Here is a 144,179-nt window from a genome sequence, read left to right as displayed (position 1 = left end):
GCAACTCTTCCAGTTTTTGCAGAGCTTCATGAATATTCTAATGGGAATTTAACTGGTGGGTATCAGAGGTTGCTAGCTTGCTGCCCTGTTAACCCCAAGTGCCCCAGATATAATCAATCTTCTTCCTGAAGACTTCAGTTAGAAGGCACAAAAGTCCTTTGCTTTTTCTTTTAAAAAACGATTTATTTATTGGTTTATTTGAGAGAGGGAGAGAGAGAGAGAGAGCATGCGCCAGTGGGAGGGGGGTAGCAGAGGGAGAGTGAGGAGGAAGCAGGCTCCCTGCTGAGCTAGGAGCCCAAGTGGGGTCTAGATCTCATGGCCCTGAGATCATGACCTGAGCCAAAATCACGAGTCAGACACTTAACCGACTAAGCCACCCAGGCACCCCAAGTCCTTTGCCTTTTCCGGGTCCTTTATGAACTAGCTTTCCACCCCTTCAGCTTGGGGAGCCTGTTTTTAGCATCTCGTTTTACCCAATCCAGGACTCCTCTGCTTTTTGTAAGGAAAAGCTGTGTTATACTTTCCTAAAGCTTTCAATCTCCTCTGGCAAGAGGGAGGTTTAAGGATAGAGGGAAGATGAATGAACCTGGGGGATGCCTGTCAGGGTGTGGGGGTGAGGAGGGCTGGAGGGGCGGGAGGCTGCTGTCTTCCTCTCTGAGCTGAGAAGCCAGGTACATTGCAGAGAGCAGGGCACGAGGAGGGTAACTACCTTGCGGAGATAACTTGTAAGGCTTTGACGTCGTTTGTAGATCCCAAGCTACTGATTAGAGGCCCCTGACCTAATATAGTAGAAAAATGGTTTGTGGTGTTGGTGCTGGTTTTTAATATCCTTCCCGACATGTATCTCCCTTCCTGTATTAGCTTTCTGAATCCTGATACTGTGCACTCAGATTGATCTCTTGGCCCCACTTTCCACTCCTTGGCATTCTCCTTTACCTTCCAGTCACCTCTGGAATTCCGGACCTGCTTTATCCAGTCCTTTATCCCCACTCCATATGTTGACCTAAGGTAGCCTCTAACTTGTACAGAGACTGAGATCTCAAAGTTCATTCTGAAGTCAATTGTTTGCAAGGTGACAGGAATTCTCCCATAGAAGAAAATACCGTCAGGGCACTTGGGTGGCTCAGACAGTTGGGCTGCTGCCTTCAGCTCAGGTCCTGATCTCAGGGTCCTGGGATGCAGGCCCATGTAGGGCTCTCTGCCCGGTGGGGAGTCTCCTTCTCCCTCTCTCTCTGTGCTCCCCACCTCCCCACACAAATAGATACAATTTATTAAAAGAAAGAGAAGAAAATATTGTTATAAATGGTAGTTATATTTCCAGGCCAGCTCACCACTCTAAACACACACACACTTTAATGTACTAGAAGTGTGGGCCATTTGCAAGGAAAAGGTTGAAAATTTGGTCATTTAGCCAAAATAGGAAGACAGTCCAAGGGAGTAAGTCATGCTTTAGCCTGGGCCACTGGCTGGAACAGGAGACAAGGAAGTCGAGTTGGGTGAGGTAGAATGAGGCTTTCATGGAGGCTCCTCGGACATCCTCTGATGACTTTGCGAGGCTGCAGGCGGTCACAGCACTAGTTCTTTTTTTCTTTCTAATTTTCCTTCAAAACTGACAGCTTTCAGTAATTATGACTACCATATCCTGGGCTGTTCCTCTACATCGATTCACCTACCTGCTCCTCATTTCGGCCTCACAAAATCACTCGCAAGTAAACGCTGTAATGACCTTTATTCTATAGACCGGGAGACAGAGTTTCAGGAAAGTCAGTGAGCTTGACAAAGGTTCCTGGGTACGGTTAGAGAGCAGGTCAGGAGTTTCCCACTCCCCGGACCCAGGCTTTTACAGTCTGTACTCAGCCAGCCTTTTCTTTCCCTTATCGGGAGGTACATCACCAACAAGGAGGGCTATCAGCCAGGATTAGAGTTATCAGTGAGCTCACAAAGAATGGAGCAATCTAGAGAGATGAAGGGGAAGAGTTTTGCTAGGCACAAGAACCTAGTACAGAGTTTTGCTAGGCACAAGAACCTGGTACAGACAAATGCTTCTCAAACTGTTAACTATGCATACAAAATCATCCGAAGCCCCCCGAAGCTGATGTCTCTTCAGCAGGCCTGGGGAGGAAGCCCTGAGCCTCCTGCTTTCTTAACGGGCTCTCAGGTGATGCTGCTCCTGTGGGCCCCGGGCAGCACTGAGGAGCAGGGCCACAGGGTGCAATCGATAAACGAAACAATCAAGTGTCAATTAACACCCCATTCTTAATTTTATCAGGGTCAGCTTCAACACTGAACTTCGATTTATGATTCCCTTTTCTCCTATAGGCGGCCCCAGGCCATTGTCTCTGCTTTCGATCTGCCTGTTTCAGCATATGCTCAACTGTTTGTTTGTTTATATTTATATTTTTAAAAGATTGATATATTTTATTTGAGAGAGAGAGAGAGAGAGAACAGAAGGGAGGGGCAGAGAGAGAGGGAGAGAGAAACTTAGACTCTGTGCTGAGCTCAGAACCCAATGCAGGGCTCAATATCTCCACCCTTAGATCAGGACCTGAGCCAAACCAAGAATTGGTTGCTAAACTGACCACACCACGCAGGGGCCTCTCAACTGCTCTTTGAGAAACAGGTGTTAAAGACATATGAGCATTTTCTGCCACTCTGAGTTCTAAGCAGCCTTAATCAGGCTCCTGACACAAGTGTCTCCTGGCACAAGCTAGATCACAGGCCATGGGGGTTCCAGGCTTTAGCAACTGCTCCCAGCTCTCTAACACCAGGAACAGTTGTATAAAGGTAAAGCATGTAACACTGACGTCCCAGCTCTTTCGAATTTCCTTTCTCAGAGCTGCTGTCTTCATCTGCAGCAGGAAACAGCCTGGCTTATTTCTTTGGCATAGTTGAAATGATACCAAGCATTGGTTTAAGGCAGCTATTGGAAAGGCTGTTCACGGGGTCCTCCTGCCAATTCCAGAAGGCCAGTAAAATTTGTTTCCTGGAAGGTTGTTTGCTTTACCTTGCCGCCTCCTCTCCTCTCTCCTCTCCCCAACCCTACTCCTCCGAGGATTTTGATCGTGATCATTTTGAGCCATTCTTCAAGTTTTTCTTCTATTTTTAGAATCTCTGACTCATTCTTCCCCAATAGCAAAAGTCAGGGAGGGCCTTCTATTCTAGCCAAGCTCTACTTTCTAAAGTAGGAAATAGTCTCTCACAGTGTCTACAAATCAACTTGATGGTCTGTGGCGCACAATGACTGGATTGCTTTTCCATCTTCTCTTTCTCTCTAACTGTGGCCTTTCTAACTCCTGTTGCAAGTAGGTGTTCGTCCAGCCTCCCCTCAAATACACTGGATAAGTTCACATCTCTTGATTGGATAAATGAAAAACTGTACTGAAAAGGACTTGCCATCTTCCCTTGTGACTCCTTGTCCATTAATCTTACTTTTACTACATGGAGCAGAAAGAATCCCTTGAATTTTTCGTGAGGGCTCTTGTATCTTCTTTAACCGTCTCTTTGTGAGACTAAACGCGCCCAGTTCTCAATCAGTCTGCAGTATTTTGTTTTGTTTTCTTTCTTTCTTAAGATTTTATTTATTTATTTAAGTGAGAGAGAGTGAGAGTGGGAGAGCACAAGCAGGGGGAGCAACAGAGGGGGAGGGAGAACCAGGTTCCTTGCTGAGCAGGGAGCCTGATGCAGGGCTCGATCTCAGGACCCTAGGATCATGACCTGAGCTGCAGGCAGACACTTAACCAACTGAGCCACCCAGGTCCCTCAGTATTTTTTAAGGATTTATTTATTTATTTTTGAGAGAGAGTACGGCATGAGGGTGGGGGTTGAGGGGGAGGGGAGAGGGAGAGAGAATCTCAAGCAGACCCCTTGCTGAGCATGGAGCCTGACATGGGCCTTGACCTCCTGACTGTGAGATTATGACCTGAGATGAAACCAAGAGTCACTTAACCAACTGAGTCACCCAGGTGCCCTCAATCTACAGTGGTTTCTTTCTTTTTCTTTTTTTTTTTAAGATTTTTATTTATTTATTTGAGAGAGAGCATGAGAGGCGAGAAGGTCATAGGGAGAAGCAGACTCCCCATGGAGCTGGGACTCCGGGACCATGACCTGAGCCAAAGGCAGTTGCTTAACCAACTGAGCCACCCAGGCGCCCCTACAGTGGTTTCTTGACCCTCATCTTAAAATCAGGCACCTGGAAATGGACATACCGTTTCCTGTGTGGTTTGACCCGTGCTGAGCGCATTAGGACCCTTCCTTCCTATGATCTTCTAATATGATTTTATGATTCTGTTGACTTAAAAAAAAAGGAAGTCCTCTCTTCAGGTGTATTGAGCACCTACTTTGGGTCAGATACAGTACCTAAGATCTACTAAGCAACCTCTCCAAAGGTTTGGTGGTTGAGGGTCTCTGTTCTCTCTGACCCCATGGGGCCAGGAGATGCTATAGCTACCCTCTTCCCATACTTCCTGTTATCTACTGCCCTCCAGGTCTTTCACTTAGTGAGGACCTCAGCACCTCAGTTATGGTCTCCCCAACTCTGGCTACCATCCTGAGTGATTTTGATGACCCATCCACAAGCTTAATCCTTTCAGTCCTCTTCATGTCCAGCCCACATTACCAACCTATTCCCATCATCTACTTTGTTTTCAACAGATAACCTGATCGCGTATTTTGTTATGCAAATCAAGGCCATCAGATGCTCACTTTCATTTTCCTGCCCTTACCCCACCCTGCCACAGAGCTGCGGCCCTACAGGTCCTAATCTCCATTTTCTTTTCTTTCTTTCTTTCTTTTTTTTTTTTTTTAAAGATTTTACTTATTTATTTGACAGAGAGAGATCACAAGGAGGCAGAGAGGCAGACAGAGAGAGAGAGAGGAGGAAGCAGGCTCCCCGCTGAGCAGAGAGCCGGATGTGGGGCTCGATCCCAGGACCCTGCGATCATGACCTGAGCTGAAGGCAGAGGCTTTAACCCCCTGAGCCACCCAGGCGCCCCTCCTTTTTCTTTTCTTTCCCTCCCTTCCTTCTATTCTTTCTTTCTTTCTTCTTACAGGAATAGACATAGCTTGTCCAGTTCAAGGCTAATGCATCTGTTTATGCCTCAGAGTCCATTCTCTCCTGCCTCTTGGGAACTTTTCTCCATTGTTATCCCCCTTCTCATTTGTATCCTCAACCACTCTTTCTCTTTTTTATTGGATGTTTCCAGTGAGCATTTAGATCTGCTCCACTTTCTCCCACTAAACAAACAAACAAAAACTCTTCTTCGACTGGTCCCAGCTGGCGCTCACCCTGTTTCTTGCCTTCCATCATCAAGGAAGCTTTTCAAAAGTGAACAGTCTACACTTGCTGCCTCCATTTCCTCACCTCCCATTCAAAGCTCAGCCCTGCCCTTTCCACCACCCATTCTGGCTTTTCTGACCCCAGAACACCACTGTTAACTGCTCTTGTTAAGGAAACCAATGACATCCTGATTGCTGAACCCAATGAACAATCTGAAGTCTTGATTTTCCTGGAACTCTCTCTGCCGCAGATAACGTAAACGATTGCCCTCACTCCACTTCTGCCTTCATGCCTCTCTTGAAAGTGCCTACTCCTTGGCTTTGGTCAGGCTCTTCCTCTCATGATTCTTCTCATTCCTCTTGGTTACTCCTTCCTGTGCCCCTTTGCGGACTCTTCCTCTGCCACCCTTTCAGTGCTGGTCTTTGCCAGCATTTTTCTCATTCTATACCTTTCCCCTTGATCATTGTATCCATCCCCATGGTTTTATCTACCTACCATGCTGATGACTCCCTGCACCATGGTTATAGACTCAACCCTCTCTTGTGAGCTCCAAACCTGACTACTCAATTGTGACTAAACATGTGGGACATGGTATGTCCCATGGGTACCTCAAAACCAAGCTCCCTGTGTCACAAATTCATCTTCCTTACTCAAATCTGCCCCCTATCCTCTCTCTACCCCACTACCTCTATTTTGGTGATCCACACCTCTGTCCACACAGTTGTCCAGGCCTGAATCTCAAGAGTCATCCAAGACTCTTCATTCAAGCAGTTGCCAAGACTTGTTAAGTCTATCTTATTTTTTAAAAAAGATTTTAAAAATTTATTTATTTGAGAGAGAGAGAATGCATGAGAGGGGAGTGGTCAGAGGGAGAAACAGATTCCCTGCTGAGCAGGGAGCCTGATGTGGGACTCTATCCTCGAACTCTAGGATCATGACCCAAGCCGAAGGCAGTTGCTTAACCAGCTGTGCTACTCAGGCGCCCATTAAGTCTATCTTCTAAGTCTCTGGTATGTCTTGTCTTGTCTTTCTTTTTTAAAGATTATTTATTTATTTATTTATTTGAGAGAGAGAGAGTGCACAAGAAGGAACATGAGCAGGGTGGAGAAGGAGAAGCAAACCCCCCACTGAGCAGGGAGCCCAACATGGGGCTCGATCCCAGGACCCTGGGATGGTGACCTGAGCCCAAAGGCAGACACTTCACCAACTGAGCCACCCAGGAATCCCTGGTATTTCATTTCTTTATGTTACTACAGCATGCTAATCCAGACTCTCCATCTTCTTTCTTTCTTTTTTTTAAAGATTTTATTTATTTATTTGATGGAGAGAGATCACAAGTAGACGGAGAGGCTGGCAGAGAGAGAGAGAGAGGGAGGGAAGCAGGCTCCCCGCTGAGCAGAGAGCCCGATGTGGTACTTGATCCCAGGACCCCGAGATCATGACCCGAGATGAAGGTAGCAGCTTAACCCACTGAGCCACCCAGGCACCCCTTCCATCTTCTTTCTTTAAACTATTTAAATAGTTTCTCAACTAGTCTCCTGACTCTTAGCCTACTCCCCTTTAATCTGTTCTCTACACTGGGGCTAGAATTAGTTTTCTGAATTTCAAATCACATCGCATCACTCCTCTCTCCTTCAAGCCTTACATGACTCCCCACTGTTTCCTGGTAGAGTCCAAGCTTCTCTTCATCCCTTACAAGGACTTTCACAACCTGGCCCTGCCTACCCTCCAAATCTTATCTCCTTATGACCTATAATGTTTTCCTTATCCTTGTGCCCAAGGAACAGCAAACCAAGCAGCCCATGCTGCCTCCACGCCTTTGGACACACTGTTCTCTTGGCCTAGAATGACCCCTTGTCCTCCAGCCAAACTCTTATTCAACTTCCAAAATTGAGTTTGGAGCAGGTCAGGAGAGTTACACCAGATACTAGTAACAATAATTTGCCTCTACAGAGAACTGGGGGCTGGGGCAGAGGTGGGAGGCAAGCTTGCCACTTGCCTTTCGCATCCTTTGGTACATTTTGTACTTTGTACCAGACATCTGAATTGGTTTTTTGAAATATAAGTACAATGTGGTCATTAAAAAAAGAAGACTTAGAGATCATGTCTTCTAGAAAGTTATTCCCCCCCCCCATTCTTTCCCTCTAGTCCACCCCCTTCTTTGTGCTACCTCTGGGCCTAGTATGTGCTCCTATAAGCAAAATAATCACATTTGTTGTTATTTCTCTTTTAAGCTGTCTAGCTCCCCAAACTGTGAGCTTCTTGAGGGCAGAAGCATATCTTATCTTTTGTTTTCCCCAGGATCTGGCACAGTACTCCAGGAATGTTTATCCAATGAAGAAATGGGTGAAAAAAATGCAGTATGGGATGCCCCAATGATAAAACAGGGCTCCCAAGCCTGTGCTCTTTGCTGTGTGTCAAATCTAAAAGTCATAATTGGCATTTATTAAGTATTAGCCATCACCTTGTCAGTTTGGATTTAACATAATCCAAGGCTGCCCAGATCCGTTCAAAGTACCTTGAGTCACTGGAAGAGTTGACAGGTATTTATATGTCTTATTCTGAGTCACTGAATCACAGAATGGAATAATGTGTCTAATACCTGCCATTGATTGAACACCTACACCATGTTAAGCATTGTGCTAGGTGCTTTTTTTTTTTTTTTTTGCACATGACACTGTCACAGCATTTGCTGCAAGGCAGATGTTTTGATCCCCAGTTTACAGATGTGGAAATTGAAACCAGTATGGTTAAGCACTTTGCCCAGGGTTACGTTTCTAGTAAGTGGTAAAGCTGAGATTTGAACTGAGGTCTTTTGACTTCGAAATTCATGCTTGATTCATATGCCACACTGACAGAAAGAGGCCCTCTCCATTGCTTTGAGTGTTCTGCAACGGATTCTCCAAGGCTGGCTTGAAATCCCCTGTGCCTGGTGCTCCCTGCTCCCCAAGGCAGCCATTCCATCTTAGGCAGTTCTGACCATTTTGAAAGCTCTTATTTGCAGAAAGCCAAAATTATAAATGGGCTGAACAAGACACAGCCAAGAATAGAGCCTTTTGGCTCACTGCTAGAACTTCCCTTCTGGTCTGACACCAAACCATTCCATATTCAACTAGTTGCAGACTTGAGTTCTCAACAAACAGCTGGAGAGTCCAGCCTATACGTTGCCATCTCGTCTACAAGAAAATTATAGGAAACTTTGTCCAATGCCTGGATGAAATGAAATCCACTCTAGCTATCACATTCTCCGATCTACCAATCTAGTAACCAGATTTAAAAAAAAAAAAAAAAGGAAATGAAGTCGGGGAGGGATATTTGTTTTTTAGCGGGGCAATTTGTCAATGACTCAGAGTAATGAGTTTCTAGCGGCACACTTTCAGCCATCATCGTCAGGCTGCCAGGAAGATGGTTTTGGGGCAGTGGGCTTTCTACTGCTCTTCAAATGACATCTAAATAGGCAGCCCCCCCTCCATTTTCATTGCTTTGAATTGCGCAGCTCTGTTGTTTGCACCTGGTTTTATTTAGGCTTCTATTTCAGTTTTCTATTTTATTTTTCTTTGACTGTGCTCTGTCCTTGCACATGTTTTCTGTGAGTGGTTCATTCCTGACATTTCTACATCTTCCTTCCAAACACATATGTGTGTGCATGTGCACGCGCACACACACACACACACACACACACACACACCCTCCTTGTCTGTTGAGAGTCAGTGCATTGCAGCCTCTCCTTCTGGAAGCCTTCTCTGATGCCCCCACACTGGGTAACTGCTTCTCCTCCTCCTGTGTGATGTAGTGGAAAGTGACCACAGTGCCCATCACAGAGTAGATCCCCAGGAAATGTTCATTGCCTTTTTCCCTTTCCCCCTTGTATAGCTCTATACCAGTGTCGATCATGCCATATTGTATTTTCTTGTTTACTTGTCTGGCTTCATCGCTCAATTCTGAACTCATGCACGCATTCATTTGACAGATATTTATTGCATGTCTCCTGTGTCTGTGAAGATCATTGTTCATGCTTAGTGCCGGGGATACAAATAATTTCTGAACATTGTACTTTTGCCATGTCTTTTTCGTTCTTGGGTTTGTAGCACCTTGCATAGTGCCTGGCAAGAAAAGAGTGTTCATGAAGTATTTAGGAGAAAGCATTTCCTCAGCAGGGTTCCTCCAAGTGTGGTCCTTATGCCACTTGCTTCTGGATCATGGAGGGGAAAGGGGTGCAGGTTAGTTGTTGAACACCATTTCCTGGATCTTGCCCTAGATCTACTGAGTCAGAATCTCTGAAGGGCAGGCTGCAAAAATTTGCATTTCTATCCAGTTCTGCAGGTATTTCTTGCACACTAAAACTTGGGAACTGGGGCGCCTGGGTGGCTCAGTGGGTTAAGCCTCTGCCTTCGGCTCAGGTCATGATCTCAGGGTCCTGGGATCGAGTCTCGCATCGGGATCTCTGCTCAGCAGGGAGCCTGCTTCCCTCTTTCTCTCTCTCTCTGCCTGCCTCTTCATCTGCTTGTGATATCTCTCTGTCAAATAAATAAATAAAATCTTTAAAAAAAAAAACAAAACAAAACTTGGGAACTGTTGCTAAATGGGGGTGTGTGTGGAACTAATGCCTGTTTTTGAAAAGTATAGCTAAAATTGATTGGATTATTTTTAATGTCTCTGACAGCAGCAGGAAAATTTAGTCAAGGGGGAAAGGGCATTAGTTAAAATTCTCTGGGAAAACTTTTTAAATAGATGGAATATTCGAGTAATCACATATAGAGTCTTCTAAGTCTAAGATGAAAAGTGGATTTATTGCTAGTAAAATCTTATCTTAATTTAGGTCAAATTTATGATGCCAGAAAGTTTTTGTTTTTATAGAGCTACATGTATACTTATAGCGTATATATAGGGACGTTTTGTCCAACCTAACAGTATACAATATATTGATTTCCATATTACAGACTTGAATCATGGATTTGTTATTTTAAGCCATGAAGGGTTAACTGTATTTGTGTTTTGACCCTGATTATAGATATCTGATTTATTAGATGCTTAATCCTCGATCAGGAATGATGGTAGTACTCATTCTCCATGAAAATTTGATCCATTTTACTGTTTTATGCCATATTTTCCAAGAGCATTCTGTCATTAAATGTGCTCTTTGGTAATAGATTAGGTATGTAAAAGCTGAGTCAAACAAAGACAGCATAGTTTCCCTTGCAAGAAGACTCTTGAAGCTGCATTTTATGACCATGTTCCTGGGGCCTAGAAGTTTCCATTTTGGGTTTGCCTTGATGTGATCCTCATAGTCAAGAGCTGAGGTGTCTATGCATCAGGGCACAAACTTCTTAAATATACACAGCTTTGTGTTTCTGCTTCCTTCCCTGTAACTTTATTATTATTATTTTAAATTTAATTTAGGGTTTTGTTGGCGGTGTCACTGCTGCTAAGATGGATCGCCAGCAGTTGCCCTCACGGCGTCCGCTGGGCACCGTGTCCAACGATCTGAGAATTCTGCAAGGCAATTCCTCCCTGGAGCTGAGCGAGTACGGGGACCAGCAGCGCGGTGGTGATAATGATGAACAGGAGAAACTACTGAAGGAGAGCTCCACTCTCTACGTGGAGAATCTTTCCTTTCAAACCACCGAAGAGCAAATATATGAGCTCTTTAGTAGATGTGGTGATGTCAAGCATGTATTTATGGGCCTGGATAAAATTAAGAAAAAGGCTTGTGGCTTCTGTTTTGTAGAATACTATAACAGACTTGATGCCGAAAATGCCATGTGCTTCCTAAATGGGACCTGCCTAGATGATCATATTATCCACACAGATTGGGATCTGGGCTTTAGAGAGGGCAGGCAGTATGGCCGCCGCCGACCTGGGGGCCAGGTAAGAGATGACTTGCCTGAAGATTTTGATGTTGGTAGGGGTGGCTCTGGAAAACAGGCCCAGGGCTGTGATAGAAGAGGAATCCATTAGCGAAAAACCTGCAGCTCTGGCCCCTGGAAAAGTCTATTAAGGAACAATACCAGGTCAGCAAATAATCCATTTTGTAACAAGTTGAAATTACTTTATGTGCTGAGCAGACACCCTTTGGTTGTACTTTTCCTCTCTGAAATGTTATTAAATGGCATAAACAAAAACATCATTTTGCTCTTGTCTTAATTTTGAAGCGGGTTGTCGGATTTCCAGTTTGACTGCCTGGTGGTCAAAAGTGACGTTAGGAATAAATTAGGTATAAATTAGGTATCTGAGTCAACCAAAGCACAACTACCATTTCAGGAAGATTTTATGGTCATGTTTCCAGGGCCTGAAATGATTTTTTAAAGAGCTTAAATAAAATAAAGTCAAATCAATGGAAATTTAGAAGAATTATCAAAGGAATAAAGGCACATTATTTTAGCATAAAAAACATTAAAAATCTGGGAAAGTTTATAATGAAACAAAAATTCTCTTGCCACACCAATTCCTACCCCAGGCCTACTCCCTTGGCAATAACTTTTAATTTTTTAAAGACTTTATTTTTATTTTTATATTTTTAATATTTCATTCACTTGGCACAGAGAGAGTACACAAGCAGGGGAAGTGGCAGAGGGAGAAGGAGAAACAGGCTCCCCACTGAGCAGGGAGCCCCAAATGGGGCTCCATCCCAGAACCCTGGGATCATGACCTGAGCCAAAGGCAGATACTTAACCCACTGAGCCACCCAGGAGCCCCTTAAAATTTTATTTTTAAGTCATCTCTACATGCAATGTGGGACTCGAACTCACAACCACGAGATCAAGAGTCGCATGTTGTTCTGACTGAACCAGCCAGGAGCTCCTTAATTTTTTGGCAATTATATTTTGGGGGAGGAACGGTTTCTTTCCTGGTAGTTTCCTTCATATTTCTAACTAACATGACTGCATATACTTTTTATTTTCATTTTAAACATCATCAAACTGACTTCCTGCTTTTGGATTTAGTTCACTTAACACCCACGTTTTCACTTCTCTCCATCCTCTCAATATAGTAAATAGCACTTTATTTACTTTTTCTATTGTTACCTAAATTAGTAACAAACAATCCAGAAAACTTTTAGTTGCTTACAATCAGTATAGTCTGATCCTCACACCACATTTCCATTGCCAATTGCCTGGGGGGGGGGTTCCTGCTCCACACCTCAGTGATCATCCTCTTTCTAGGGCCCAGAAGGTATATTGTCCCTGTCATTAGTGTAAATCAGTTATGGCAGTTAACCTCTCTCTTGCTGGCGATTGGTTTAGGAATCCAAACTTAAGGGGATCGGAGACTGACAAACCCTGTGATGATAGTTATTAGTAAGTTCAGGGGCAGACCAATGGGGACCCCAGCAAGACTGAATTTTTAGTTTATGTCTTTTCCTAGTGGTTGTGAATAAGATGTATATAATGATTGCTACAAGAAGCCTTCCATACCATCACAGGTGAAACCAGCCCGACGATGAATCGGACACTTTAAATGCTGAAAGGAGGGGGCAAAAACTAAGGCCTTCTTGAAATTACACAGCTGCTGAAATCCGCTAACCTTGCCACACAATGTTTCAGTGTCCTATTGTGTGAGATAAGACATTATTTTATTGTGTAAGCCAGCTTGTTAACATGTACCCGAAAGCACTCTGATATCAAATAATTTCTCTTTCTTTCTTTCTTTTTTTTTTTTTTTTTTTAGAGTGAGGGAGAGTGAGAGTGCACACACAAGTGCACCTGTGCAGTGGAAGCTTAGGGAGTCAGAGAGAGAGTGTATGTTAAGCAGGTTTCACTCTGGGCACTGAGAGCGGATGCGTGACTCAGTCTCACGACCCCAAGATCATGACCTAGGCGGAAATCAAGAGTCTGACACTTAACCAACGGAGTCATCCAGGCGTCCCACCAAATACTTTTTCTTAATTATATTCTTGTGTAAATGATTTAAGTTTCTCCCTTGTGAGCCCAAACATATATCTCCAGGGTTCGTGACCTTACATCTGGGAAGTTAGATAAAAATCAGCTTCTTACTCCTGACTCCTTCACTCTCTGACCTGAGGTCATCTTCTCTGGTCGGTAACATTCTTTCCTGAATAAGAGAGGAAAGGGGATGCCAATTTTTATAGAATTACTGTTATGTGCTGGGCTCTTTGCTAGAAGCCTTAAAGCACAATCTCATTTACTTTGAACAGCTCTGTACCTGTGACATAGGTGAGGATACTGATGATCAGGGAAGTAAGGTCACCAAATGGTAGGTGACAGAGCTGGGGTTCAAAGGAAGGGAATCTGTGTCAAAGCTGGTGCCCTTAATCAGTGTACTCTTTTGTCTCTTTCCCTTACCTTCAGTCAGGTCATTAGGTCCAAACCTCTCTTTGAGGTTCCTTTTTCTCTGGAAATTATCCCACTGGCTACATTGCACCTGAGCTCCACCCCCACCCCAAGCAAGCTTCTGCAGTGCATTGTTCTTTCTGCCCTGACATCCAATATCACTCAGGTTCAACACTAATACCACCCAGCCATACGTATCTTTACTCCCTGGGAGAAAAAAGAATATCTGACATGTATTTCTGGCCAATTTAGATTACTCAGCGTACAGTAACGGAGTTTACTAACTTTTTAGGATCTCCCCCCTTGCAACTTCCCTAAAAGAGAAGAAGATATGTTTAAAGTCATGGGATTAAAAATTGAATTTTAATTACGAAATGTTTCTGGAGGAGTATTTTGGCATATATCTCAACCACTCCTCCTAGTGGCTTCCCACTTGGACTGCTCCCAAGGATGTCTTTTCCTAGGCTCAGAAAAAGCATTTAACAATGTCTTGTGAAGCATACTTTTGGTTAAGAAACTCTCATACTGTATGGTTAGAAGTGTCCTCCAGTAGATCCTACAATATATCATGTTCTTCAAAATCATGCTGAATATATCAATAGAACAAAGGATGGAAATCACATGATCATCTCAGTAGGCATAGAAAAAGCATTTGAAAAAATTCAATACCCTTTTCATGATAAAAATGCTCAACAAACTAGGAATAGAACAGAGCTTCCTCACTCTGATAAAAGACATCTATGAAAACTCCACAGCTGACATCGTACTCAGTGTTGAAAGACTGAAAGCTTTACCCATAAGATCAGGAACAAGACACTTTCATTTCATATTGTACTGGAGGTTTTAAGCTAGGGCAATTAGGCAAGAAAATAAAATAAAGGGCATCTGGATTGGAAAGGAATACGTAAAAATATTTTTATATTTATGGTGATATGATCTTGTATAAAGAGAATCAGAAGGAGGCCATGATAAAGGACTATTAGGGCTAATAGTTCAGCAAATTTTCAGGATACAAAAATCAATATAAGAAAATCAATAGCACTTCTATGAACCATCAGTTAAAAAATTCAAAATGAGGGACACCTGGGTGGTTCAGTTGGTTAAGTGTCTGGCTTCAGCTCAGGTCATGATCCCAGTGTAGGATTTGAGTCCCATATCGGGCTCCTTGCTCATCAGGGAGCCTACTTCTTCCTCTGCCTGCTGCTCCCCACTGCTTACATGTTCTCTCTCTCTCTCTCAGACAAATAAAGAAAATATTAAAATAAATTAAAAAATAAATAAAAATCCAAAATGAAATTAACAAGACAATTTCATTTACAAGAGCATCAAAAAGAAGACAATATTTAGGGGAAAATATGCCAAAAAGTGCTAAATTTATACTCTGAAAACTACAAAAAATTGTTAAAAGAAATTAAATAAATGGAAAGATATGAAAGGAAATAAATGGAAAGATATCCAGTGGTTCATGGATCAGAAGACTTATTAATATTGGTAAGAGGGAAATAACTCCCAAATTGATCTATAGATTCAATGCAATTCCTTTCAAAATTGAAGCCTTTTTTTTTTATAGAAGTCAAGGAACTGACCCCCAGATTCATATGGAAATGTAATAAAATAGCCAAACCAATTTTAAAACAGAGGAACAAGGTTGGAAAACTCACATTTCCTGATTTCAAAAGTTACTACACATAATAAATAAGACAGTGTCGGGCACTTGGGTCGCTCAGTTCGTTGGGCATGTGCCTTTGGCTCAGATCATGATCCCAGGGTCCTGGGATCGAGTCTCATATTGGGCTCCCTGCTCCTTGGGGGGCCTGCTTCTCTCTCTCTCTCTCTCTCTCTCTCTCTGTCCCTGTCTCTTGTGACTAAATAAATAAAAGTCTTTAAAAAAAGACAGTGTTGTACTTGTCGTACTGGCATAAGGATAGACATACATCAATGGAATAGAACTGAGAGTACAGAAGCAAATGCTTACATTTACAGTCAAATGATTTTTGACAAGGGTACCAGGACAATTCAATGAAGAAAGAATAACCTTTTTTTCAGTTTTTATTAAAATCCCAGTTAGTTAACATACAGCATAATATTAATTTCAGGTGCACAATATAGTGATTTGGCCCTTCATAGAGCAACTGGTGCTCATCAAAAGTGCTCTCCTTAACCTATCCCCCCTCATCTCCCCTCTGGTAACAATCAGTTTTTGCACTACTAGGTATTTACTCAAAAAATACAGAAATACTAATTCAAAGTGATATGTGCACCCCAGTGTTTATAACATTATCTACAGGAGCTAAATTATGGAAATGGTCCAAATGTTCATTCACTGATGAATGGATAAAGAAAATGTGATATATAGAACTATAGATCTATATGTATATAGGAATATTACTCAGCCATCAAAAAGAATGAAATCTTGTCATTTGCAATGACATGGATGAAACTAGAGAGTATTATGCTAAGCAAAATAGGCCAGTCAGAGAAAGACAAACACCATATGATTTCACTCATATGTGGAACTTAAGAAACAAAAAAAGGAGCAAAGGGTAAAAAGAGATAGAGAGGCAAACAAGAAACAGACTCTTAACTATAGAGAATAAACTGATGGTTCTCGGGGGGAGGTGAGGAGGGAGAAGACATCCAGATGGCCAACAGACACATGAAAAGATGCTCAACATCACTGCTCATCAGGGAAATACAAATCAAAATCCTGATGAGATACCGCATCACACCCATCAAAATGGCTAAAATCAACATAAGAAAGAACAAGTGTTGGCGAGGATGTGAAGAATGGGGAACCTTCCTGCACTGCTGTATAGAAATACTCTATGATCCAGCAATTGCACTATGGGGTATTTACACAAAGATTAGCTTTTTAAACAAATGATGCTGGCTTGCCTGGATATCCACATGAAAAAGAATGAAGGTGAACCCTTACCACACACCATATACAAAAATCAACTTAAAATAGATAGAAGACTTAAAGAGCTAAAGCAATAAAAATCTTAGAAGAAAACATAGATATAAATCTTCAAGACCTTGGGTTAGACAGTGGTTTCTTACATATGACACCAAAAAGCATGAATAGCCAAAGGAAAAGTAGATGACTTGGATATCATCAAAATTAAGGACTTTTGTACTTCAGAGGACACCAACAAGAAAGTAGAAATACAATACAAATAATGGGGGAAACATTTTGCAAATTATATGTCTGATAAGGGACTTGTACCTAGAAAATGTAAAGACGTCTTAAAGATTGGGGCACCTGGGTGGCTCAGATGGTTAAGCAGCTGCCTTCAGCTCAGGTCATTATCTCCAGGTCCTGGGATGGAGCCCCACGTTAGGCTCCCAGCTCAGTGGGGAGTCTCCTTCTCCCTCTCCCTCTGCCTCCCCCCCCTGCTTGTGTGCTCTCTCTGTCTAATGAGTAAATAAAATATTTAATTAAAAAAAGTCTTATGGTGAACAATAATAGACCATTGACCCAACTTACAAATGTGCAAAAGATCTAAATAGATGCTTCTCTAAAGAAGAAATACACATAGTCAATAAGCACACGAAAAGATGCTTAGCATCAGTAGCCATCAGGGAGCAAATCAAAACCACAATGTGATGTTTCTTCCCAAACACTAGGGCAGCTATAACCAAAAAGTCAGAAAATAACAAGCATGGGTAAGAACATGGAAACAGGGGCGCCTGGGTGGCTCAGTGGGTTAAAACCTCTGCCTTCGGCTCAGGTCATGATCCCAGGGTCCTGGGATCAAGCCCTGCATTGGGCTCTCTGCTCAGCAGAGAGCCTGCTTTCACCTCTCTCTCTGCCTGCCTCTCTGCCTACTTGTGATCTCTGTCAAATAAATAAATAAAATCTTAAAAAAAAAGAACACAGAAACATTGAAACCTTCATACATTGCCGACAGGAATGTAAAGTGTTATGGCTGCTTTAGAAAGAGTTCCTTGAGATGTTAAACATAGAGTTGGCATATGACCCAGCAATTCTCCCCCTAAGTATATGCCCAAAAGAAATGAAAACATATGTCCACACAGAAACTTGTACACGAGTGTTCATAACACCATACATTATAATTGCTGAAATGTGGAACCCAACCCAAAGTCCATCTGCTGATGAATGTATAAAAAAAGTGGCATATCCATACAATGGAATATCATTTGGCCATTAAAAAGAATGAGGACCTGACACGTGCTCCAATCCGAATGAGCTTTGAGAACGGTATGTGAAGTGAAAGAAACCAGTCAAAAAGGACCGCAGATTGTATTATTTCATTGATGTAAAATGTCCGCAGTAGGTGAATCCATAGAGACAGAACGTCGGTTAATACCAGGTTCTGGGGAGAAGTGGGGAAAGTGACTGCTAATGGGTATGAGGTTTCATTCTGGGGTGGCAAAAATGTTTTAAAATTGATTGTAGTCATGGTTGCACAACTCTGTGAATATATGAAAAGCTTTATTTTTTAAAAGATTTTATTTATTTATTTATTTGACAGACAGAGATCACAAGTAGGCGGAGAGGCAGACAGAGAGAGAGAGGAGGGAATAGGCTCCCCACTGAGTAGAGAGCCCGATGTGATGTGGGGCTCCATCCCAGGACCCTGGGATCATGACCTGAGCTGAAAGTAGAGGTTTTAACCCACAGAGCAGGGAGCCCAACGTGGGGCTCTATCCCAGGACCCTGGGATAATGACCTGAGCCGAAGGCAGAGGCTTTAATCGACTGAGCCATCCAGGCGCCCCTAAACGAAAAGCTTTAAATGAACCAATTGTATGATATGTGACATATCTCAATAAGGCTGTTAAAAATCATGCTGAACAAAAAGCTTATTGGAGGCTAGCAGAGAAAGGAAGAGGCAGGCTATTCTTTCTGTGTCTCTTCTGATAAGATGGAACGCTTTCCTCGATTAAAACTTCTTAGAGAACACTTGTCTTTCCTACAACGCTACTTTTGCCAACTCATTTGCTTTTTTTTTTTTTTTAAAGATTTATTTATTTGACAGACAGAGATCACAAGTAGGCAGAGAGGCAGGCAGAGAGAGAGAGAGGGGGAAGCAGGCTCCCAGCTGAGCAGAGAGCCCGATGTGGGGCTCGATTCCAGGACCCTGGGATCACGACCTGAGCCAAAGGCAGAGGCTCTAGCCCACTGAGCCACCCAGGCGCCCCGCCAACTCATTTTCATTCAAATCACATTCCTTGATGGGTTTTCCCATGGTACTAGTGCCACCAACACTTCCCTTTGTGGGGAGACGGAATGCATAGTCAGTCTGCTATTTGGATTCTTTGCTGTATTCTGTCCTAGAGGAACTATCTGTCTGAGTAAGGATAAGGCACCAGACAAATTTCTGATCTAAATCCAGGGAACAGATATGTAATTCTACCTTCATTTTTTTAAAGACAGTTTTGTTTGTTTGTTTGTTTATTCATTCATTTAATTATTTCAGAGAAAGAGAGATTGGGAAAGAGTGTGGGAGAGCAAGCAAGCGTTTGTGGGGTGGGGGTGCGTGGAGCAGATGCAGAAGGAGAGAGAAACTCAAGCAGACTCCGCAACGAATGCAGAGCTGATGTGGGACTCAATATGGGGCTCGATCTTGTGACCCCGAGATCAGGACCTGAGCTGAAACCAAGAGTCGGGCACTTAACTGACTAAGCCACACAGGTGCCCCCAGCATATTCTTTTTATAATGTGACTTGCTACTCCTCCAATCAAGAAGTGGAGTCTTCCCCTCTCTTTTTAAATCTGGGCTGTAAGTTGCTGTGACTAATAGAATGGAATAGGAATGATTTATAAAACTGTCAATGCTGGGCCTTGAGAGATCCTGCAGCTTTTGCTTTCCCAGTTAACTTCTTAACACACGGTTGCTATTTAGAGAAGTCCAGACTCTCCGGCTGGAAAAAGAGAGCATGAGGGAAAGAATTAAGTTGTCCCAGTTGGCAGCAAGCAGCGAGGCTCCAGTCATGTGAGTCATGTGAGTGGGGCCATCTTGGATCCTGCAGACCCAGTCAAGCTGTCCAACCTGACACCACGTGGAACAAAAATGAGACTTCCCTACTGAATTCTGCCAGAAGAGGAGATAGGCAAAAAAAAGTAAAATCTATAGAATAATTAGAAATTACAGTAGATTCTACAAGGGAAACAAACAAAAGGCTAAGAAGAATAACACAGGGAGCCTAGTTTAGATGCACTGGCCAGGGAAGTCGTCTCGAAGAAGTTGACATTTGAGTTCAGACTTAAAAGACACAGAGGAAGAGTGCTAAGAGTGTACTAGGCAGAAGGAAGAGCGAGTGTAAAGACTTTGACTCAGGAGAGAGCTTAGTGTGTTTCAAACACTTAGAGAAATCCAGGGAAGCTGAAACAAGAAAGATGAGGCTAGAGAATTGGACAGAGACTAGATTCCACAAGGCCTAGGTGGTCGTTAAGAACTTGTATTTTTTTCCTAGGTGCACTGAAGGGTTTTAAACAATGGAGTGACATGATCTTCATTTTGAAAGGGTCATTTTTGCTGCTGTGGGAGAAAGGATTACAGGGGGGGGGATGCAAGGGGAGAAATCAGGTCACATTGCAATCTAGGCTAAAGTTAAAAGTAGCCAGGTCATAGAGATGAAGATGGAGAAGTGTGCCTAGCTTTAACGTATGTTTTGAAGATACAGCCTGCTTGATGAGTGCAATGTGAAGAACAGAATAAGGGAAAAGGAAAAATCAAAGATGACATAGATTTCTGGCTTAGGCAATAAGATTGATGGTGGTGCTCTCTGCTGAAAGTAAGGAAATGATTTGGGGAATCCAGACTTCAGTTTTGGATATGTGAATCATGATATATGTGTGTGATCTCTCTAAACAGGTATCAAGTGGACAACTGGAACTCAGAAGAAAGCTCTGGGAGATTTATTGGGGGGGGCAGCAGGAAAAATGGCACTTAAATTTATGGGAATGGCGGAGATTAGCCAATGAAAGAATATAGAAATGAAATGGGAAGAGGGTATAGGACAGATCACTAAAGAATACCAATACTTTATATTAGCTAAGGGAAGAGCAGATAGCAAAAGGGAAGGAGTAGTGACTAAGAAGTTAGGAGGAAAACCAAGCAGAGCATGCTTGAGCTCTGATGGAAATGATCCAAAGGAGAGGGAAGGATTGATGTTGCAGAAGAGAAAGGAGACAACTAGAGAAGATTCCTTGAGGTAAAGAAAAAGAATAGGGTTCAGAGCACAATGGAGGGACTGAGTGCCCTCTTGAGGTTTAATTTCACGAACTTAAAGTGAAACCAATCAGCTTAGTTATATGATACCCCCTACACTATGCAGCTGCCTACTTGTGTGAAGGTTCCAAGAAGGCAGATGGCAGAGTTCATTTAGGATTGGAGTTTTGCCAGTAGAGTCAACAGAGGGAGAGGGCCAAGGGAACTGACTGTATTTGTAAGTATGAAACATCGATTCGGGACTGGCTAAGGAATGAAATAAAGTCAACATGGAGGCTGGTGGATATTGAGAAGAGTGATGGCCAACAGATTGGAGGGCTTGGAGAGGCTGTGTGTGTGTGTGTGTGTGTGTGTGTCTGTGTGTGTGTGTGTTGGCAGTAAGGGTGGGCGGCAGAGGAGTGGAATGTTTCAGATAAAAATGGGAGAGGTGATAGAATTTTAGAGATGGTAATGTCCAGGTGTAGCCATGGGAGTAGGTGGGTGAGTTGGAGTGATGAAAAAGACCATGGGAGATGGATAGGTCAAGGCACTGAGAATCTGGTGGTTCATCCATGTGAAAGCTAAAGACCTAACTTTGTGGAGTAGGAGGCAACATCGTCTGTACAATGGGAGTCAATCAGTGTGTTCACTCTTTTGCAAAGAAGCCAGTTTTTTAAAAAAGATTTTATCTATTTATTTGACAGACAGAGATCACAAGTAGGCAGAGAGGCAGGCAGAGAAATAGGGGTAGTAGTAGGCTCCCCGCTGAGTGGAGAACCCAATGTGGGGCTCAATCCCAGGACCCTAAGATCATGACATGAGCCGAAGGCAGAGGCTTTAACCCACTGAGCCACCCAGGCGCCCCACAAAGAAGCCAGTTTTTGTGGTTGGGTTCTAACTTCAGCTGGGCCCGCAGAGATACTGGAGAATTTGCCAATTCCCTAATTAGCTCCATCTGTCATTCCTCAGAACAGCTCTTTTGACCATATACTACTTTCCAAATTATGTACCTCTCTCCTCACACTTTGTACAGGAGTTTGCTTCCTACTCTTGTAGACAATAGGCCATCAGGAGGGATATCTCTCATGCTAGCTCCTTCTATACAAACTTACTTACATACACACAGTTTCATGGTTTCCTCCTTAAGTGGAACTATCTGTCCTTCTAAGACTAATGTCCCATCAGTGTGGAGCTCCGCCAATGTGTCCCATAGTGGCAACACCCCCCCTTCTGTATCTTTATTTCTACTCGACGTTTCCCCTGAGGCTCTAAACTGGCACACATCTGTCCCAGCTGTACCAGAGCGGCGGCTGCCACCATGACCACCATGTCCTTCCCTTGGGCTTGCCTTCACAGGCAATGTTGAAAGTAAAGTGAAACTAGCGGAGAAGACATTGCTGCCTCCACTTCATCTCAGAATCACTTCTTTGTCTTTTAATTTTTCATTTTGATGGAATTTCAGACTTACAGAAAACTTGCAATAAGATTTAAAGAAAAGCCCATTTTGCCTTTTACTCAGATTCCCCAAATGTTAACATTTTACCACATTTGCTTCATCCTTTTCTGCCACCCCCACATCCTCCTTCCTTCTCCCCCCTTCCTCCCCCACCTCTCTCCCTCCCCACGCACACACCCTCTTTTTTTCTGAACTACTTGATCGTAAGTTGCAGACATGATGCCATTTACCCTTTGATACTTCAGAGTATATTTCCCAATAATAAGGACACTGTCTTACATAACCCAGTCACACAATCATCAAAACCAGGAAAATAACATTGATACAATATTTACTAATGTACAGATTTGATTCCTAATTCAGATTTCACTGAATGTGTTGACCCAATCCTGTCCTCTGTAGCAGAACATCTCGATTCACAAGTAGCTCTCAGCTTTCATGCCTCTTTTCATCTGAAATAGTTCTAGAGTCCTGTGTTTCATGGCATTGTCGGTTTTGGAGAGTACAGACCGGCTATTTTGCAGAGTGGGAAAGTATCTGCGTTTTCTTCATGGGAGAATTCAGATTATGTGCTTGTGGAAGGAACATCACAAAGTGTTGTGTCCTCAGTAGGCACATGATGTGGATTTGTCCCATTACTGGTCTTGGTTAAGACTCCGCGTGCTAGGTTTCTCCACTATAAAGTTATTATTTTTTCCTCTTGTTCTAATAGATATCTAGCAGGGAGACACTTCAAGACTACAGAAATATCTTTCTGCTCAAATTTTCTTCCACTAGTTTTGGAATCCACTGTTGATTCATGCCAAGTGGTGGCCAAATGCTTCCCCCTGGTCAGTTTACCAGTTCTCCTGCACTTTTTTATTGCTGTGAAGATGAGCTTTCCCTTCTTTTTCACGTGTTCATTTCTATCTGTGTGAACTTACAGATTCCCATACTTTTCAAAGGGTTATTATCTTTTATGACGATACTTTATTTTAATGCTCACACTTTCCAGATTTGGCCAGCAGAAGTCTCTTCATGCTAGCTCTAGTATGAACTTGACCTGCTCCTCACACTTCTGAAGTAGTTTGTTACTTTCTTGCAGAAACAAGATATTCCAGGCTTATCTCATACTTTCCTTGCCCTAGGCCTGAAATCAGTCATTTCTCCAAGGAGTCCTGTTCCTTTTGGTGAAGAATGTCATTGAGGAACCGAGGTGTGAGTGCAGATTATGTTTGTTGCCTGTAGAGCTTCACAGTGGACAGAACTATGAAATAGATGTGAGTACACACACCTATACTCATATGCATATATGCGTATACCTGCAGAAATGAACACCTGAGAGAGACACATGTCTCTTTCAGCATCTATCTCTGTATTAAAAACAATGAAATCACACTGATGGTCCAATTCCAATTCAACACTACAGAGTCATTCTGTCCTCCTTTTCCATATTTTAATTTTCTTGACCAACAGTAAGCTATCTGACTCCCAGTATCCACAATATATTATAATCACTTCTTTACCTACTATACTTGGACTTTGGTTCGACCCACTCACCAGAATGATTCTTGCCAAGGGCACAAATTTTTGCAATTGCTGAATTCAAAGGTCACTCTGGTACTAATATTTTTTGACCTCTCCTCTGTGTCTGACTGTTGAAACTAATCCTTCTTTTCTTTTTTCTGTGTTGTATTCTTTTATTTCTTTTATTTTTTGATAGAATATATATCTAGAACATATAAGTATACATTTATATCCCTTCTTCCCACAGAGCCAATGTGCACAGAATTGGAGAGAGGCTATAAACTTGATAAAGCCACCACTTGAATTTGCTAGTAATTCAGATAATCCTGAGTCCCCCAAATTTTGGAGTGTGGAAAACCCAAGGATAGTAGTTGTATTTATAGTATTGGGGGAAAGATTCTAGGACTACAAGATGCACAATCCATGTCATGGGAAACTCTGTTCATGGGCATCCCATTACTTTTCAGTCTCAAGGCTTCAGGGTTATATCAGGACTAGGCCAGAACTCGGGAGACTCTGTGGTTTGAAGTGTTGCTAAGTCTCCTCTCAGTTTTAAGCTAGAAGCTTCCTGGACCTAGAAGCTTCCTGGAGGAGGGCTGGTTGGCATGGGGCCTGTTTGCTTGAGAGCTGTTATCCTATGTGGGCTCGAGTGCCTGCTGAGCTGGCGAGTGTGTTGAATCATCAAAACCAAAGCCCATAATGATAAGTGATGATGAGCATCTTTTCATGTGTCTGTTGGCCATCTGTTTGTCTTCTTTGGAGAAATGTCTATTCACGTCTTCTGCCCATTTTTAATTGGATTATTTGTTTTTTGAGTGTTGAGTAAAATGTTAAAAATAGAACCATCTCATGTTCCGCAATTTGGGTATTTTCACAAAGAATACAAGAACACTAATTCAAAGGGATACACGTACCCCTATGTTTATAACAGCATTATTTATCATAGACAAGATATGGAAGGAGCCCAAGTGTCCATCGATTGATGAATCAAGAAGAGATGGCATGCATATATATGTATGTGTATGTATATATATATGTATGTATATTCCATTATATACATAAATATAAATTTATTTAATCATAGAAAGGAATGAAATCTTGTCATTTTGCAATGACATGGGTGGAGTTAGAGAGTATAATGCTAAGTGAAATAAGTCAGTCATAGAAAGACATGATTTCACTCATATGTGGAATTTAAGAAACAAAACAAATAAACCAAGGGAAAAAATAAGTGAGACTGAGAGACAAAGCAAGAAACAGACTCTTAACTATAGGGAACAAACTGACAGTTACCAGTGGAAAGATGGGTGGGGGGTGGGTGAACTAAGTGATGGGGATTAAGGAGTGCACTCGTGATGAGCCCAGGGTGATATATGGAAGTGTTAAATCTCTACACTGTACACCTGAAACTACTACATCACTGTATTGTAAAACAAAAAACAAAAAACAAAAAACAAAGCCCTTCAGTCACTGCATTCCCACAGGGCCATAAGATCTCCCAAGACTCCTCGGTATTTTCACTCTGGCCCTGATCTTCCTTGATCTCTCCTCTGTGTCTGACTCCATTGAAAGTCCTCCATCTTGAAACTCCACTTCCTTAGTGCAGTAGGTAAAATAATGGCCCTCCAAGGTTGTCCAAGTTCCAGTTCCTAGAATTTATGAATATGTTGTCGAATATGGGAAAAAGGGCTTTGTAGGTGTGATTGAGTTAAGGATCTTGAGATGGGGAGATTATCCTGATTGTGTCGGTAGACCCGATGTAAGCAGAAAGGTCTTCATAAGAGGGAAGAAGGAGAGCCGTTAGAAAAGAAAAGACGATGTGCGGGCTCTCTGCTAAGCGGGGAGCCTGCTGCCTCCTCTCTCTCTCTCTGCCTGCCTCTCTGCCTACTTGTGATCTGTCTTTCAAATAAATAAATAAATAAATAAAAACCTTTAAAAAAAAGAAAAGACGATGTGATGACAGAGGCAGAGGCAGTGAAGAACATGTGACAATACTATGCTACTGGCTTTGAAGATGGAAATGACGGTGAGATGAGGAATGCAGGTGGTCTCTAGAAGTTGGCAAAGGCAAGAGAAGAGATTATTCCCTAGAGCCTCCAGAAAGAACCAGCCCTGTGGACACCTTGACTTTAGCCAGTGAGACCGCTTTTTGATTTCAAAGCTCCGGGAATATAAGGTAATAAATGTGTGTTGTTCAAAGGCACAAAGTTTGTGGCAGTTTGATAACTAATAAAATAAAAATAGAAATATGGTAGTCCCTCCTTATCTGCAGGGGATATGTTCCAGGACTCCCAGTGGATGCCTGAAACCACAGATAGTACTGAATCTTACGTATACTGTGTTTTTTTTTTTCCTATACCCACATCCCTAGGGTAAGGTTTAATTTATAAATGAGGCACAGTGAGACTTACGACAATAATAATGAAACAGAACAATTATAGCAATATACTCTAATAAAAATTACGGGAATGTCATCTCTCAAAATATCTTAGTGTTCTTTCTTTTTTAAGATTTTATTTGTCAGAGAGAGAATAAAAACAGGGGGAGCAGCACAGGGAGAGAGAGAAGCAGACTCCTTGATGAGCAGGGAGCCCGAGGTGGAGCTTAATCCTGGGACTCTGGGATAATGACCTGAGCCGAAGGCAGACTCTTAACTGACTAAACCACCCAGGTGCCCCTATCTTAGTGTTCTGTATGCAACCTTCATCTTGTGATGATGTGAGATGATAAAATGCCTACGTGATGTGATGAAGTGAGGGGAATGACAGAAGCTTTGTGACACAGCATTAGGTTACTAATGACCTTCTCACTGTATGTCAGAGGGTGATCGTCTGCTTCTGGATGGCAGTGGACAGTGGTTAATTGAAATGGCGGAAAGCATAACCATGAATCAGGGAGGACTCTGGTACCACACAACAGCTTAGCTCCACAACACTACGCTGTCCTGCTTTTCCTACGTCTCTAGCTGCTCCTCGTCGCTTCTTCCTGGGCTCCTTCCAGGGTTCCTCTTCCTCTGCTACCCCTTAATTGTTGATGTCCCCCCACCCCCAGGGTTCTGCTGTCCTCAGTCCGTCTGTCATCTTACTTGGCCTCTCTTCCACTGTACATGCTCATGATTTCCACGTCTGTGTCTTCAGTCCTTACCTCTCTTCTGAGCTCCTCATCCACACATCCATTTGTCTCCTCAAGTATTCTGCTTCATTATTCTATAGACTCCTCAAAACTCAGCATGTCCCAGACTGATCTCATTATTCTTCCCCCATATCACCCCATCCTCATTTCTCCCAAAAGTCTTCTTTTTCTATATCCCCTACCCCATATAGTGGCACCACCATCCCCAAGTACCCCATCAGACTGACCTAACTCATCCTTTCTCTTTCCTTATTTGGTCACAAAGTTCTATTTGAAGTTCTCAATATTTTATGTTTGTGTTCTCTCTTTTTAAAAAAGATTTTATTCATTTTTTTTTTTTTTTTTTTGCAGAGAGAGACACAATAAGAGCAGGAACACAAGCAGGCGGAGTGGGAGAGGTAGAGCAACCTTCCTGCTGAGCAGGGAGCCCGATGTTGGGCTCAATTCTAGGACCCTGGGGTCAAGTCCTGAGCTGAAGGCAGACCCTGAACAACTGAGCCTCCCAGGTGCCCCTATTTGGGTTCTCTTTATTTTTCTTAATATACTGCGATTGTTTCCCAACAGCTGTTCTGCCTCATTCTCCAACCCCTCAAATCCATCCTTCTCATAAGTACCTGACTATCTTCTTTAAAATACAAATTTCATCATGGCATTCCCCTATTTCCAACTACTCTGAGATGGCTCACAGCTTCTGGATAATGTCCATGTTCTTCGGAATGTCACATAGAGTACTTTGTGATCCATTCTTGGATAATTTCATCAGCCCCTCTTTATTCGACTCTACACTCAACATATCTGCCTACAATATTATCCATTCATTGCCATTACCATATTCTCTTTGGCCTCTGTGCCATTGTGTGGGCTGTGCCACCTTTCTGAAATGCGCTTTGTCCCCCGAATACCTTCTACACTGCTTTCAAGACTCATCTTTCCCTGACTACCCTCCTCCCACTTCTACTGTCCATTAGGATCCCATCCTACATGCTTTGTAGCAGCTTGTATTGATCACATCTCAAGGCTTTGCGACACTTGATTGTAATTGTTTGCTCACCTGTATTTCCCCTATTAGACTGTGGACTCCTTGAGGACAAGGACTCGGTATACATCAAAAAATAAACTCTCGGGGTGCCTGAGTGACTCAGTTGGTTAAGCGTCTGACTCTTGGTTTGGGCTCAAGTTTTGATCTCAGGGTTTTGGAATCGAGCCCCACGTTGGGCTCCATGCTCAGCAGAGTCTGCTTGAGATTCTTTCCCTCTCCCTCCGTCCCTCTCCCACTCTTGTTCTTTCTCTCAAACAATTAAATAAATATATATATATATATTTCAATTTATTTATTTTCAGAAAAACGGTATTCATTATTTTTGCACCACACCCAGTGCTCCATGCAATCTGTGCCCTTTATAATACCCACCACCTGGTACCCCAACCTCCCACCTCCCCGCCACTTCAAACCCCTCAGATTGTTTTTCAGAGTCCATAGTCTCTCGTGATTCACCTCCCCTTCCAATTTATCCCAACTCCCTTTAAACTATCAGCCATAAAAAAAATGAAGTCTTGCCATTTGTGACAACATGGATGGACCTAGAGGACATTATGCTAAGTGAAATAAGTGAGAGAGAAAGACAACTATCATATGCTCTCACTTACATATGGAATCTTAAAAACAAGGAAAATGGGCAAACAGATGAACAAAACAGACTCTTAGGTACAGGGAATAGACTGGTGGTTGCCAGAAGGGAGGTGGGTAGGGGGATGGGCAAAATAGATGAAGGCGATTAAGAGCTACAGATTTCCAGTTCTAAAATAAATAAGTCATGGAGATGAAAAGTACAGCATAGGGAACACAGTCAATAATATTATAATAATGTAGTATAGTGACAGATGGTGATTACGCTTGACCACAGTGACCACCAAGTAATAGACAAAATTGTGGAATCAATACATTGTACACTTGAAACTAACATCACATTGTATATTAATTATACTTCAAAAATAAAGGAAAAAACAGACTCTAGTGTAATGATTTGACTTACATATGACAACAATGGAAACCAAGCAAATTGCTTTGTGGTCCCAGGCTTGTATCTTATTTTATCATATATGAATATGTTGACAATTTCTTGAAATAAAACACAAGATTTATATATTAATTGTCATGCATTTTTGTGTAGTTGCTAATCCTCTCACTCTGTCCATCAGGACTTCATTTTCATTCCCTGAAGCTTACATTTCCTCAGAAGAAAACTTCAAGTCCCTTTCAAATGACTATCTTCAATGAACAGGCAAGTAATTTTCCACAGTTGCACATAACTGAGCTCTTCATTCTCTCCTGCAAACTTATCAAGAATTGGAGAATCTGAGAGCCAAGGATTTTTAGAGGTTTCATTTTCCAGTGCTTCTCATCCCTGATAACTCATCCAAGGGATCCTGTAAATATACAGACTGGCAGGTCCTGCTCCACAGGTACAATACCGTATAATCTGAAATGGGTATAGAACCCTTGATGGGGTCTAATCACTATGCCATTCTTCCTAACCTTGAATGTGGAATGTCACTTGGTGGGTCTGGGAAGGGGTCCTGAGGTTCTGCTTGTCTAGGAAACTTTCCTGTAATACTATACTGCTGACCCTTTGTCCACACTGAATAGCAAGGGTATTAAAAGCACAGAAGGGTGGAGTCGAAGAAATCTGGGTTCAAATCCCACTTTTGCCACTAAGTTGTTAGGCAACCTTGGGCCCTTTGCTTCACTTACCCAATCTTCAGTTTCCTCATTTAGAAAATTGATACAGTAAGGCCTCATTGAGCTGTTGTGGAGATTTTTTTTTTATGTATACAGATTGACACAGATAGATTCTTTTGAAAATTCAAGCAATCTAAACAAATTGAGCTTTCTCTTTATCTTGATTATGCAGACTGATTCAGAGAGAACGTCTTTAATGATACTGTGCCTTCCTATACAAGAATATGTCACTTTTTATTTAGGTCTTTTTTTAGTGTTATGAGACATTAAATGAGATAATGCTTTAAAAATACTTAGCATGGTTCCTGGATGTTGTAAGTGCTCAATACTTGGTGACTGGCAGTTTTCTTTCTTTCTTTTTTTTTTTTAGTATTTGCTTATGGAAAATTTCAAGCACATACAAAGTAGAGAGGATAATATTAATGGACCTCCATGTATCCATCACCCGGTTCCAACAATTATCAACGTGTGGCCAATCATATTTTATGTATACAAAAACTCATCTCTTCCTCCTGGATTATGTTATTTTATTTTACTTTATTTTATTTTAAAGATTTTATTTATTTGTTTATTTATTTATTTATTTATTTGAGAGAGAGAGAGAATGTGAGAATTCCTTCCCTCCAAAGGGAGGAACAGAGGGAGAGGGAGAAGGGCGAACAGATATGCTGATTGTGGAGCCCGACCCAGGTCTGGATCCCAGGACCGAGAGATCATGACCCGAGCCAAAACCAAGAGTCAGAGGGTCTACCGACTGAGCCACCCAGGCACCCCTCCTGGATTATTTTAAAGCAAATCCTAGACACTGGTATCATTTCCTACATAAACACTTCAGTATGTATCACCAAAAGATAAGACCTCCTTCTCTCTCTCTCATTATGACCATTATGCCACTATTTTTACCTAACACTTTAACATGAAATCCTTAATATAATCAAATATCCACTCAGCATTCAAATAGCTCCACTTATCTCATAAGCATCTCTTTGAGTTGGCTTGTTCAAATCAGGATCTGAATGGAAATTGTATTGTTGTTAGTATCATTTCTAGTATCATTATTTCTATCACACAAATATCCATCCTGGACACCCCACTCCCAGTGATGGGGAGCTTATCAGCTCCCACGGCAGCTCATTTCATCTTTGGATAGCATAACTACAAGGTTTCCATTCAATATAAGGAAGAATTTCTGCCTCCCAGTATCTTCCATCCACTGGGTCTTATAAAGGACAAGTCTTTTTTTTTTTTTTTAAGATTTTATTTATTTATTTGACAGAGAGCACAAGTAGGCAGAGTGGCAGGCAGAGGGAGAGGCAGAGCCTGATGTGGGGCTCCATCCCAGGACCCTGGGATCATAACCTGAGCTGAAGGCAGCTGCTTAACAGATTGAGCCACCCAGGCTCCCCCAAAGGACAAGTCTATTCCCTCTGAAAGCCTGTATTAATTACCTATGGCTGATGTGACAAAATACCACAAACCGGGTAGCTTTAAATAACAGAAATCTATTGACTCTATTCTGGAGACTTGACGTCTGAAATCAAGGTGCTGGTGGGACTGTTTTCTTTGAAGACTCTGATGTCGAATCCTTCCTGGTCTCTTCCAGCTTCTGGGGGCTCCTGTTCTTTGGCCTGTGCCAATGCAACTCTAATCTCTAGCTCCGTCTTTACAGGGCCATCTTCTCTCTGTGTCCATGGCCAGATTTCCCTCTTCTTATAAGGACATCTGTTGGATTGGACTAAGCAACCCACCATGCCAATATGACCTCATCTGAGCTAGTAGCATCTGCAAAGACTCCATTTGAAAATAAGGCTACATTCTGACATCCCAGGGGTTAGGACTTCAACGAACCTTTTTTGGGGGGACACAATTCAACCCATAACAGAGCATTTCCAATATTTGAAGAAAACCATCATGTCCCTTACAGTTTTCCCTTAATCCAGGTTACATCTCCCCATTCCTTCAATCCTTCCTGAGGTTTGGCTTTATTCTTTCCAAACCACTGGCATTTATTGAATTATTTGATTTGACTCACAGATTGAAATGTTGTTGGGGCATAGTTTGACTATGCTGAATAGGCCTGCACTCTCTGTTTGCTGGCTCCATATACTCTATTTCTATCACTGCAGCCTAGGTTTGAATTAGTACATCCCCCTCCACCATCTCAGACCATATTAGGTGTCCCCCTTCTTTGCACTTACCGCACTACATGACAGTTATTTGTGTGAAGAAGTGTTAAGGGTGTTGTAAGTCAACTTTATGCGTCAACAGCGTGTTATGGTCATAAAATAGCTGATTTGTCAAACATTAATTGAGATTTTACTATGTGCCAGACACTGTAATGGTGTGATGGATACAATTTTGAATAAAGCATGGTCTTTGCCCTCAGGAAGCTCACAGGCTAGGGAGGAATACAAGCCTGGGAACAGATGTGTTGGGACAAGAGTTGCAACAGAGACCAGTTCAGGACTCTCTGAAAGCAGGAAAGAGACTTCAAGTCCAGCTCAGGGTGGGGCATGTTAAGGGAAGATTTCCTTAGGGATATCATGCCCTGGGATAAGTCTGAGGGGATGACAAGGATTCTGCCAGGCAAACGGGGGGACCATTAGTGGGAATGGGCATCAAAGCAGAGGGTGTCATGCGGTCAAAGGCATAGAAGTATTTGGAGAATGTCAAGGTTGCAAGCTGTTTGGTATTGTTGAAACATAAGCTGTGCATGTGACAAGTTTGAGGAGATTTGAGTGGTCCAGAAGTAGCTTGGACTCCATCTTGTAGGCAATGGAGTGTTACATGATAGTATTTACACTTGAAGCTAATTCCGGTGGCTGTGTGGAGATGTGGACATGGTTAAAACTAGAGGCAGGGAGACTGGCTGCGAGTTTGTGACAGCTACTAGGTGTGTGATGAGTTGAGAATTATTTGAGAAGTTAAACTGTCAAGATTGGGTCAGAGTTTAGCTCTGCAGAGAGTGAGAGAGAAAGTGAAGAAGTAGAAATGACTTTGAGGTCTCTGGCATGGGGGTGACTTCCTTTTGCCATCATTTGATACAGGGAATATAAAACATTGACAAGGCTTGAAGAAGAGATACCGAGTCTGGTTTTGGACATGTTAAACTTGAGGTACCTGTGGGATATTTTTAAGACTCAGGGTAAGTTCTGTCCTAGAGATGTAGATTTGGGTGTCATCAGAACAAAGATAAAAATAGAAACAATGGGAATGGATGGGGCCATCAGGGAGAAAGTGGAAAGTGGGAAGAACCAAGGACCGAGTATGAGATACTGGTCAACACCTACATGTTGATGGAGAAGGAGGATCATGCCAAGGACAAAGTAAGAATAGTTATAGAGGTGTGAAGGGAACTAGGAAAGTGTGGTGTCATGGAAACCCAAAAAAGAAAGAAGAGAACATCAATGTTAAATGACACTAAAGGACTGAGTAAAGTAAGGGTTCCAGGAAAGACCTTGTTTAATGCTTTTCTAAAAATGAAAGAAATGCAAAGTTCTATTCCCATTTCCTTGTTCTCTTTACTGATTAGCCTCATCAAAGAAGGAAATCAGGTTCAGTTGACTCATTCTTAGTGACAACTGCCTCCCTTTGATAATCTGAGCATTCCAGAATGTTCATTAAGCAAATACTTATGGAGTATTTGCTGTACACCAGGCATTGTTCTAGACTCTGTTCCAGGTTTATCACTGGTAAACGAGACAGACAAAAATTGCTGCTCTCATGGAACTTATAATTGAGATGCACCATAGCTATGATTCTGACTCCAGTTCCAATGGGAACTGCAGCTTTCCCCCACACCACCTAGTGATTCTTTGACATTAGCTGCGTATCCTACAATTCAATACAATTCTGACACTGTTTACCTGGACATAGTGTCAGAATCTACTGGTTAAGGGCTCATTCCTACAAGACTGCCCTCTTCTGCACTTCAGATGCCAATCACAAGTCCAGGTTGTCTCTCCTGAGCTTCTGACCTATGGCTAGAGATGGAGGGTTCCAGGAACCCCCCTTCTTTGGTTCATTTGCTCAGAACTCAGAGAAACATTTTACTTACTAGATTACCAGTTTATTATAAAAATATGTAATTTTGGGGGGGGGAATGTCTCGATGACCCAGTAAGTTAAGCATATGACTCTTGATTTCGGCTCAGTTCACGATCTTGGGGTTGTGGGATTGAACCCCATGTTGGGTTCTGTGCTCAGCATGGAGTCTGCTGGAGTTTCTCTCCCTCTGTCCCTCCTCCTGCTCACATTTGTGCATGCACTCTCTCTTTCTCTAAAATAAATAATAAATCTTTTTAAAGAAGATACAATTTAGGCATAGCTAGATGGAAGAGAAGCATAGGACAAAGTATAGGGGAAGCAGCACAGAATTTCTATGCCCTCTCCCATAGCCCAATCTCCCAGCATCAGCATGTGATCACCAGCCTGGAAGCTCTCCAGACTGGTCCTTTTGCCTTCGTACATAGCCATGATTGATTAAATAACTGCCCGTTGTTGATTGATTCAACCTCCAGCCCTTTCCCTCCCAGGAGGTCAGGGGTCGGGGAGGAGGAATGGAAAGTTCCAGCCCTCTAATCACAGGGCTGTCTCTCTTGGCAAGCAGCCCCCATCTTTAGGTGTGGTCCAAAAGTCATCTCATTAACATAACAAAAGACATATTTTCCTGCTCCCATCACTTCGGAAATTCCAAACAGTTTTAGAAGCTCTGTGCTGGACACAGGGACAAAGACCAAATATTTATTTCTTATATTAAATCCCAGTATCCCAATAGCATAATTCTTATGAGCTGGTTCTAGATCCTGGAATCACTACCCGCTAAACAATGTGACCACCTGGGCAAATGACTTAATTTCAGCCTTAGTTTCTTCATCTATAAAATGGGGACATGAAGGATTATTTTCAGGAGGTTATTATTAAAACTAAAAGAGCTAATACATGTAAAATGCTTTGAACAGTGTCAGGTGCACAGTAAGAGCTCAAAAAGAAAGTGTCTGTTATTATCCTGGTATGTGTAGGTGTGGGGAGACATGTCAACACAAGAAAATATGTTAGTGATAAGTGCAATGGAAAAAATTAAAATAGGGCAATTTGAAAGCAAGTAAATTTGTAGTTACTTTGATTTGAACCGTTTACTGGGAGACAATGATATCTGAGCTGAATTCTGTATTCTGTTAGCTATGTTAACAGTCCTGGCAAAATACACTCCACGTTGACCACCTGTGGCCCTTGGGCCAAATCCGGCCCACAACCTGTTTTTGTAAATAAAGTTTTACTGTTTATGCATTGTCTACGGCTGCTTTTGCAGGGACCTGAGCCGTTGTGTCAGAGACCAGATGGCCAGACAAAGCCTAAAATATTTAGTATTTGTCTCTACAGAAAAAGTTTGCCCACCTGAGCTTTTTAGGCAGAGAAAACAGCCAATGCAAAAGCGGTAGATAGAAAGATGCATAGGTGAGAGGAAACAGGTAAGAGGAAGAAGAGTGATATGAATCTTGTCTGTAATTTGCAAAATCTACTTTCTTGCTCCATTTGAAAGTAGTTCATCTTTAGTCTTGGAGGATCTGGTACTGGCACTTCTCCTGTGTGTCTGATGATTTCTGGTGACAGTAGTTCATTGATCTTAGTTGCAAGTTCTCAGTAGCCTCAGGGAGTTACTCAGTCAGGCCAGAATGTTTGAACTACTTTAGAGCAGCACTCTCAACCCCTCACAGGCCAGTGCCTTCCTAATAGGTCTATATCAACAGAAGGCACTACCCCCATCAATGCCTTGTTTAACATTTGAATCCCAGGAGCACCTGGGTGGCTCAGTTGGTTAAGCGTCCACCTCAGGCTCAGGTCATGATCCCAGGGTCCTGGGATCTAGCCCCACGTTGGGCTTCCTGCTGAGCAGGGAGCCTGCTTCTCCCCCTCCTCCCTGCTTGTGCTCTCTCTCTTAAATAAATAAATAAAGTCTTTAAAAAAATAAAAATAAAATTTGAATCCCACGCAACCTCATTTCACGGATATCTTTGAGTTGGAATTTATGGTCATGGATCTTAAGTGAACTCTCATTCATGTCTATTATACAGGTTATTCCTGGTTTTTGAAAGTACCCTATTTTGCATTCATGAAAGACCTACATTAGCCTCTGTTTTCACTAGCCAAAAAAACCAAATCCAAAACCAAAAACAAACAAACCTAGGTGGCTCAGTCGGTTGGGCGTCGGCCTTCAGCTCAGGTCATGATTCCAGGATCCTTGGATTTCATATCCTTGCTCCACAGGGAGCCTGCTTCTTCCTCTCCCTCTCTTTGCTGCTCCCCCTGTTTGTGCTAGTACTTTCTGTCAAATAAATCAATACAATCTTAAAAAATAAGAAAATAGTGCTCAGTGTTTCAAAACGAGCCCTTATAGAGGCAGCACACATCCCACACAGCAAGAGGGACACCACCCAGCTCCTTCCCCTGGACCAACCCTCAGCATCTTAGCGCCAAGCCACCATAACTTTGAACCATGTCGGTGAACATCTGTGATTTATCTTGACTTATTTCGTGTGTCTGTTAGCAAGATGTGTCCTAGGGTATCAGAAACGCTTAAGAGAGGTTATTTTGGGGGCCTCTAAAAATTTTCCATATAATTTCATGGTCATTGTTTCTTTGCCATTGCCTCTTGTTTGCCATTGCCATTTCAGGTTAAGAAAGGTTTTATAGAAGTGCTGTGATTTTGGGGAGCAGGGGACACTGTACGTATCTATAGACCAAATATCGATGCCTATATATCTACACCGATGATATTTCCAAAACCACATCTTGAGAGATGTTAGTGTCCTACTAGATATTAATAAAAGTTCCATGGTCAAACATATTTGGGAAATGCTAAATAAAGCTAAGATAGGTTTTATGTCTGGCAGGAATTCTTAAAGCCTTGATAGGCTAATGGGTGCTGTTCACTGCTGTAGGATTTCCTAAACTTCTTTGCTCAATTTTTTTTTCTTAGAACGCCAGTTAATATCTTGAGGGGCACTAGTGTTTCTTGAGTCAGTTTGAAAATTGCTGGCGAGTAGGTAGTCGAGGCCCTGAGTAATGTGTCTGGCCTCCCAGCATGAATCTGCTACAAATGCACTAGTTCTGCCAAAAGGTCTTTCCTTGTGTGATATTCTCACTGCAGATTGAAGACTGGGGTAAATCTGTGTTGGGCATGTAAGGGTGGTCTCCGGAGCACCATCTTTCTTGGTTACTGCCATTCATCCAGCAAACATTAGTACTTACCATGAGCCAGCTTCTGTTCCAGGGGTTGGAGATACCACACGAGTGATAGAGACAGACAAGGTTCTTGTTCTTGTGGAAAATATGTGCTCGTGTGTTCGTGTATGGAAGAGGACATATAATAGACACAGACGGTAATTTTAGCTAATGATAAGTGTCCTGAAGGAAAGAAATAGTGTGTTGTGTTAGAGAATAATGTGAAAGGGTTACTTTAGATAAAGTAGTCAGGGAAGGCTTCTCTAAGGACCTAAGAGAATGATCTAGACAGCCATGTGGTGAGTAGAAAGAGTATCTAGCAGATGGAAGGGAACATGCAAAGTCCCTGGGGTTGCCAAGAGCTTGTGGTTTAAGGCATGCCAGAAGGCCACTGTTTGGATTGCAGCGAATAAGAGCGAAAGCAGAACAGGATAAGGCTGGAGAGGTAGAGAGGGGCCAGCTAATACCATGTCTTAATAGAGTGCATTAAGCAATTTGAATTTGATGCTAATGGCAGTGAGAAGAAGGAGTAAAATATCGGATTTCCATTTTAAAAAGATCACTTTGGGGGTCCCTGGGGGGCTCAGTTGGTTATGCATCTGACTCTTGATTTCAGCTCAGGGCATGATCTCAGGGTGGTGACATTGAGCCCCACCTCGGGCTCTGAGCTGAGTGTGGAGCCTACTTCAGATTCTCTTTCTCCCTCTCCCTCTGCCCCTCCCCCTTGCTCGTGTGCTCTTTCTATCTCTCTCTCTCTCCAAAAAATATATACATAAAAATAAATCAAAGATTGCTCTGGCCACAGTACTGACTACAAAGGGTCAAAAGTGTAAGCAGTGAGACCCAAACAAGACTCGATGGGTTGAACGTTGGATGTTGGGGAGAGGAGAGGGTGGCAAGGATGACATCCTGGTGCCTGTTTTGAACAGCCAGGTGGTGCCGTTTAATGAGATGGGGAAGAGTGGAAACCAAGAGCTCTCCTTCAGTCACATTAAGTTACAGCCGTCTGTGAGGCCTCCAGATGGAAATGTAAAATAGCCAGGTGGCTATGCACATAGGGACTCAGGGGAGAGAGATCTGAGCTGGAGGGATAAAATGGAGATTGTACTTAAAGCCGTGGGATCGGAGAAGGTCACCCAGGGAAGGAGTGAGTGGAGATGGAGAACAGAGCCAAGGACTGAGTCTTGGGACACACCAACCTTTGGAGACAGAAGAGCAGGAGGAGGAAACAACAGAACCTGAGGAACAGGCGGTGAGATGGTAGAAAAACTATGGAGAATGTGGTATCAGAGGTCAGAAGCTAAGTGACCTGGGGCACTGGTTAAGAAGGCATGGCCAATAGGAACGTTTAGGCTCAGGCCTGAAGACTAATTAGAACTCCAGGAAAGGGGCATCTGGGTGGCTCCCTTAGGTTAAGTGTCTCCCTTAGGCTCAGGACATGATCCCAGTGACATGGGATCAAGCCCCACCTCCGGCTCCCTGCTCAGCAGGGAGTCTGCTTTTGCCATTCCCTCCTGCTCCTGAGTGCTCTCTCTCTCTCAAATAAATAAATAATCTTTTAAAAATTCCAGGAAACTATTTACCAATGTAATATAAATATCAAAGAATATGCAGGCCTTGTAACGAACAACAATTCGGATAAATTACAAAATTAATAAAAAGCACTACCAAAATATAGATCAAAGGAGGATAAGAAAATATCAGGAACGTGCCATTTCTCCATGCTGGGAACATATTTATTTTGAACCACTGTCTCTTAAGCCATGAAATGGCTGGTTCATAAATAGATTTAGAACAATGTCCTATTGATGAGCCTATGCCAAAGTACCTTTCTTCTCACCATCCTGTTAAGAGCCCCCTGGTTAGAAAAGCCTTTGGCAAACCTCTGGATTTCAGACAACTAGCTGTTTCTTTTGAGAGCAGTATGAAGGTTCCCTTCTGCAGAAGCGACAATTCTCTTCTGCAACAAAATCTCCCTTCTGTGATTTTTTCCTTCTGAAACAGACGGGGCTCTGTGCTTCTCTCTGTAGAAAGTATCTGGAGTCCTTCCCCCTTTCCTCCTCTCTAATTCTTAGCTGGAAAAAAAAAAAAAAAAAGAGCCCATGAGCTGTCCCTTTCATGCTCTAGGACAGTGGTGTGGTGAGTCGGCTTCGGATTAATTCAATTCAACACCTCAAGCAGAATGTGTCAAACATCTTTTTTCCCCCATGGATCTGATTTTATTTTAATAATAGGATCAACACATGTTCTATACAAAGGTAATCATTAAATAATTATAAACAAATAATTTCATCACATACTTCCAGCCCATTTTGCATCTCCTTGCCAGATAGGAAACATTTACTTTCATACATTTACAGCGATAATTTGCATAAAACCACTGAACATGGGGATATTTTCAAAGCCGCTGCTTATGTGATGTGATTAGCAAAATCTCCCCCACCCCCCAATCCCCACCCACACACACTATTAGTCATTCCTTTGAGTTAATACATTGAAGGCCTTTGTTAAAATTGAAACATTATCTACTAATAAAGAGACAAATGGAGCTATTAACATTTTGCTCAAATTAGTTGACTGAAATCCTTAATTAGTAAGGTCTTTTGTGAAACGGACCCAGAAGCAGTTTTAAGTTTTGTTGAGGGAAAGGAAAGGTCCCGAATATGGGCTGGTATCTGGGGAGGGAAGGTGGGGTTCCAGCACTCTGCACGGGACTCTGCCCAGGGACGAGCTTGAAAGCACTGGAAACTCTGGTGGAGGATAGGGATGCCTGGATGGCTCAGTTGGTTGAGTGTCTGCCTTCGGCTCAGGTCATGATCCCAGAGTTCTAGGATGGAGTCTCCCTGCTCAATGGGGAGTCTGCTTCTGCCTCTGCCTGCCTCTCTCTCTCTCTCTCTGATAAATAAAATCTTTTTTAAAAACTCAGGTGGAGGAAAGACTGCTAAAAAGTGAAGGAGAGTGTGGTTTCTGAAGGATGGTAAAGACCTTTAAAAGCAAATGTCCTCTAAAGGACTGTGCTGCCAAGAGCTAGCAAGCTTGGCTTGGGTGTCTGTGACCAAAGTGGTCACTTTTTCATGTTTTAGAAAATTCTCCAGCTCTCTGCAGAGATCATATCCAGTGAGGTTAAAGAATTCTAAGGGATCAATTGACTTCTGATTCAACTTGGGTTTTTTTGAGACAACTTAAAACAATGTTTAACTACAAAAGAAATTCTCATTGCAGTATATTCAAACAGTTATAAAATATATAGACTCAAACCCCCAAAATCCTCTCAATACCCACCATAATTCTAGGCTCCCACTATTTTTTGATGTGCTCCCACATTTTTTTCTGTGCATTTACATAGGTCAGTGGTTGAACAACACAGAGGTTAGAGGTCCAAACCCCTGTGCACTTGAAAATCCATGTATGAATTCTGACTCCCTAAAAATGTAACCAATAGCCTACCATTGACCAGAAGTCTTACTGATAACACAGTTGTTTAACATGTATTTTGTATGTTATATGCATTATATACCGTATTCTTTTTTTTGTTCTACATTTTTATTTTTTCTTTTAATTCCAGTATAGTTAAAAAACAGTGTTATATTAGTTTCAGGTGTACAATAAAGCTGGATTTCTTAAAGAGTATTTATTTGAGAGATAAGAGCACTAGTGGAGGTGGGAGGAGCAGAGGGAAAGGGAAAGAATCTCAAGCAGACTCCCCACTGAGCACAGAGCCCGGTCATGGGGCTCGATCTCATGATGCTGAGATCATGACCCAAGCAGAAATCAAGAGCCTGACACTAAACCAACTGAGCCACCCAGGCACCCTGACAATATAGCTGTATTCTTAGAGTAAGCTAGAGAAAAGAAAATGTAATTAAGGAAATCATGAGGAAAATATGTTACAGTACTGTACTATAAAAAATATCTGTGCATAAGGGGACCCACGTGGTTCAAGGTCAACTGTATATTCGTTTTCTTACACAAATACAATGATCTCTACCTGTTCTGTATATATCCTTGTTCTTTTAATTTAAAAAAGAAATTTCGTTATGGTAAAATAGACATCACATCAAATTTGCCATTCTAACCATTTTTGAGTGGCAATCAGTATATTCACAAGGTTGCGTAAGTCCTACCACTATCTAGTTCTAGCACTTTGTCATCATTCCAAACAGAAACTCTGTAGCCACTGAACAGTTAACTCCTTATTCTCCCCTCCCTTCAGTCCCTGTTATCCTCTGTTCTATTTTCTGTCTCTATGCTCCTTGTTCTTTTAAAATTGTTTTTGAAAAGGTAATACAGGGACATTATAAAAAATGCAAGCAGTACAGAAGGGCGTATACGATGTTGAATACTTCCTCCTATGCTTGACCCTCAGGCAACCAATGTAATCAGCTTTTCACAGTTGTAGCAAACCATACACCACTTGCTGTTTTCATTTAACAACCCTTGAGAGAGATAGGTATAAGACACATATATAATTTGTCTTTATTCACTTCTCTGTTATGCTAAGATCAGTTTCCTTCTGACTCAGCTTTTGAAAAATTAGTTTTTTTCTTGTGGCAAAAAACCACATGACATAAAATTCACCCTCTCCACCATTTCTTAGTGTACAGTGCAATACTGTCAGCCACGTGCACATTGTTGTGCAATGGATTCCCCGGAAATCTACCCCCACCCCGCCCCGCCACACATACACCCCAGTCCTACATGACGGAAACTCCACATCCATAGAACAACACCTCCCCACTGCACCCACCATTCGACTTTCTGTGTCTATGAGTTCTACTATTTTAGATACCTCCTATAAGTGGAATCATGCAGTATTTGTCCTCCTGTGACTGGCTTGTTTCACTCGGCATATGATCCTCGAGGTTCATCCATGTCCTAGAATATGCCAAGATTTCCTTCCTTTTCCAAGGCTGACATGTACATGCCTCGTTGTACTGGATGTATATGCCTCATTTTCTTTATACTTTAATCTGCTCCCGGGCATGTAGGTTGCTCTGACCTTGTGTCTCATGTTAGGAGTGCTGCAATGAAGGTGAGGGTGCAAATCTGTCTTTGAGATTTTGCTTTCAACTCTTTTGGCTATAGTTCCAGAAGAGGGATTGCTGGATCATATGGTAGGTCTATTTTTAATTTTTTGAGGAACTTCCATACTGTTTTCCGGAGCAGTTGTACCATTTCACACTCCCAGCAACAGTGTACAAGGGCTCCAGTTTCTCTAGATCCTCGCCAACACTTTTTTTTTCTGTTTGTTGGGTTGTTTTTAAAATAATAGCCATCCTAACTGGTGTGAGGTGATACCTCATTGTGGTTCTGATTGGCAATTTGCTGATGATTAGTGATATTTCACGTCTTTTCAAATGCTTGGCCATTTGTCTATCTCCTTGGAAGAAATGTCTATTCAAGTCCTTTGCCTGTTTTTTGGTTGGGTAATTTGTTTTGTTATTGAGTTGTGAGAGCTCTTTATATATTTTGGATACTAACCTCTTATCAGACATATGGTTTGCCAACAGTCTCTCCCCATTTGCATCTTTTCATGGTTAATTTTTCTGCCATGCAGAAGTTTTTAAGTTTGATGTAGTCCTACTTGTCTATTTCTGCTTTCATTTGCCTGTGTTTTTGTGTGACTCATTAACTTTTATTTCTTTTAGGGTCAGACTTTCATCAGGATAGCCTGGTTGTGATTTTTGTCTTCGTTTCCACCTCAGTGCTCTCTAGCACATTGTTTAACAGGGGTGTTGGCTAATTACTATTGGTTCCCTGATGGGTTACTCCCAGAGCTACCTTAATTTTTTTGGACTCCTTCCCATACACAGTAATGGGAGGCTTATGTGTGTGTGTAGTGGTGAGGGGAGGTGTTTCCTTCATTTTCTCTCGTTTTCCCCCTTCATCTCCCCCCTTTATCCCATGTTAGGTGCGGAATCTCCTCGGGGGCATCGTCCTTCTTTCGTCTCCCATCCTCTTTGTGAGTGGAGTGGTGGTCTCTGAGCCAATGACAGGTCAGCTGACAGGCTGACTCCAGACCAATGAGGCTTCTGGGTTCCTGATGGACCAATTAGCTTATTAGGGACATCATACCTGGATAGCTGGCATCTGCCCCTTTGTCCTCTTTAAGCACCTTCTTGTTTTGCCTATCAAGGATTTGAATATGCAAACGAAACACTACTTTCCTGTGTTTCTTTTCTTTTTCTTTCTTTCTTTCTTTTTTTTTTTTTTTTAATTTTGGTGGCTTTAATCCATCCCCACAACTTCTGCCCAAGGCCAATAAAGCACAGGCATTCTCCCTTTGTAAAAAGAAAGAGGGGTTGGGTTTCCTTCAATTGTCTGCCCTTTTCTGTCTCCTCCACTATTTTTGTTTTACTCTGTAGTTAACTTTGCATTAAAGAAGCTTCATCTGAGGACCAGTGCGGTGGACCCAGGCACTCTCTTCTCATTGCCGGTTGCAACGGCCTTTTCCTTGTTCTAGCCTGGTGGCTTGTGGGACCAGGGGGCTGGCGGGTGGGAGAAGAGTTTGGCCATAGTCTTCCTTCAGCATTTCACACACATTCTGCGCTCGCTCGATCTCGCTCTCTCTCTCTCTGTCTTTTGCGCGCACACACACGCCAGCTCGGGCCCCTTTCGGCGTGTCTTCCTTCAAGATGACAGGGCGCTGGAGAAAAGGCTGCTGGAATCAGCTGGTAGGTACAGTAGTAACCCGAACCCCACCCACCCGCTGCCTTTGCTTGCTCAGGTTTCTCCGGTCACTCCAGCCAAGGGAGAAAACATGTAAACGCGCCTCCGCGGGAGGGGCTGGGGGAGCTGGGAGCCGCGGGGGCGGCGGAAGGTGAGCCCCGGAAGGTGGCCGAGCGCCCCTGTTGCCGGAGACCCTTCCCAGTGGTCCCTCGGGGCGCCAGCTCCGGTCCTGTTTGTCCCCCACCCCCCTTTTCGTAGGGATCGCCTTTTTTTTTTTTTTTTTTTTTTTTCCTCTGCGGCGGCGGAAATGACAGTGTGGTGCTGCCGCGGTGTCATGGTGCTGCCCCTGGACTAAAGGGCGAAAACTCTTTAAGTTTGGCTCGGGAGACCCAGCTGCGGTAGCGTCGCAGCCGCCGTGCTGTCCCTGGCGGGGCGCGCGGGCGGGCGGATCCCGGCTGCTGCGCGGCGGCGGCGGCGAAGGCGGGCGGCGGCCTAGAGCAGCAGCGGCGGCGGCGCGGCGGCCCCAGGAGCTGGCGCCGGAGCCCGAGCCAGCTCCCGGCGGAGGCAGGCGAGCGCCGGGCGTCCTCGGGCGCGCCGAGGAGATGGCTGGCACCCCAGAACGCTATGGGTAAAACGCGCCCCCTCGTCGCGGCCGCGGGAGCAGAGCGCCACTGCCCGCGTGAGGCACGGCCCGGGCTCCGGCTTCAGCTCTGGCCGCCTCTCAGGTGCCGCCGGGGCCCGGCGCGGGCCAAGGGCTCCGGGGCTCGGAGGGGCGGGGTGACGGGGCCCGCGAGGCTCCAGGTGGTGTCGGCGGCGGCGGCGGGGCGGGGGCCGCGGGGGCCATCCCCGGCCTGGCCCGGGCGCCGGTCGCTGCCCTCTTGGGACAGAGTTTGCACTCCGGGGTGCGGGGCGGGGGCGGCCCGAGGCCTCCAGAGCCCCGACCGGCCCGGCGCAGGGCACTGGGGCCGCTCCCCCGGCGCCGGGGCGCGAGTCTGGGAAAGGGCACCGCCGCCTTCCCACGCTCCGGCGGCCCGCAGCCTCCGCGGCCCGGGCGGTGCCCCTCCGCCGGCCCTCCGCCCCGCGGCGGCCGCTGCAGCAGCCGGGAGATGCTGTGGACACCCTGCCAGCGGGGAGGCCCGAAGAAACTTAATCCCTTTTCTGCCAGGGAAGCGATCCTCCAGTCTCAGTCTGGGTGGTTCCTTATTTCTGGCCTAGCTGTGAAAGCAGCCCGGTGGGGGAGAGGGAAAACTTACATATGTCCGGTGGACAGACTGCGACTGAACAGGGCAGAGGTGGGGTTTTTCCATTCCTGGCTCGAAAGAATTAAGTAAATAACGGCGGAGTGGATTTACAGAAACATTTTTAGCGACGATAAGGTTTAGGTTACTTAGTACTTTGTAGAGCGTTATTTCTTAGAGGCGTTGTTGTTGTTGTTGTTGTTGTGTGTATGTGTGTGTGTTTTGGTTTCGCAGAGCAGGAAATTGGGATCCTGGTGTCCTTAGTTTCTTCACTTTCTCTCTTGCACACTCCCCTACCCGCCTTCGCGCTCAGCTTACTTGCCTTCTTCCTGAGTCGTCACACACCTACCTGCCCACCCAGATGGCCCACCAGAACCCGTCTGTCCCCCGTATTGCCCCCCACCAACCTGTGCACTCTGCCTGCCGCCCAGCTCTGCAGCCTCTTGCTTCTCAACCCGTTTGCCTTTTTGACGATTTCTGAGTATGGGGCTAGTGGATAGTGATGGTTGTGTGTCGGCGAGGAGGAGCCCTATACAGGAATATATGGAGACTGTGTAAATAGACAAGTAATGTGTGTGGGTTGATTCCTTGGGTTCTGGACTTGGGCCATAAAGGACTGCCTTTAACCCTATTCTGTTCCCTCTCAGTACTCTAATCACTTCTCTGGCCATGTTCCAATAGAAGGGGAATGCGGAATAGGGAGCTTCCCTCCCCTCCTTCTGGCTTAACCCCAGCTGATTACCCCAACCCTCAGGTCCCCCTTTTCACCCCTTTCCACTCATACTAATTGCCCTAAGGGGGAGACAGTCTTGGCTATTTTTATATATTCCTGCCCAATCGATTAACTTAATACAGATATATAATGTGAATTAGATTTTTCCTGGTTGTTCCTCACAACTTGATTTATGTGGTTGAAATACAGGTCTAGGAGTCAGGACGATAAGAGAATTTATCCCAAATCTGATGTTACATTGGCTTTATGGCCTTAGGACATCCCTATGACCTTTCTTTCATAGTTGATGCACTTGTGTAAAAGGCATGATATTGTGTGCTGGGTATTGTGAGTCTTGGCTTGGTCCTTTGAAGATGAAAGGGTTCTATAAACCCTCAGCATTATGCTTTTCAAATAAAGTACTTCATTTACCTTTTATTGGGATAATAGATTGACTGGATGTAAGGAGGAACCCTAGTTTACTGGAAAACTTAACTTTCCATTATTAGCCCCCCCTGCCCGGGAGCCAAATCTGTCACCATACTCAGGACTCCTTTTTTGTTGTCGTTGCTCCTAATGCCTGTACAACTGAGTGAAAACATGCATAAAACTAGGCATGCAGAGTGATTATTTTAAGTTGAGACTCGGATCATATCTAATGTACTCTAACCTAACAGTCTGAGTCAGACTCATTTGAAAACATAACCTCACCCATTTTTAGGCTATATGGGGGCAGTTAGTTAATTTCTACTGAAAAGCAGCACAAATAATTTTAGGCATGGCAATATAAGCATGATTAGCATCTAGCAACGTGAGTCAACAATATTTATTAAGCACCTACAATGTTCAGAGTTCCCTGCTGTGTGGGCTGAGGCCCCAGTCTTGGCCTAGAATTTTGGCCCTCCTGCTTATTTGAGGCCTGCTTCCTTACTTGCAGCTCCAGGAGTAGGACAGGGAGGAGCAAGGCAGGGGGAGAGGCTAGGGACATGAAGGGGCGATTGTTTCCCTCCCTCTTTCATGACCACTAGACTTGTCATCTAGCATGTTCTACCTTGCAAGGTCACCCTTGGGAAGCACTGCAACAAATCAGGGTGGCTGGGTTGCTTCATGAATATATCATCTGAACAGTGCAAATTGATTTAGATGAAATTGGTTTAGTTAATCCCTCCTCTAAGTGCAGGGCAACTTGCTCCAACTTGCAGATCCTAAAGCCACTGGAGTCTCATAATTGCATCCAAAAATTGCTCTACGTAGTGTGTCCGTCTCTTCCCTCATCCCTCCTCCCATAACCTGCTGACACCATGACAGTTGAGAAGAAAACTGCAGAAGGAGTAGGTCTTTACCACTCAGCAAACCTCATTGGCTTGGTGAAGAGGAAAGAATGTCCTCTTCGCATTCTGTCTCTTAGCACTCAGATTCTCTCTTTCCCAGCCAGGGTACAGAGCCCTAAACAGGATGTGAGGGCAGGGCTGAGGCACAGAATGTGTCTTGAATGGCCATTTCCAGAGGCACCTGCTTGGCCTCTTGCGAGTCTGTCATCCAGTCCTTATGGATCTTGGCAACTCCCTAGCTGTAAGGCTATGTGACTCCACTGCTAGAAGAGGCCAGGGGGTGCTCCATTTCCATTCAGCGTTTGTTTGTTTGTTTGGGTCTTTCTGTGCAAAGGGGAAAACGAGGCACTGTGTTTGTGAAAGGCCTCCTTACTTCAGCTGGCGATCTTGACTTAGAGCATTGCATCGTCAAAATAGGATGGGGAACGGGTCGATCCTGGATGTACGACAGTTCAGGAGAGTTGCCTGTTGTCCAATTTTTGATGACTGCAACACTGGTACCCAGGTGGCATTACTGTAATCTCTGTACTTCAGGTCTCTCAAAAGCCACTGGGTTCATCACCGCCCAGTATAGAGCAGAGACTAGAAAAGTGTTTCTCAGCTGGCACAATGGATCATGCTAAGAAGTGAGAAGACTGGATGAGTGGTGCTGAGACGAGAAATTCCAGCTCCTGTTATCCTCCCTGTGCAGACTGCTTGCTGGTCCCCTTTTCATTTCCCCTCTCTCCCAAGGATCAATATGTTTTTCCATTTCCATGAATGAAAACTCTGCTCAAAGTCTTCTGTCGGCCCCAGAGGTTGGTGGCTTTTCCCAGCGTTTCTCTTTTTCCATCTTTCCCTTCTCCATGACCATAGGCAGACATAATCTTTTCAATAGTCCATCTCCCAGCTCCTGCATTTCCCTTAGAAATCCCGTGAGCTGCTCAGGCTGCTAGATGGGTTACAGTGTGGGTGGTGGAGGGGTTTTGAGCAATGTTCCAACACCCCGCCACTCCCTTCTTCACGCAGGGTTCACCTGAGTGCACGCTAGGGTGTTGGTTCAGTCTAAGTGGGTTAGCGAAGTATCATTAGTAAGACGTGTCCTACCTGGGCTCTTGTCTCCCCGCAGAGCTCTCACTGGTTGACCTCGAGCTTTGTCTCAGCCTCTTTCCTGCAGGTCAGACTCCTCTGGTTGATGAACAGCGCCTCCAGTCTTTGAATCTTTTCTCTAACAGAGACCAAATGATCTGGTAACAAACTCATTATGTAAACTCAAATCCTCCTGAAACCAGGATTTACAATTTGCCCGGTTAGGAGCATGATGTCTGGCCTGGGAGACGATGCTAATGTAGGACGGTGACATGTGTGAATGTATACAGCCTAGAGATAGAAAAATGGTTTACGGTCCAGAATCCTCAATTGCTTTGTCTATAGCCCTTTGTTTGGTGTTGCTAGGCTCCATGTGATTCCCCAGGGAGCAGAAGCTTGATTTCAAATAGGCTTCTGTTCTCTGTCCCTTGTCTCTGACCTGAACTTGGGGTGCTCTCAGCCTAACATTCAACAGTATGTCCTACATACATATATTGCCAATTTTATTCTGTAGGAGTGGGGAGGGCTGCCTGTCCAGGTGTGTCCCTGAACATTTAAACATTTACAGACATTGCTCGGGGTAAGAGAGCTTGGGAAAAGCAGTCCTAGAACAGATGGAAAGCTGGACTGCTAGCATGAGGTAGATTAAGTTGGTTCTCCATTTGTTCAACGTTGTGACTGCTGGTGTGTTCTGCATGAAGATAAAGGTGTTATGAATTGTACTTATGACTCCTGTCAGTTTTCCTGGGTTACCTTGGCAAATACTCCTCTTGGTTCCTGAGATTAGTCTTTTGCCTTTGTAGCCAACATAGGACTTTCTGTTCTGCTATTGTGATATTCACTGTAATGTTTATGGTGACTCTATTATACAAAATGGCCAATGGTTGGCTTTAGGAGCTAATTATTGTAAGGAAAACACCGTTAAATCCACATGCTATAAAATATTAAGTAGGCTTTAATGATATTTTGGACAGAAACTAGCACTGGTGCTCTCTGTCAGTCAGTCATCAACCTCCAGTTCTCAGCTCTACTTGTGCGTGATAAAAGCTGAAAAAAGACAGACAGTTCTTCCCTTTGGGGAGACTCCAGTCTAACAGGGGAGACATATGAGCATAAGAAAGACCACAGACACATGGTCCTCCAGAAAACTTTCAGGGCTGTGTGACTCTTCTCCGTCATACCAACCGCATGTTTGGGAACAAATTTCCAAATGTTTGGGAACGAATTTCCAAACATTTGCTGCTTTCCTCAATAACTCGCTTTGTATCTGTCCGTCTGTGAGTGAATGATGAGAATGTCTCCCTATTTGTAAAGCAAGTTAATAATTTTATTTTATCTTCACGCGCTCCTCATAAGAGCCTGTGAGCTGGGGAAAGGCCAGTGTTTTTCAATCTACAGATAAGGAGGCTGTGGCCCAGTCACTTTAAATGTATTACCTAGGATCACTCAGCTAATTCAGCTTAGAGTCAGGCTATAACCAGGCCCTGTTTTGAGGATCCAGTGAGATAATGGCTTTGGAACCATTTTGAAACTATCACATGGTACACAAATGTAAGATGGCTATTATTAGTTATGCTTACTGACCACCTAGCCTCTTTTTTCCTGGGTTTCTGTTTTTAGTCCATGTCCTTTTAGGGTGAGAATTCTATGCATTTGTTGCCTTTTGTGATCCCAAATTCTCCTTCCCCCCACCCCCAGCTTCAGGGGGGTCCTTTCCTACTAAGAGCATTCCAGGATTTGGTTGTCTTCCTTTTCAGTTCCAAAAGGTGTTCTCGTTCGTTTGTACTCCTCCGCCCCACCCCTGTACTCCTCTCCCCCTCTTTTGTCCTCTAGGAACACCCATTATATGTTCCTTGAGGTACAACGGGCAAAACCAGCCACTGTCCTTCAGCATCTGGGTGTAGCCACAGGAAAGTAAAGCGTTTTGTTCCTTTCACGATGATGCCCTTCACTGGTCAGCCTTTCTTGTCACACCAATAAATAAGATTTGTGTTTTGAGCAGCTAGTGTTCAATAAAGCCTCCATGTCATTCCTATGTGGGGACAGAGAGCAAGAGCTCTGTAGTAATCGGATATCAGAACTGGAAAGCATCTTAAAGAGATCGTGTGGTGATTCTAGTTCAACTTGTATGACATTTACAGTTAGGGAAACATCAGATTAAGCTGGGACTCATTCTCTCATCCCCCAAGGCAGGGAGAGGGGTTTGTAGTGTTTTAAGGAAAAGCTCATGGGACATTCATGTTAATATCCTGAAGAATGTTTATTTTCCATTAATTTGTTTTTAAAACAAGTTCTGCAGCTCAGCTCAATTCTCATTCTACAGCCCAGAGGTCAGGCTTGGTTTCACACTCTCGGGTTTTTCTGTGAAGAAGAAGGGGATGTGTGTTTGTGGGGTGGGAGGGAACCATGGCTCCTTAGGGAGGTAGTGAGAGCCCAGGGCCACGCTCTGCAGACCTGGGAGATGAAAACTAGACCGAATCTAAACTGCTGAAATACAGGAGCATTTAATTATGTTCAAATAACATTTGAAATAATAGAATTCTGGCAAGTGCAGATCATAGCCTTTCTCGGTGATCGGAGTTGACGGCATGCTGGATTTGGAGGGCAATGGTGAAATCAATCTTTCATTTTGTAGGTGTAGAATGCATTATTTTTATCTTAACCACCTGCATGGAAGCTCCTCTTTTGTATTTCCACTCACTCACACAGCCTTCCGATAGCTTCTTATCGTTCTGTCTCATCAACCTCTGTTTTTTAGGGGTCTCCACCTGAAGGGGGTGCAAAGTGAAGATAAGGCAGGCAGAAACAGTTATAAAGTCCAGCAAGGGCAAATGCATAAACATACTAAATGATAAAGAAGGGAACAGATCAGTGTCTTCAGATGTGGGCATTTGTTTCTTAACATGGCAATTGGTCTGCCCTCCCAGGCATTTCATCAGTGCATTTTTGTGACAAACCATAGTGTTTTCTGGCAAAAGCTTCCTGATTACCTGTTATCGGGTGGCACTCTATCGGGTTCACATCGTGTCTTTATCTTTAGCACACTCTAATTTTGCAGAGATCAGTGATTCACAGACTTCTGGAAGTTGCGACACTTTGCCACTGTTTCATTTTTGTCATACTGCTTCCCTCTATCTTTCCTAAAAGTATTTAGTGATATAGGAGCCAGGCATTTTTTTTTAAGGAGTCTTGTGGTTTTTATTTTATTTCACTTTTAGAGATTTTATTTGTTTTAGAGAGAGAGAGAAAGCGATATCAAGGGAAGGGGCAGAGGGAGAGGGAGAGAGAGAGAGAATCCCAAGCAGACTCTGCACCGAGAGCAGAGCCCTACTAGGGGCTGGAGGCCAGGACCCTGAGATCATGACCCAAGCTGAAACCAAGAGTCAGATGCCCAACTGATTGAGCCCCCCCAGGCAAGCTTTGTGGTTTTTAAATGAATACAAATTGGCAACTGAGAACTTTCTGACAACCATTGATCATTAGAGGTATTCTAGGGTGTTGGAAAACCTAGACAGGGACTCACTGACCTAGAAAAACAATAGAAAGAAGTAATCCAGTAAGGTTTAGAATGACTACATAGTTACATAGATGGCAGTATAGTATAGTGGTGAATTGTTTACACTCCAGGGTCAGACCTGGGTTTGAGTCTTTAAAAAAAAAAAATTCAGATGTAATTCATGTATCATAATATTCACTGTTTTAAAGTGTACAATTTGGTGGATTTTAGTATATTCACAAAGCTGTGCAACAATCACACTGATTCCTGAACATTTTCTTTGTCATCCCCCAAAGAAACTCTGTACCCATTAGCAGTCACCACCTTTCCCTCCCTCTCCCCAACCCTTGGCAACCACTAATCTACTTTATGTTCTTATGGTTTTGCCTATTCTGAGCATTTCATATTAAAAGAATCATACAACTTTTGGCCTTCTGTGACTGGCTCCTTCCATGTTGTGGTATGGATCAATACTTTATTAGTTTCTCTTGATGAATAATATTCCATTGGATGGATGTACCATATTTGTTTATCCATCAGTTGACAGACATTTGGGTTATTCCTACCATTTGGCTATTATGAATGATGCTGCTATGAACATCTGTGTACAAGTTTTTGAGTGAGCACATCTTCAGTTCTTCTGGATCATATGCTAACTCCACATTTAACCATCCGAGGAATTGCCAGATTATTTCCTAAGGCAAATGCACCATGTTACATTCCCACCAGCAGTGTCTGAGGGTTCCAATTTTTCCAGATCCTCGCTGATATTTGCTATTTTTTAAAATTACAGTCATCCTAGTAGGTGTGAAGTAGTAATATAGCCATCCCAGTGAGTACGAAGTGGTGTTTCAGTGTGGTTTTGATTTGGCTTTCCTTAATGGCTAATGGTGGTGTGTATCTTTTCATATGCTTACTGATCCTTTATTTGTATATCATCTTTGGAGAAATGTCTCTTCAGATCTTTTGCCCATTTTTGGGGGGGGTCTTTTTTACTGTGGATTTTTAAGAGTTCTGTGTATTTCTAGATACTGGACCTGTATCATATCTGTGACTTGAAATTATTTTTTTCCCATTCTGTAAGTAGTCTTTTCACTTTCTTGATGTCATTTGAAGCACAAAGTTTTAAATTTTGATGAAGTTCAGTTTATCTATTTTTTCTTTGGTTGCTTGTGCATTTAGTGCAATGTAAGAAACCCTTGCCTACAAGCACCTGGGTGGCTCAGTCATTAAGTCTGCCTTCGGTTTGGGTCATGATCCCAGTGTCCTGGGATCAAGACTTGCATCAGGTTCCCTGCTCAGCAGGAAGCCTGCTTTTCCCTATCCCACTCCCCCTGCTTGTGTTCTTTTAAAAAGAAGGAAAAGAAACACTTGTCTAATCTAAGTTCACAAAGATTTACACCTATGTTCCCTTCCGAGATTTTGTAGTTTTTGCACTTTCACTTAAGTTGTTGATTTATTTTGAGACAATTTTTTGTATATGGTATGTGGGGGGGGTGGCTAACTTCATCACCTTTTTCTTTTTTGTGTGTGTAGATATGCAGTTGTAATACCATTTGTTGAAAAGATTGTTCTTTCCTCACTGAGTGGACTTGGAATCCTTGTCAAAACTTACTTGCCCGGGGCGCCTGGGTGGCTCAGTGGGTTAGGCCTCTGCATTCGGCTCGGATCATGATCTCGGGATCCTGGGATCGAGACCCGCATCAGGTTCTCTGCTCAGCGGGGAGCCTGCTTCCCCCTCTCTCTCTGCCTGCCTCTCTGCCTGCTTGTGATCTCTCTGTCAAATGAATGAACGAAATCTTAAAAAAAAAAAAAAACTTACTTGCCCATAAACATATGTGTATATCAGTTTATTTATGGACTCTCAGTCTTATTCTGGGTTTGAATCTTAGCTCTGCTACTTGCAAATAAATGTGATCTGGGACAGGTTATTATTATTTGGGGGGGGGTAATTATACTACCTACCTTTTAGAGGGTCATTGTGAAAATGAAATGAGATAATGCCCGTAAAGGATATTATTTAGGACCTGGCACAGAGTACATGTCAGATAAATTTGAAAGGGGAAAAGTGCTTCAATAATCAGGGAAGTAGCGTAAAAGGGAAATAGTTGAAAGGATGTTGAAATATTAGGAGTGGCCAGAACAAGGTGGCCTCATAAATGGGAGATGAGATGAACAGATGTTTGAAGAAGCTGAAAAAAAAGATTCATTTCCCCAGTCTCAGCTACCGCCATTGCTAGATGATGATGAAACAGAACAGAATAGAAATAGTATAGAAAAGTGACTTACCATGAGCAACAGATTGTAACCATCTTATATTATTCTTTATAGAGCTGAAATCAGTTAAGGTGGATTATTTCAGAGCACTGATGTTTGACTTTTTTCTGTCAAGGACTCTTCTGAGAACATTTTGAATGCTGTGGACAACCCTCTTCCCATGAGAATGCATATATGACAAACACATGACATTCTTCAGACAGTTCTAGGAGGTTCAGAAATCTGTGGTTAAAAGTCCTCTCTTGACCTTATTTGAGGCAATGCTGACCTATAGCAAACTTTGCCAAGCTTAATTTCATAGCGAGGTTCAAGTGTCCCACTTACTGCAGAACAGTATTTAGGGTTTCAGGGAAACTTGGGAGAGCTTTTCCTCTTGTACGGAAGAATTTGTATGGCGCGCTCCTAAGATTTAGAAGAGTACCACAAATGCTCTAATTGTTTTTCTAAAGGTTTCAGCACGTAAAGGTCTTTCAGCAATGCTCCTGACCATCTGTCATTTTGGAGGGAAGCCTTCCTCAGCTCTCCCGGGTAGCTCCCAACAAAGACATTGAAGAATGCAGACTTCTAGCTCTGGAAGAGAGAGTAAATAAATGCAGTGTGAGGTGGAGTTGGGCCTAGAAGAAAAAGATAGGATCCCGGAAGGGACTCGGAATGAGAGGAGGTTTCAGAGAAACTCAGGAGAACACAGAAAGACAAAAATAGAAGCAGAGACATGCTGTTTAGAAACCCACTTGCAAATAGTCAAGATGAACTTCAGTGAAGGAGGTGAGATGGTTGAAAGAAAGGTGTAGGGGAAAGAGCACAGGCACTGGCATCAGACTGACCCAGTGTGCTGGGTATGTATGTTCCTGGTTGATTTATTAGCAATCCTGAGCCCCAATTTCCTAACTGTAATATGGGTATGGTAGTTCCTTCCTCACAGGCTTCCTGACAGAATTTATTGAAGTGATGTGTGTAAAGGGCTTAACAGTACTCAGAATACCAGAGGTGCTCAATAAATGCTAGGTCCCTTTTTCCGACTTCTACTTTAAGGGATCCTTTGTTTAATAATTACTGAATACCTATGTATGTCTGAGGCACCATGCTCAGAATAAAAATATGAAATAGTTGATGCCCTCAAGGAGCAGGGAGAGTTAGCTGGAGACTCAGATCTGTAAAGGAAATAAAAGAGAATGTTCTGGAAGCCACCAATGGCTGTGGCGATAAACATGTCAATGTGCGAAATCCTAGGTTTGTAGGCATGGATGCTGATATTCACCTGATAGGGAAGACTGGAAGAAGAGCAAGTGTTTGGGGTTTTTGTGGTGGGGATGGAGGGGTGGGTGGAGGGGTCACATAAATAGCAAGTCCATTTATGGACATGTTGAATTTGAGCAGTGGAGCTATCAAAGGGTATATTCCTGCCTGGAGCAAAAGTTGGAATCCATCAACTCCAGAGTCTCTTCCAATTTTAGGATTCTGTGATATATGCATATTGTAATTGTTTTACCTTTTCCTCTCTATAGGTGAGTGCTGATAGAGACTATAGGTCACATATGGCCAGCCAACAATTTAGAAGCCCTTGTAAATCATAAACTAAGACTGACCACATGTCTCATGTTTGAACGAAAGTGGTCATACAAACGTCTGAACTTACCAAACCGAGAGTGGCTGTTTTAGAAAAAAGACTCTTGGGGTGCCTGGGTGGCTCAGTGGGTTAAGCCACTGCCTTCGGCTCAGGTCATGATCTCAGGGTCCTGGGATCGAGTCCCGCATCGGGCTCTCTGCTCAGCGGGGAGCCTGCTTCCTCCTCTCTCTCTCTCTGCCTGCCTCTCTGCTTACTTGTGATCTCTCTCTATCAAATAAATAAATAAAATCTTTAAAAAAAAAGAAAAAAAAAGAAAAAAGACTCTTTACTTTTACAGCCTGCTTTCCTATAGATTTCCATTAGATAGCTAGTTAGTTTAGTGCACGCTTAAAGGTTTGATTTAGAAACAGCTTTTAAAGATACTTAGTGGCAGAATCGAAATTTTAGGCCTTGGTGAAGGTCTCCAATGATAGTGAGCTGATGAACAAAAGTTATTCAAAAGCCAAAGACAGCTTTTTCTCTTTTCTATAAATAGGATTAACATTTTCTGTTGTTAAGACATATTTTTCCCCAGTTAGGTCTAGCTTAGAACATTTCTGTGTGTTGATTTTAATTAACGGAGGACCCCTGGCAGTATCTATTATGTTCAGCTCAGGAATGTCTGTGGAAGAAGAGAGAGATTGACCAAGAGATTAGTTTCATGTTAATTGGGTGACTTCTTTTACTCTCTGGTGGCACCTACCAAAGTGAAAGTTACCAGATCTGAAAATTTCTGGCCCCTCGCCTTGCTAATTTGTATCTGGGTGTTGGTTTGCATCTTGTTACGTTTTAGGATGTCTGAAAACACACATAGGGAGGTGCGCTTTGTAGCAGGCCTGTGCCCGCTCAGTGGGTGTGTACTAATAAAACCCAGCCAAAACCACAAGATAATGCATCTTCATTATTGATCCGCAGCTACTGATGAGTAAGTTGCAAAGGCACAGTCCCTTCTCATTGAGCTTGACGGGGTGCAAAGCTTGCTTGACATAAAATACAAAACGGTACTGGAAAATGGGGATGGAGAATTTCGCAAGGCCTCAGGCTCATCATAGTCCAGGACCAGAGATGCCAGTGGATGATATGTGAGGGATGGCCCCGCGCCGGTATTGTGAGCTGGAAAGTAGTCTTAACCAGTCAACCAGGATTCAGAGGTGGCCACACAGTTCTATTTATTAGCACAGAAGCCTAAACTCGGGCATTTGTCGAAAGCAAGGCTTGAAGCAGGGGGCAAAAGGCTTTTTGATTAATTTCCAGCTGGCTTTCCTCTTGCTCCAGCATCGCTCGGGGAATCCAGCGCGCCGAGTCACCGCTGGTGAGCGTGGAACCAACGCTCTATCCACGTTTCCTTTGGAGACGCTTAGTGACTCCTGCTTTGTATTCCTTGCAGGTGAAAGCCCAGCCTCTGTGGTTCTTAATGCCCCAGCAGGATTATTTTCACTAAAGATGGAAACACTGGAGTCCGAATTGACCTGTCCAATCTGCCTGGAGTTGTTCGAGGACCCCCTGCTGCTCCCCTGTGCCCACAGCCTCTGCTTCAGCTGTGCCCACCGCATCCTGGTCTCGAGCTGCAGCTCTGGTGAATCCATTGAACCCATTACTGCTTTCCAGTGTCCTACGTGCAGGTATGTTATCTCGCTGAACCACCGGGGCCTGGACGGCCTCAAGAGGAATGTGACTTTGCAGAACATCATCGATCGCTTCCAGAAGGCTTCCGTCAGTGGGCCCAATTCCCCAAGTGAGAGCCGCCGGGAGAGGACTTATAGGCCCAGCACGGCCATGTCGAGTGAGCGAATTGCTTGCCAGTTCTGCGAGCAGGACCCGCCAAGGGATGCAGTGAAAACATGCATCACCTGTGAGGTCTCCTACTGTGACCGTTGCCTGCGGGCCACACACCCCAACAAGAAACCTTTCACCAGCCACCGCCTGGTAGAACCAGTGCCCGACACGCATCTCCGAGGGATCACCTGCTTGGACCATGAGAATGAGAAAGTGAACATGTATTGTGTGTCCGATGACCAATTGATTTGTGCCTTATGCAAACTGGTGGGACGTCACCGAGACCATCAGGTCGCGTCCCTGAATGACCGATTTGAGAAACTCAAGGTAAGGGATCTGGGAAATATCCCTTACACAGCTTGGTCTCTTTTATACGTAGCTGTACAGTTAGTGACTTCCCTAACAAAGCTAGGGCCACCTTGCCTAGGTGACAAGTCCATTAACTCCCAAGGTGCTCTCGTGAGGAATAGCCTACCCACTTGCAAGCTCTCACTGGAACCTGTTTTGTCAGTTGCATAAACCTGCTTTCATTCCTTCACCTCTGGCCAGTTCTGGTCTGGATGAGTTAAGCCCTTGGCCCTATGTGCCACTCCAGTAGCCCATCCAGGGAAACGAGTCCCTCTCTCCTCTGTCAGTGATACATCGCACACTACATATCTTTGTCATGATCTTTCCACCTCTTCTTTTAAGTATGTGAGTACCTGTGTAGGTGTACTATAATTAGCATATGTGCTGATATGCACAGCTATGGGGAGAGCAATGGGAAAGCTGGGCGTGTCTCTGTGGAGGTGTCTGAGTGTGTCTCTATGTAGGCGGGAGATTTGTGTGGAGGACAGTAGAGTCTGTGTTAGCCCGCTCAGTGCGCTAAAGAAACAAAGGCCTGGCATTGGCTGCCTGCTACTAATTGCCCTCAAGCCCTTAACTGGGGCTCATTCTAAGCCTGCCTTAAAAAGCAAAACAAAACAAAACCAAAAAAAAAAAAAAAAACCAAACCCAGACAGAACAGCGGACCAAAAATTAAAAAAAGGAATTTTAGTTTACCAGAAGTCAGGAGGGATAATCCAATGTCTGAACTAAAACTTTAAACTGAAGGCAATAAATCTTGAATCCAGTATCCGATTTTGTGCCTGTGCTCGTTTTTGTGGGTTGCAGACTGAAGCCCTTGGTCGCAGTCCCTGCCTTGGAAGTTCCCAGTCTTTAATTTGTGTTCCGTGGACAGAGTTTTCCGAAGTTGTCATGCCGCATAGTATTTATGCACAAGACTAAGTGCCTATTTTATAAAACCCTATTGCCTCACTTTGATGTTAACACATGTCAGCTCCGGCAAATTGTTTTCTTCCCGTTGCCTGCCCGCTGTGTGGCTTAACTGCTCTTACGAAGGGAGCTATTTAGCAGAAATTCCAGGAAAAATAAATGTTTAAATGACTAACAAGATGACCACCCCCAAACAGGGCCTGGATATAGAAGCCAAGCTGGAAGGAAGACCCAGATAGGATGGAAGGAGGGCAAGAAGGAAGTGGGGATTTTCCTTTTGCCATGTCCTGAACAAGTCCTGGTAACTTACCTAAAAGTTTCATGGTTGGCGATGGAAGCAATACTCTGAATAGGATATATTTTCCTTTCCCGTAACTTGTTGCAAGCAGTATTGAGAAGTAGTCATGCTGACAATGGTTTGTGCCGCCTTCGATTTTTATTTATACCAAATATTTACAAATTTGTATGAAATTCAGCATTTTTCTGTGGATTTCACTCAAGGGTGATATTCTCATTCCCTTCCAAACTATAGCGAGGAATAAGCTCATTGATTTCAGTTCTTAGATGCCTAACACGCTAGGCCCTGCACTTGTTCTAGCTGAAGTCTCACACTGTAACGTGGTATAAACTAAGACCTGGCGAGGTTAAGTGATTCGGTCAGAGTCACAGAATTGGAACAGGAACTCGGCTTTTAGACCCCACGTTAAGTATCCTTTCTGCTGTGGCCTGCCGCCGTTTTGTTTTGGACCTAAGTTTTGCCCATGAAATGTGATTTGCAACTTAACTTTATGCTCTGGCAATTGCACATTTCATGGGTCACAGATAAACGATTATCAGCATCAAGGAAAGGACATACTGTAGAAACGTACAGCTTCGTAATGGCAAGAGGTGGGGGTGGGGCTGCAGGAAGGGGGGGATATGGAGAGGATGGAGCAGTTTCTGCCAAATATTTGCAGGTGTTGGAACTATAATAAGGCATTGGCCTTGAGAAACACTCCAAACAGAAAACTCTGTATCCATATGTACGATGGAGATAACAAAAGACTGGATAGAATAAGCCTGTATCTGCAGAACACCAGCTTTTTGAAAACATCCGAAAACACGAAAACACTGGATGATTGATTAGCTATTTGGCACCACACAGCCATAGCCCTAGTCTCTGGGGCTGGTTGGAGCACAAAAGTATTTTACCAAAAGATACTTTGGTCTGTAACTAATCAGTAATCTTTGGAGAAAGAAAGGCCAGATTTTTGAATTGTTCCCCTTTAATTTTTTTAGGAAACGTGCAGAAAATTCTGATTATAAATTAAGTGGAAACTTTTTTTTTGGCTCATTTTTGGACCGAGAGTGGAAACATATGAATCATTCCCAACCGCGTGGTTTGTTATGTTGTCTGGAACATCTTGGACTTTGGGGCGGGAGAGAGTGTGTGTGAGTGTATATGTGTGCGTGCGTGTGTGTGTTGGATGTGTGGGGAATCACTTTGGTGTAAAGGCTATGAGTTCTCCACATGAAGCAGAGAGGAGGTCTGACTTTTAGTGTCTCAGTATTCTTACTTCTTTGGGTTCATTTCAATAAGCATTTAGGATTATCCCCTTAACCTGCCAGATTCTTCCCCAGGGAGAAAGGGGAAAACGGATTGTCAGAAGCTATGGGGGAGATGGCCTGGGGCTTTTACTCCACTGGCCCTGAGAGAGCATGACAGTCCTACAAGAGAAGGGGAAGGAGGATACTACATATACTTATGGGTTTTACTTTCCGACCAGTAAGTGAAATGGTGTTTATTTGTTCTTTTCGGTTCTGGAGCTTCCCCGTTGACCTTGATAACTACCCTTTCTGTACTAACCTCCCTGAGTAGGATTAGTGGTTTCTAGTATTTATTTGTTCAATAAAGAATAAACACACTGGTATGTTATAAGATGAAAGGTCAGAATAACCAGAAGCCAGCCTATCTTCTTAACATGTGCTCAAACTGGATGACAGGGTTTGGGATACTTACTATGGTTTATTATCCCTATTTAGTTGTCCATTCTAACTACATGTCTTTCCGAAGGCCACTAGTGGTTCAATTAATTCTTCAATTCCAAAGAATAATTTTCTTCACAGGAGAAAGGCCTATCAGAGTCATTATTTCTTCCGTCCCTTCTCTTTCCATGAGCTAGTCCCAATATATATTCTTTTTTTTTGAAGATTTTATTTATTTATTTGACAGAAAGAGAGCACAAGTAGGCGGAGAGGAGGCGGGCGGGGGTGGGGTGGGGTGGGGGGAAGCAGGCTCCCTGCCGAGCAGAGATCCCAAGGCGAGGCGGGCTTGATCTCAGGACCCTGAGATCTGACCTGAGCCCAAAGCAGAGGCTTAACCCACTGAGCCACCCAGGCGCCCCGATCCCAATATATATTCTTAACTTGTGATATTTTGCTGCATTTCTATAAAAATGCTTCACATGTTAAAGAGTTTTCATCGGCCCACGAGTTTCTCTCCTTCAAAGAGATCGATACTGTCGCATTAATAAGTGTTGGCTTTATAAAAAGAGGTCACATTTCAATGGTCTGTATTGATGACAGAGCTCAACTCCACATTCTAAATCCTGTACGACTTGATTCGTGTGCTGCCCATCTGTCTTACCCTGCTACCACTCTCAGACATGCTACCTTCATCTGCCCAGACTAGCCTCCTAACCGTCTCCTGAACACACCACTCCTTCTTTTGGGTGACTCCTAACTTTGACCTGTGCTCTTTTCTTGACCCTCTTAGGAGTCCTACTCATTCTTTAGTCCCCAGCTAAAACCCCATAAGGTCCACTCTAAAACACCTCAACTATCCCATGAATTCTTTGAGGCCAGGCACAATGTCTTTTATTTCTTCAGTATCCTCCTTCGTGCCTTGCATACACAGTATATGCTCAAGGCATCCAAGTGAATGGAATCTTTATAACAGATCTGCGGGAAGTATACCACTGGCGTCTATCGCTTGCTTTAGCTCTCATCTTGTAACATATCAATCTGTCTTGCCATTGTGACCACTTCAGAGGTCTGGAAAAAAAAATCTCCCATGGACTACTGATAATGTTAAAAAAAAACTGAGTGTTTGCAAATGTATGGCATGTCCTTATTTTAAGTGCCTATTCATTTGGATTGCTGGATTTTCCAACTGCCTAACCCTATGGTGACATCTGTATAAATCAGATGTGATTATTATAATTCTCTTTGAGAGTGATGTCTTCACATTTCCATGTCCATAGCCTGCCAAAAATATAGCTGATGAAAACCAGAGGGAATAGAGGAATTTCCTGAAAGGAATAAACAAGCACATTTTCTTTTTTTCATTACATTTCCACAAATTCATTACTACAAATAATTCTTAAATGCAGTTACATTTACATATCAGGGATCTTGTTGTTATAAAATATTACTTGGCACCAGAGTAAGCTTTTTGTTATGGGAAAGTAAGGTGTGCACGCGTGTGTGTGTGCGCGTGCACACACACACACACACTCACCCCCCCCATCCACACGGAAAGAGAGGCTGAGACAGAGAGAGCTAAAGATCGCTAGACAAAGAGAAGGGAGATATGAGACTTGGAGAATGTTCAAAGGAAAGTCACAACAAGAGTTAAAAGGTTGGAAAATATGATATTCTAGAATCTTATCAGAGTTGATTACTTGCCTTTCTTCCTACTCAGTCACTCTGTCATCCACCCACCCATTCTCACTCAGCCACCACCTTCTCCCAGTCATTTGTCTGCTCACCCACTCGACACCCACTTCTGTCTGCCAAGACAGATACCCTCTCAACTTATCTACCACTGGGCATTTGACTGTTTCAGAACCAGCATGACTATTAATATAAGAGAAAGAAAGAAAGCTCTTTATGAAAGCCTGGGTTGAGAGGAAGTATATTTGCATACATAGGTATGTGTCACCATATATGAGTGTGTGTATTTCTGCGTGGCTAAGCGGCTGAGAATGCCTCTGTTTGTTTGTCTATGTGTTTCACTGTGTGTGAGGAGGAGAGAGCGTCTGTGTTCATCTTCTGTGGGCGTATCTATAGAGAGGTTGGGTATGAGGATGCCATGAGCATAAGGCCGTGAGCATGGTCTTCCTAAGAAGGGTCATGGCCTCAGTATAATCTATCCTGAGACTAAGATCTCCCTAATAAATGAGCCATGTCATAAATTCTCATGATGAGAAGCTTCAGTGAAGCCAGGCTGGGTTACTATAGGTGAGGGAGCAGAAAAAGTTACTTCTCCATTTCACCCGCTTAGGTATTGAACCACAGTAGCAAAATATCATATAAACGAAGTGTTTGGGTCCAGATTGACACTCTCTATGATATGGTGGTGGACACATAAGTATGGGGTTGAGGGTAATTAATATCTGGCATGCAGTTTCTAAACTAGCTAAACTAGCCTTCAGCTCATGATCATAGGATCAGTCTTGCTTCTGGATCTGGCTTCTCTGTGCTCTTTCTACAACGTGCTCCCCACTACTTTAATATGTATCAAATCTCTACTCATTTTGTGGGGGTGGGAGGTAAAAGGCTTTTTATTCCATCTCTGCTCGAACTGTGTGCTAAGACTTATCTGAACTCCTGTGGTTTTTTTTTTTTTCCATCGAATAATTATATGGAGTCTCTGGCTATGTTCTCACATAGTATTAATGTGTCAGAAGATGTTTTCTATTTTTTTAAAAAAATTGGTTTGAAAGCAGGCTTAGCAAGTGGATACTCCTATTATCTGTGCTGCCATCTCTCTGTTTTTGTAGCTTCTCTTGTTCCAAGTCTTCTCCTCACCACCATCTGCAAGGAGCTAATAGTTGTCAGTCCGAGCACAATTTACAAAATGTTGACTTAGAGATTGCTTCCTAGGTGGATGAAAATCCTGTCTATTCTTATTGGGAAAAGGAACATATTCCAGAATTATAATATAGGTGAGGAAAGATGAAGGAAAGAAGAATTACTAAGCCCAAAGAAGCAAAGTTGAAAGGGGGGCAATGTGATAATGACACGCAAGTTCTCGAATGGTTGATGTAATGAGGTAATGTCTTGTTCTTTATCTCCCCTGAAGACAGGACAGATAGTAGCTTAAACTGTAGCACCAGGGATCAAGGCCAAGGAGTCATTCATTCATTTAACAAACAATTCATGAGCACTCACTTTGTTTACTGAACACTGGTCAAGTCATAGCGGTAGGAGCTGGGGACACAGGAAATCAGGCACAGTCACTGCCCTGCAGAGTTTTGAACTTGGTAAGAGAGACAGATAAGTATATCAAACATTCCAAAGCAGTATGGTAAGTGCCATGACAGAGGTGTGTGCAGGACGGTAGGAAGTGCAAAGGGACTCAGGGAAAGGGAGTCATGGAGCTCAAAGCAGGGAATCATGAATGAGTTTGTTAGAGAGAAGGGTCAAACTGGAGACTGTGAAGAACGATGGACGGGACTTGGTGAATGGCTGACTCTATGGTTACAGATGTTGGAGAGAAAGAGTTAAGAAATGATTTTGGAATAGGAGATGACTTGAAGAGTAGTGGTACTGGGGATAGAAGTAGGGAAATTTGGAAGGGGCTAACAGTTTGGGTGGGATGATTTGACTTTAGCCTTGAGTTTGTTATAATCATGGGTCATTCAGCATTCATTCATTCATCAAACGTTTACTGAACACCTATTAGATGCCAAGTACCAGAAGGGATGTTGGGGTTATATTGATAAAAGAGCTCAGTCCCAACCCTGGTGGAGTTTTCAGCTCAGTGTGGGGAGAATGATAGTCAAGGACACAGTTACAAGACACTGTGGTGGGTTCTATGACAATGGAAGCACAAGGGATTGAGAGAAATCTGCATGGGAGGGACATCCGTCAGAAGAGGCTTTGGGAGGGTTTTTGGATGCCCAGTTGGGGAACAGGGATGGAGTAAGGGAAGTGCTCTAGCAGAAAGAAAATAGTTTGCTCAAATATCTGGAGGAGGGAAAACATGGTACTCTCAGAACTGCAAGGGCAAGTGTTCTAGAAGGAGTTGAAATTCAGGCCTTTGTGGTGGTTGAAAGATCAGGGCTAGAGATGTAGACTGAGTGCCTTCAGCGTGGAGGCAGAGTCATTCAGTGGTGAGCTGAGTGAGGGCCCAGGATTGAGCCTTGTGGCACAGTCAGGGTCTAGAATGGAGACACGAAGGAAGAGTGTGTGAAAGAGGAAGGAGAGGGTGTGCGCAAGAGGCGGGAACTGAAGAGGAATAGCTCAAGTAAAATACAACATTGAGGACTCCAGAAAAGGAGAGTCGGCTTTGGCTCACTATTCTGTTACCCAAATAATACAACTGGATTTAGGTTTTTTTATTTTATTTTATTTATTTATCAGAGAGAGAGGGGGGAAGAGAGCGAGCACAGGCAGACAGAATGGCAGGCAGAGGCAGAGGGAGAAGCAGGCTCCCTGCTGAGCAAGGAGCCCGATGTGGGACTCGATCCCAGGATGCTGGGATCATGACCTGAGCCGAAGGCAGCTGCTTAACCAACTGAGCCACCCAGGCGTCCCTGGATTTAGGTTTTTAATACAGGTTTTTTTTTAGAAGGTCCAAATAAAAATTTACACATTTAAGCTAGAGATTTAACCATGCAATGCCCCTGAGGAGAGGGTAAAACAAAAACACACAAAAAAACACAGGATGGTTTGTGTAGCATTCCTGATAAGGGCACTAGGCGAGGCATGGGTGTTTGTGGAATGGTGTCAGAACATTCCGGAAAGAAGAGAGATGGCCACCTGGCTCACCTGGCTTGAGGACCAGTCTGGCTATTCTCTAATGAACTTCAAGTAGTGTAGACCTTGTGGATCCAGTATATCACCTGTATCTCATTTTGGGACATAGCCCGTGTCTATACAACAGCAAATAAATGTTTGGGGAAGGAACACATTCTGGCAGAAGGGTGTGGGCTTCAGTTGTTAGACCAGATGGTGTGTTCTGCTGTTGAAAGGCCATATGTAATTGATACATAAAGTGACAGACTGAAGCAAAAGCAAAGTAAGTATTTTAAGAGAAGCAGTTAAAAAAGGAAAGCAGAATGTGACCCCAAAAGTGTGCTAAGATTTTTGGTTACTGGCTTTTGGAAGAGCTAGGAACATCAGTGAGCAGACAGCATGTCAGAAAAAAAGAGCATGTCGAGAAATAGTAATGGGGTCACTGGCTCAGATCATTTTTAAAGATGAAGCTGTCTTCTGTGAGTTGGGAAGGCTCAAGGTTTGGGGTATATTGGCCTTTCTTCCCTTCCCTTCTCTTCCTGAATCCCCCAAAGGTCAATTCCCACATCAAAACAATTGGGAACTTGTGTAGATTTAAATACTGCTCTCTAGTGCTTTTTAGAGAGCAAAAGAGTTTGCATGCATTTGGTGGCACTTTGACAGGTTTAACTAGTACAGGCAGACGTCACCCCTTTTTAGGCTTCAAGACGAGTGGTGTCAGGTAGGGGTGTGTCAGTGTGCTCACCTATGTGTGAATACACGTGCCTTCATGGAGCATGAGAGGTGGCAATAGTGGTCGAGAGCGTGTGCCGTCAGGGGAACCTCTAGCTTTAATGACGAGGCAATGTTTTGACGGATAGCTTGGTTTCTTGAGGGAGCCAATGAGAAAGTTATCTGAAACCACCTGTGTCTAGAGACATGGAAAAAAATAATAAAAACCAGCAATTGGGGCACCTGGGTGGCTCAGTTGGCAAAACCTCTGCCTTTTGTTCAGGTCACAGTCCCCAGGGTCTGGGGATTGAATCCCTGCATGGGGTTCCCTGCTCAGCGGGGAATCTGCTTCTCCCTCTGCCCCTCCCCCATGTTTGTGCTCTTGCTCTCTCTCTCTCTCTCAGATGAATAAATTAAAAAATCTTTTTTTTTTTAAGATTTTATTTATTTATCTGACAGAGAGAGATCACAAGTAGGCAGAGAGGCAGGCAGAGAGAGAGAGGAGGAAACAGGCTCCCCGCCGAGCAGAGAGCCCGATGCGGGACTCGATCCCAGGACCCTGAGACTATGACCTGAGCCGAAGGCAGCGGCTTAACCCACTGAGCCACCCAGGCGCCCTAAAAAATCTTAAAAAACAAACACACCAGCAATTATTTGAGAGGGTTAAAGAAGCCATTTCTTTTTATGGGATGCTGTCTGGAAGACTAGGCCATGCCTGGTATCTCAGAAATGGCCAGCATTCTCCTTTTTGTGAAGGGTAGAACTGAGCCCAAACAGGCCAAGTCTACCTGATACAACTGCAGTGGAACTCGGATGAAAAACCGGAATGGGTGTGGACCATCAGTTTAGCTCTCTTGGGCCTTTTAAAACTTTGGTTACATTGCTAAGACCCGTGTACAATTCCATGGAAGCTGTAACGGTGTTGTCATCTGGAGGTGACTAGGGTCTCAGTGTCGCGGTGCAAATGGCTTCTCTGAACCTCACACAGGGGAAGCACATAAGGACCCAGAGGTAACCTCCTGAGGCAGGAAATGGGAGCTTCATCCTGCTTCCCTGCCAACCTCCAGTTCCCCCACCCCCACCCCAATCCCCTCCTCCCTGTTTCCTCCGGGCATATATCTCTATTCCAATCTCCCCTGCCACTCTGGCTGTCTCTTTGTCCTGTTTTCAGCTGTTCTGAGAAAGCTACGCTAATGAGGCTTGGACAGAGGGACCCTGGCCCAGGGATTCACTGGACGACGCAATAGAAGAACAAAACAAACCCGTGTTTCAGAACCAAACCACAGCAACACAACAACAAAAAGATGCGTTTAATTTTCCATAAGCAGACTGTGTACACACACACACACTGACACACAGACACATACGTACATGTGTTCTCTTGGTCTACTTAGCCAGAGCACAGGCAAGAGAATTACTTGGCCAAATCAATGCAATCGTTCGAGCCTACAGTGGCCCCGAATTTCTAGTTCTAAATGATTCGCCAGTGCCAGGCATGATAAGGAAGAGTGAGGAAACGGAATGCATAATTGCAGCAATTCTCCGCTTCCCTTTGCATATGTTCATTATTGAGAATCAATTCCAGTTTGAGAGGAGGCTTTCATTCCTTGCAAATGAAGAGGAAGTGAGTAAGTAAATGTTCGGGGTTTTCCTCAAATTATGTCTCGTAATGTAAGAAAACAGTGGCAAAAAGCCATCAACAGATGGTGTTTTCATTAGCCAGAGATTTATTTTTCCAAGCATTTTCATATTAATGAAGTAAGGTTGAAATTAGAGTCATCTTGTCAGTTCTCGTTCTGCCATGTTAAAATGGGCTGGCTTTCTGCAAATTGCTAGGGGGCCCGAGCAAAAGAAGCATTTGCCATATTGTGACGGTAACCCCAAGGTCCATAGTCAAACCAGACCCCAAATTATGGGTTCAGCCCTAATTTTCATTTTCGGTGGCTTTACAGAAGCTGCGAGTTTTGGTGCTGGGCCATAAATGAGGAACACACAGCAGGGACCTTTAGTCCTGCTCAGCGCTATGAATTATGTATAGGCTATTAGTTTCACGACAAGTGTTGCAACAGGTTGCATGGACTTGTTAGAAAACATTTTCCCCATGGAATCCTGTGCTTGAATGGAAATGCATTACAGTTTGAAACGCAGATTTCTAATGCTGTGTCTACTCAGAGTTTATCAGCCTACATCACCTCTACCTTCTCTGTCCATATCGTCAATGGTGAGACATGGGGTTTCCACTGATCTGGGAATCTGGACCTTTGTGCTAGTAGAAGTCTTAAACTCATGGGGCCCATTGCCAATGCCCATTGTCTATCCTAAGCTGGATCGTTTTATTGAACTATGTAGATCTGTCTTAACACCCCACCCAGCCCCAGCCAGATTTTTTAAAAAAATTTATTTATCTATTTTGGCAAAGAGAGATCACAAGTAGGCAGAGAGGCAGGCATAGAGAGAAGGGGAAGCAGGCTCCCCGCCGAGCAGAGAGCCCAACGTGGGGCCCAATCCCAGGACCCCAAGACCATGACCTGAGCTGAAGGCAGAGGCTTTAACCCACTGAGCCACCCAGGTGCCCCCCCGCAGCCAGATTTTTGAAGAGAAGTCCACACTTGCCACCTCCACGTCGTCACTACTGAGGGACTCCCTGCCTCTGTTCCTTTTAGCATTTGCTTCCAAACCCCACTGAAACACCTTTTTCAGGGGTCACTGGTGACTTGTAATTACCAAATCCAACTGCTTTTACTTCGTCCTCCTATTTCTTGTCCTCTGCGTAGTGGACAGTGACAAGTCCTTTCTCGAAACGTGTTTCTCTCAATCATCCTCTCAGCTTGGCCCAGACCTGCAGTACCAACTGCCTTGAACATGACAGCTTCCTCTTAGCCAGTGTCCCGGCCCCTAGGCTCTCCTGTTTCAGTCTGCCCCACATTATTGCTGGTAGGTTGAGTTCATAAATGTGGCCCAGATTATGCCATTGTCTTGCTCCAACGGCTTTGGCAAGTCACCACTGCTAGAAAATAAAAATAGGTATAAACTCTCTACCTAGGCGTTTGAGACCTTCAAAACACGACCTCCAGCTGCATTTCCAGCCTTGCCCCCCTCTCGCTTGTACCCTCTGTTCTAGCCAAATTCAACTTCTCTTCCCTGAGCCCGTCTTTATACTTTATTCTCTTTCACTCAGGTTATTCCTTGTGCATAGAACATTCCGTCCTCCTCTATCTCTGTTTGTTAAAACCCCCCTTGTCCTTCAAGACCCACCTTTGCTTCCCCTCCTCTTTCTCTTGGAATTCCCTGCCCCCTCACCAGAGCAGGTGCTCATTACCTTTTGTTGTATTCAATCTCTGAACTTCTGCCATTTCTTTTCTTTTTTTTTTTTTTTATCTCATGACATCTCCTTAGCTTAGAGAGCGTGTCCAAATCAACAGTCGCTGCCCTTCTTTCTCCCTTCTTCACTTGGCTTAACCTTGCTAAGGAGAAGGCCACGGTTGGAGATGGTTGGGGAGTTAAAGAAGCCAGGGGAGACCCTGTGCCCAAGCCAAGAACAGTGGAATAAATGGGGAAAAATCACTTCCATGGGAATAAAGCCAAAGAGACCAAGGGAGATCTGGCAAGAAGGGAAGCAAAGATTAAGCTGGTTCTCATAATCCAGTTTGAGAACAAGGGAGATCAGACCGCCCATCTTAGAAATACATATGTCTATGGGAATACATTGTCTGGGATGGACTCATTGGCCAGTGCCAAGAATACTGAGGAGCCACACACAGCTACTTAGTGGACAAGAAAGGGGCCAAGTACACGAGTCCTCTCCCTGTTCCTCCACTTCCCTTTGCCCCCCCCCCCAATTCCCTCCTATCAAAAAACATGGACTTTGCGCTACGGAGACAGCAACAAAGCAGTGTACACAACGGAGGGATGGAATGTTCGCAGAATAAGGGCCAAGAAGATGGGGTATTACATTTGGAACAGACTTTGTGGGGGTGTTGGGGTGGTGAGTAAGAGAGAAGTGGATTTGGGGACTGGTTCTAGAGGAGAAGCAGCCACCAGAGCCGAAGACTTGGGAATGGGAAGGAATATAAAAGCCCATTATCAACCTAGAGTGACTAACATTCTGTTGTTTTTTTTTTTTTCCCATATAAGGAATGGGAGGGAGTAGCTTGCTCAACGGAAAATACACTAAGAGTTCTGAGTACTGTTGTACTTCTGTTATTTGAAAGAGATTTGCAAAGTGCTTGGAATATAGTGAAAGGATCTATGTCCCAGTAAGCAATCCTAAGCAATGGGTGTCCTACCTTGATACACCAGGCATCAAGTTTTGAAGTCTGTTATCTCCAGGGGCTATTCCTTAGGGCCAAAGGAGGGAAGCTGTGAGATACAATGTTCGATTTTGATGAATCTCACTGTTAAAATACCATCTTTTTTTTTTCCTGAAGGAACCTACTGATAAATCTCAAATGTTTCCAAGAAAAAAAAAATAAGAAAAAAGTCATGAATACTGGGACAAAGCCGTGACCAAGGCTAGAGAACTGGGTTCTAGTCCCAGCTTTGTCATCTACTAATTACAGGACAGCAAAGAACACTTTGCCCCCATTCTGAAGCTCAGTCCTCAATGCTAATGTATCCTACCTCATGGACTGTTATTGTTATTAGATGAAATTGCCTAGCATAGTGTTTGCAAGTACTGTTTGTTCAACAGAGTTCCCTTAGTCTCCTCATCTGTAAAAGAGAGGATAATACCTCTTCTCCTTATGTCCCTGGGTTACTGTGAAGGCAAAATGAAATACTTTAAAAAGATAAAAATCTTGTAGAAAACATAAAGTTGTCTTAATATCATTAAATTCCTACATCCACGAAGTCATCAATGTTATCTTTCCTGTAATAACGAGAGCCTGGAGCAAATGCACAGTGTTATGAATTAGCACCTAGGAGAGTGCTTGGCCCACAGCAAGTGCTCAGTGTCTCTTTGAAATGAGTCTGTTGACTCTTTGTCAACCGACTGAATGATCTCCACATTAATATTGGTTCTCAAGCTCACTGAACGTTTCCTATTTTTTCCCCTCTTCCCTGTTTCCCTCTGGCTTCCTACTCTCATCGATGGCAGCAAACTCTGGAGATGAACCTCACCAACCTGGTTAAGCGCAACAGTGAACTAGAAAATCAAATGGCCAAACTAATACAGATCTGCCAGCAAGTTGAGGTATGTAATGGAAACTTTTGTGATTCTTTCAGGGGACCAGATCAGGTGATCCTTGGGGTATACTTGAGTTTTGTCAAGAGTGTAGCTCAGCCATTTGGAGAGAAGGGCTCAATGATAGTTCTGGGAAGTCTCATTCCCTTAGGAATGGGACCTTACTTGGTCCTCACTCATCACCATCCCACTTGCTCTTGTCATCAACAAATGCTCTCTCTGTTCAAGCTGTCTGTGAATTGTAAAGTGTCATACCAGTCTAAGGTTTTCGAAACCTGTTACCTACGTCAGGGCGACATCAAAGAGCAGAGCTTACAAGAGGAGTCAGTCTTTTCATCAGTTCAGTGGATGTAATGAAAGAAAGGTGTTATTTCTCTCTCTTTCTCAAGAGCACGGGATCTCAGCTATAGCATTTGGTTTTGTGTTGGTTTTGTTAAAGAGGTAACCATAAGGCTTCAAGTCTAAAGCAGGTCGGATAAAATGTTACAGCATTCTTCCTGGGCAGTGATTGGATGAAAAGATTTCTTTCTTTCTTTTTTTTTTTTTAAGATTTTATTTATTTATTTGACAGAGAGAGATCACAAGTAGGCAGAGAGGCAGGCAGAGAGAGGAGGAAGCAGGCTCCCTGCTGAGCAGAGAGCCCGATGCAGGACTCGATCCCAGGACCCTGAGATCATGACCCGAGCTGAAGGCAGCGGCTTAACCTGAGCCACCCAGGCACCCCTGGATGAAAAGATTTCTTTCTTTTTTTTTTTTTTTAAAGATTTTATTTATTTATTTGACAGAGATCACAAGTAGGCAGAGAGGCAGGCAGAGAGAGAGAGGAGGAAGCAGGCTCTCCGCTGAGCAGAGAGCCCGATGCGGGACTCGATCTCAGGACCCTGAGATCATGACCCGAGCTGAAGGTAGCGGCTTAACCCACTGAGCCACCCAGGCACCCCTGGATGAAAAGATTTCTAATGCTATTTACAACCTCATGGTCTAGTTCTAAGCTTCCTTGTATGATGGATAAATGTGGTGGTTCCCCTACCTAGGGATTTCTACTTAAGGGAGTGTGAGAATCTTCTAGTAAGAAAAATAATTGTCTTATACAAGTAAGCACTCCTAACTGGAGGTCTTCAGGTCTTGCATTTCTTTTTAAAAAATTAATTAATTAATTTTAATTTTTTTAAATTCTGCTCAGTTAGCCACTGTATAGTACATAATTAGTCCTTGATGCAGTGTTCAGTGATTCATTAGTTAAGTATAATACCCAGTGTGTATCAGAGCACGTGCCCTCCTCAGTGCAATACCCAGGTCTTGCATTTCTTAAAGGAGGGTGTACTTGGATGATGAGCGCACCATAACAATTTAATCCCTGCTGGGCACTCCGTTTGTGGAGGAGAGTGGTGCTATATGGAGGGGGTAGAGGACACTGTTAAACCAGGGGAGAGATTGTGGAAATGTAGCAGGACAGTTAGGAAGAAGCCCAATGAATGGAAAGAAAGAACCCTGGAATGTAAGTTACAAAATACGGTTCCAGTCTTGACACTGCCATTAACCAGTGATATGAATTTGAGTAAGTCACCCAGCAACTCTGCTTCAGGGTCCTTACCTGTGAAAATAAGGGATTCAACTGACTCCCTGACCTTCTGTGTGTCTTCCAAATTTCACGGGTCATGATTCTGTGAGCTACATTTTTTATTCTCTTCTTTGGTCTTTGATTTTATCCTTTACTGCATGGGGAGAAACAAAACAGAAGGCATTTTAGAGTGCTTTTTAGCTACTCAGACTCCCTCTCTGTTCCACTCTATCAAAGCTTCTGATTATGCTGTCAGATTACAGTATAAGAAACCCACACTGGTGGAGAGACAAGGAAGTATTGTAAGCCGGAGACAAGATAAGGGATCCCTTGGCTTAGAATTCTCATGGCTGAGGGTGGGGTAACAGCTAATAGTGAATAAAACGTTGTTAGAAATTATAATTATCACCTTCCTCATTCTCATCAAAAAGACTATTAAGTATAGTGTAAGTCGTAGTCAAATTAGCAAAGTAAACAGTTTGTTTTCATTGCTTATTTGCCCTGAGACCTCTCTGACATATTATCACCCCCCTGCCCCCCGGAAGTTGATCACTCTGACCAGCCTCACCCAGACAGAGCCCTTCCCCGCCCACTGCACCCACCAGATCTTTGTATTCAGGGCCCCACTCTTTTCAAGCAGCAAGGAGGAGCTAGTCTCATAAAACAGTGCATCCTTGTGTTAATAGAGGAGCACTCATTCTGGCCCTCTAGGTAACAGGGGATGTCTCGGTCCTCTGGCTCGAGCCTTGCAGGAGATGACAGCAGTGCTGCCAGGTACAAACCAAATGGGAGGGAAGAGCAGTCCTGCGATGAACCAGCCAAGGAGGGGCTTAAGAGGCTCCCTTAGAGATGCTTGTTAAATCCATTGCGTAGGCCGCTGTCTGCTCTGCCACACAAAAGGTCACCTTTTGCCAATACTTGCTTACGCACGGCTTTGTACCAGGTACAAAGAAAATAGCACGGGCGGGCACGGTATCTGCCTTTGGATGGCTTATATGCTGCACAAATCCACCCCACTACGAATATACACGTGCGGGCAATAGAGACAATGGCATAAAATTGGTAACCGATGGTTGCCAAAGAACCACGAGATCCGATGTTACACGTCAAGGGTGAGAGTATTTGGGGAGTTAACTCCATAGGCCCTCCAGTTTAGGATTCTGTCTTTGACAGGAAGCCTACAACATGGTTTATGGAAGAGCATGGCTGTGTTCTATGACATCATCCCTTCTGAAAGGTTAGGGATGTGCCCTAAACTTCCCCATAATAATAGGGTGAGTCCAGGGTACTTATTATACTCATTCAGCACAGAGCCTGTGTGTCCAGAAGGCTTTGGAACAAGCCCCGGGATTAAAAATGCAGTTAAAGAAGTGAATTGAGACTTCATAAATGCTTCTAAATACTTTACACAATGAAATAAATAGTAGGAGACAGGCTGTCATGAGAACCAGACACTAAAGGGTGATGTGAATGTGTGTGTGTGTGTGCGCGCGCGCGCGTGTTTGTGTGTTTGGCGTTCTATCGAATCCAGCTTTGTCTATAGGGAAAGACTCTATTCACAGTGTGAACCAGGCCTTTCACGTTGGGCGGGGGTGGAGGAGACCAGCTAAGGCACTTCTGAGAAAACTGGAATAGGCTATTTTCCTGCCAAACCTGTTCCCCTTCCTTATTGTCTGCAAATGTTTTTGTCTTAGATTGACTTTTCATAAAGGGGCTGTAAATACTGCCTCTCTCCTGGTTCTTTCTTCTTGTTCTCTATTCTCCCCAGAAAGTAAACAAAGCTGCAGTCTTCCTATTATTACAGAAACAGAGATTAAGATCACCACAGATTTTTTAGCTGAATTCCTTAGTAAATCAGCCTGTTCCAATTGCTGCTCAGCTTCCAGAATTCAGGGGATAGGCAGTTGGAAACTATTTTTTGGTTGGGGCTAGAGAGCATGGGAAGGAGGCAGGAGCAGAAGGAAGACTCCTTTAAATTGGTTAAGGGAGGGCCATGCTTTGACCCCCCCCCCCCGCCCCCGACTCTGGCCACTTGATCTCTATATATAGTTCTTTGTCCTTTCTCATCAAGCATCCTTTGTTTACATTTCCAAAGGAAATCTCTGTTTAATGCATAGCCAAGGGAAAATGTATACCAACAGATGAATATTTCCTCTTGGCTTCCAAGACTGTGCTCTTTTGTGAATAACAAGCATTCCTGAAAATATTGAGGGGAAGAAAAATAGTTAAGTACTTGGGGATGGGTGAGTGGACAACAAAGCATTTCTTGAGCCAACACTACGTACTTAGTGGGGTGGGCAACTTGGGAACTATAAAAGAAACATATGCTGTTACTGGCCTCCAAGAACTTTGGAGTCTAGCTCGGGGAAAATACAGTTTCTAGTAAAAAAGAGGAGTATTTAGGAAGCAGCGCGCAGTGTAGGGAGTGTAGCCTTTCCATTTTTACTTCTTTAGTCTCCTGGGTAGTTTCAGGGCACCGAGCTGACGAAAGCATCTTCTTGGATATTTTGTGTGGCATCTGTTTTCAGCAGTCCATTCTAGAAGTCCCATGGGCAGATTAATTTCTTTCTGGTCCTTCTGAAGCCTTTTAAGGAGCTGGGTGGCTTCCCTTAGTTCAGTCTTCGCCTCATTTGCTTTCAGAAGTCTCACTGTAGATGACTCGGTGTTCTCTGTCCTTTCTGCCCATATCGCGCGCTGACAGGGTATTTGGTTTGGGAAAGGCAAGAAGCCTGACTGCTTCTCCAAGCATTAAAAAAAAAATAGGTGTTTGAACGGAAATTAATTTTTAAAACCACACTTCTGTGGATGATTTCAGCAGATGCTTCCTAAACCTTTTAGAGTGGTCGAGCTAGGAGCAAGAATTGAATCGGAAAGCATTAAAGCACAAATCTGTTTGTTGGAAGAGTCTTCTCTAAGCCCTGAGGACATAATGAAATGAAGGAGTGAGGAGAGGGAAGTCAGTGTAATCAGGGAAAATCTCACAGATAAAATGCATTTTAGCCAAATGTTTAGGGAGGAAAGATAAATGACTCGCTCCACGGAGACAGAGAGCAGAGAGGTATAAAGGAGCCTGCCGTATGGGCGAAAATGGTATGCTGTGCCCTGGGCGGACACTGGGTGGGTAGAGATAAATAGGAAACGGTCCCTGTCCTCAACTCGAGGGAACTTACCTGACAGGTAAAATGTCAAATACAATGTGAAGTGGTAATTATTGCAACGAAGCTAAGTGCGAGATGACAGACTAGCATGGAGAAAGAAACACCCACTCTGTCCAAGGGACTTAGGAAAGACAGCAGAATGGAAATTAAAAAAAAAAAAAGAGTTGTCTTGAAATAAGGGTAGAATTTTGCCAACGAGAGTGAGGTTAGGTGGTGAAGGGGACCCCCCATGGAAGCACACGGAAGGGTCAAGAACACAGAGCTGTGTAAGGCACATCTTGGTGAAGCTAGAATGTGAGAGGGGAGACTCATTCATTGCAAGAGGTGAAGAAGTAGCTAGGGCCTACATAATGAAGGGTCTTGTTGGCTTTGTGTAGGTATTTGAACCTGGTCCTGAAGACTCTGGGGAGCCATGGAAGGATTTAAAGCAGGGGAATAACCAGATAAGACCTGCATTTCAGGATTGCTCTGGCTGTAGCACCCCCCCCCCCCAGTGGAACAGGGGTCAAAGATCAAAAGTGATGATGGCAAAGTGACCAGTTACATGGCTTTTACTGATGCAGGGAGGGACCGAGGCCCAACCTAAGGTAGTGTGGTAGTAGCGTTAGGGAGGAGAGGATACATTTAAAACACTCCTGTATCAGGATTACTTGGTGATCAGTTAGATGTGATGGGTGAAAGGGTGAGAGAATAGTAGGCTGATCCCCAGGTTTCTGGCTTGGATTGCTGAATGGATGTGTGGCCTTTTAAGTAAGTCAGGAAGTACAATTGGAGGTCTTTCTAGACACAAGAGGTTTGTCGCACTGTGAGCTGGATAGGTAAGAAATGCTCAGTAGGCAGCTGGCTGGCTGGATCTGGAGGTCAGGAGAGAGGTCTGGGGAAGTGAGAAAGACTTAGGACTCATCAGAACCTAAGTGGCACATAAAGCCATGGATAAAGTTGAGAACAAGGAGGCCCAGGACAGATCAGCTCAACAACAAGCTGACCTTCCCGAGATAAGTAGAGAGTGTGGAACTTTTTATGAGATTACTGACGAATGGTGTACCTTTTAAAAATTTAAATATCAGAGGGGCAGTTGGGAGGCTCAGTTGGTTATATATCTGACTCCTGGTTTTGGCTTAGGTTGTGATATCAGGGTCATAAGATCGAGCCCCATGCCAGGCTCTACATTCAGCAAGGAATCTGCTTGAGTTTCTCTCTCCCTATCACGCTGCCCCTCCCACCTGTGTGCTCTCCCTTTTTCAAAATAACTAAATCTTTTAAAAAAAATTTAAGGGTCACCTGAGGCTCAGTTGGCTTAGCATCTGCCTTCAGCTCAGGTCATGATCCTGGGGTCCTGGGATGGAACCCTCACATCAGGCTCCCTGCTCAAGGGGGAGTCTGTTTCTCCCTCTCCTTCTGCCCTTCTGCTAGTCTCATGCTCATGCTCACTCTGTCTCTCTCTCAAATAAAGAAAATCTTAAAAAAAATTTAAATATCAGAAGTAAATAATTCATTTGTGGAAATAATCAACATTTTAGAAATTGCCTTTGTACAGACTATAATAAATAACATTTAATGAAGATTTCCTATGTTCCAAGTAAGTGCTTTATATATGGAAACTTATTTCATCCTTCCAACAACTCAATGAGGTAAACACTATTATTACTCCTGCTTTACAGGTAAAACATTGAGATATAGGGGGATCGAAGTGATTTAACAAGGTCATGCTGCTAGGAGGTAACCGAGTGGGGGTCTGAATCCAGGTGCTTTAGCTCCAGAGCCTGGGTCTCTGACCACCCCGCTGTGCTTCCTTTGATAAAGCCAAGGCACACACTGCTTGATGTTTCTTGTCTATCCCCAGTGGTTCCTGGCCCATTGTGAGGATGGTTTGGAGTGAGTAAGGGGTGTGAGTGAGGTATGGGAACACCAGAGGAGAGCAAAAGAGAAATGAAAAACAGAAGGGAGGAAGAGCATTGGCAAAACAGCAAAGGAAGAGAAGCCTTCAAGGTGTGGAGGGTTTGATAGAGGCCCCTGCAGTAATGGCAACATCATACGGGAAGATATCATTAGTGACCTCTAAGAGAGAAGGCTAAGCGGAAAGGCGAGGCTGGAAGACAGACTCCGAGAGGTCAAGGAGAAAGTTAAGTTGTAAGGAAATGCAGACCACCACGAGTTTGATGATGAAGGTGAAAAAGAGAAGTAGAGTGGTGGTTATCAACCTCTTGAAGTGCAGGACAATCTGACTCACAAACACACATGTAAGCTCTAGTCGTTTATTCTGTGACCGGGTAGCTGCTAGCAAGAGTCACTGCGTCCACTCTGACTCATAGAACACATGCCTCATTTCCCTTTCTCACTTGGCTTCCAGCCACCTTTCCAACCCAGGGCCCTCTTGCCTAGCTCCAAAGCCCCAGTTTCTACAATTCTGTCCTTCCAGAAATGGTACGTAGGTTCTTGGATGCAGCACGCCCTGGTAGCTTTGGAACTGGACGAATGGGGGTCCTGCTCGCTGTTGTAACCTTGGGCATGTAACTACTCCGTGTTCGGTTTCATCATCTGTAGAACCTAGACTAATCCTACCTTAAAGGGAAATGTACTACATGCAAAGCCCCTGCCAAGGTGCCTGGGATAGTCAAGACTCAATAAACGGTCGTAGTAATTCTGTTGTGGTGAGAGGAGTAGAAGTAATAGTCGGAGCAGCGGTCAGCTGTTGTAGTACTAAGTGGTATTTCTGGGCACCACTCCTTTGCCAGAGATTCCTCTCCCAGACCTCCAGACTTCTAGAGGTATTTATCTTTATTTCTGAGGGTGGGGAGGACAGTGATTCCCGAATGCTCATCAATTTCAAATTTAATGTGCATGAACTAGAACGCTCCTCAGGAAGGGCGGTGTAGCAAATTGCAGCACTAAAAATGTCGGCGATCTCAGCCATATGACCCTATTCAATGACCCACCCGCATCTCTGCAAACGTGGCCCAGTAGAAAGGGGTCTTGCGCTCCATAAGCTGCTCATTTTCAGTTACCAAATTAAGTTTTACCTAGTGGGGAAAAAGTCCCCTGCCCTTCTGCAAGAATATTGAAGGGAGTCCTTAATTTGATACTTAAGTATACTCACCTATTATCCTGCCCAGATCCCTCTCGATTACTGCCTCTAAGCAAAGACAAAAAGAAAAAAAAAAGTTTTAGGGAGGGGACACATACTTTCATTTCTCGTGGTTTTAAAAAACAAGAGAGTTCTTTGGATTTTTGTGAGAGATCACAGAGCAAGTGGAGCCTACTTAACAGCTCCCGAGGAAGATTTGGGCTACTAGCACCTGGTGAGAATAAAATAGCTATTTTGAAACCAATGTGGAATTATAGATGGAAAAAATGATTTCCATGAACGATGTAAAATAAGTGCATAGTGACCTAGTCAGTCCATTCATTTATACCACTGAAATGATTAATTCAGAGTATTATGTTGAATCCTATTAAGTATATGGTAATTGACATTTAATATAGATGAAAAACTTAAATCAACTGCAGAATCCAAGGTGTGGGCAGAACCTATTTTTATACTAGGAAAGCCAGTGCTTTATAATTTTTCAGTCATCTAAAGCGTTCCATTCTTTTTCAACCATACTTTTTGACAATTCTTGCTAAATTCCAGCAGAATAAAAAATTCAAGGACGTGAACTGCTGCGTTTGAAACATTTGGAGAGTATGGACACATGGCAGGTTGTAAGGCTAAAAGGGTTAGATTAATATTGTTTTTCCTCTCCTCCTGCCCCACATCTGTAGGACATATAAGCTGTCTGGTGGAGTCATGTTTTCATAGTCAAAACAGTTCATAGAGGCACGCACTCTCGTTCTGTTTTTGCATTTTCTTTGGTGCAGTGAAGCTCATTTTATAGCCCCATTTCCCATCTGCTGCTTCCTCCTCCAGTTCCCGTTTCTCAAGTGTGCAAATTCCAGGTTACTCACCGAATGACCAGAACACCTGCCTCATTTTGGATCCTCTCTTGGCTCCGCTCTTTGCCCAGCCCACCCAGGTTCCCCATTTCTAGCATTCCCTTGGAAAGTTGGTGGAATTCTAATAATTCAAGGGAAAGTCCTTTCAAGCCCACTCTGTACCTTTAAATGTTTCCAGTTCTACCCCTACCTACCTCTAATCTTTCTTGCCTCAATGTAACCCCCTCAAAACCAAACCAAACCAAAACAAAGACAAAAAGCCAACACCATGATGACAGACATGCACATAGCCATTGAGATACCCTTTCTGGGGGTGCCTGGGTGGCTCAGTCAGTTGGGCATCTGCCTTCTGCTTAGGTCAGGATCTCAGGGTCCTGGGATCGAGCTCCAAGTCGGGGCTTCATGCCCAGCGGGGAGCCTGCTTCTCCCTCTGCTTCTGCCCCTCCCCACTACTCGTGTATGCTCTCTTTGTGTAATAAATAAAATCTTAAAAAAAAAAAAAAAGAAATGCTCTTTCTGCCCCCGCCTGTCTAGAGAATTCTAGCTGTGTGATAAGGGTGAGCAGGGTTTGGGAGTGGGAAAGCATCCTAATGCTTTATACTAGAGGCATTCTTGTCCCTGATCCCACAACCCTGTGGTACCACTGGTGGCACTCTTGTTTTACGGATGACAAACCCAAGGATGCGAGAAGTTAGAAATTTTTTTTTCTCCCTTCATTAAACAGCTCTAGAGGCATCAGTGATCTCTTTGGAGGCTTGGTCCATGGCAAGCCTCTCAGGGATGGATCTCTGAGTCCGGAGCAGCTCTGTCCTCACAGCCCTTCACAGGGAAGCAGAGGGAGGATTGCTTCTGGAGTTGGCAGAGGGAAGCAGGAGTGTCCACTGTCAAGGCACTTGTACTTGCTCTGATTATTTTTGTGCTGTGAGACCCAAGTGAGGACTGAAAATAGAGCGGGCAGCTATAGGTTACCGACACAGCTCCAAGTCACACGGGCAGTTTACTGTGGAACATGTACTTCCTTCCCGAGGTGGCTTGGTGGGGGTCCTCCTTCAAGGCTCATGCATGAGCGTGTTGCCAGGTGGAAGAAGTCTCCACACCACACATGCTCCCCTTAATAGTTACAGAAGAGGTAGACAGCAAAGATGTACTCTCAAAAGCGGACTCAGTGTTATCACATTGAAACAGCCAGCACATAAGTACAATACCCCAAACCTGCAAATACACAGATTTCCTCAGAAAAAAGAGTGGGTCCATTGTCATTTTTAATGATGGACCCCTGTCCTTTGGTGGAAATTATTGAGAAGTGCACGTACGCCCAGGGAATCAACTCTTTGTGCCACACCTCAACCCCTGCCCACTACTCCTCTCAGATTGTATCTCCCATCCGAGTATACCCCATTCTCAGGCAGTTCTGGAAGCTCTCATTCCTGCCAAGGGCTTGGTGTGCATTAGCTCATTTAATCCTCACAATTACCTGGTGTGGAAAGTACCGTTACAATTCTCAGTTTGCAGCTGGACAAACTGAGACGCGGGGCAGGTAACTAATTTGCAGAAAGTCACAGATAAGTGGCAGAGGGAGGGTTGGCATCCAGCCAGACTCTGGAGTCCCCGCTCTTATAACAACATGCTGTATTGAAAGTGAGGCAAAAAAGCTGACAAGATTTGTCAGTCAGTGGCTCTATGTACCGCCTTTTGCACATTGCTGATTATTGTGCTTAAGGTCAGGGTAAGGATAGATGTCTATCTGCATAACCAGTCTTGGTGTGTTATGTGAGTGTGGGTCCATGTGGGAATGGCCTGCTGTGTATCTGGAGCAGTATGTGGGTGTGCCTTTTTAAAAAAATTATTAATTTATTTGAGAGAGAGAGAGAGAAAGAGTATGAGTCAGGGGAGGGCAGAGGCAGAGGGAAAAACAGGCTTCCCGCTGAACTAGGAGCCCGATGCGGGGCACGATCCCAGAACCCTGGGATCCTGACCTGAGCCGAAGACAGATGCTTAACTGACTAAGCCACCCAGGCGCCCTGGGTGTGCCTTTCTTTGTGGTGATACGCTTTCATAAAGCATGCCCATGATCTTATATGCCTTTGTACTTGCTATATGCATCTGTCTGTTTTGCAGATGGCTGCCTGGTGTTCGTCTCATGTCTGTGTGTGTGTGTTTGTATGTGTGTGTGCGTGTGTGTGTGTGTTTTGGGATGATATTGTTAAGAGGGCATATGTGGAAAGAAGAACGTATGTCCAGTGAGAGAATTGGTGTTTAAACTGGGCCATGAGGTCCTATTTGACCTCTGGTGGTGGTTGTCATTTTTTCCCTCAGAGGGTTCTTCACAAACCCTTGGTATTTTCCACATAAAGAAGGAGAAACCTGGACACAGCTGGAGGAGACTGCCTTTTGTTTCCCCCAACTGGAAGTGTTGTCTCTTGTGTTCAGAGCAGGTTTCTCCTCTCATCTCCTTTATATCCCATGCCAATTTCCAGCTTCTCCTTAGCAACATCAAAGACACGAGACAATCACTGGCTTTGGAATAATTTCTAAACCAGTAAAGCTTTAGCTACAAAATTGCATTGGACCAATGGGAGTCCATGTCCTATAGAGCCCCAGAGTTCCACCTTTAGCTCCTCCACGCCCACTCTATATCCGGGTAATTGCGCACTGGCACAGATCAGAGGGTGGAGGAGCTCACAAAGATGTCTTCCTAGAAATACGTCAGGTGGAGAGGCAGTCACAGGACACGAGGGCGATTAGAGAAGATGAGAGGACAAGGCAGGAGAGGATCACAAATGGGAGGTAGTCAGAAAGTATTTGAAAACGAAGGGGAAAACAATCACAGTGTGCCAGTTTACTACCGAGTGCACACACAATGGAATTCTTGCCAAATTTGTGGGGTGTTCTAGCATCCGAAGAGCTCCGAATTTTCTAGCTTCCTGGGGGCTATTCTGGGATTCTGATTGCCACTCAGCCATCAGCCAAGAAATATGAACTATTTTAAGAGGATTCCATTGGCTTTCGAATGAAATGGGATCTATGTTATATTGGTAGCACAGAGAGAACATTTATATTTAAGAAGCAAAAAAGAAAAAAAAATCTGATCTCACACATGAGTAGGCAAATTGTATATTGTCTGCACGCCAGGGAGTAGAATTAAACATCTTCATGCTTTCATACTCCATTTCTGTCAAAAACAGGGTTATTGGCAGCAAACCATGTGAAGAAAACCACTGACCTCCAGTAAGTCCATGTTTAATGCTAACCCACTGTACAGCTGCTAACCCAGTAATGTGTCGTTAGCTCAGTAGGTGAAAGCAAATGACCTGCCCTGGGTTTTGGTGTTTATTATTTAAGGTCTTTTAAATAGCAGCTACCCTTATAGAGAGTCAGTAAGCCCTACGTCACTTTTCCCTCTGTGAACCTTGATCAGAAGGTATTTATTAAACTCCACTGAGTGCTTAGTTTGAAGTGCTCTGGGGACTAGAGCAGGTACGTAAGTCACTGTCTTTGTCTTCAAGGACATAATCGGGTGTGAAATTGTGTGATACCAACTGCACGTGCTGTTAAGAGTTCAGAGGAGGGGCGCCTGGGTGGTTCAGTGGGTTGAGCCTCTACCTTCGGCTCAGGTCATGATCCTGGGGTCCTGGGATTGAGCCCTGCGTTGGACTCTCTGCTCAGTGGGGAGCCTGCTTCCCCCTCTCTCTCTGCCTGCCTCTCTGCCTACTTGTGTTCTCTGTCTGTCAAATAAATAAATAAATGAATAATCTTTTAAAAAAAGTGTTCAGAGGAGCGGGAGGCTGAGGAATGCTAACATGATAATCCCTATATCATCAGTAGCCACCATTCCCTGATGCATAGTATGTGCTCTTGTGCTATGTGCTTCACAGACATTATCTCATTTCATCCTCTCAGCTCCCTCTGAGATAGGCACTGTCATTATCCCCACTTATTTCAGATGAGGAAATGCAGATAACTAAGTGACTTATGCAAGGGATGTGATGGCGCGTGAGATTTAGAGAGGCAGGGAGAGACCTGATCACAAAAGACCTTAAGGCTCCTGTTAAGAAGTTTGGAATTCATCCCAAGGTCAGAGGAAAGCCAATTAAAAGTTAGTGTGAAGCCATTTCAAGCATGGAAATAGCGTGTCTTTAAAGAGATTATGCTGCCTGGCTGCTGGGTTAAGACCACATTGAGAAGATTCAAGTTGGAAGACGGAGGGACCAGGTAGGTGGCTGTCATAGCACAGTGCCTGGTGTATATATAGTAGGTGCTCGGTGCACGTTTGTTGGGTGGATGCGTAGTTAGGTGGATGGATGGGAGTAATTTAAGGAGGAGATTTTAGAGGACAGAACAAGTGAAGTAACAATAAAGGATAGAAAGGGACAGATTTGACTTAATGTAAGTCAAATATATGTTATATATGTTAAAATATATGTTATGATCCAATGATCCTTCATTGGATATAGGGGGCGAGAAAGGGGAGTTAAGAATGATGTCCAGGTGGGCACCTGGGTGGCTCAGTGGGTTAAGCTGCTGCCTTCGGCTCAGGTCATGATCTCAGGGTCCTGGGATCGAGTCCCGCATCGGGCTCTCTGCTCAGCAGGGAGCCTGCTTCCTCCTCTCTCTCTCTGCCTGCCTCTCTGCCTACTTGTAATCTCTCTCTGTCAAATAAATAAATAAAATCTTTTAAAAAAAAAGAATGATGTCCAGGATTTCTGAGGGGCCAGCTGTGCCATTCATTCATTTAAAGGACATTAGAGAAGAATCGCATCTAAAGGAGAAGGATATGGGAAGGAGTTTAGGATGGAAATAAGGATAAGCAAGGTGAAAAGGAATCTTTTGGGGGTGACAGAATTATCCTAAAGTTGGATTGGGGTAGTGATTACCTGATTCTGTAAAATTCCCCCAAATCATTGAATCGTCCCCTTAAAATGGGTGCACTTTGTGGTATGTAAATGGTATCTAAACAAATATTTTAAAAATTAAAAAATAAAAGATAAACAATAAAAAATAAAAGATAAACATCATATAGATGGTATCGAAGCCTTAGAAGTGGGTGAGATCCCATAAGAGAGTTTGTGTATTAGAACTCTCAGAATACTGGCATCTTAAAGCACAGGCAAAAGAGCTAGAGTGACCAAAGGACAGCTAACAGAATTAGGGCCATGGAACCTGAGGGAAAGAGAGTATAATATTTACAGAAGAAGTAAATGAATGATCTTTTTTGTTTTAATGAGAGAAGGGACATAAATATCTTTAGCTGCCAGTGGGAAGGAGCCATTTGACAGGGAGAGGTTGAATGGAGGAAAGAGAGGCGAAGATGAATCAAGCAAGGACTGGGAGAGGATGGGATGCAGAGCACAGGCAGAGGAATGAACTTTCTAGTAGGGGATGAGAGATCTCGCTTCTTTGTAACAGACAGGAGGGAAGGATGGTTTAGGAGGCGGATATGTTTGTTTATTTGTTTGTTGTGAGAATTGGAGGGAATTCTCTAGGGTGAATTCTTTTTTCTTTGTGAAGAAAAATGTAAAATCATTTGCTGTGTTTTTACTATAAGTGAGAGAGGAGGTGGTGAGGATGGAACTTGGAGGACTGTAAGAGTCGAATCCACTGCGTGGATCAAGAGAGAGCTATTAAGAGAAATAATAGGATCAGTAGGAAACAGTGGGAGCCCATTTGAAGCTGAACACTATGAACTGATTTATTTGTTTGCTTGTTTTATATATATTTTTTAGAAAGAGCATGAATGGGGGGCAGGGAGAGGGGAGGAGCAGAGGGAGAGGGAGAATCTTAAGCAGGCTCCACACACAGCACAGAGCCCTATGCGGGGCTTGAGCTCATGACCCTGAGGTCATGACCTGAGCCTAAATCAAAGGTTGGGTGCTTAACTGACTGAGCCCCACAGGTGCCCCTGGGCACTGTGAATTTAAAGGGGAATCAGTCTATGCTTGTGTGATCAGCATATAGGTCACACTTAAAACCATGAAAATGAAAATGCCCAGGGAGAGTATGCTGCTTAGGTGAGGGGCGACTAGAGATCTATTGATCTATCTATCTATCTATCTATCTATCATCTATCATCTATCTAATGTATCATTATATTAGTGATACAAACCTTTTATGTCACCTGTGTTGTGATTTTTTTTTTTGTTTGCCATTTATTTGCTTGTATAGCTTTTGTATTTTTTTTTTCTTCTGGCTTGTGGAGGAAGGTCTTCCCTCCCTAAATTTCTTCTCATATTTTTAGTGACTTTCATTTTTTTGTATTTCATGGCTTTAATAGATCTGGAGTTTATTTTAGGATATAAGGTTTTGCAGCTTATTGTAGGATATTGAGTTTTGTTTTCCTCCAGATAAATAGCTACTATACCAAGACCATTTATTCATATGACAGTCCTTATCCCACTCAGTGGATTTGCCACCATTGCCTTATATTGGGTTTCCATATGTACTTGGACCTATTCTAGATTCTACTCTGTTCCACTCATTTGATGTTCATATGCCAATACCTTCTATTTTCATTATAGTGGATTTATGGTAACTTTTAATATTTGGTGATATCCACTACTTCTTTGTCATAATTTTCTTGCTATTCTTGGATATTTTGTTCTCATTCTCTGCATGAACTTTAAAATAATTTTATCCAGCTACAAAATATACTCAATTTGGGTTGTGATTATCACTGTATTACAGTTATTAAGTTTTGGAAGAAATGATGATAAATTTTCCCAATCAGAATCATGGTATATCTCTGCATTTTTTGTAAGTTTTATTTTGGGGAACTTCTTCTGAATATTTTATTGTTTTCCTCTAATAGGTATAATAGCTTTCTTACTAAATTGATCCTTAGGCATTTTATGATCTTTTTTAAAAAAATTAACAGATAATGTATTATTTGTTTCAGGGGTACAGGTCTGTGAATCATCAGTCTTACACAATTCACAGCACTCCCCATAGCACATACCCTCCCCAATGTCCATCACCCCGATTTCCTATCCCCCCCAACTCCCACCAGCACCCCTCAGTTTGTTTCCTGAGATTAAGAGTCTCTTATGGTTTATCTCCCTCCCTTCACCCCCGCCCCCACCGCCTTGCCTCTCAAATTCCTCATATCAGAGAGATCATAAGATAATTGTCTTTCTCTGATTGACTTTTGTTCCTGTTGTGAATGGGTTGCTTTTCTATTTCCATTTAAAACAGCATATGGAGAAAAGCTCTTGATTTTATGTATTTTTTTATATACAACAATCTTACCAAATTAAGTCTCTTAACAAAAAAAAAAAAAAAAAAAAAAAACAAAAAACAAGCAAAACAAAAAACAAACAAAAAAACCACCAAACAAACCTAGAGTCTCTAAGGCTTATCTGAAGTACTTATTTCTCTTTTAAGCCAATATTTATACCAGTTATTTAATTTTCTCATTTTCTTTTGCCTCAGCTGAAACATTAAAACACTGCCGAATGATAGTGGTAATTTCAGCATCCTTGCCTTATTCATGATCTGAGAAGGACTTTAGCATTTTCCCCATCTAGTATGATGTTTTGGTATTTTTTAGCATATTTAAAAGTTATGATTTAGGTAGAGTTTTTATTTGGATTGGCTGCTTAAAAGTCACCATGGTGGGAGTTTTTGCACCATGGAAATCAGCAAGCACTACAAATAGTGGTTTTTTTTGAGAGTGAATTATTAAATGACCAGCACACTGTTGTCTATGAGTATATCCCCTTTCCATTGTCAGTATTGTGTTTTTTGTTTTGTTTTCCTTTTTCTTTTCCCATAATCAGGATTTTCAAAGAAACTGCTCTTGATTTTAATTATTCTTTGTATGATAGTTTCAATTTGATTCTATTAATTTCAGCTTTTTAAAAATGAAATCCTCTCTTCTGATTTCTTTTCATTTATTTCATTTTCATTTATTTCATTATTTTCAAGTTTCTCCTAAGTTGAAAAATTAACTCATTTATTTTCAATCTTTATACATTTTCCTGAGTAGAGCTTTAACTGTATCCTGTCGATATCTTATTAAGTGTGTTTTTTCATTATTTTCTATAAAATAATTTCAGGTTTGATTTCCTCTTTGATTTTAAAATTACATAGGGGTGTGTGTCTTAATTTCCCAGTGATTTCGGATTTAAGGGTCTATATTTTTGTTATTTTTTTATTTTACAAGATTCTGATCAGAGAAGGTAGACTATAAAATCTCTACTTTTAAAAATCTGTGTTATATTGTTCTTTGTGGTTAAGTATATGATCAGCGGTCAAAGTTCCATGAATAGAAGAGCATAAGGTATATTTTCTATAGGATACAAAGTTCTAGATGACTTTTACATTGTTTTATTTGCAGATTACAAAAAAAATGCTCTCTATCCTTGCTTATTTTTTCAGTGTGAAACCTACTTACTTCATCTGTTGATTTCACACTGTATTTTTTTAATCTTACCATTTCTCTATTTTTAAGAATATTTATTTCCTAGAAGTACAACTGACAGTTTAAAGCAAAGGCACATTTTTAAAGTTATTAATACATATTGTCAACAATTTCTGCTCGCCAAGGCAATTTATACTCCCACCAGAAATGTACAAGGGAGCAGATGGGGCTTTCCTAAGTTTTCCTCTGCCATGCTGTTGAGGAATGCTACTGAATTCAGTCACCTACATTTGCCTTTTTTTTTTTTTTTTGTCCTCTCTCTAAGAGAAAAATTCTTGGATGCCAGGCAGTAGTTGAGAGCTGGAGCTCCCACTGGATTAGGGTTAGGGTCAACAGAACTCATGGATGTCATCTGGTAGGCCTTGTATTCCTATAGCAAATAAAACCATTGAGTCTTTAGGGTTCAGGTTGCCTCAATCCGGAAAGAGGTCAGAGAAATCAGTGGTTTTGATTAAGCAGTTAAATATCCCCATGTTGGGGGCGCCTGGGTGGCTCAGTCAGTGAAGCATCTGCCATCAGCTCAGGTCATGATCCCAGGGTCCTGGGATGGAGTTCCATGTCTGGTTCTCTGCTCATTGGGGAGTCTGCTTCTCCCTCTGCCCCTCCCAGTGCTCATGCACTCTCTCTCTCTCTCTCAAATAAAGAAATAAATAAAATCTTAACCAACTGAGCCACCCAGGCGTCCCAGGTTTAGAAATAAATAAAATCTTAAAAAAATAAATAGCCTTATGTTGGTCTTTAAGTAGCTCCCTCTATAGTTCCTGCTGCCTCCACACCTGAATCCCTGAGACTATGACTATCTTTGTCCTGTCCAATAACTGACTTCTTTTTTTTTTTTAAAGATTTTATTTATTTATTTGTCAGAGAGAGAGTGAGCAAGAGCGCAGGAGCAGGGGAGCAGCAGGCAGAGGGAGAGGGAGAAGCCGATTCCCCGCTGAGAAGGGAGCTGGGTGCGGGTCTTTATCCCAGGACTCTGGGATCATGGCCTGAGCCAAAGGCGGATGCATAACTGACTGAGCCACCCAGGGGGCCCTGATTGATTTTTCTAATATTTCTTTTAAAACTTGTTTTCTTGGACACTGAAATTCCTGATGCTTCACGAATGAAGGAAAACTTCTGTACAGAGATCTGTATTTTCACAAAGGACATACATTCTGACAGTAGAATTTTAAGGGTCAAAAATTCAAGTGGAGGCAGTGCATGGTAATGATGGAGTCTTCTTTTTTTCCCATTGTATAACAGTGGTATTTAATTATTCTTTAGAAATATGCATGGCCTTTGAAAACTCAGTATTAAATTCCTCTTCATAAATTATCTGAGTCAAACAAGTCAACTGTAAAAGCACATTTTTAAATATAATTCAGAAAATTTAAATATGGGGCATGCCTTAGAGGAATGTTATTAAGGAATTATTTATTCACTGTGATTATGCAACAAAACATCCTTTTATTTTTGAGGCATAAACTGAAGTATTTAGGGGTGAAATGATATACAGTGTTTTGCATTTGCTTTAAAATACTCCAGCAAAACAAGGCGGGGGTGGCTACAAGGCATTTCCTCATATTCTCTGGTTTTGAATATGCTTAGAAAATTTCATAATAAAAATGTTTAAAATGATAACAACCGCCATCACCACAGCCAGTTAAAAAAATGCTAAAATGTATAAAGAAAACATCTTTAAGTTTTCCCTATCCTCTCTCCGTCGAAATTGGGTATGGCCTGGCTTATTTTTTGTCTACCAAATCCATTTCTCTCAGAGTCACATTGTTTGAAGCTCCTTGGGGAAGAAAATGTGATGACAGGGAAAGAGCCAGGTGTGAGAACGAAACCACACTACTGTCCAAAGGCACAGGAAATTGGCTGCTGATCAACCCATCCTTCCTTAGAAAATGCATTTGGAATCTGGTGCTGGAGATGTGCGATCTGAACTCGAAGAGATCATAAGCCCAAATCCCTGCAGAATATTCATGTTCAGAACAGGGTCGATGAAATTAGCTCGCTAGTCAAGTAAGGCCACCTCAGCCCTTTTGGTTCTAGATGAAATGAAGAAGAATGATTTATAGAATAGAAGTAATTTCTGAGTAATAACTTCAGCCTTCACGTGACTTAGAGTCGTGTGTGCACACACGCTTACAAGTCACAAGTTCCCAAACTGTCTCAATTAACCGATAAATGATTATGGAAATTTCTGTTGTAAACAGTAAATCATCAAGAGTTGAAATGCCAGCCAACCTATTTTACAGTCAGAGAAGTAAATGCACACATAAATCAAAGCCTGAACCTCCGCTTTCTGGCAAATAAGAACTGCGTATTTACAGACTAGAGCATCAAGTTGAGGTGGTGGAGTGAGGAAGGGCATCCATATTACTTAACTACTAACTATGGTCCATGTTCGTGCTAAGACCTTTATCTCTATTTTCTATTTGATTCTTACAACAACCTGCAAGATGGGTAATAATTATTTCTGTTTCACTCATCAGAAGTGGGGGCGGCTCAGAGATGTCATTGACTTGTTTGAGGTCACTCAGCTTGTAAGTGTCAAAGCTGGAATTCAGGCTCAGGTCTGCTTGAATTCAAATCCAGAGCTTTCCACTCTACTTTGCTGCCTTCTGGGAGAAAAAGGTGCTGAGAAGAAATGGAAACTTAGAACATGAAAATCCTCAAAAAGAAAAAAAAGGAAAGTGGTTTTTTTCCCCCCCTTAAAACACACACACACACACACACACACACACACACACACACACACACACAAAACCAGTTACAGTTACAAAAAAGAGTGATCAAAGGGCAGGCTAACTTTGATGGTTAGAATGGAATAAGGAATCTGAAGAAGCCCTGGCCTTGGGATTAGAAAAACTGGTTTGGGTTGTAACTCCATTACTTGATAGCTTTTATGACTTTGATAATTTACTTTTACCTCTCTGGGTCCTCATTCATAACATGGTTTCCTCATTCATAACATGCAGACAGTAATGCCTGTCCTATCTATCTCATAAGGTTGTTACAGAGATCAAATACAAAGATCAGACCTATCGGAAAGTGCTCTCTAGGCTAAACCACAACAACCTGCACAGCTGTAACAACTCCACTACTTGTAGTTACTGATTTCTTTGATTAACGGTAACAACGGATTAAGCTCTTTGGAATTTCCCAGCAAGTTGAGGTTCCTTGTCCTTTGCTTTGTATTTTCTCTCGAAGCTGCTGGATTTCCCCAAGTGAGGAACTGAGCCCGGAGCCCTAGGGAGAAAGTAGTGACCCAGAGTAAATTGCACTCTGTGCCCCCCTAGACCCTCACCGTTTATATATAGGTGAGTGTAGCCTTTTGTCTGAGCAAGTGTGATGATGGGCACGCAGATCTGTCTGCTTTGTCCTAGTGGCGGTGAAGAGAGATTGTGAATTATAGGCATTATATACACAGAAACACACACACACACACAGAGAGAGAGAGAGAGAGAGAGAGAGAGAGAGAAACCTCTGGACTTCTCACCATAAGACAGCATCCATCAGGCTGGAATCCCTGGATGGGCCAGTGGAGCTTAGGGCCATATACTTTCACTGCGCCATACTCTGTTCATAGTTTTGACAACTGTCTCTCATCCTTCCTCGTCAGTACACAGACAGGTTGACTGGTGGGTTCCCTGCTCTGGAGAGCGGGGATTGGATGTGGGAAGGTGCCTAGTCATCAGTGCAATAACAAGCATTTTAATGAGCCCCCAAAGTGTCGAGCTGTACTGTGCTTGGAGCTGAGAGTGCAGGACACATGGGTTCCTCTCCTTCAGGGAGCACCGCAGAGGAGACTAAAATGGAACGTAATTACAGCATTATATTTTTATACACGAGGGAATGTGTTAGGTAGCTTTCTTGCTTACATACCTATTTCTTCTCGACTCGACCTAATATCTTTTGGGCTCTGAGCCTGGGGCATTGTGTTAATTATGGGGGAACCCAGAGCAGAAAAACAGAGAATAACAAGCAGGGGTCAGCCAAATTTCTTCCCAGCCAAGGGTGTGAAATGGAATTGGTGCTTTGTCAGAAATCAACATTTGACCTCCTTCCTGGCATCAGCCCCTGCTCTGAACGGAGGGAGTAGATGATGGTCTGGTTCCTGGGAGGAAGAGAGACCATATTATCTTCTGAGACTGGGCAGACCCTGTCCAGCAGTGTGGAGGTAACCGCATTTGGGGAGGAGGTCTAGGTGCTTAAAGTGTGAGGAGAATAGGAGAAGGGACATGGCAATCTCAGGGACAAGCAAATCGTGACCAGAAAGCAAAAGTAGACACAGAAACAGGATAAAAAACCAGATGGTGAAACAGTGCTAACCTGTTCATTATCAGAAAACCCCAGAAGCTATAGTCGTTATAGCAAGAGCAGTCCCAGTCGTCATCATCGCGATCATAGTTGTCAAAACTGAACCAAACAGAAACGACAGTTCGACTAGCTATCACGTATCAGAAAATGTATTCGGTGCTTGACATCTGTGATTTCATTTAATAAACATATGCAAAATCCTTTGAGGCTATTGCTAGTACTGTCCTCGGTCACAGAAGGGGAAACTTGGCCCACCCACTCAAGACCAAACAGGTGGCTGGTAAAGCAGCAGAGCCAAGAGACTAATGTTAGGCTGTCTGACTTGAAAGCCCATTCTTCTAATGATCGCCAGTTCTAATTTTGGGTTTGGTTCAGTAAAGATAACCCCCCACCCCTGAACTCCCAGGGCCCTTCCCAGAGAACTCCTACCCCCTCCATTTTGTCTCTTTTTCTCTTTCTCTCTCTCTCTTCCTATCCCTCCCAAGATAACCTAACCAAGAGCTCTCCTCAGGATTCCCTGGGCCCCTTGGGCTTTTCACCATACGGACCCCTTAGCTCTAGTCTCTGTCCTGACTCATGAAGTACTTGGGACCACTGGACATATGTCCTCAAGACATCTTTGTTACCTAGTCATGGAGTTGAGTATTGTGCAGAGATCTCCTCCTTGTCTTGGGGCTCATTCCTGGTTTTTCTCCATCTTTTTCCGCTATCCCCCACTCTTCCACTCCACTCTTCCCTTTCAGCTTGAAAGCAATATAGGCCTTGTTTGAGTTACTTGTACTCTTCCACTCGGGCTCTTGCTTCTTCTAGTGACCATCTGCTTTTTCTGAACATGGAACCAGGTTTTTCTTTTTTTTTCCTTTTGTCATCCAAAGTCTCCTGTCTCAGAAAGAATGATTTCTTTCTCCGAATATGCCCTCCCGGATCTTAGCTGTCAGAGTGTGCATGTCCCTGGCCCTCTGGGTTAGAGATTCTCAGTTCTGTGTATACAGGGAGTATCAGGGTGCTGAGGCCATCTCCCAGAAACAGAGGTCTTGGGGAGGGATGCTTATGTCAGACTTGAGTACAAAGAGGGGCTAAATGCTCCCCACGGTTTAGTCTGGGGATAGAGAAGACATAATCTTTCAATCGCTTGGCCCTGTTCTCCTTCCCTTACATAATTCTGTAGTGGTGAAAGGCGGTGACAAGGAGGGCTTGGGGGAAAGCCCTGGACTAGAAATGAGGAAGTCTGGGTTCCACTACTGACTCTGGCACCCAGTAGCTACATGAGCTTGGGCAGAGCAACCTGCACATACCCTTTACACAGCCTACTCTGCTGTATTGCAGTGACCTGATGACAGCTTATTTCCTTGTTGGCCTCTTGGCTTCTTGAAGGCAATGGCCATGACCGTCCACATTCACTACAGAAACTTCAGGTCCTAACTAGTCTCCCTGACCCATTCTGGCCCCTTCTAACCCATTTTCCACACTGCTGTGAGCATGAGCTTTCTAAAATACAAAGCCCGCATGTCACCCCCTACCCACCATAAACCCTTCAGTTGTTCCTCATCACCATTAAGATAAAGAAGACCCATCATGATCTGGACCTTGCCTGTGTCTCTGGCATGCCCTTTTACCACCTGCCCTTTATCCTGTGTTCATTCCACAAACACTTAAGTGTATTTCTGCCTTGGGCCAACACTGGGGACACAGTGTAGACATGGCACCTGTCCTCACAGTACTTACACTCCTCTTTCCTGCTGGCTAACAGCTGCTTGTCCTTTAAGATTCACTTCAGGCATCACCTTCTCTAGAAAGCAATCACTCATGTCCTATACCTTTCTCCCTAGCTCCCTAATAGGGTTTAGGTGTTTCTCCCTTGTGTACCTGGAGTGCCCTATGCACACTTCTGTCATAGCACTTCTGTGTACCAATTGGTCTCACTACCAGATTGTAAACTCTGAGAGTGGAAACTGTGTCCTGTCCACTTTTTTATACCCAGCACATGGCTTGAAACACAGTAGATATTGAGAAGAGATAAATGAATAAACAGTACCCTCTGGTGGCTAGCTGTTATAAGTACCACCTTTTATGCATTATACAAATGGGTAGACCATTGGCAATTACCCAAAAGTGGTCAGTTTTTCTTTAAGATTAGCTGAGGAACTATTTTAGAATGTGTGGTCTCCTAGGATCTAGGTTGTTGTCCCAACGTCTTTCTAAGTCTTTCGTGATGCAGCAAATAATATGTAAATGATGGAACAAAATGACCATTTTGAGTAATTGGGTAAGAAGAAAATATAAGGGAAATTTGTCTCATGCAATGAAGAAATGTAACCTGCTCTACAATTTTTCATTATATCTTTATTTCAGGGCCTACACACTCACATTCACTCATTCAGTTAATAAACACTTGTTGAGTACCTGTACAGTGCCAGGCACTATTCTAGGTGTTGGCGATAGAGTAATGAATGAAACGAAGTCCTTAACCTTAAGCTTACATTTTGGCTGGGGGAGGCACACAATAGTGTGTGTATATGTATGTATATACATATATATGTATATAAACATATATACATATATATGGTTTTATTTATTTATTTGAGAGAGAGAGAGAGAGAGAGAGAGCATGAGAAGGGAGAAGGTTGGAGGGAGAAGCAGACTCCCCATGGAGCTGGGAGCCCGATGTGGGGCTCAATCCTGGGACTCTGTGATCATGATTTGAGTTGAAGGCAGTTGCTTAACCAACTGAGCCACCCAGGCACCCAGCAAATATATTTTTATTAAGGGTTATATATTCTGTGGAGAAAGATAAACTAGGAGAAAGATGGTGACCTAGGTTGCTCCTGACTTTGCTTCCCCTCTCAATCTTCCCCTCACAAACAACTAACATCAATTCATGAACAGGACCCCATTGAGACAATCCTAGAATATGGCAGAGAAGCTGAAGCACACTTTTGCTCCACAGAGATCCAGATAAACTGCATTAGAAGGGCGAGAAATGGCTAAACATTGAGCACATTGTGCATCCTTCAGCTCTAGTGCAGCACTAAGCAGAGGTCTCCCCTGAGCCTCCAGTTCCTCCAGTGGGAAAAAAAAAACAACCCAGTGGGGATGCCCATCTCCCCCTGACATTGTGGTTCACTTTGTGAGAACCCCTACTCTGATTTCACACCATAGGGATTGCAGGAGTATCTTTGGGCCTCAACCACTGGGGATCTGACAATTATGGAGAAGATGGAGTGGATTGCAACAACTAACACATATGGATCTTGGCCCAGATAGTAATCCCAAGAGCAGCACTGCTTATCTACAGAATCAAGTTGGAGAAACACTCTAATAACCAAAGTACATTGTCGGGTGCAGATCTAGATTTGGATCCTCAAACAAGGAGTTTTGACAGCCCTAGAGCCCAGTTTGTCCATGTGCAAGCAAGGAGCTGAATCACAGTCCCATGTGCTGTGAGAGTGTTTTCCAGCCCCATCTGACAAGAAGGGCTGGTGACAATGCCTGGAAGCAGCGCAGCCCAGTGACACTTGAGCAGAGAGGCGAGCAGGCAGAACTGATCACCCCCAGGACAAAGCTAGTCCTGGACACAAAGCATTCTGTATGTAAGGGCAGGGGTATTAATTCATAGCTAAGGCTGAGGGTAGCTCCTGGCTCAACCAATGGGAGAGATGGGGAAATTGAGAGTGACTTGGAACAGCCTCTCCCACTCTCTCCCAGGCAAGGGAGCTGAGACATAGCCCCACCCACCATGAAGAGCATCTTCTGGCCCTTTCTAGCCAGAAGTGCTGGAGGCAACTCCTGAAAGCTGTGCAGTCCAGCAGCACTCAAGCAGAAAGGCAAGTGAGTGGAACCGGTCATTTTCTGAATAAAGCCGGTGGCCCTGTTCAGTCAGGGAAGTTGGGGTGTGGGTTGGCTTGAGTTAAAACAACAAAGAGCTTTCCTGGCTTTAGAGCTGCTTCTCCTGCTGTGCCCAGTGAGGGGATCTAACTCATAGCCTTGTTCATAACTGAATAAAACCTTCAGATTGTCTGGCCAGGGAACCTAACCAGAGGACATGGGAAGCTGCATAGTCCATTCAACAGCTCTCTATACAGTGGCACTTAAATAGAGAGCACAGCTGGTGAGTTTCCCCTTCTGCAGAGCAAAATCAGGGCCTCACCTGACAAGGGAATCCAGTGCACACTTGTGCCTGATTCTGGCCCCCAAACAATAAGCTGTACAGACCCTGGGCTGCTTCCTTGCCAGGGAAGGGAAGCTAATTCATATCCACATCCACTAGTGAATATAGTACCCAGTCCCAACTATCTAGTAATTCTGACCAGATAATCCAGGTGACAGTGGAACCCACTCTTTAGCCTCACTTGGGTAGGGAATGAAACCAGCAGTTCTATCTAGCTATTCCCAGCCAGTGGCACCACCCGCCCCTCCTATCCTTGGAGCTCACGCTATTGCTTCATCCAAAAATAATCCATAATAGCAATCCCTTCTGCCCAAGGACATTAAGAGCAGATGCCCAGAAAACCTGAAGTGAGCTGACTGGTGAAGAACTATCTCTGCCAAAGCAAATCTGTAAAGTTTGGAAGAGAAGCTCAATTACTTAAATGCACAGATACAAATGTAACATATCAGGGATCATGAAAAAGTAGGTCAATACGACATTACCAAAGGAAACTAATAAAGCAGTAATTACTGATCCTAAAAAGTGGAGATTATGAATTATCGGGCAACGCATTCAGAATAATCCTATTAAGGAAGCTTAGTGAACAACTACAAGGAAACACAGACAACTAAATGAAATTAGAAAAACAATGCATGAACAAAACGAGAATTTTGATGAAGAAATAGCAACCATCAAAAAACCCCCAAACAGAAATGTTAAAGTTGAAAAATGTCATAATTAAACCTAAGAATCCAATAGAGAGCTTCAAAAGTCAGCTTGACCATATAGAGGAAATAATCAGTGACCTAGAGGATAGGACATTATAAATTTCGCAGTCAGAAGAGAGAAAAAAAATATGAGAAAGTGAGGAAAACCTATGGGAATTATGGGACAAAATGGAAAGACACAATTGTCACATTATGGTGAATTATGGGATAATATGAAAAGAAACAATATTCACATTATGGGAATTCCAGGAGGAGAAAAGAAAGAGAAAGGAAAGAAAGTATATTTAAAGCAATAATGGCTGAAAATTTCCAAAATCCGGGAAGCAATGGACATACAGATCTATGAGGCTCAAAGGATCCCAAATAGGTTGAATCCAAATAGGACTACACAAAGACACATGATTAAATTGTCAAAAGTCAAAATAAAGAATTTTAAAAACAGTGAGAAAAAAGAGAAACACTACATATGACTGAGCCCTCCATATGATTGGTTGATTTCTCAACAGAAACTTTTTAGGCCAGGAGAGAAGGGAGTGGCATATTCAAAATAATGGAAAAAAATAACTCTCAACCAAGAATCCCAAACCCAACAAAGCTGTTGTTCTTCAGAAAAAAAGACAAGATAAAGACTTTCTCAAACAAATAAAAGTGAGGGAGTTAATTACCACAGAGCTGCCTCACAGAAAATGCTAAAGGGAGTTCTTTAACTGGAAGTCAAGCTATGCTAATTAACATAATAAAAACATAAAAAGTTACCATAAATCTCAGTAGTGATGGTATATATAGCATCATGTTAGATTCTGCAATATGGTAGTAGTAGTGTTTAACTGTGGTGTATAATACTACTTACATAAAACTTAGGTATGTGCAATACTTACATAATAATAGTAGTATATAATAATACTTACAACTCTAATTTAAAAGTTTAAAAAAAGAACATAGTAAAAATAACCATAACTACAATAATCTGTTATTAGTTACACAATATTTAAAAAGTGTATATTGTAACATTAGTAACCTAAAATGTGACGTGAGGAGAGGTAAAAGTATAAAGCTTACAACTTTTATTGAAGTTAAGATTATACCAGTTTACAAGTATTGTAAATTTAAGATATTTTATGTTAGCCTCAGGTTAACCACAAGGGAAAATCCTGTAGTAATTAAACAAAAGAACACTATAGCGAAGTCAAATCATACTGATACCTAAAAGACATCAAAACACACAGGAAGACAGCAGGATAAGAAACAAAGGAAAGGTGATCTGTGAAACAACCAGAAAATAATTTTTTAAAATGGCAGTAGTAAGCCCTTACCTGTAAATAATTACTTGAAATACAAATGGATTCAATTCTTCAGTTAAAAGACAAAAATTAGCTGAATGGATTAAAAAAAAATTAAAAACATCTTCCTATAGGAAAGACTCACTTTAGCCTTAAAGACACACATAGAGTGAGAGTGAAAGGATGGAAAAACACATTCCCCAAAAAAGCAAGTGTAGCTGTAATTATATCAGACAATATAGACTTTGAACTAAAAATGGGAAAAAGAGACAAAGAAGGTCATTATATAATGATCACTATATAAAGAAGATATAATACTTACAAATATTTATGTGCCCAACATCAGAGCACATAAACATATACAGCAAAAACTGACAGAGCTAAAAGGAGAAATGAACAGTAATACAATAATAGTTGGGGACTCTAATTCCCCTCTCTCAACAAAGGATAGATCATTCAGACAGAGAATCAATAAAGAAACAGCAGATTTGAACAAGATTATAGACCAAATGGACCTAATAGACATATACAGAACACTCTATCCACAGCAGCAGAATACGCATTCTTTTCAAGTGCACAGGGAACATTTTTTTTTTTTTTTTGGATAGACCACATGTTGGGCCACAAAACAAGTCTTAGAAAATTCAAGAAGACTGAAATCATACCAGGTATCTTCTCTAACCATGATGGCATGAAAATGAAAATCAACAAAAAGAGGAAAACTGGAAAATTCATGAGCACATAGAAATTAAACAATGCTCTCCTGAACAACCAGTGGATCAAAGAAGAAATTAAAAGGGAAAATAAAAGTTGCTTGAGTCAAGCAAAATGGAAATAAAACATACCAAAATGTGTAGGATAAAATAAAAACAGTTCTAAGGGGGAAGTTCAGAGCATTAAATGTCTGCATTTAAGAAGCAAAAATGATCCCAAATAAAGAACCTCACTCTTGGTGCCTGGGTGTCTCAGGGGGTTAAGCCTCTGCTCAGGTCATGATCTCAGTGTCCTGGGATCAAGCCCAGCATCAGGCTCTCTGCTCAGCAGGGAGCCTGCTTCACCCCACCTCTCTCTGCCTGCCTCTCTGCCTATTTGTGATCTCTGTCAAATAAATAAATAAATAAGTAAAATCTTAAAAAAAAAAAAAAAACCTGACTCTGCACCTTAAATGACTAGAAAAAAAGGGACAAATTGAGCCCAGAGTTAGCAGAAGAAACTAAATAATAAATATTGGTGCAGAAATCAATGAAATAGAGAACAGAAAAACAATAGAAAAGATTAGCCAAACTAAGCATTTGTTCTTTGAAAGGATAAACAAAACTAACAAACCTTTAGCTAGACTAAACAAGGAAAAAAGAGAAAGGGCTCAAATCAACAAAAGTATAAATGAAAAAGGAGACATTACAACTGATACTACAGAAATTTGAAGGATCCCAGGAGCCTACCGTGAGCAACTATATGCCAACAAACTGGACAACGTGGAAGAGATAAAGAAAATTTTAGAGACATACAATTTACTGAGACTGAATCAGAAAGAAATCTGAACAGACCAATTACTAGTAAGGAGATTGAATCAATAATTTAAAATCTCCTAACAAAGAAAAACTCAGGACCAGATGGCTTCACTGGTGAATTTTACTAAATATTTAAAGAAGAATTAGTGCTTATTCCCAAATTCTTCTAAAAATTTCAAGAGGAGGGAATACTTCCAAAATTATTTTACAAGGCAAGCATTATCCAGCTACCAAAACCAGAAAGGAAAACTACAGGCCAATATCCTTGATGAATATAGATGCAAAAATTCTCAATAAAGTACTAGCACACCAAATTCAGCAGCATATTAAAAGGATCATACACCATGATCAATTGGGATTCATCCCAAGATGTAAGGATAGTTCAACATTTGCAGATCAGTCAATTATATATATAGAAGGAACATATCTCAACATAAGAAAGGCTATATATGACCAGACCACAGCTAACATCACATCCAGTGGTGAATATTTGAAAGTTTTTCCTTTAAGATTAGGGCTAAGACAAGGGTGCCCACTCTTAGCACTCCTATGCAACATATTACTAGAAGTCCTAGCTAGAGCAATCAGGCAAGAAAAAGGAAAGGTATAATAATTGGAAAGGAAGTAAAATTGTATTTGCAGGTGACATGAGTTCATATATAGAAAATTCTAAAGTCTTAGCCAAAAAACTGTTGGATCTAATTAATGGATTCAGTAAAGTTACAGGATACAAAATTAGCATATAAATTGTAGGAGCATTTCTATACATTAACAGTGAACTGGGCGCCTGGGTGGCTCAGTGGGTTAAGCCGCTGCCTTCGGCTCGGGTCATGATCTCAGGGTCCTGGGATCGAGTCCCGCATCGGGTTCTCTGCTCCGCGGGGAGCCTGCTTCCTCCTCTCTCTCTCTCTGCCTGCCTCTCTGCCTACTTGTGATCTCTCTGTGTCAAATGAATAAATAAAATCTTAAAAAAAAACCAAAAAAACAGTGAATTTTCTGAAAAAGAAATAAGTTGATGCCATTTATAATAGCACCAAAAACAATAAAATACTTATGAATAAATTTAACTAAGGAAAATGAACTCCACTCGGAAAACTATAAAACATTGATGAAAGAAATATAAGTAAACAAATAAATTTAAAAGTATCCCACATTTCATGGATTGGAAGAATTAATATTGTTAAAATGTCAATATACCAAAAGCCATATATAGATTCAATGCAATTCCTATCAAGATTCCAATGGCATTGGGGCGCCTAGGTGGCTCAGTGGGTTAAGCCTCTGCCTTCAGCTCAGGTCATGATCTCAGGGTCCTGGGATCGAGCCCCGCATCAGGCTCTCTGCTCAGCAGGGAGCCTGCTTCCCCCTCTCTCTCTGCTTCTCTGCCTACTTGTGGTCTCTGTCTGTCAAATAAATAAATAAAATCTTTTAAAAAAAAAGATTCCAATGGCATTTTTTACCAAAGTAGAAAAAAACGCTCCTAAAATTTATATGGAATTACAAGAGACTCCCAAATAGCCAAAGAAATTGTGAGAAAGAACAAAATAGGAGGCATCACATGTCCTGATTTGAAGTTAAATTATAAATTCATAGTCATCAAAACAGTATGGTACTGGCATAAAAACAGACAAATAGACCATTGGAACAGAATCGAGAGCCCAGATACAAACCCAAGCATATATAGTCAGCTAATACTTAGCGAGAGCCAAGAATACTCAACGGAGGAAAGACAGTGTTTTCAATAAATGGTGCTAAGATAATTGGATATTCAAATGTAAAGGAATGGAAGTGGATCCTATCTTCTATCACTCATAAAAATTAACTCTGAATAAGGGCACCTGGGAGGGCTCAGTCGGTTAAGCATCGGACTCTTGATTTCAGATCAGGTCATGATCTCAGGGTTGTGAGATCAAGTCCCATGTCTAGCTTCATGCTGCACTTGGACCCTGCTTAAGATTCTCTCTCTCCCTCTTCTTCTGCCCCTCACCCCTCCCTCCCTAAAAAAAAAAAAAAAAAAAACCTCCAAATAGATTAAAGACTTAAACATAAGACCTAAAAGCATAAAACTCCTGGAAGAAAACACAGGAATAAAAGTCCTTGATATGTTTATGTGTGATTTTTTTTTATATGTGTGATTTTTTAAAAAAGATTTTATTTATTTACTTGACAGAGAGATACATAGTGAAGAGAGCACAAGCAGGGGGAGCAGCAGGCAGAGGGAGAGGGAGAAGCGGGCTTCCCACTGAGCAGGGAACCAGATGCAGGGCTGGATCCTAGGACCCTGAGAACATGATCCAAGCCAAAGGCAGACACTTAATGACTGAGCCACCCAGGAAGCCCCTTGTTATGTATATTTGCGACTTTTTTGGATATGACATCTAAAGCACAGCAAAATAAATAGATAGATAGATAAATGGGACTGCATCAAACTAAAATGTTTTACATAACAAAATAAACTATCAACAAAGTGAAAAACAACCTACAGAATGGGAAAAAAATTGCAAAACATGTATCTGGTAAGGTGTTAATATCCAAAATATATAAAGAACTCATCCAACTCCATTAGCAGAAAACCAAATAACCTAATTAGATAATGGGCAAAGGATCTGAATAGACATTTCCCCAGAGAAGATATACAAAAGGCCAGCTACCACGTGAAAAGACACTCTGCATCACTAGTCACTAGGGGAATATAAATTAAAACCACAGTGAGATATCACCTCATGACTATTAGAATAACCGTCATCAAAAAGATGAGGTAGCAAATGCTGGTGTGGATGTGGAGATAAGGGAGCCCTCTGTGTGCTGTTGGTGGGATTATAAATCGGTACAGCCACTTTGGAAAACAGTAAGGAGGATCCTCAAAAAATTAAAAGTAGAATTAGCTACCATATGATTCAGATATATTCTGGAAATATATCCAAAGGGAATGAAAACCCTAGCTCAAAAAGAGATCTGCACCCCCATGTTCCTAAGAGCGCTATTGACAACAGCCAAGACATGGAAACAACTTAAGAGCCCATCAATGGATGAATGGGTAGAAAAGTTGTGGAATATAATGCAATAGAATATCATTCAGCCATTAAAAAAACGAGGAAATCCACAGATGGACCTTGAAGGCATTATGCTAAGTGAAGTAAGTCAGAGAAAAAGAAACACTATATAATCTCACTTATACATGGAATCCCCCCCAAACCCCAAAACTCATTGAAAAAGAGATCCAAATTGTGCTTACCAGAGCCAGGGGATGGGGGCAGGGGAAATTGGAGGAAGGTGGTCAAAAAGTACAAACTTGAACTGTTTGTGTCAATTAGTCCATTTAAGTATAATAGTAAAAGACTAGCTAATGATAACAATGCATCTTAAAACCTTCAGAAGGAAAGGAGAATGATTTGTGGACTATTTGTTTTTGTGTGTATGTGGCAGTTTTAAGTTATTAGTTTTTAAAATCAGTACTTTTTAATGGAAACAACTTGACCAAAAATCTGTCACAGAATTTTGAGACCCATTAAAACAAAAGTTTAAGGGGTGCCTGGGTGGCTCAGTGGGCTGGGGCCTCTGCCTTTGGCTCAGGTCATGATCCCAGGGTCCTGGGATCGAGCCTCACGTCGGGCTCTCTGCTCTGCAGGGAGCCTACTTCCTCCTGCCTCTCTGCCTAGTTGTGATTTCTGTCAAATAAATAAAATATTAAAAAAAAAGTTTAAGGAGAAAAAAAGAGAAAAAATACAAACGTACAGTTACGTGATAAATAATACTAGGGATATAATGTACCTCGTGATGACTAGAGCTGATGTTGCTGTATGATGCATAGGAAAATAGAGTAAATCCTATGAGTTTTCATCACAAAGAGAAAGGTTTTTTCCCCCCTTTTTTCTTTTCTTGTTATTCTACCTAAATGAGAAGATGGATGTTGGCTGAAACTGTTGAGGCAATTACATATATTTCACAATATATGTAAACCAGAATGTCATACTTGTATGCCTTAAACTTTCACAGTGATGTCTGTCAATTATTTCTCAGTGAAACTGGGAAAAATAAACTAAGGTACAGAATAGAGTGTGAGATGAGATACAACTTGAGCAAAGGCCTAAATACATATTAGTTATAATTTCAGAGAACTATATAAATGTTGGTTCACCAGACCTGCCCAAAACACTATGGGACTTTTGGAATTTTCTTTCTTTTTTTTCTTTTAGATTTTGAAAGAAGTTTAATATGACGTAGAAGTTGCTAAAATAACACAGAAAGAGTTCCCACATATGATTCACCTACTCATCCCCAGTGTTAACATCTTACACAATGACACAACTACCACAACCAGGAAATTATCACCAGTAGAATATTCTGCTAAGTGAACTATAGACCTCATTCAAATTCCACCAGTTGTCACATGCCCTTAACTTTTGGGGGACAGGGGAGGTTCCATCATTCCATGAATTTTATCAGAGGTATAGATGTGTGTAATCACCATCATAATTAGAACATTACAACTTCAAGAAACTCATTTTTGCTACCTCTGTATAGTCACATCTGTCCCCCTGGCAACCACTGATCTGTTTTTCATCACTGATAATTTTATAATTTCTGGAGTGTTATGTACATGAAGACATACATTATGTAGCATATTATGATTGACATATTATAATTTGCTTGTGTCACTCATCAGAATGCCCCGAGATCCGTTCACATTGTTGTGTTTATCAATAGATTTTTTAAATTTTATTGCTGATGTCGCACAATTTGTGTATCCATGCCCCCACTGAAGAGCATTTCAGCTTTTTCCAGTTCTTGGCTAATACCTGTAAAGGTGTTGTGAACATTCATGCATGTTTTTTTGTGTAGACATGAATGTTCATATTTCTGTGGTGAAATCTGGAGTCTTATATCCTTTTTCTTAAAGGTTTTATTTAGTTATTTGTGAGAGAGGAAGAGAGGGGGAGCACGAGAGGGGGGAGGACCAGAGGGAGAAGCAGACTCTCTGCCGAGCAGGAAGCCCAGTGCGGGACTCCATCTTGGGACTGCAGGATCATGACCTGAGTTGAATGCAGTCGCCCAACCGTCTGAGCCACCCAGGCAGCCCTAGAGTCTTGTGTCTTTAGAGGGGTTTATAAGCAAGTGTTGTGTTTCACAGAATGAGCAGTAGAGTGGCGGGAACACAAAAGATACGGCTTCAGCCTTGCTTTGTCATTGATCAGTAGTATGATGTTAGGTAAGCCCTTCTCTCTAGGACTCAATTTCTATCTGTAAAATGAGAGGCTAGGAACCTATGATTTCTTTAGTCTCTTTCTTTCTTTCTTTCTTTCTTTCTTTCTTTCTTTCTTTCTTTCTTTCTTTCTTTCTTTTTTTTTTAGAGGGAGATGGGGTAGAGGGGCAAAGGGAGAGGGAGATAGAGAATCGTAATCAGGCTCCACACCCAGCACAGAGCCCAACATGGGGCTTGATCTCATGACCTTGAGATCATGACCTGAACCGAAATCAAGAGCCAACTGAGCCCCCCCACCAAGGTGCTCTTCTTTAGTCTTTTCTACATCTAACAGTTCTGTGGTTCTGAAGAGAAAGAAAGGAGGTTTCTACCTCATTTCATATGGGATTTTTAGCCATACACATAGAATACCAGCTACAAGCCTAGATTATACCTCTCCCACTTTTTTCTAGCATGTAGTTACCTTGTGCGGAAAGAGAATATGGGGATAAAAGTAACTAATCTTAATGTGACAAAGGCTTGGAAGTCTGAGCCCTGAGGTGAATGGACTCTAAATGCCTATTCAAGTCCTTTGCCTTCTCTCCCTTTAAACTTACATAGAATTGCCACATGGCACAGGGTCATTCCTAAGTCACATATATGGAGCAAATTGTCCTCTTTCTTTTTTTTTTTTTTTAAAGATAATTTATTTATTTATTTATTTGACAGACAGAGATCACAAGTAGGCAGAGAGGCAGGCAGAGAGAGAGGAAGAAGCAGGCTCCCTGCTGAGCAGAGAGCCCGATGTGGGACTCGATCCCAGGACCCCGAGATCATGACTTGAGCCGAAGGCAGCAGCCCAACCCACTGAGCCACCCAGGTGCCCAAATTGTCCTCTTTCTGTTGCCAGTACTTTTATTACTTAGACTCAGGGTAAAATAAACATGGAATGTGTGTGTGTGTGTATGTGTGTGTGTGTGTTGTCCATATATATGTATGTGCGTTATGTATATTTTGTAAATGTTACAAAATATATGCATTCTTATATTGTATATTTATTTTCAAAAGTCAGGAGGTAATCACACAAAGTATTTGCAAGTCTGAGGTTACTGAAGTTGTCTGAGGGATGTGATTATCTTGAGAGGCAATTCTGAGAGTCAGAGAAGCACTTGTGTGAGCATAGTCTGTCTTTCTGCTTCTCTCTCTCTCTCTCTCTCTCTCTCTCGCACACACACAGACACGCACACGCACACTGGTTAAAATCATGGAACAAGAGCCAGACAGCCTGGGTGCGAATCCTGACTCTGCCAGGTACTGGTTATATGATCTTGGGCAAGTGACATAACCTCTGTGTCTCTCAGTTTCCTCTGTGGGATGGCAATGATATTAATAGCGCCAACTTCAGAGGGTTAATAAGATGTAAATGAGTTAAAATATATGAAGCAATTTGAATAGTTCCTACTGCATTGCGGGAAGTGTGTCTGTCAGTCGATGTCTGTGTCTGTCACTTCTCGAGATGGCCCGGCTGCCACCACGCCATCCACAGGGCTTTTCCAGCTGCCACAGTCCCATTCCCCACCCACCTCTACCTGCTAGTACCCCTCACCCACTCCTCTGCCAAAAAAAATTAACTCAGGCACTGAGGCAGTAGCTTGCTTAATTCTGCCTCAGTAATTTCTTTTGCCCCCTAAGCTGTAGTTACTCCAGTCCAGGGGACTAAAAATCCTATTAATAATTTTGCATAAATTGAATTAAATAAAAAGAGAGGAAAAAATAATTTTGCATATCCGCTAGGCCTTTAAGTGATAATCGTCTTTTCAAATCTAAAGAAACAGATAAAATCCATTTGAAAAACAGCACCCCCCTTCATTTAGCTATTATGTAAAGCCGGCAGGAACATCTTTGAAATGTTACATTGTTTTGCTTTAGAAAATGAAAAAAGAAGATTGTCTCATCTTCCTCTTCCTTTCATACATTTGAACCTTCCTCCTACAAAAGGCTGTGGTGGTGGTGATGGTAGCTTGTGTGTGGGTGTGTTTCTGTTTCTGTATGTGTGTGTGATATCCCCCTAGTGTGATCTGGATGAATACCTTAGCTTAGACGCTGCTGTAGTCGGTGCTACATTGGCTTCATAAACATTGTGGATTCTTAGTCCCCCCGCCCCAGGCTTATTGAGATTTAGTTGACATAAAACGTGGCATAAGTTAAGGTGCACAGTGCGATGCTTTGATCTACATGTATATTACAAAATGATTACCACGATAAGGTTAGTTAACATGTTCACCACCTCACATAGTTACCTTTTAGGTCTGTGTAGTGAGAACATTTAGCACCTCTCTCTTAGCAATTTTCAAGTATACAACACAGTCTTGTTAACCATAATCAAGGAATCTATCAAAGCTGAACTCATGGAAACAGAGAGAACATTGCATTTTCTTGAACGCACCGTTTTAAGAGAGTAATGAATTCTTTGCAGCCTCGTAAGGTGACAAAGCTGTTCATAACAACTCGTTGATAATCCATCAGATGTCCAATTTACCTCCCACTTTCCCTTCTCCTCTCCTTTGCACAGAGAGTGATTTTCCCATTTCTTTGAGTACTGTGCTGGCTTTTCCTCTCCCCCTTGTTCTCAACGAGGGTGTTAACTAACAATGGTTAAGGTGTTACTCTAGTTTTAAGATCCTGACATTTTATCTAGGTACACGCAAAGTCTCAAAATGACAGCTCAGCTCTCCATAATGTATCTGCGACCTCTGTTTCTAGCCTTATTTCCCTCCCTTGCACCTGTCGGGCTGATGTGCTTTATCCAAACATCCTCTACTTTCCTGGCTGTGCGTTGGTTCATGCTCTTCACAGAATTCTCTCTGCCTAGAATTCTCTCCCTTTAAACCCCATTTCTGTGTGCCCAAGTCTTGCTCATCTTTGAAGACCAGCTCCACTACCTGAAACCTTCCCTGATCCCCCGATTGCCCTATGCCACAGGCAAAATTTGTTTTCTCTTCTCTGTGCCCTCATGAAGCTTTGTTTGTGTTCTGTTACATTGCTTGTTCTGCTCTACCGTGAATTGTAATTAGCTGAGTTCATTCACACTCATCTCCTCCACTAGACTAAGTGCCTCAAAAGCAGAAGCTAAGTCTTTTTCATCATTCTGTCCCACACAGTGAACCCCCGTAGACCCTAGTAGTACATAGGGTAGGCCTCGATCAATGCTTGCTGATAACAACTCCCCCAACTGATCTTTAATGCTGGCATTTCAAAATCTTCTGTGGCAGGGGAGGAGATCTTCAGACAGAAGATCTCTGGGAATGAGCCAGGCTGGCATTGACCATACAGTGGAGGACACCGAGATGGAGATGCCTACGAAGTGTTCTGTCCATTACCACATAAATGAATGTCACCTGACTCTGGCTGTAGAGCTCATCCACAACTTCATTCATATTGTCCCACCTGACCAGGAGATCTCAGTTCCTTCTGAACTCCTGGGCAGTGCTCCTCCGAAGGGCTGATGGATGGGACTGAGCCAAGAGGAGGGTATGAGTGAGGAAGTTTCTCATGCAGTTGAGTTGGAGGGAAGACTGATGCACTTTGAACCCAAGAATAAAAGACCTATAGAATGGGCATGTGGGAGATCCCCCAAGAAACTATCAAATAAGCTCTGGGAAGGCAGCTGAGGGTAAAAAGGTCTGGTTCATTTACATTTCAATAGAGAACAGAAACAATTACCTAAATACTACTTTTTTTGTGGCCTCTTAAGCCTTTGCAACTTGTGGCTTTTGTGAACTCCCACGTATTTATTTCCTTGTTAAAAACCATCAGTAAAATCCTTCTAATGGGATATGTGTGTCAGTGTCAGGGAAGGGAGAAATTAGGGGAAGAATAGGTCTGACTGTAGGTGTAAATTTTGAACTGGGAGGTCGGAAGGAACTTTGGGATATGGTAGGGTGGGCGGTTGGAGAAAAACGTGCAAAGCAAATTCTGGCTGCCTTTGGGAAGAAAGAAAAGAGCACAGAGCAGAGCAGAGGACCCGGAGACCTGACAAGAGAGGCTCCCTAGTGCATAGGTCTTGGAAACCTTGTGCTGAGACTCAGTCTTTGACATCAGAAACTGCTTCCCGCCCATGCAAAAATTGCCCTGTTTAGGGGACAGAGAGATTTATACAAGTAGGCTGCCAAGATTACTCTACTGGTAATTTTTGGAGAGGGTAGATTTTTCCACAGATAAAAAGCCTTCTTGTCAAACCCACCAGCCCAAACCAAAGAGCAAAGGCCGAAAAAAGATCTGGAATCTTTTGCCAACCAACCAACCAACCAACCAACCAACCAAAAATGCTTATAAGCCCAGTTGTTTTCAACTAAGGGTTAATAAGCAAGTGAAATACGCCAGTGCATTTTCAAGGAAAACTGCAGAAAAGGAAAATACCAGGGCTTTCAAGTACCTTCCAAGCAATTTGAGATGTTTTATTCACATCATGAAGACAGTTTTACCCTGGAGTATTTCCTTTTCAGAAACTACTCAAGGAACCTGCTCTTTTGGGCTGTTTCTTGACATGGAAACATTTTAATGTCACTGCTTTACCTTTAGTTTGGGATTTTGCCTCTTCAGCCCAATTTCTGCTCTACTACTTGTGCCTCGCTGTTTGATTTCGCTGTCCAAAGCCCTCCCTAGCTCCCTCGCTTCCGTCCACATTTTCTCCACAAAATGCCTTTACTATAGTCCATTTTCTAATGTGTGTCATTCTTTTTGTGCTTTTTCATTTTACTAAATCAGTCAGTAAATATTTGTTGTGTGTAAGGCATTGTGCCTGTTACAGCAGGAGAAACAAAGTGACATAAAAACTTTCTTCAAGGACCTTGCTGTGAATTAAAGATTTTCCAGCCAGGGATTGTATCTCATATTTGACCTTTCCATTGGATTCCTGTTACTCTCTTCGGCTAGGTCCTGTTGACATCACGAGAATTTCCTAAATCATAGCCACACCCCCCCTCCCAGCTTACCATTACGCCCAACCATATCAATCCCAGTTCAACTCTTTAAAAAAATGAAGTTAACTTGATGGTTGCCAGAAGTGGGGGTGTGTGTGTGGGAGAATGAGTACATGGGTGGAAGGGAATGGGAGGTACAGACTTCCAGTTGTGGAATGGATAAGTCACAGGGAATGAGGGGTACAGGATAGGGAATATAGTCAGTGGCATTGTAACAGCATTGAGTGGTGACAGATGGTAGCTACACTTGTGAGCACAGCATAAAATTGTTGAACCACTGCATTGTACACCTCAAACTAATGCAACATTGTGTGTCAGCTATACTCAAATAAAAATATATATTTATTTTAAAAGTTCATTCTCTCACCATCCTACTCTCCAAAAAATATTTTCAAAGATGCCATATTGCCTAATGAATAAAGCTCAATTTCGTTGGCTTGGTTCAAAATTTCCCTCCCTTTTACCTTTAAAATCAAAGTCCTGTCCATCTTTATGGCTCAAGGCCCACTTCATTCAGGCATCTTTTCTTCACTTCCCCACCAAGAGCGATCTCTCCCTTTGATTTCTGGAGATTATGTTCTACATCACTCATTGGCATGCTGCCTTGACTAGTTTGTTTTGTATGCATGTGGCTTTTCCACATTCAGATTGCAGATTTATGGAGAGCAGGGCCTGAGCATAATGCATTACACACAAAAGATGCTTAATACATGTTTGATGATGAAGACGGGGATGATTTTTCCTGATTTCAGGGTATGTATAGGATGGGATCTAAGGGTGAGTGGCTAAGGAAAGATTCTGGAGGGAGGGGAATGAATTAATAAGGCTTTTACAGTCACAGTCCTAAAGGGGTAAGGACTTCAACTTACTGATTCCTTGGCTGGGAGCCTTGTTGTATTGCCAGAGTTTTAGTGAGTTTGAAAAGAAAAGGAGGGGTAGGACTTTGGGACTGCTGTGAATTTATGTGGAGAATGAGAGAGAGGTAGCAATCAGAAGTAACTGAACCTGAGTAACTTCAATAATGATAGTAGCATTAGCCAAAACAAAACAAGAAAGAAAGAAAGAAAGAAAGAAAGAAAGAAAGAAAGAAAGAAAGAAGAAAAGAAAGAAAGAAAGAAAGAAAAAGGAAATCAGAGGTGGAAACCAGATTTAGAGGGGAGATGATGATTTAAGTTTTTAAAAAGATTTTTATTTGTATCTCTCTCTCTCTCTCTCTCTCTCTCACACACACACACACACACACACACACACACACACACACACACACAGAACAAGTACAAGCAGGGGGAGCAGCAGGCAGAGGGAGAAGGAGGCTCCCCACAGAGCACAGAGCCCAATGTGGGATTCGATCCCAGGACCCTGGGATCATGACCTGAGCCAAAGGCAGGCACTTAACTCTCTGAGCCACCCAGGTGCCCAGTGAGTTTGTTTTCAGATATACTGAGTTTAGGGTAACTTGAGTAACCAAGTGGACACGTCTAGCAAGCAGTGAGATACTCCCTACCTCTATTCAATTCCATGCAACAAATATTTACTGAACATCTGCCATATGCCAGTCACCATGTTGGAGAGACAGACAAAGAAGACACAAGCCCTGAACTCCAGAACTCATGTTTGAGTGGGGAAGACAGACTAGTAAATTCCTCTGGCATAAGGTAGTAAATGGTATAATTGAAATATGAAATTGAATATGAAATTAAAAGTGCTATGAAGGTATAAATAGAGGACAAATTGCATCCGAGTGGGTGAGAAAAAGTTACAGAAGTGAAGAGTTTTGAGCAAGGCCTGGAAAGAAAAAGTAGACGTTTGTTCAATAAACAAATAGGGAAATGGCTTTCCAAGTGAAAGAAGTCTCAAGCCAAGGCACAGGTCACAGAAGTGTGGGGCATTCTAGTGATCTGAAATGACTAAAGAGAATGGGATGACAGAATAAAGATGGATGGAGCAAAAGAAGTAACTGGTGTCGGAGACTGGAGGAACTTTGTTACACTAGCCTGTGGAGGCGGTTTAGTGCAATGGTTAGAGGTGTAGACTCCAGTGTCAGACTCCCTGGGTCAAAATCCCATCTCTGCCACTTACTAGTTCTGTGACCTTGAGTGAATCCATTAGTCCCTCTGTGCTCAGTTTTCCCATCTGTAAAATGGGGTTGATGGTACCTGCCTCGTAGGATTGCTTTGATGGTTGAGAGGGCTAGTATGGTAAACTGATTAGGGTCCTGCCTGGCATATAGTGAGGATATGTAAAGGTCAGCCCAAGGGCGAAATGGCAAGAAACAGACCACTACACCATTGTGTACTACACCATCCACAGCTTCAAAAGGAAACTACGGGAACTAAGTCTCCAGATACTCTAAGCACACATCCAGGGAACACTAGGTGAATTTCTTCTCACAGGAGTGGGAGTTTCTAGAGAGGGTGAGGTTCTCTGCCTTAGAAATGTAGATCCAATTTAGGAAAAGTGTGAACAGCCTCAGTGGGGGAAAACTCGAATGGCCAGAGTGGGACTGTTGACTCACAATAAATGGGAGCTCTCATTATGGTATTCCCTCCAGCAAGTGGAAATCAAACAAAATCAGGCAGTGACACCACACGCGTATTTTATTTCAGTTGAGTAAGAAACAGAAAATTGGCCGGCAGAGGATGAGCGAACAGGCAGCAGGGTCCAGTGAGGAGTACTTTGCTTGGCTCAGAATATGTAAAGGAATCCTCTGAAAGGGGCTAGCAATCGGAAATGCAGACCTACCTTGCTAATGAAGCCTATCTCACCCCAGGAGTTTGGATGCTCTCAAGGAACCCATTGTCTCTTCTTCGGCTTTCTAGAGCTCTGCTCTAGCACTCCTGGAATAGACTCTTGGAATGATTATACTTCCCCGTGTGACTGCAAAATGGAACTGAACCCCGTCCACCCACACAGCCGGCCCTGGGGTTTCACTTGACAGAACTGGGTGTGAATGCTGGGCTTACCACCAATAGCTGTGTGATCTTGAGTGAGTCACTCAAATTGTCTGAGCTTCAGTTTCTCCATCTGTGAAATGGGAACAAAAATGGCTCCTCTATTATGAAGGGCTTATGGTAATTACATGAAAGAATTTATCTAGAAAGCGCTTGGAACACTGAGTGCTTAAGAGTTGTAAGTTCATCTCCCTTCTTTTGCCTTTATACTTAGGTCACCCAAAGATCCCTGCTCTCATTTTAGCCCTTCTGGGGGCTTCCTCCTGTCTAATGTCCAGAGTAGTAGAGATGGGAAGAAGGAGAAATCAGTATATGGAAAGACGGTGAAAAATGGCGGCTCTTTTTTCAACTTCTATCCCCCCAAATCTGACTTTGTGGTAAAGATATTTTGATGTAGCCAGTATTCCCAAATGGGAAAGGTATTCAGATTCTGGATGGCCGAAGGTGAGAAGTATCTGCTAAGACATCGTGACAACTCTACGAAAATGTATCTACGCATGTGTATATTTACTCTGAACTCATGGCTGTTCATTCGTATGTTTTAAGATGAGACGGGAACTAGGAAAATTGAAAACATTTCGTTTTTAGCATGGTAGAACTAGATTGTTGTAATGTTACCTTAATATTGTTGTGCCTGTGGAGAGGGATCCTCTTTTCCTGACATACTTAATTCTCCTTACCCTCTTTTCAAAAGAACAACAGGAGGAAAGGGTGCTGGAGTAAAGGGAATTATACAGTGGGAATAACATGCCCCCATCTCATCTGTCCTTCTGCCCAGCCTTCCATTAACCATCATGATCTACCAGAGGCCGGAGAGCTTCCTGTCTGTGGTGCTTCAATGCCCTTGCATCATTAATATCATCATCTCTACCCTTCTTCTAGGAGTGGATCTAATGAGGGAGGTATGGAAGAAGTTCTGCATGCTTAGCGTCAATCCCAACCTTTGAGAACCAGCAAGGGAAAAAGGCAGCAATCACTGTGTAATATTCTGGACTTTCTTGGCAGGTGAATACTGCTATGCATGAGGCAAAACTCATGGAAGAATGTGACGAGCTGGTAGAGATCATCCAGCAGAGGAAGCAAATGATCGCTGTCAAAATCAAAGAGACAAAGGTAAAGCATGGAGCTTCAGTGAGGCCAAGGCAGAGTTGACTTTACAAATGTCAGAGTTTCATCCTGATGATTCCAGTTTGAACTTGGATTGTGAAAGTAAGAAGAAATGGGGTTAGAGGGAGGGAGGCAAAGAAGAAGCGATGTTTGGCCTAGTGCTATAAACCTGGTAGAAATGATGAGTTCTGGGGTATTGGAAATGCTCTATACCTTGACTGGGTTGATGGTTACATCGGTGTATGTATATGCAAAAAAAAAAAAAAAAGTCATTGAGTTGTCCACTCAGAGGTGGATGCTTTACTGTAGGTATGTTATAAGTCAATCCAAAAAGAAAAAAAGTGATGGTAGAAATGTGGGCCAGAATTACGGAAGGACCATGCGTGCTATTATGAGGACTTTGGGCTCACCCACAAAGGCATTGGGAAGCCATCCTAGTTTCTTAGGAAGGGAGAGAGTGATCGATATGGCAGAAGTAACCAGGGTGTATCCGAACAGGATGACACTGAAGTCAGGGAAGCAATCTAAGAGGCTTATGGAATGATTCTTGATAGGAGTCGATGAAGACCTACACAGGGGAAATGTCAGCACAAGTGGAAGGAAAGGACATAACAGGAATTACTAGAAAGGAAATGATGAGAATCCTCGACTGATCCACTGTAAAAGATGAAGGGAAAGAGAAGACTTCCAGGTTTTTAGCCTAGGAACTGAAGAAGTAGGGTCAAGGTCAGGTGTGAGCCTCCATGCATCCATATGGTTGTAGGCATATTGGTCAGCCAGTCAGCATAGTGATTATAAGCTCATGCCAGGTATACAGTGTGAGGATTATGAGAGTCTGAGGTGATGATCAATACTTTGTGCCATGCTGGGTGGTTCCAGCCAACACAGGAACTGAAATTCCCGAGAACACAGATCTGTGAATGTGCAGGTGCTCATAAGAATACAGAGAGAAAGATATTCGTTGGAAGGTAGAGTGCCATAAAGAACAAGGAAGTACTTTTTATTAAACTCGGCTCTGAAAATATATCAACCATAAAAATGGGTCGATGGAGATCCCTGGGTGGCAGGGCTTCCTTTGATACTTTTTATTTTCTAAATACTCAACTGTGAGCATGCACTCTTGTTCTAATCAGAAAAATTAACGTTTTTGTCCATGAAAAAGAGGAGGCAGATGACTGAGAGTGTATGACTGAGTGCGTTGCAGCCTAAGTAAGCGGGCTGTAGGTGGGAGGAGGGGCTGGCAAGACAGAGACGGTGGGGTGAGAAGGTGAGTGGTTAGTACGGGGACCATGGGATATTAATAGGCCTTATTTTTAGCATTGCTGCAGCAGATCTCCTTCGTGTTGTTTTATCGTTTTTAATTAAGCCCTGGATGTTGAAGCTCATTTTTCTTCTGCTCATTCCTTTAAGGTTATGAAACTGAGAAAGTTGGCACAGCAGGTTGCTAATTGCCGTCAGTGTCTTGAGCGCTCAACAGTCCTCATCAACCAGGCTGAACATATCCTGAAAGAAAATGACCAGGCCCGGTTTCTCCAGTCTGCAAAAAATATTGCCGAGAGGTGAGCAACTTCTCTTCTTTTCTCTAGGCCTGCCCTTAGGAAAAGGGTACAGCTGGAAGTCACTGAATTCTGTTTGGGCACCTACATAGCAACTGATGCCCGAAGATCTTACCAGATACTTTTTTACTAAAGACTCAGTGGTAACCTCTAGGTAGCTTCACCCCTTCTGCCAGTGCACAGCAAGCCACATTCCGTAGGGAACTAGGGAACTAACTAGGGCTCTGCCCCAGCTCTCTGCTGCCCATTCAGTGTTGGAGTTTTCTTTTTTTGTTTTGTTTTTTGGGTTTTTTTTTTTTTAAGATTTTATCTCCTTGTCAGAGAGAAGGGGTGGGGGAGGGAACACAGGCAGGGGAAGAGGCAAGGGGAGAAGCAGACTCCCCACTGAGCGGGGATCTCATGCAGAGCTCGATCCCAGGACCCTGGGATCATGGAGCCAAAGGCAGACGCCCAATTGACTGAGCCACCCAGGTGTCCCAATGTGCTGGGGCTTTCTAGGTTGGTGTTAGCATAGGGGCAGAGAGACTTTTGGCCACAGGGACAGGTGTGTGCCCTCTCTGAGTCTTTGTGCAATTTTTATTCCTTTCATTTAGTTATCTCTCACACAGATGGATAGAGCAGTAATTCTTGGGCTTTTGTTTTTAATCAGTCATCCCCTTGAAAATGTGATGAATGTCCTGAGCCTTCTCCTGAGGGGGAAATGCATGTTAGATACGTACATGTAGAATTTTGCATGTGATTCTAGAGGACTCATGGGTCCTTCGAAGGCCATCTATACACCATGTGCAAAGAATCTGAAGTCTAAAGTGGCACATTGCTCAGTAGAGTCACCGAGGCTTTAAGGGGCTACAGAGACGTATTAGGCAAACTTGGCCTCCTTCTCTGTCTCCCATTTACTAAGGCTTTGGCTCCACGTACACAGCATTCCTTCTTCCTGCTTCTGCCAGCATTCCGGGTGACCCTGGCTTCCACATGGCTCCTTGCCATCCCCTCCTCCAGTGACCCTCACCTCTGCTCCCCTTTATCTACCTGCTTCCATGGCTCCCATGCTGAACCTTGCCATCAGTCAGAATTACACTGAAATCATAAATTAACATCCCCGCTCTGTTCTAGCTACAACCGCTATACTTAAATTTGATTGGTTTTCTTCCAGAGTCTCTATTCTTCAACTTCATCGGGATCCCTAAGACCCGACTGCTACCTACCAGCTACCTACTGTCTTTACTTCTTTCTTTGGTCTGTTGAGGCTCTGTGATTTCTCATGTCAGCTGCTCACTCTTGTTGCAATGTACCCACTTCCCTGGTCTTTTTATCACACCAACCTGATCGAATCCCCAACCCCGAACCAGCCCAGTTCTTTCTGTTTTCTTTTTAAAAATATTTTATTTATTTATTTGGGAGACACAGATAGTGAGAGAGAGCATGAGCAGGGAGGAGAGGGGCTTCCCACTGAGCAGGGAGCTCAATGCAGGACTCAATCCCAGGACTCGGGAATCATGACCTAAGCTGAAGACAGATGCTTAACTGACTGAGCCACCCAGGTCCCCCTCTTCCCACCTTTTCCATGTCTGTATTTGAGTTGCAGAACCCAGCTAGAGAAAACCACATAACCAAAGAGGTTGGTATTATCACAGCACACATTTATGGCTTCTAATCTCACTGGGGCCCTGAAATCCTTCTGCGTCACCTTGATCAGCTTTCTTTTTGCTTTGTCTCCCTAAAGACTATTTCAAGTGTTCTGCATTCAACTAAAAAATTCCAACCCTGCCACCTTCCCCCTCATGCTCAGCAAATGACTTCACATCCTTTTTAAAAGAGTGGCAGGTATGAAAGGACAAAGGACAAAGTTCTCAGCTTCTCAAACCAAACTGCTGGGCATATTTACATCCAAATCCATCACTTTTGCCTCCCCACTCCCTTTTTTTTTTTTTTTAAAGTAGGCTCCATGCCCATTGTGGAGCCCAAGATGGGGCTTGAACTCACAATCCTGAGATCAAGACCTGCTGAAATTAAGAGTCTGACAATGAACCGACTGGGCCACCTAGGCACCCTTCCCTTTTGATTACATTGTATTATTTGTGTTTTGGCCACATGCTTCTCTTTTTTCCCATAGCTTCAGTTTTTCCATTTCTCTAGTTGACTTCATATCCACCTTTAAACCCACTCATGTCTCTCCTATCTAAAAAATATAACACCCACAACTTTCTCTAATCTTACACCCCCTCTGGCTATTGCTGTATCCATCTCTTTCCCGCATAGCAAACTTTTTCAAAGACAGTGCCATGTCCTCACCTCTGACTTACTCTTCTCCAACATTAGAAGTTATTTATACTAAATAGTTGTGCATAGTTTAAAAAATCAAATATTACTAATAGTCATATTGTAAGAAAGAGCAATCTCCTCACTGCTGGTTTCTGTTCTCCAATAAGAATAATACTGAGCATTGATTCTGTGTTGAGCATTAGTCTAAGCCCCTGCAAGTGTTAACTCATTTAATCCTCACAAGAAAAACCCCTTATGAGATAGATGCTATTATTATCCCCATTTTACAAGTGAGAGAATGAGGCTCAGAGAGGTTATGTGACTTGCCTAACATGACCCAACTAGTAAAGGATAGAGACAGGAATCAAACCTAGGGAGTTTAGTGCCACAGTCTACACCTTTCTAGCAAAGCCAAGAAGTTTCAGCTCTATTAGGTATTTCTGTTGGCATGGCCTTTACATTTCTAAATAACATTCTTATATTGCTATCCCCCCCCCCCCATTTTAGACATTAACAATTGACTTCTGCAAACCTGGAAATTTTTTAGCCATCATTTCCTCAAATAGTTTTTAGAAGATTTTTTTCTTTATGAGAGAGAGAGCGAGAGAGCGAGCGCACCCATACAGGGTGAGGGGCAGAGGGAGGGAGAGAATCTCAAGCAGACTGTGCACTGAGCACCGAGCCTGATGCGGAGCTTGATCTCACCACCCTGAAATCCTGATCTGAGCTGAAACCAAGAGCTGGATGCTTAATTGACTGAGCTGCCCAGACGCACCCCCTTGAGTATTCTTTACGCCACCTCCTTCCCTTCTTATGTAGACTCCCATTACATGTATGTTACGCTCATTGAAGTTTGTCTCAGCTCACCGATGCTCTGTTCCTTTTTTAGCTATTTTTTCTCTGTGTGTTTCATTTCAGTAGTTTCTGAACTACTTTTTTTTTCTTTTTTAAAAAAATTGTCTTTGTGAGATATAATTGACACATAAAATGGTATGTTTTTTAAATTTAATTTTTTTCAATGTTCCAAGGCTCATTTATGCACCACACCCAGTGTCCCATGCAATCCGTGCCCTCCTTAATACCCACTACCAGGCTCACCCAAGCCCCCACCTTCCTTCCCTCTAAAACCCTCAGTTTGTTTCTCAGAGTCCATAGTCTCTCATGGTTCATCTCCCCCTCCAATGTCCCCCAACTCACTTCTCCTCTCCAAATCCCAATGTCCTCTGTGTTATTCCTTATGGTCCACAAGTAAGTGAAACCATATAATTGACTCTCTCTGCTTGACTTAGTTCACTCAGCATAATCTCCTCCAGTCCTATCCATGTTGATGTAAAAGTTGGGTATTCATCCTTTTTGATGGAGCCATAATATTCTTTTCTTTTTTTTTTAAAGATTTTATTTATTTGAGAGAGAGAGAGAAAGAGAAAGAGAGAGACAGAGAGACAGAACGGAGGAGGGGCAGAGGGAGAAGCAGACTCCCCACTGAGCAGGCAGCCTGACCCCAAGCTCGATCCCGGGACTCAGAGATCATGATCTGAGCCAAAGGCAGATGCTTAATAGACTGAATCACTCACCTGCCCCTCATTTTGATAGTTTCTAATATATCTTGGCATTCACTAACCTTTTCTTCTGTAATGCCTACTCTGCCATTAATCTCTCCAGTGTATTTTTCATCTCAGACATTGTAGTTTTCATCTCTAGAAGTTCAGTTTAGTTATTTCTATAATATCCATATTTCTACTTAAACATATTTAGCCTTTCCTCTAGCTTTTGAATATATGGCATGCAACGCTAATTCAAAAAAGATGTATGTACCCCTATTTTTATTGCATTATGTATAATAGCCAAGAAACCTACATGTCCTTTGATAGATGAATGGATAAAGAAGATCACAGACACGGGGCGCCTGGGTGGCTCAGTGGGTTAAGCTGATGCCTTTGGCTCAGGTCATGATCTCAGGGTCCTGGGATCGAGTCCCGCATCGGGCTCTCTGCTCCGTGGGGAGCCTGCTTCCCTCTCTCTCTCTCTCTCTCTCTGCCAGCCTCTCTACCTACCTGTGATCTCTCTCTGTCAAATAAATAAATAAAATATTTAAAAAAAAAGAAGATCACAGACACACACACACACACACACACACACACACAGAGGAATATTACACATCCATAAAAAAGGATGCAATCTTGCCATTTGCAATACCATGGATGGACCATGCAAAGTGAAATAAGGCAGACTGAGAAAGACAAATACCGTATGATTTCACTCATATGGAATCTAAATCAAAACAAAACAAACAAAACCAAAACAAATGAACAAACAAAAAGCAAAATCAGACCTACAAATATGGAGAACACACTGATGGTTGCCAAGGGAAAGTGGGTGGGTGATGGGCAAAATGGGTGATGGGCAGAGGGAAATACAGGCTTCCAGATATGGAATGAATAAGTCGTGGGAATAATAGGTACAGTATAGGGAATATAGTCAATGGTAGTGTAATCGGGTTGAATGGTGGCAGATGGTAGCTACACATGTGGTGAGCAGAGCATAACATACAGACTTGTGGAATCATTGTGTTGTATACCTCAAACTCATGTAACATTGTATGTCAACTATACTCAAAAGAAAATTAAAATCAGATCTTGGGCAGAGCATGGAATACAGTTATCAAAATTGTCAGAATGTCTAATTCTAACATCTGTGTCAGTTCTGGGTCAGTTTTAATTGATTGCTTTTTCTCCTCATTATGGGTTGTGTTTTTTTTTTCCTTCTTTGCATATCTGATCTTTTTTTTTCCCTGGATGTCAGACATAATGAAATTTATCTTATTGGGTGCTGTATATTTTTGTATTTCTATAAATATTCTTTTTTTTTTAAAGATTTTATTTATTTATTTGACAGAGAGAGATCACAAGTAGGCAGACAGGCAGGCAGAGAGAGAGAGAGGAGGAAGCAGGCTCCCTGCTGAGCAGAGAGCCCGATGTGGGACTCGATCCCAGGACCCTGAGACCATGACCTGAGCCGAAGGCAGCGGCTTAACCCACTGAGCCACCCAGGCGCCCCTTCTATAAATATTCTTAAGCTTTGTTCTAGGACATGGTTTGGTTTCTTGAAAATAACTTGATCCTTTTGGGTCTTGTTTTTAAGACATGCCAGGTGGAATCAGAGCAGGATTTATTCTGAGTCACATTTTCTGTACTAGCGAGGCAAGACATTTCTGAGTACTCTCCTAGGTGCTCTATGCATCATGAGATTTTCCAGTCTGGCTTTTGGGAACAGACTCTATTCCTGGCCCTTTGTGAGGACCAGGGATTTTTTCCCTCTCAACCGTTTTTAAAAAACTTTTTGAAATTTATTGATTTGAAAGAGAGCTAGAGCACAAGCAGTGGGAGAGGGTCACAGGGAGAGGGAAAAGCAAGAAGCAGACTCCATTGCTGAGCAGGGAGCCTGGCGTGGGGCTTGATCCTGGGACCCTGGGGACATGACCTGAGCCTAAGGCAGACTTTTAACCAACTGAGCCACCCACGTACACTTTCCTCTCATCTTTTAAGGGAGCTCTTTTCTTGGCCTTGGGCAGTTTCCTCACATGCATGTATTGATCAGTATTTTCTTGAATACTTAGAGGGGAACCTTCCGGAGGTCTCCAGAATTCTCTCTGTGCAGCCTTCTCTCTGATACTCTGCCTTGTGAACTCCAGCCAACTTAGTCTCTTAGAGTCTCAGTGTTCTTAATTAGAGACATCATCAAGATCTGCCTGATTTTCCCTTCATGTACTATTTCACTCTCTTAATTTTGTTGGAACAATTTTTCCCGTGGTCTTCCAAGAAAGAATACATGGGAAGTAAATTTTCAAAAACTTTTTGTTTAAAAAATATTTGAAATTTATTTTCACATTTGGTAAGTTGGAAATAGATTTCCCTTATAATTTTGAAAGCATGGCTCTGACTTCTAGTCTCCTAGACTTCTCCTGACTTCTAGTGTTGGTCTGAGAAGCCCACTGCTATTTTGATCCCTGATCTTTTGAATGTGACCTATATTTTAACATTTGAAGGTTTTAAGGTCTTATCTTTAATCCCATTTTTCTTAAAATTTCCCAAGATATGCCTTGGTATGGGTCTTTTATCATTCATTTTTGTTGGGCACTAAGTAGGTCTTTCCAATCTGGAGGCTAGTGACTTTTCATTCTGGGAAGTTCTCTTATATTTTTCACTAACAATTTCCTCCCATTTATTTCCCCTCTTCTCTCTTTCCAGGACGCTAATTAGTCAGAGGTTGAACATTCTAGATTTTCTATCTGATGTTTAAAATCTTTCATTTCCTAGTTTTCATGACACTGTCTACTTGCTCTGTTATCTGAGATGTTTCCTTAAGTTTTTATCCAGTCCTTCTATTAAAATTTTAATTTCAGCATTCTTATTTTTATTTATAAGAGCTCTTTCTTGATCTTTGCTTTTATTTTTTTTTTTTAGCATTCTGTCCTTGCTTTGTGGATACAAACTATTTGTTTATCTTCTTGAAGATCTGGACGATGATTTAAAAACTTCTAAGCTCTGCATTGTTTTGGTCTCCTCCAAGTTCCTTTTCTCCATTCATTTGTTTAAGTTGCTATCTTCCCCTACATGTTTGGTAAGCTTTCAGCTGACTGTTTGAATTGACCACTAGAGGGTGACTGGAAGATCTGAGGTGATGGGAACAGTTTGTTCCTTGGGGAATGTCACTATAGGATAAGGTGGAATGCCAGATTTTAACTGAGGGGACCCAAATGTCAGTTCTGTAGGTGTTTTCTCTTCAGTCAGTTTCCCCTAGAAAGAATCTACCAGTCTCCTGCTTCTGATGGGGGATGAGGGGGACTAGGCTGGCTGCCACGATTCTGGGAGCCAAGCAAGAAAAGGTGGCTGAGGGTTTTAAGACTGCTTTTGATGCGGGGCGCCTGGGTGGCTCAGTGCTTTAAGCCTCTGCCTTCAGCTCAGGTCATGATCTCAGGGTCCCGGGATTGAGCCCCACATTGGGCTCTCTGCTCAGTGGGGAGCCTGCTTCCCCCCCCCTCTGTTTGCCTCTCTGCCTATTTGTGATCTCTCTCTGTCTATCAAATAAATAAATAAAAATCTTAAAAAAAAAAAGACTGCTTTTGATGCAGCGTCAAAGCTCTGCAGAAACTGAATCTCACATCTCCTGCCAGGACGAGGGAGGAGTAGTCTCTCTGGTCGAGTGGATCTGGGGTCTAGCTGTTCTTCCTATAAACTTTCAACTGTCGGTGGCACAAAATCAGCTTGGCGTTGTTGGCTTCCTGACCCAGCTTTCTCTGGTCTGTTGTTGGTTACCGCTCATGCATCCCTTTCTAGCTTCCAAACATTTGCTGACAATCTCTTACTTGCTGGCATGTCTTTTTCCATTCTCTTTGTCTTTGTGGGTTTATGACATTTTATTCTTTGACTGTCATTTCAATGGTATTTCATGAGAGCAGAGATAAAACATAAATTTAAACCACATTATTCAATCCTCCCCACTCACTCACGTCTCTGAAATGTCTTCTGCCTCTACCACACTATTCCCAGTGTTCTTTCTGAGGTCACCAAATGGATACCCTGTTGCCAAATCTAATAGACGTTCCTTTGGTTTTGTTTTTAAAGATTTTTTATTATTTTTTATTTTTATTTTTATTTTTTTTAAAGATTTTATTTATTTATTTGACAGAGAGAGATCACAAGTAGATGGAGAGGCAGGTAGAGAGAGAGAGAGAGAGGGAAGCAGGCTCCCTGCTGAGCAGAGAGCCCGATGCAGGACTCGATCCCAGGACCCTGAGATCATGACCTGAGCCGAAGGCAGCGGCTTAACCCACTGAGCCACCCAGGCGCCCCATATTTTTTAATTTTTTATAAATATATATTTTTATCCCCAGGGGTACGGGTCTGTGAATTGCCAGGTTTACACACTTCACAGCACTCACCATAGCACATACCCTCCTTTGTTTTATCTTACTGTTTCGTCTTCCTTAATCACTCAATAGGGGCGCCTGGGTGGCTCAGTCCTTAAACGTCTGCCTTCCGCTCAGGTCATGATCCCAGGGTCCTGGGATGGAGCCCCACATCATGCTCCCTCCTCCGAGGAAAGCCTGCTTCTCCCTCTCCTACTCCCTCTGCTCTGTTCCCTCTCTTGCTGTGTCTCTGTCAAATAAATAAATTAATAAAATCTTTTTTAAAAAATCACTCAATAACCTTTGTTCCTACTGACAATGATTCGTACTTGAAATTTCTCTGCCCTTAGCTTCGGTGAACACTTCTGCTTTTCTTCCTACCTACTGATTTTCTTTTTGCCTTTGGGAGCACATCGCCTTTGACCTATTCCTTTAAAGCTCTTGTCTTTATGATTCTGTTTTAGGCTATTCTCTTTTCTCTTGAGAATCATCTGCCCAACCTCAATATCTTCATCAGTGGTTTCTCACAGGGTCTGAAATTCTTCCCCACCAATAATAATTGTAATAATCTATTATGGGCCAAGACCTCGGTTAAAATGAAATTCTAGCTGGGAGAGTATTCCTTCCCCCCTTACAAATGACACTTATCATATCGTCCTTGAGAGATAACTAATGTTGTTTTGCTTAAACATATTAAACATAGACACACACACACACACACACACACACACTTACTTACATATACCCCGATGCCATTTTTACTCATCCTTAACTTTCAGCCACTGCTAACATTTGGGAATATAGTATCCCAATATTTAGATTTTTATTTTTTATAAGATTTTTATTTATTTAAGAGAGAGAAAGACAGTGTGTGACTGGAGAGGGGCAGAGGGGAAAGGAGAAGGAATCTCAAGCAGACTCCCCATTGAGCATGGAGCCCGCGGTGGGGCTCGATCCCACAACCATGAGATCATGACCTGAGCTGAAACCAAGAGTCAGATGCTTACCTGACTCAGCTGCCTGGGCGCCTCTAGATTTAATAAATATTTCACAAACAGAGGGTCATGCTGTATATACTTCATTATACCCTATATTTGAAACTTAGCAATATATCATGAACTTGTCCCTGTCATTGAACTGATTTTCAGTGGCCTTGTAGTACTTCATCTTTTGATGTATTACATTTACTTAGCTCAGTCCCCATGGTTAGAGAGTTAGGGTACATATGGTATGTTGAATGCCCTTACACCTCAGTTGTTTCCTTAGCAATAAATTTATGAAATAGAACTGTGATGTCAAAGAATATTTGCATTTTAATCTATGTTGGTATTTAATGCCAAACTTATCCCCAAAGTTCGTTATCAGTTTCAGTCCTAATAAAATATGTAGACATTATCTCATACCAGCATAAAAAGCTCCTATAATTGTCATTATTTATAATCTTCAATGCAAACTCACTTTAATTTACATTTATTTGATTCCTCATATAGTTGGCTTTTAAATATATTTTTTAATATTTTATTTATTTGTTTGAGAGAGAGAGTGAGAGAAAGAGAGAGAGAGAGAGAGAGAGAGAGCACAAGCCCGGGGAGAGGCAGAGGGAGAGAGAGAAAGAGAGAGAGAGAGAAGCAGGCTCCCTGCTGAGTAGGGATCCTGATCCCAGGATGCTGGGATCATGACCTGAGCCAAAGGCAGATGCTTTACTGACTGAGCCACCCAGGCACCCTGGGCTTTGAAATATATTTGTTGCCTATTTGTTTTCATGTTGTGTGAATTAGCTTTTTGTTTTATTTGTCTATGTTCCTGTCACTACCTTCCTTTTTGCTCATGTGTAGACACCTTAAAATCTGTTTTGCCTCCAATTTTGACCCCTTCCAGCCCATCTGTACAGGCAGAACACGCTTCCTAAAACATAAATTTGAGTATCACTCCTCGGCCAAAAGTGGTTCGGTGGCCTTCACTGCTCTTTGGATAAAGTGCAAACCTTGTAACGTGGCCCACAAGGCCCTGTGTGGTTTTGCTAATTCTGCAACCTTCAGGCTAGAGAGAACACACAGAGCCACATAGTCTCAGCTTACCTAACTCCTATGCATTGTGTAGGTCACTGCGTAAAATGAACTTCCTCCCGGGAGATTTCCCTTAGTGCCCAAGTCCCTGCCAGGGGGGTCTTGTGTATGGTACAGTCCCTTTGTAGTGGCATTTTTATTGCCTATTTAATATCTTTCTCCTCCACAAATTGAATTTCGTGAGGGCAAAGACCACAACTGTGTGTCTCCAGTGTGCCTGGCACAATGCCTGGCACATTATTTGTGCTCGGTGAGTATTGGATGGGTGGATGGATGGATGTATGGATGGGCTGATGGACAGATGGGTGGATGAATGGAAGAAAGAAGATTGGGGAGGCCAGGAAGAAATTTTATGAGCCAATTTTCTGCCTTAGCTCTTGCCCTATAGGGGTTGTTGTCTTCTTACTCATTGAATCCTGAAGACTGGCCATTCTATGTAAGACCTGAAGATTATAGTGTTAGTCTTTCATATGTTTATCCTGGCCTACAGCTTATTCCTAAGTCATCTCTATTTTCACAAACAGCCAAGAGCTCTTATTGGTGGATGTGTAGCTGGGTTTACGTGGGTGAATGTTTGTTAACTTCTCAACCCCTTACAACTAATTCACCTTAGAAGTTTCCTCTCTAGTCTTCTACATTCAGTGCCTCTTCCCCTTATTCTACCTGTGTATTGTTGCCAGATTAATGTTTTTTTTCCATTCTGTCATTTGCATGTTCAAGGATCTTCATTGGCTGTGATTCAGAGGTCTGTCATAGGGCCTCAACATGTGTGCTTTGGTCAAAACTGCCCAAGAGAATTCTGATGTGTTATGGTTAAGAATTGCTGAAGCACAGAAGAATTTACCTTATTTTTTTTTAAGAGCTATCTAAATTGGTTCAGGGTATAGAGCTTAGAATCTAATGAACATAGACTCATAGACTTTTTTTTTCTGACCCTTACTGGTTGTGTGACCTTAGGCAAGTTACTTAAGCTTTCTATGTATCATTTCTTGTTTATGTTATATCTTATCGTCATTTACAAAATGGAAATAACATCTACTACACAGGATTATGGCAAGAGGTAAATTAAATCATGAATGTAAAGTGCATGTGTGGTCTCTTCTGTCTACTAAATGCTCAATAAATGTTAGCAGCTGTGTTGTTTTTAGTCATTCATTATTCATTTAACAATTTTTTATTCGCCATGTGTCCAACACTGTGTTTCGGACCATGGAAGCTATGAGAGGTACAAAATACAAAACCTGCTCTTGAGATACTTAGAACTAACTGGGGAGGTAAAAGTAGCAGAGCATTATATAATCATGGTAAATAGTAATAAAATTAAATGCAAATGTTATAAAAGAACAAATCAAGTACAGTATTTAGGTGAAGGCTTGAACTCAGCTCAGTCCCAGCATGCTGGCTTGTTGATTAGCATAAAAAAATAGAGGGGAAGAAAAAATATCTCTCAAACTGTTCTAACCAAGCTTTCAGAGGTCTAGTTTTGATGCTGCCTGCCAGATGGAAAATGATGCAGAGGGGAAAAAATCCTGTATTTACTTCTCAAAATTAAGACAGGATGGGGGAGTGTGTTTGCGGGGTGAACATATGTGAATAAATATGGTATATCTCTTAATTTGTTCCTGATGATAAAATTTTAACTGGTTTCCATTGGAAAATCACAGATATGATATTTTCCATTTAATGAATCAAGCCCCCCGACTCATATATTTTTGCCTTGTTGAACCAGGAATCAAACATTGGATAAAAGTTGCAAACTGATTTTGATGTATATTGATGCACTTTTTCTCTTTTCCAGGGTCGCTATGGCAACAGCATCTTCTCAAGTTCTGATTCCAGACATCAATTTTAATGATGCCTTTGAAAACTTTGCTTTAGATTTTTCCAGAGAAAAGAAACTGCTGGAGGGGCTAGATTATTTAACAGGTGTGAAAATACTGTGGTTTCCTTCCCATTTTAATGCTTGTCTTTTGGTGTTCTCTTACTTTAAGGTAATCAGAAAAGGACCATATTTGCAATGAAAATGCTTTTATAACTTTTAAGATAATACATGTCAGTAATATATTGTTGCTTGTTGTTGAAGGGGTTAGAACTCAGGTGGCAGTTATGGAATATTAAGGCATGTCCCGCTTGGATATGCGTACTGTTCAAATGATTTTAAGGAAATTTGAGAAACTAGCAGATTAGGATGAAAAAATGTAAGAACTGTCTGGCTTGCAGACAATTTTAGGAAATGAGGGATGCATCCAGCCTGTGAAAAATTCTTGTTACCTTCAGGATTATTGAATGGCCACTTCCCGAGAAAAATACACACGTACAATAATTTGTCACTGGTCATTATTTTTGTTAACATATTAAAATAACTGTCATTTACTGAACAACTACTTTGTGCCAGACACTGTGTATTCATTTTGTAGTGTAAGTATCTACCACAAATCTGTCAGGTATTGGTCATCCCTTATTTCACAGATAAGAAAACTCGTATAATTGGCTCTTGGCCATCCTGCCCAGAATATATGATAAAACTTATTTTAAAATAAAAAGAAACGGGTCGAAGGTCATGCAATAAGAAAACCACATGACCACTGGAGGTCTTGGCACTTGGCTTCCATTGAATGCATCTCGTTGATGAAGAGAACCTCCTTGCCACGTGGTGTTGAGTTGGGAAGCAAGAGTGACAACTGCTAAAATTCCAGAACAGAAAGAGTGTGCCTTCCTCACCTTCTTTTCCACCTTTCCTTACAGCCCCAAACCCACCATCTATCCGAGAGGAGCTCTGTACTGCTTCCCACGACACCATTACAGTCCACTGGATCTCAGATGATGAGTTCAGCATCAGCTCCTATGAGCTTCAGTACACCATATTCACTGGCCAGGCTAACTTCATCAGTAAGTCATGGTGTAGTTGGGGCCTGTGGCCAGAGATAAGGAAATGTAAGGAAGCAGTAAGCTGCTCAAGATTGGCCGGGGCGCCACGAGGCAAGTGTTTGTAAGACATGTTAGGTTGTTGAGTATAGTGTTTCTCGTAGACAGTGTAAGCTCCCCCAGGGCATTGCAAAGACCGTATTGCTGGGTGGACAAGCAAGGTGTGTATTTCCTTGCTGGGGGAGTCATGGGGACCACTCCCATTTGTTTTTGTAATCCCTAGCCTTTCCTCAGTTAATCCATGTCATTCTGCTCATCCTGAGTCAGAACCCAGTGCAGGATTCATTCCTGGGCAGCCACGCCACTGTCATTGCTGATTCTGTGTGTGTGAACATCTCTCTCCTCGGCTCTTCTTCCACTTCATTAACATGATAAAATACATCACGTTGGAGGACAACTGCTTCCTTTCCCGGACCTATTTGTGTCTGCGATGATAGTGATAAGCCTTCTGCCTCTGTCACTGTCCCCCTTCTCCCCCTCCTCTGAGAATGACACCAAATACAAAAATGTGGCAGTGGGCCATGAAATGAAAGATGTTTAAAAAGCAGTCACTGAGCTCACATGTTATGGTTTCACCTTCTGGTGAATTAGAGCAAGACCAGGCAGAATAGAAACTTGACTCATCGATGGCCAGATGAGAGAGACCCAATTGCGAGTTCCCCTCCCTGTGCCGGGGAGAACCGGAAAGCAGAATTAAAACTGGATTCAAGACCAGAGCTGATTCCCACCCTAAGGTTCACCCTGGGGCTCTCGCCCTAGTCCGCAGAGCTGCAAATTAGTATTTTCTTTTACCTTTGTACGTGTGTGTGCATCTGTGTCTCACTTCGCACACAGGCCCACATGAGAGGAATTTTCCCCATGACACCAGCCCAATAGGCTTCCTTTTCCTGTTTGGTGCCCATGCTAGGCCACATGGTGGGCTGGGGAGGTGACAGGACATTGTGGGTCACACTCGAAAAACACTTGCCTCGTGCAGCTCCCACCTAAGCCACCTGGCCTGGGTAGCTGTGCTCTTAGGTGTTTTATTCAGCTTGAGGAGTCACAAACCCTGAGGCCTCCCTGACATGCTTTGCTGCACTTGTCTCTCTCTCCCTTGCTCTGGTGAGTCTTAAAGCCAGCAACTGAGCTTCTCCTTCCTGAGAGGGATAGAGCAGAGGTCTGCTGGGAGCTGAGCCATAAGTCCAAGCGACAAAGATCTGAAGGCTCTGCTCTCCATTTTCAAAGATATATAGCCCTTTGTAAAGAAGAACTTAAAGGATGATTCTTAATGGCGATAGGATCATAGCGCCTTCAGATTGGAAGGAACCTTAGAAGTCCTTTAGGCTAATCTTCTTCCCTTCTACTAGATACCCAGTGGATGATTGTCCTGCCTCTACTGGAACATTTCCAGTTCTGGTGATAGGTAGCTCACTTCTAACAAAATAACTCATTCTGTTGTTGTTGTAAATAATTGTCAGGGCTTCCATACGGAGGGCCTAACCCTTCCTCCTAGTAAATAACAATGACGATAGGAATTGATAACGTGCATTCTACTTTGTCATTTATAAACGCTCCCACATTGATCATCACGCTGAGTCCTCATGGCTTCTTCCCTAGCCTTATGGCATAGATGATACTAATTCTGTTTTATGGATGAAGAAGCTGAGGTTCATGTGAAATGAGTTGCCCAAAGTCACAGAGATACAAACTGATGGAGTCAAGGTTTGAACACAAGCCTGTCAGACTTCAAGTTTAATGTTTCTTGAATGAAACTCACAGCTACTAATTAGTCCTCATCCTAGCCTTTTGTGCCTCACTAACAAACCTGATCCATCTCTCCCATGACAGTTCTTTAGATAACTTTAGGTAGCTCTCATGTACATCCCTTCTAAATTTTCTCTTTTCCAGGCTAAACGCCCTTAATTCTTTGAATCGCTCCTCATGTGAGATGGTTTCAGGCCCCTTACTGTCATGGTATCCTTTTCAGGAACACACTGCTGTGTGTCAAAGTGCATTATAAAATGCACTGTCTAGGGGTGCCTGGGTGGCTCAGTTGGTTAAGCACTTGACTCTTGGTTATGGCTCAGATCGTGATCTCAGGGGCCCGGGATCGAGTCCCGCATCGGGCTCTGCACTCATCATGGAGTCTGAGAGTCTCTCACTCTCTCCCTCTTCCGCTTGTGCTCACTCTCTCTCTAAAATAAATGCATAAAATCTTTTCAAAAAGTGCTCTCAAAAAAGTGAATACAGTACTCCAAAAGTGGTCTGACCCCCCTAGCCCTGAACCTCTTTATTCGAGTAGTCACACTGACTACTGAGTGTTGATTACTGAGCATGTAGTCACTTGAAATCCCTAGGTCTTTCAAGTTCTTGATTGTATAAACTGAAATGCAACACCTTAAATTCATCCCGCTTCCATTTTGTCTGGTTAGCTTTGACTTCACATTCTAGCTTGCCCAAATCCTTTCAAATCCAGTTTCTGTCCTCCCAGCCTGTCTTCCATGTCATCTTCCAGTCTAGTGGAATAGGACAGTGACAGGAGCAGAGCCCTGAGCAAAATTCTGCCTGGCAATGGGCAGATGAGATGAAAATATTTTAGGGGGTGCCTGGGTGGCTCAGTAGATTGAGCCTCCAACCCTTGACTGTCGCTCACATCATGATCTCAGGGTCCTGGGATCGAGTCCCATGTTGGGCTCTCTCCTCAGCAGGAAATCTGTTTGTCCCACCTCTTCCCCTCAGTAAATAAATAAATAAAATCTTGAAAAAGATGAAACTATTTTATTGGGAATACATATTCATGAAAATTCAAGGGCCTAATCTTTTCATTGGTCTGGCCTACCTCTGTTCTGCCACTGTTGATTGAACCTTGGCTCTGAGAGTTGCTTTCCTTTTCCCCTTATTCTTTTTGCTTTTCTTTCTTTCTCTCTTTTCCTTTTCCTTTTCCCTTTTCTTTTCTTCATCTGTAACTATCTCCCCACCTCATATAAGATTTGAAATGGTCACAAGCCAATAGTGTTTCCGATGATGCTGTTAGCTGGATTCAAACAGATGTTTGGCCAATTGTCTTCCCCATTACTGTCTATCTTTAGTCTATTTCAATTTTGTGTTTTGCATTATGCAAGCACTGGCCATACCTTCTGTCTGAGCAGGCCGACTATAACATACTGCCACAAACATAAAACTTCTATTTCCTCTCCTTTTTATTTCCATGCAAATGTTCTCCACCACACATTTACACTCAGGTTCATGGATTTCCATGTTGTGGTCTTTCCCATTTGAGCCAGGTGTACACTTCCATTACCAGAATTCACTCGTTAACCCCATCTCGCCAAGTCGCAGTGACACCTAGAGAATTCTATAGTTGCCTTTTCGAAATTTAGAAATGGTTTCAAAGTCACAAAAAAGTTGTAAGAGTAGCACAAGAATGCCCGTATACTCTTTACCCAGATTCATCTGTTGTTAATATTTTTGTCCCATTTCCTTTATCATTTGCTAGCATTCCCCATCTATTTCTGAACCATTTGAGAGTAAATTGCATACATCATCACCTCTGACCACTAAATTCTTCAACGTAGGTTTTCTAATAAGGAAACTCTTATATAACGACAGTGTGGTTATCAACTTGAAGAGATTTAATATAATACTTTTCTTCTGATCCCACCATTCATATTCCAGTTTTGACAGTTGACCCAATAACCTCCTTTCTAACATATAAAGGACCTGATATTGTCCCTTAGAGTCAAGGATCAGGTATTGCATTCAATTGTCATTATCCCTAGTCCCCTTTAATCTAGAACGCTTCCTCAGCCTTTCTTTGTCTTTAGCGACATTGACCTCTTTTTAAAAATGCCCTTTTATTTCTTTATTATACTGTCCCTTATTTTTGGGTTCCTCTGATGTTTCCTCACAATTTACATTCAAATTATGCATTCATGGCTGGAATACTGCATTGAAGATGTTGTGTCCTCCTGAGGACATCACATCTGGAGGCATGTGATGTCCACTTGCCCTTCGTTGGTGATACTAATTTTGTTTAGCTGGTCAAAGACATTGCTGGATTTCTTCACCATATAGTTACTATTTTTCTTTTTGCAACTAATAAGCAATCCCTGTGGTGATACTTTGAGACAATGAAAATGTCCTGCTTCCTCATCAAACTCATCACACCCCACTCCTGTTTTAGCATCAGTCAAAAATTCTTGCATGTTCCAGTCTTTACCCTGATGATTGCAGAATGATGATTTTCCAAATGAACACTCCTTCCCCCATTTACTAGTTGGCACTCTGCATTCTACTATAAGCAAAAGCCCCACCTTCTGTTTATTTATCTACTTCTCAGTGTAGACTCGTGAATTCTCTTTCTTCAGTGGTTTATAATTCTTCACTGCCCTTGCTTATTTTGATGCTCAGATTGTCCAGATTTAGCCAGTAAGGGCCATTTAAGCTGACTCCTGGGTTCTTACATTTTCCCATCATTTTCTGAGGACTTCTTTATTTCTAGCAGAACAGAAGATTCTAGGCTCATACTGACCTTATCCTGCCCCAGCCTTGAAATCAGTCATTTTTCTAAGGAACCCTGGTTTGTTTTAATGGGAGGATGTTATTGGAGAACAAGATCTGGGTACTAGGAACATACCCATATACCCATGTACATATACCTATGCACACGCATAATATACAGAGACCCATACCTAACATACGTGTGTATATGGATGCACGTGTGTGTGCACATGCGTGCACGCACACACACACACATATAGAAATCACGAGTTCATACCAGTACCTCCAATCCCAGTCCATCCCCACAGATTCTTTCTTGCCTTCCCCCACTCCATATTTGTACGTTCCAACCTCCATAGTGAGAACCCTGGCTCCCAATGACCTCAACACATGTGCTCATTTGCTTAATCCTGTAATGTATCGAACAGATTCAGAAGCGCTTTGCCCGCACTAATAGTTCAGGATTTGTTTTCAGTCCTCCTCCTGCCCCCTTCCCTTTGGTGTGTTGTTTTTCATCTGAAATGCAGTAAGGTTCATTTGTTTCAGCTTGTCTTCAGTTTTTGTCCCCACTTTTTCATTCGTATTGATTTAATTGTGCTTTTCTGAATTTGTAAGACAATGTGTTTCCAAAAGGAAAAACAAGACAAAAAAGGTGTATTCAGAGAAGTGTCTTTCTTTCCCATGTCTTTTTAATCCCATGCCTATCCCTATCCCTTTTTTAATCCTATCCCTAGCCCTTTACCTGCTGACTTCAAACATATGTATTGTTCTCTTATTTGCCTTTATTTCTTGCAAAAAAAATTAGCGTACTATCCATGCTCTTTTGCAATTTGCTTTTTTCAGCTAACAGTATACCCTGGAAATCACTCCATATTGGTTAATAGAGATCTTCCTCATTCTTTTTCATAGCTACATAGTACTTCATTATGAAGTTCAGTTTTTTGTTTTGTATTGTTAGAAGAATATCTGGAAGACCATTTATTTCCCTCTTTGTATTAAAATTCAAAGTGCAATTTATGATTCATACTGTGAATTGGTATGTGGATAGCCAAGCCCTCCAACATTATTCCTGGAATTATTATATTGTATTATATATATATAATATAATATTTTATATATATATTATAATTATTATATTATATTATATCCTTCTCTTTTCATGAGCACGACTGAGCATCTTCACCAGTTATTCTTTCTCGAACATCTCTGTTTGCCCTCCATTGTGCTTCTTTTTCTGGTTTTATTTGAGACTTTTTCAACTTCCTACCAAATTCATTATAAAGCCCTCATGCTCAGATCTGTTTCAAAACACCCATGATTATTTTTTTTCTAAAACACTCATGCTTATTTTTAATTTTCAGCCTCACTAAATCCTTTACAAGTGCTGCATAGAAGGGACGACATTTACTGCTCATTTTCCTTGCTCATTCCTTCGCACTCTTTGGTAGAATGGTGATTAAAAAGCAATAAACGGATTGAAAAGCAGATAACAGAAGAGAGGAGCCTCGATAATTCACAAACCAGAATGTCAACCCCTCTTTTACTCACAGTTAGCCAAATACATGTTTTTGATTATGCACATTTTTCTCTGTTTAAGTCAGTGTTTATGATCCAAAGAGTTTCAAAAGCAAAAACCTAGATCTCTGAGCTTGGGAGGGAAGAAGGTTCCAGGCCACAATGTGTTCCTGGACCACCCAACTTCAAATGGGTTTTAGAATGGGTATTAGAAGGAGCAAAAAATGGGTAGTGTCAAGTGAGGAGATGGTAATGTTTGCTTTGATTTGCATGCCATCTCCTTGGCTTCCCTATATGCTACCTCGGAGCGCAGTTAGTTTTGAGAGGAAGGGTGGGGAGGGGGTGGGAGAGATGAGCCATTAGCCCTGACAGCTTCGCTACCTTGCAGGGACAAAGCCACATTGCTGTCCACCTCATGCATTGTCACACAGTGGAGAGAACAGGACTAGGGTGAGAGACGAGGGTTACACTCAGCACATCACCATCTGTCTGTGGCCTTGGGCAAGTCACTTTTTTTCTCTCAGTCTTAGTTTCCCTTTTGTAAAATGAGGGAAATAGGATGTGTGGGTGTCCTGTTGGCTCTGAGATTCCATGTTCCTGTGCTCTGCCCAGTGCCACTCCATCCATACCAGGCCAGGCTCAGCTGTCAGAGGACTGGGCCTTGGGTGTCAAGATCCAGGGATTCCATAAAATAGGGATGATTCTATGACTTTTGTAGAGTGGCCATAAGGAGCCTGGCATGAGCCTAGCTCCATGGGAGAAAAGAGGCAGAAGATATCTCACTCTGTCTCCTGGGACTCAAAAGAAAACAAGATGAAATTCTTTTTTTTTTCTTTTTTCTTTTTTCTTTTATTTTTCTTTTTTTTTTTTTTTTGGTGGTAGCAGGTTGGGGGAGGGGTGAGCTTTTGATGAATTTTCAGTGTGCTTCTCATCCTGTTTCTATTACCTGCTGGTTAATGTCCTTTCTTTCCCCCCCTTACAGGCCTGTACAATTCAGTGGATAGCTGGATGATTGTGCCCAATATTAAACAGAACCATTACACAGTACACGGACTTCAGAGCGGGACCCGCTACATCTTCATTGTTAAAGCCATAAACCAGGCAGGCAGCCGGAACAGTGAACCCACCCGACTAAAAACAAATAGTACGTTGTGGTGATTCCAAAAGGAGAGCTCCGTTTTTCCCTCTGTGCCAGGGAATACCTTTAGCCTGAGCGGGGAACCACAGTAGTGCAACATAGTGGAGGCACTGAGGAGAGGGGCTTTAATAGTTTTATATAGCTTTAATAGTTTATGCTTTGGGCACAGGGTTTACTGGTGCCCTTGGGAAATATATGAACCCAGAGATACATGCAAAGTGCATGTAGTAGTAGCTGGTGTTTGGGAAGGGTGTTAGTAAAGGGTTTTTCTCTGCACCCCATCCCGTGCTAGGGGAACAGTTTTGTAAGATAGGACTATTTGGGATAATCTGGTAGAATCCTTCTGCAGAGAAGCAATACCTTTTAGCAATGCTTCTGACCTAAGGGGACTTCCCAGACTTCCAGCTAACTCAGCTTAACAAATAGTATTTGTGAGTAGCTAAAGCAGTTTTTTCTCTGTCTCCCATAGCACGAAGATTGAAGTAGGCAGTTCGGGATAGGGCTAGTGCAACAGCTAGTTCTGTGATGTTGTAGAAGACCTAAGCTTCTTCTCCTCTTGCATAGTGACTTATTGTCATATGGCCACAATACGGCCCTTGTGGCTTCCAGATGTCATATTTCCTTTTTTAAGATAGGAAGAGGGGGAGAGAGTCGGTGCATAGGATGGCTGTCTCTTCTATTGAGAAAGCCTGGCACGTTTCTAGAAGTGTCCCCAACCCTGTCTGACTTCTGTTTCCATCTACTTCCATCTTATTAGCCACCCCTAGCAGCAAGAGAGGCTTGGAGCTGGAATATTTAGCTCTTCTGCCCTCTGTGGTGAAAATGGGGAAAAGAGAAAAAAGTAGGGAAGGGGCGTTATGTTTGCCAACAGTGTCTGTCACAGACCCATTTTGTATAACACAGCTCTTGCCGTACCCAGCAATTGGCTTCTAGTCATTTGTTTTATCATATGGTTATAAGAAATTCTAGGTTGTGAATGGTCCTACACAACAAATTCCATCTCTGATCATTCCTGATGCATCTGTCACTCTAATGAATGTACCTAATCATATGTTCTTTACATCCCCATAGTAAGAGGGTAGAAAGATGGTCTTCACTGAGTTCTTCTTACATTTTTTTTTGTTCTGCCACCAACCAGCAATTAACTCATCAGCTCCCCTCACTTTGTCTCACCTCAAACACTCCTTCCCCTAGGACCTACTCAAATCCCAAGCTACCCACTGAAATAAAGCAGAGTACAAAACGTATCTGAAAGCAAGAGAGCCTGAGAGCCTCCTTGTAATTTGATAACCTATCCAGGGGGGCAGCTGCTGCTTCTTTTATTGAAAATGGTGGCTTCCGGCCCTACTTTCTTAATATAATCAAAATAGCAGCCAACTTGCACTGGCCCAAGAAAGATCATCCTATGAAGAATCCCCTGGTAGCGATAGTCCTGGAGGACAGGGATGGCATTCTTAAATACTTTATCATGCGTTTTGTTTTTTCTTTCTTTTGTTTTTCAGGCCAACCCTTTAAACTGGATCCCAAAATGACTCACAAGAAGTTGAAGATCTCCAATGACGGGTTGCAGATGGAGAAGGATGAAAGCTCTCTGAAGAAGAGCCATACCCCGGAGAGGTTTAGCGGAGCTGGGTGCTATGGGGCAGCAGGGAATATATTCATTGACAGTGGCTGCCACTACTGGGAAGTGGTCATGGGTTCCTCCACCTGGTGAGTGGATCCCACTTGTAGTTTTTCTCTTCCTTTTTTCTGCGAGATTCAGTTCCATAGCCTGAACATAGTACCAGTAAGTCAAGGTTAAAAGGCATGTGAGGAAAACCACTCCTAGAAAAATTGGCCAGCTTTTACAAAAGCAAAAATATAAAATCTTGGGAAATACCCTGAGCTAGGGGTTGGAAATTACTGCAGCACTCTAATTGCTGACTTCCTAAAACTCTTGTGCTATTAACATTATGGGTATAAAAGTATACTATTTAGTAAAGGACAAGGCATGCTTTAGATTTCTTATATATCCCATATGGTGCCTAGCACCACTGAGATCATTAATGCATGTTTATTTCTCTCTCCTTTCCACTGTCTCACAGGTATGCAATTGGTATCGCTTACAAATCAGCGCCCAAGAATGAATGGATTGGCAAGAACGCCTCCTCATGGGTCTTCTCTCGATGCAATAGTAACTTTGTAGTGAGACATAACAACAAGGAAATGCTGGTGGATGTGCCCCCACAGTTGAAACGTCTGGGTGTCCTTCTGGATTATGACAACAACATGCTGTCTTTCTATGACCCAGCTAACTCTCTCCATCTTCATACTTTTGACGTGACCTTCATTCTTCCAGTTTGTCCAACATTCACAATCTGGAACAAATCCCTAATGATCCTGTCTGGCTTGCCTGCCCCAGATTTTATTGATTACCCTGAGCGGCAGGAATGCAACTGCAGGCCTCAAGAATCCCCTTATGTTTCTGGGATGAAAGCTTGCCATTAAGTTTTCAGAGAGCCTATAATTCACTGGCTCTCCAGTCCAGCAGGTCTTCCCCTCCTAAACCTCAGTTAGTGTCCAATATACAAAATACAAAATAAAGTTCATCTGAAGCATCCAAAATAACTAGATACTATAGATTTAATTTCTGTGCATTAACGCTTGTATTTGAATTAATGTATTGAGTCTCTCAGAATGAATTATCTGAGTAGTCTGGGTTCAAGCCATTGGAGGAGAAATTTAGAGAATACCTCTCTTATCATTGGAGAATTAAAAATTCCCAGTGATTTTAGGAGTATAAATGATATTGGAAGGAATTAGGATAATTCTAAGTAAATAATGTAGAAAGATGCTCTGAACAAGGGGCTAGCCAGCCGGAAAGGTGTGCGTGGGTGGGGGTGTCAGCCTTTCCTAGCACTGGCCAGTTTGGCCAAGTAGAATTTTGAGGAGTCAAAGGATCACATATTATATGTAGTTTTTGATAAAAAGCCTACAATCGAGGATTTATTATACAAAGAACATGTATGTGTATATATAATATATATATAAAATGAATAAATAATATATGTTATATATTCATTTTATAATTATATATACCTAATAAATTTTTTGATTTGCTCATTTGAGTGAGAAATATACTGGAAGGGAAAATGAGTTATATCATCCATTTTTGTCCCCTAAAGGGAACATCATCAAAATCAGGCAACATTTCTTCCCCCACTCCATTCATCCCTCCCATTCTCCCTCCTGTCACACACACAGGTACATGTGCAATAATGACATAGATGCTGGGAAGAGCTCTAAATTGGATTAGGAGAGATTGGGGGACAAGACTGCACAAGAGATGCTATTGCCGGATAGAAAATTGATCCAAGTAGAAGCACAGTTTCACTGAGGCTGCCTAAAGGAGGAGGTTCATTTGAATTGTTAAAAATTCCTTCACGGGATGTCCCAAAGAAATAACGTTTCATTACTCTCAAGTACGTACAGTTACTAGAATTAGGCTTAAAAAAAAGAAAAGAAAAAAAGAGTTGCATAATGGATGTTCTTTAGGAACTTTATTTACTTAATCAGTAAGAATGGAGTTTTCTAGATGCAACAACAATTTGCATATAAATGTACTTGTGTTTTCAGATAAAACACTTCTGAAGTGCTTCAGAGTGCACGAGAACAGTCTGTTTGCCTAAACAGGTTAAAGAATTGTTCCTCTTGCGATCTTGTTTACACTAGTCATCTGCTTATCGGACCCTTCCGTGGCAAGTGCAAATGTAACTTTCATCCCAGTCTTCCTCACTGTTGTTGAAGGGCATCAAGTTTTATGGTCTGTGATTTTTGTCAGTCTCTCTGCAGGGACTCAGGTTGTCAGAACCAGAGCTTTCTCCTTCCCAGGAGAGATTAAGTCCGCCTTGAGGACTCTACTTCTTGGGAGTTGCGAAAATATTATTTCTGTACAAAGTGGTAGCTGTTACAAGCCACCAGACTGGAGACTTGGAACAATGCCAAAATGTCTTCCCTCTTCCTTCCGACAGCCTCGGTGGACGTATGTTCATTCGTTCGTTCTTTCATTCATTCATTCATTCAACAAACTACTAGATGCTGGGTACCATTCTGCTGCTGATGTATTGATAAAAACACAGTCCCTTGCTGTCAAATGCCTTACTATTCTGTAGGAGAGACAAAGTAGCTATAAAAATCCCCTAAATAACAGCTTTGTATTGTTTATTCACTTAACAGGGAAAACAGGACTGATGCGCACACAGATGGCAGGCTCAGACTTAAGTTATCTAGCAGCAACATCGGCTTTTTGGTTGAAATAAACCGTATGTCATTTCTGCTAATTAGGAAAGGAGCAACCTCAGTCAGATCGAGCGGTGCGGGGAGCTAGCTTGCTGCCACGGACAGCTCGTAGTCTTTGGACTAAAATAATCCTAGTTCTTCTGCCATTTCCTAGCGGTGTGACCTAGGGTAAGCACTTCACTTCTCTGAGCCTCTGTTTCCTCTTCTGTAAAATAATACCTACCTCACAAGGCTGTTGTAAAGATTTCAAAAGATAGCACATGTAAACTGCCTAGCACAGCACCTGGCACGTAGTGAAGTGCACAAGAAACATTCAACCCCTCCTCCCGGCCCCAGCCCCAGTACAGTGTAGCGGTGCTTTAAAAAGGATGCCTTTCATTTCTCAGTTACTCTGGTCTCTCCTCTAGGGGTCGGACCTCAGTTAAAAAAAAAAAAAATTTCCCCACTCCCCCTTCAGAAAACCTCTCACTGGCTCCCATAGCGTTCAGTAGAAGGTCCCATTTACTTTGGGTTTGGCTTTTCAGGACCCTTGTTAGCTTTCCCAGCTTCAGCTTTTGCCACTTTCCTCCTTCCACTTGTCGCGTGAGACAAGGTCAACTCTTCATACAAGTTGTTCTCTGGTCCTGGAATAGAGACATTACTAACAGTTCTGATGCCCAGAGGGGACAGGAATTGTTCTTGCATTGAGGGAATAGTGTGAAAATGCTATAAATGCAGAACACGCACCCTCCACCCCAGTCCAATTCCTTTTACCTTATCTTTGGGTCTCCGCAGCTATTCATTTTTTTCTGCCCTTTACCTTTTAGTGGCCTGGGACAAAGCTTCAATTTCCCCACCTTACATTTGAGCCTAGCCTAGACTACCTTTCCCCACCCCCACCCTCTCAACCAGATTAACTCCTGACCACCCCCTAGACTGGGGTATGTTCTCTTCTGAGCTCTCATGGCACCCTGAGAGTTCCCCCCACCCCCTTCTCAGCAATAATCACCTTCTATAGCAGTGTTTTTCTCAAAGTGTGGTCCTTAGACCACCTGGTAGAGTCACCTTTGGTGTTTGTAAAAACAATGATCTTAGACCCCACTCCTGATGTACTTAATTGGACTATCTGGGCACATAAGTGGAATTTTACATTTTGAACAAGTTCCCGGGTAATTCTGATGCACACAAAAGTTTAATGTATAATAATCATCTTCCCTACTAGACTGTGAATACCTTGAGGGCAGGGACTGTGTCTTTTGTTGTTGTACTTTTTAATACTTGGCATGGTGCGTGGAAGAGAGTAGTTGCCTGACTAATGTTTATTGAACGGATGTATGAATGAATGAATGAATAAGCAAAGTTTCCCTGTTGTACTCTGATATCCATACCGGTGTTTGTTATTTCCTGGGCAGGAAAGCTTGGTTACTTCTTCATTTGGGCTGTGTTAATATTATTTTTCAGATGTCCCAGGACTCATACATATAAATGACTATTGTCTGCCTCAGAAGCTCTTTGGAAGTTAACTTGGGGAATTGTCTAGAGCATGTGGCACTATTCTTTTCAAGAACTTTCCAATCTTTTCAAACTTTGTCCTCTGAAGGTGAATTTAAGTTTGGGCTACAGCCAAAAATTGCTCATAGTTTAATCTACTGAATAATGTAGGAAATTAAATTGGGTTTGGGGTAAACAGTGACGTCTCTCAGCCAAATAATGAAAAGTGCTTTCCACGAAACAACATGGTGGCAAAGTACTCTCCTGTGGCGGTGTGGTTAGTCCCGGAGACTTCAAGGCTTTCCTCTATAGTGGCAATGCCAGAGACCTTAAGTGAAGCCATTGACTGGCTCTAGCTAGATAAACCCAGTTGGACAAAGGGAATAAGACCTGTATTTAACATCTTCAAGGAAGGCGACGCTCTCAGTTTTCATTGTTGTTGCCCTACTCAATCTATTCTCCTACGATCCTTTCTGCTAGCAAATTATTCTTTCTGTCTGCAATTTATGCTTGTTTCCACTTTTTTATATTGTCTTATTGAAGAAAGCACAAAACTAATCAAAATAGAGTTAAAACTGTTTTGAGAATATGAAAGAAATTTTAATGCCACGTCGGAGTTGTGACTACTTGTAAGTAAGAATTGCTGCATCTGTATGTGTTTTTATCATGTAATTCCATTGTGTAACTTTGGATGCAGTGAAATTCAGATTCCAGCAACACCACTTATGTGTTCTTTTCAGCTTAAATACACTAGGTGAATTTTCTAAGCTTCCATGGTTTACATATTTATATATGACTACCTGGATGGAGCAATCCATGGATGGACTTTTTGATAAGCTCAAATATTTGATACCATTTCCTCTACAGAATGGAGAATGTGAGGCTGACAGATAAGAACCACTCCCATGCTTATTTCCATTCCTGAAGCCAATTGCAGCCTTGGAGCCATTGGCTGTATTTGGCTGTGTATTACAGGTTGGCCAGGTTGACTGCCATCAGGGCAGGTGAAACTGCCTTTTACGGTCTGGTCTGCCAGCTTCAGACATATACTGTGTTATTGTTGTTGGCTAGAATATTTATTAGACTATTGTCGGACTATTTTTTATCAAATATTTTATCCCAGACTTGTTTGTACTGAGAGCTCTGGACCAATAGTGTCTCTCCTAGTGACAGAAATCTGAGCATCTGTGGATTACACAGCCTCATCCTTCTAAAATATCCCAGCCATCCAAAATGCTATATTATGAATTAAATAAATATATATGTATTCATGAGTTCTCGATTGTCTCTCACTGGAGTTTAAATTGGGGGAAACTGAAAAGGAAGATGGCTGTAGGTTACCAGAGTTGTCTAAATGACTTGGGGGAAATCAGTTATCATTTAAAAGGTAGAGATTTGGGCAGAGAAGATCCAGGGAGTCTAGAAATCGGGATCCAATCACGGAGACTGGTTTCAGGAACAGGCAATAGTCAGGAAGACTAAAGAAATGAAGGTGTAAGACCCGAGAAGACATGCACATTATGTTTCAGGGATTGAGGCAGAAGGAGGGAATTAAGGAAGAACAAAGAAAATCCCATTGCTGGAACTTATTGGTTAAGGTCACAGTAGGGCCAGAAGTGACTTGAAACAGATTGTCAGACCAAGGGCCTATAGAAATGATGGCCACAACACAAGAAGATTAAAATATAAGAGAGACAAATTTGGAATATCAGGGGCTTACTGGTCTACCTGGAGAGCAACCTAGGCAAAGGCCAAATATGGGGCTATTACCCACAGGTAAGAGTGTGTGTGTTTTGGGATGTGATGTTTGGAAAGTCTGACTCTATTTGATAGGCCAGGCCAGAGAAGATATGGGGTTCTTCATGTTCTCCTACCTGGGAATAGGGTTACTCCTGGAGTCTCAATGAAAGTGAGCCTGTAACTGGGGGTGAGGTTTATAAAGATTAGGAGTAACAGAATCTGCCAAGTGGGTTGTTACATGGACAATGGAAGTGTATACAGCATGATAGCTAATGAGAATGACTCTCCTCCACTGTGAATTTTCAGGGGTGGAGGATCAAGGTGGACTTCCTGTAACTGTTGGGCACAATATGCAAATTACAATTGTGACTGGCCTGGATGGGTCATTCACAAGGCATTCATTGTGTTCCCAGTATTCCTCTCATTTCTCTGGGGGGCATACTAAGATGAAAATAGTATTCCTAACATTTATAATCTAGTGGGGCATCCAATTCAATAATTCATCCCCAGATAGTTTTTAACCTCTAAACTCAAGAGTACTCAGGTAGCTGAAAAAAGGAAGCCTTTACAGAAGACACAGGGGGTGAGAGTAGAAGCTCTTACCAGACTTGGACATAGGACATACATAGTAAATGCTGATTGAATAGAACCTGATAAACAGAATGACAAGCAGGCCACCTTGTACACTGTAATTTTGTCTTAGGTGAACTTCACAGCACCACTTGTGTAATCCCT

General features: G+C 42.6%; 2 protein-coding genes across 9 annotated transcripts in view; both read left to right on the top strand.

Annotated features, from left to right (window-relative positions):
• NCBP2L (nuclear cap binding protein subunit 2 like) overlaps positions 1-11,399 on the top strand; it is a 22,288-nt gene extending 10,889 nt beyond the window's left edge. Inside the window, exon 2 of the mRNA XM_082717416.1 lies at positions 10,676-11,399. Within this exon, the coding sequence (XP_082573542.1) occupies positions 10,706-11,233 (528 nt within the window). The 5' untranslated portion in view covers positions 10,676-10,705 and the 3' untranslated portion in view covers positions 11,234-11,399. The remainder of the gene's footprint in view (positions 1-10,675) is intronic.
• Positions 11,400-43,178: 31,779 nt separating this feature from the next.
• Positions 43,179-142,978, top strand: MID2 (midline 2). Of its 8 annotated transcripts, none has more exons than XM_082717354.1 (11): positions 43,672-44,097; positions 54,041-54,119; positions 56,585-57,300; positions 70,757-70,852; positions 114,006-114,113; positions 115,518-115,666; positions 127,698-127,825; positions 128,645-128,878; positions 135,801-135,962; positions 137,459-137,666; positions 138,041-142,978. In XM_082717354.1, the coding sequence occupies exons 2-11, from the start codon at positions 54,068-54,070 to the stop codon at positions 138,441-138,443; spliced, it is 2,256 nt and encodes a 751-aa protein (XP_082573480.1). In that variant the 5' UTR covers positions 43,672-44,097; positions 54,041-54,067; the 3' UTR covers positions 138,444-142,978. The 8 variants fall into 8 exon arrangements, with proteins under 8 accessions (XP_082573483.1, XP_082573485.1, XP_082573486.1 ...); XM_082717356.1 differs by having other exon boundaries at positions 43,678-44,097; positions 128,645-128,788; XM_082717357.1 differs by lacking the exons at positions 43,672-44,097; positions 54,041-54,119 and adding an exon at positions 43,179-43,474.
• The last annotated feature ends 1,201 nt before the right edge of the window (positions 142,979-144,179 follow it).

Source organism: Mustela nivalis (assembly GCF_964662115.1).
Source record: "Mustela nivalis genome assembly, chromosome: X".
In the NCBI taxonomy this organism is placed as follows: Eukaryota; Metazoa; Chordata; class Mammalia; order Carnivora; family Mustelidae; genus Mustela; species Mustela nivalis.
Note: the sequence above shows the minus strand (reverse complement) of the source record. Positions and strands in the feature narration are given on the sequence as shown.

Excerpts from the sequence above, each read along its gene's own strand:
- MID2 (XM_082717354.1), top strand. The coding sequence starts at position 54,068 with ATGCTCCTGACCATCTGTCATTTTGGAGGGAAGCCTTCCTCAGCTCTC. Across the intron at positions 54,120-56,584 it reads GCCTTCCTCAGCTCTCCCGG|GTGAAAGCCCAGCCTCTGTG; the intron begins GTAGCTCCCAAC and ends TATTCCTTGCAG. Across the intron at positions 57,301-70,756 it reads ACCGATTTGAGAAACTCAAG|CAAACTCTGGAGATGAACCT; the intron begins GTAAGGGATCTG and ends CATCGATGGCAG.